Genomic DNA, 144,179 nt, shown 5'->3' on the forward strand with positions numbered 1-144,179 from the left:
AGATAAAGAAAATAAACTTTAAACTCACCTATGTTGGCCACACGCTGGGGACTGGAACATCGGACAGCCGTCAGCCTATCACTGGCCGCAGCGATGTCCCGCCCTGGCCAGTGAGAGACTGAGCTCACTGTCAATGTAAGGAGCTCTGGCCGGCTTCTTACATGACAGTGGGCTCAGCCTATCACTGGCCGGGGCGGGACATCGCTGCGGCCGGTGATAGGCTGACGGCTGTCCGACGTTCCAGTCCCCAGCGTGTGGCCAACATAGGTGAGTTTAAAGTTTATTTTCTTTATCTTTTGCAGCATAGGGATACAGCGTACAGCAGTGGTCTCCAACCTGCGGACCTCCAGCTGTGGCAAAATTACAACTCACTGGATGCCCGGACAGCCGTTGGCTGTCCGGGCATTCTGGGAGTTGTAGTTTTGCAACATCTGGAGGTCAGCAGGTTGGAGACCACTGGCGTACAGTATAGCGTTCCAGTGCCTGGTGGCCCCCAACAAAGAGGAGGAGGGCAGTGCTTGAAGGTGACATCTGTGAGTAGTACAGATGGTACTTGGGGTGGGGGGGGGGGGGGGGGGGGCAGAACAGCGCTGGCGGGTAACAGGATTAGTTCCCCGATGTGGGGACAGCACAGCGCTGGGCTGATAATACATTCCCGAGGGGGAGGGGCCCAACCGGTATTGCGTTATGGGGGAAAATTCATATCATGCAGCCCAAAAAATTCGGTATTCGGTATGAACCAGTATACTGCCCAGCCCTAATAGGAATAACCTGACTGCATTAGTGCCAACCTCACTGCTGCTCCCTTAAGTGACTTCCTTGGATTTCTACTGCAGCTGCCAACCCCAGGACGAAGAATTCATAGTAAAATACTTGTAAACTTGTAGAATTGGTATATACCGAAAAAGGGAATTCTCTCTGCATAACATAAAAACTCAATATCTGGCAATAATTTTTGTTGGACACAACAGGAACTTTGTGGTAATCTCTTTCTATAATCCTGAATTAAACCCCAGAGATAATTCCGGATCAGAGCTTAAACTACAAGGCAATCAACTTTGAACGCCGCATCTAAAGGGTTAATAGCACACGGCACAGTGATTTAGTGCCGCACGCTATTAGACGCAGGGTGTTGCCGTGGCCCCGCGTTATAGAAAGGGAGTGGACTCAGGATGTACAGGTACGCCCTGGGTCCTTGAGGTTAACGACCAAGGATGTAAATGTACGTCCTGATGCAGCGGTACGGAGTGATACTTGGGTCATGTTTAGCAAGTCCTGGCTGCTGATAGCAGCCAGGGACCCGCCGGTAATGACCAACATCCGCAATCGCGCATATATCTGCCATTAACCCCTAAGATGCCGCGATCAATACAGATTACCGCATCTGTGGCAGTGCGGCTGCATTTTATGCTGATCGGATCAGCTAACAAGGCGGACGGTGGTCCCCTCACCTGCCTCTGGTGTCTTCTGCACTGACTTTCCAGCAGACCAGAGCAGAAGATCGACGATAATACTGATCAGTGCTATGCCCTATGCATAGCATTGAACAGTATTAGCAATCAAATGATTGCTATAAATAGTCCCCTATGGGGACATAAAAAGTGTAAAAAATAAAATAAAATATTTTTTAAGTTAGTGAAAAATCCCCTCCCCAATAAAAATGTAAAATGTCCCCTTTTCACATTTTACCCCCAAAAAGTGTTTAAAAAAAAAAAATGAATGAACATATTTGGTATCGCCGTGTGCATAAATGTCCGAACTATTAAAATAAATATGGAAAGACAGTCCTGTCTATGTAAGGTATCGTAGCTGACAATACACTTCAGAGCAAAACTTCCTGTGGAGCTCAGAGACAGAATTTGGAGGCACAGATCTGAAGAAGGGTACGAAAACATTTCTGCTGCACTGAAAGTTCCTAAAAGCACAATGACCTCCATAATTCTTAAATGGAAGAAATTTGGATCAACTAGTACTGTCCTCCTTAGAGTACGCTGCCCAACCAAACTAAGCAATTGGTGGAGGAGTTTTGGTTAGAAATGTGATCGAGAGTTCTGGGCACTTTTTTTGTTCAAATGGAGAAGGTCAACAATCACTGCAGCATTCCACCAATCTAGGCTTTGTGGGCAGAAAAAAGCCTCTCCTTCAGTAAAAGACATATGAAAGGCCACCTGCAGTTTTTAACTCCTTGCCGCAGAACACCAGGTTTATACGGCGCTGCGGCACGGGAGGGTTATGAAGCGAGCGCAGGAGCAGAGCTCGCACCATACCCGCACGGTCCCGGCTGCTATCAGCAGCCAGGACCTGTGACTAATGCCGGACATCGCTGTTTCGGCAGATGTCCGACATTAACTCTTTAGACGTGGCGATCAAAGTTGATCGCAGCATGTAAAAGTATCCCGGCAGCTCAGTCGGGCTGATTGAGACATCGCGATAAAATCGCGATGTCCCGATCAGTTAGGACGCAGCAGGAGGGTGGCTTACCTGCCTCCTGCGCGTCCGAACGGCAATTGATTGCTGCAAGCTTGAAATCCAGGCTTGAGCAATTTACCGCCGATAGTAACATAAAATAGTAACATAGTTCATAAGGTTGAAAAAAAACAGTCCATCAAGTTCAACCTATATCCCTAATGAGTCCCTACTGAATTTATCCAGAGGAAGGCAAAAAAAAAAAACTCATACTAGAGGTAAAAATTCTTTCCTGACTCCAAATATGGCAGCCTGAATAAATCCCTGGATCAACGTTCTGTCCCTATAAAACCAGCAATGTTCTTACTCTCCAAAAATGCATCCAGACCCCTTTTAAATTCTTTTACAGAGTTCACCATGACCACCTCCTCCGGGAGAGAATTCCTCAGTCTCACTGCTCTTACAGTAAAGAACCCCCGTCTGTGCTGGTGTAGAAACCTTCTTTCTTCTACACGTAGAGGATGCCCCCTTGTTATAGATACAATCCTGGGTATAAATAGGTCGCTGTACTATCCCCTGATATATTTATACATAGTTATTAGGTCTCCCCTAAGCCTTCTTTTTTCTAAATTAAATAACCCCAATTCTGATAATCTTTCTGGGTACTGTAATGATTCCATTCTCCGTATTACCCTGGTTGCCCGTCTTTGAACCCTCTCCAGCTCCACTATATCTTTATTGTACATTGGTGCCCAGTACTGTGCACAGTATTCCGTGTGTGGTCTGACTAGTGATTTGTACAGCGGTAGAATTATTTCCTTGTCGTGGGAATCTATGCCCCTATTGCAGCAGCTGCCCGACACTGGTCACTACAGCTAAATTTACTGTTAACTAAGACTCCCAAGTCCTTTTCCACATCAGTCGTCCCAAGTGTGCTCCCATTTAATACATAATCCTAGCCCATATTTTTCCTCGCCATGTGCATTACCTTACATTTATCAGTGTTGAACCTCATCTGCCACTTCCCAGCCCAAACCTCCAACCTATACAGATCCATTTGTAACAGTGCACTGTCCTCTATTGTGTTTACTGCTTTACAGAGTTTAGTATCATCTGCAAAGATTGCTACTTTACTATTCAACCCCTCTACAAGGTCATTAATGAATATATTAAATAGAACAGGACCCAAGACTGTTACTAGTGGGGTACCAAAGGGGTCAGTCACCCAATCAGAATAAGTACCATTAATAACCACCCTCTGTTTCCTATCACTGAGCCAGTTACTTACCCACTTACACACATTCTCCCCCAGGCCAATCCTTCTCGTTTTATGCACCAACCGTTTATGTTGCACCGTATCAAATGCTTTGTAAAAATCCAGATATGCGACATCCAGCGATTGCCCCTGTTCCAGTCTGGAGCTCATCTCCTCAAAAAAGCTGATCAGGTTAGTTTGACAGGACCGATCCCTCATAAATCCATGCTGATATGGAGTCATACATTTATTTTTATCAAGATACTCCAAAATAGCATCTCTTAGAAAACCCTCAAACAATTTACATACAACAGAGGTTAAACTAACTGGCCTATAATTTCCGGGGTCACCTTTTGTCCCCCTTTTAAATATTGGCACCACATTTGCCATGCGCCAGTCCTGGGGGACAGTTCCTGTTACTATAGAGTCCCTGAATATTAAAAATAGGGGTCTGTCTATTACAGTACTTAATTCCTTTAGAACACGGAGGTGCATGCCATCTGGACCTGGCGATTTGTCTATTTAGATTTTTTGTAGGCGGCACTGTACTTCTTCCCGGGTTAGACAGGTGACCTGTACTGGGGAGTTTACCTTATCTCACTGTATTTCACCTGGCATTTCATTTTCCTCGGTGAACACAGTGGAGAAGAATTTGTTTAATATATTTGCTTTTTCCTGATCCCCTTATAATTTCTTCTTTATCATTTTTTAAGGGGCCGACACTTTCATTTTTGACCTTTTTGTTATTTATATAGTTAAAGAACATTTTGGGGTTAGTTTTACTCTCTTTGGCAATGAGTCTGTCTCTATTCTGCGGCTTTTATCTGTTTTTTACATATTTAAAAAAAATTTCTATAGCTTTTTAATGCTTCCTCACTGCCATCCTCTTTTAGTAGTTTAAATGCTTTGTTTGTCATGTATTGCCCCCTTAACATTTTTGTTCATCCATATTGGTTTTCTTTCATTTCTGACCCTTTTATTCCCATAAGGTAAATACATCTTACAGTGAGAGTTTAAGATATTTTTAAAAGTCTCCCATTTGGTGTCAATATTCTTGTTTTTGAGGACATTATCCCATTTTATATTGTTAAGGGCTTCTCTGAGTTGGTCAAAATTTGCCTTCCTAAAGTTCATTGTTTTTGTGGCCCCTCGAGAGATTCCCTTATTGAAGAACAAGTTATCATGTATTATATTATGATCACTATTTCCTAGGTATCCTTCTACTTGCACATTAGTTACTCTGTCAGGTCTGTTGGTTAATATTAAGTCTAGTAGGGTGCCCCCTCTGGTCGGGCCCTGCACCATTTGGGACAGATAGTTGTCTTTAGCTATAGTCAGAAACCTGTTTCCTTTATCAGATTCACAGGTCTCTGTCTCCCATTTTATATCAGGATAGTTAAAGTCCCCCATTATTATCACCTCATTCTGATTTGCTGCCTTGTTTATATGCTTCATTAATTGATCTTCTGCTTCTTCAATTATGTTTGGTGGCTTATAGCAAACCCCTATCAGAATTGTATTATTTTTATCTCCATATATTTCTTCCCATAATGACTCTACATTATCATTTCCCTCCCGTATATCCTCCCACAGTGCGGCCTTTAGACTGGACTTTACATAAAGACAAACTCCTCCCCCTTTCTGTTTTGTCCGATCCTTCCTGAATAGACTATAACACTGTATGTTGACCGCCCAGTCACAGGTGTTGTCCAACCAAGTCTCTATTATATCCACTATGTCATAATCCTCCTCAGACATCAACCACTCGAGTTCCTCAATTTTATTGCTCAGACTTCTGGCATTAGTCAACATGCAATTCAATGGCATATGGTTTTTCTTCCTTTGAAGCCTATCCCTATTAACTATTCTAACCCCTCCCTCTGCTCCACACCCAGGTACATTAATAAGTCCTCCCTCTCTATCTACACTATCTTCCCCCTCTATGTTGTAGGTTCCCTCCCCCCGCCCCCCAGTCCCTAGTTTAAACACTCCTCCACCCTTCTAGCCATCTTCTCCCCAAGCATAGCTGCACCCTCCCCATTGAGGTGCAGCCTGTCCCTACGGTAAAGCCGGTAACCGACAGCGAAGTCAGCCCAGTTCTACATGAACCCAAACCCCTTCTTCCTACACCAGCTTCTGAGCCACTTGTTTACCTCCCTTATCTACCGCTGCCTCTCTGGTGTGGCTCGTGGTACAGGTAATATTTCAGAAAATATTACCTTGGAGGTCAGGCCGCAAGCTTGCGGCCTAAGTCCCTGAAATAATTTTTAAGGACAATCCACCTACCTCTTACTTTGTCATTGGTGCCAATATGTAACATGACTGCTGGGTCCTCTCCAGCCCCACCCAGCAACCTGTCAACCCGATCCACAATGTGCCAAACTCTAGCGCCAGGAAGACAACAAACTGTTCGGCGATCGCGGCCTTTGACAGATTGCCCTTTCTATCTCCCTAATAATTGAGTCCCCCACTACGAGTACCTGTCTGGCCTGCCCTGCACTCCTCCCTCCCTCCCTCCTTACTGGAGCAGACCCCTTCTGGCGGTCAGAGGCAGAGTCCTGCTGCAGTACAGCTAGCTCTGAAATGGCATCCCCCTCATCTGCCAACCGGGCAAACTTGTTGGGGTCAGGACTAGCCGACTAGCCTCCCTGACACTTTTCCCTCTAACCCGTTTTCTAACTGTAACCCAGCTAACTGCCGGACTATGGCTTTGCAGTGATCTGTGTTAAAGATCAATGTGTGCAGTGTTATACCCCCCTATGGGAGCTATAACACTGCAAAAGAAAAAAAGTTACTAAAGATCATTTAACCCCTTCCCTAATAAGTTTGAATCACCCCCCCTTTTCCTGTAAAAAACAAAACTGTGTCAATAAAAATAAACATATGTGGTATTTCCGTGTGCGTAAATGTCCAAACTATAACAATATATTGTTAATTAAACTGCATGGTCAATGGCGTATGTGCAAATAAATTCCAAAGTCCAAAATAGCGTATTTTTGGTCACTTTTTATAACATCAAAAAAATGAATAAAAAGCGATCAAAAAGTCTGATCAAAACAAAATGGTACAGCTAAAAACTTCAGATAACAACGCAAAAAATGAGCCCTCATACCACCCCGTACATGGAACATTAAAAAAGTTATAGGGGTCCGAAGAGGACCATTTTAAACGTATATATTTTCCTGCATGTAGTTATGATTTTTTTCTGAAGGAAAAAAAAACTCAAACCTATATAAGTAGGGTATCATTTTAACCCCTTAAGGACAAGGCCAATTTTCAATGTAGGACCAGAGGGTTTTTTGAACATATGACCACTTTGACTTTAAGCATTAATAACTCTGGGATGCTTTTACCTTTCATTCTGATTCCGAGAGTTTTTTTTGGGACATATTCTACTTCATGATAGTGGTAAAAAAAATTTCAATACTTGCATCATTTCTTGGTAAAAAATTCCAAAATTTTATGAAAAAATTGAAAATTTAGCATTTTTCTAACTTTGAAGCTCTCTGTTTGTAAGGAAAATAGACATTCCAAATAAATTATATTTTGATTCACAAATACAATATGTCTACTTGATGTTTGCGACATAAAGTTGACATGTTTTTACTTTTGGAAGACATCAGAGGGCTTAAAAGTTCAGCAGCAATTTTCCAATTTTTCACAAAATTTTCAAAATCGGAATTTTTCAGGGACCAGTTCAGGTTTGAAGTGCATTTGAAGGGCTTTCTTATTAGAAATACCCCACAAATGACCCCATTATAAAAACTGCACCTCTCAAAGTATTCAAAATGACATTCAGTAAGTGTGTAACCCTTTTGGTGTTTCACAGGAATAGCAGCAAATTGAAGGAGAAAATTCAAAATGTTCTTTTTTTACACTCGCATGTTCTTGTAGACCCAGTTTTTAAATTTTTACAAGGGGTAAAAAGAGAAAAATCAAACCCAATTTCTCTCTTGAGTAAGGATATACCTCATATGTGTATGTCAAGTGTTCGGCGGGCGCAGTAGAGGGCTCAGAAGGGAAGGAGCGACAATGGGATTTTAGAGAGTGAGGTTTTTTTAAAATGTTTTTTGGGGGGCATGTCACATTTAGGAAGCCCCTATAGTGCCAGAACAGCAGAACCCCCCACATCGCATACCATTTTGGAAACTACACCCCTCAAGGCACGTAACAAGGGGTCCAGTGATACTTAATACCCCACAGGTGTTTGATGACTTTTCGTTAAAGTTAGATGTGTAAATGAAAAAAAAAATGTTTTCACTAAAGTGCATTTTTTCCAAAATTTACCATTTTTATAAACGGTAATGGGAGAAAATGCCCCCCAAAATTTGTAACCTGATCTCTTCTGAGCATGGAAATACCCCATGTTAGGACATAAAATGCTTTGCGGGCGAACTTCAATGCTCAGAAGAGAAGGAGTCACATTTTGCTTTTGGAAAGCACATTTTACTGAAATGGTTTTTGGGGGGCATGTCGCATTTAGGAAGCTCCTGTGGTGCAATAACAGCATAAAAACACATGGCATACTATTTTGGAAACTACACCCCTCAAGGAACGTAACAAGGGGTACAGTGAGCCTTAACACCTCACAGGTATTTCACGAGTTTTTCTTAAAGTTGGATGTGTAAATGAAAAAAAAAAATATTTTCACAAAAATGCAGTTTTTCCCCCCCAAATTTTACATTTTTACAAAGGATAATAGAAGAAAAAATTACCCCCAAAATTTGTAAACCCATTTCTTATGAATATGGAAATACCCCATGTGTGGACGTCAAGTGCTCTGCGGGCGAACTACAATGCTCAGAAGAGGAGGAGCGCCATTGAGCTTTTGGAAAGAGAATTTGTTTGGAATAGAAGTCAGGGGCCATGTGCGTTTTACAAAGCCCCCCGTGGTGCCAGAACAGTGGACTCCCCCACATGTGACCCCATTTTGGAAACAACACCCCTCACAGAATTTAATAAGGGGTGCAGTGAGCATTTACACCCCACTGGCGTTTGACAGATCTTTGGAACAGTGGGCTGTGCAAATATGTGCAAATAATTTTTCATTTTCACGGACCACTGTTCCAAAAAATCTGTCAGACACTTGTGGGGCGTAAATGCTCACTGTACCCCTTAATACATTACATGAAGGGTGTATTTTCCAAAATGGGGTCACATGTGGGAGGGGTCCATTGTCCTGGCACTATGGGGGCTTTGTAAACACATGTGGCCTTCAATTCCGGACAAATTTTCTCTTCAAAAGCCTATTGGCGCTCCTTCTCTTCAGAGCATTGTAGTACGCTAGCAGAGCACTTTACATCCACATATGGGGTATTTATATATTCAGAAGAAATGGGGTAACACATTTTTGGGGGCTTTTTGTGCCTCTAGCTGTTGCAAAACTGCAACTCCCAGCATGTAAGGATCACCGAAGGGCATGCTGGGAGATATAGTTATGCAACAGCTGGAGGTACGCAACTACAACTCCCAACATGCCGAGACAGCTGTTTGCTGTTTGGGCATGCTGGGATTTGCAGTTTTGAAACATCTGGAGGGCTACAGTTTAGAGACCACTGCACAGTGATCTCCAAACTGTGGCCCTCCAGATGTTGCAAAACTACAAATCCCAACATGCCCAGACAGCAAACTGCTGTGTGGGCATGCTGGGATTTGTAGTTTTGCAAGATCTAGAGGGCCACAGTTTAGAGACAAATGCACAGTGGTCTCCAAACTGTAGCCCTCCAGCCGTTGCAAAACTACAAATCCCAGCATTCCCAAACAGCTGTCTGGGCATGCTGGGAGTTGTACTTTTGCAACATCTGGAGGCCTACAGTTTAGAGACCACTGTATAGTGGTCTCAGACTGTAGCCCTCCAGATGTTGCTAGGCAACTCACCGGATTCCGTAGGATCCAGCCGCATGATATCGCCGCCCAATGATCACCGCCCGCTGCCGCTGGATGGGTAAGTGGACCTCCGGCGCCGGTCCCTTTCGTCTTCCCCGTTCTGCCCTGCAGGGGAGAAAGAGAAGAGAAGGAGTCACATTTGGCTTTTGAAAAGAAAATTTTGCTGAAATGGTTTTCAGGGGCATGTCGCATTTAAGAAGCCCCTGTGGTGCCAGAACAGCAAAAAAAAAAAAAAAAACACATGGCATACTATTTTGGAAACTACACCCCTCAAGGAATGTAAAAAAGGGTACAGTGAGCCTTAACACCCCACAAGTTGGATGTGTAAATGAAAAAAAAAATTCACCAAAGCGCTGGGCATTTTCTCCTGAGTATGGAAATACCCCATGTGTGGACATCAAGTGCACTGCGGGCGCACTACAATGCTCAGAAGAGGAGACACATTTGGCTTTTGGAAAACAAATTTTGCTGAAATGGTTGTTGGGGGGCATGGTTGTTAGGAAGCCCCTATAGTGCCAGAACAGAAAAAAAAATAATTTTGAAAACTACACCCCTCGAAGAACATAACAAGGTGTACAGTGAGCCTTAACACCCCACAAGTGTTTGACGACTTTTTGTTAAAGTTTGATGTGTAAATGGTAAAAATACTATTTTTTCACAAAAATAAGTTTTTTCTCCCCAAATTTGTACATGGGGTAACAGGAAAAAATGCCCTCCAAAGTTTGTAACCACATTTCTTCTGAGTATGGAAATACCCCATGTGTGGACGTCAAGTGCTCTGCTGGCACACTACAATGCTCAGAAGAGAAGGAGCGCCATTGAGCTTTTGGAGAGAGAATTTGTTTGGAATGGAAGTCGGGGGCCATGAGCATTTACAAAGCCAACCGTGGTGCCGGAACAGTGGACCCCTCACAGAACTACACCCCTCACAGAATTTAATAAGGGGTGCAGTGAGTATTTACACCCTAACTACTAATTCAAATAAATATAAATCGCTTATACAACTAGTCTGCTAATCTACATATTTCACACTGTACTATATATATATCTTGAGGTCTGCATTATATATTACTATTGAGTATTTACACCCCACTGGCGTTTGACAGATCTTTGGAACAGTGCGCTATGCAAAGGAAAAATTAAATTGCGGGGCGTAAATGCTCACTGTACCCCTTATTACATTTCGTGAGGGGTGTAGTTTCCAAAATGGGGTCACATGTGGGGGAGGGGTGGGTCCATTGTTCTGGCACTATGGGGGGCTTTGTAAACACACGTGGCCTTCAATTCCGGACAAATGTTCTATCCAAAAGCCCAATGGCGCTCCATCTATTCTGAGCATTGTAGTTCGCCCACAGAGCTCTTTACATCCACATATGGGGTATGGTATTACTCAGAAGAAATGGTGTTACAAATTTTGGGGGGCTTCTCTCCCCCCCCCCCCCCTTTTTTTCCCTTTTGAAAATGAACAAATTACGGTAACACCAGCATTTTATTTCAAAAAAATTATATTTTTTTTAATTTTCCCATCCAACTTTAACGAAAATTCGTCAATCACCTGTGGGGTGTTAAGGCTCACCATACCCCTTGTTATGTTCCGTGAGGGGTTTAGTTTCCAAAATGGGGTCACACGTGGGTATTTGTTTTTTTGCGTTTATGTAAGAACCGCTGTAAAATCAGCCACCCCTGTGCAAAACACCAATTCAGGCCTCAAATGTACATAGTGCGCTCTTACTCCTGAGCCTTGTTGTGCGTCCGCAGAACATTTTATGTCCACATATGGGGTATTTCCGTACTGGTGTAGACCCCAACATTCCCTTTTCATAAGGGGTAAAAGGAGAAAAATCCACACAAAATTTGTAGTGCAATTGCTCCCGAGTACGGAAATACCCCATATGTGGCCCTAAACTATTTCCTTGAAATAAGACAGGGCTCCGAAGTGAAAGAGCACAATGTGCATTTGAGTACTAAATTAGGGATTGCATAGGGGTGGACATAGGGGTATTCTTCGCCAGTGATTCCCAAATAGGGTGCCTCCAGCTGTTGCAAAATTCCCAGCATGCCTGAACAACCAGTGACTGTCCAGAAATGCTGGGAGTTGTTGTTCTGCAACAGCTGTAGGCTCCATTTTGGAAACACTGCTGTACAATACGTTTTTTATTGGGGGGGGGGACCATGTAAGGGGGTGTACATGTAGTTTTTTACCCTTTATTATTTGTTATTGTGGTGTTGTTTTTAGGGTACATTCACACAGGTGGGGGTTTACGGTGAGTTTCCCGCCGCAGCTCAAACTTGACGCAGAAAACTCACAGTAAACCCGCCCGTGTGAACATTCACAAGGGGGGGGGGGGGCAAACCTCAAGCTGTTGCAAAACTACAACTCCCAGCATGTACTGACAGACTATGCATGCTGGGAGTTGTACTTTTGCAACAGCTGGAGGCACACTGGTTCGAAAACCTTCAGTTAGGTTCTGTTACCTAACTCACTATCTTATTGATTTTTTTTGACTGGGTGACTAAAATAATGGATGATGGAGGGGCAGTAGACATAGCATATCTAGATTTTAGTAAGGCTTTTGACACTGTCCCACATAGAAGACTTATCAATAAACTACAGTCATTGAGCTTGGACTCCCATATTGTTGAGTGGATTAGACAGTGGCTGAATGAATGACAGACAACAGAGGGTTGTAGTCAATGGAGAATATTCAGAGCAAGGTCTTGTTACCAGTGGGGTACCTCAGGGATCTGTACTGGGACCAATATTGTTTAAAGGGATACTCCGGTGGTTAAGATTTTTGGCTATATTGCATCTTCTTTTAATGTTCATGTTTTTAGCAATTGACATGTATTATATGTTTGTGTAGTGTCTTTTATATGTTGTGTCTATTTTTTCTTACCTGTTTGTGGGCCAGGAAGACTGTAGTTCTGTATTGGATCGTCGGCCATGTTAGGATTAGGCTGTGGACAACATGTCAGGGCTTTTTTTTCTCTGTTCTTTCAGAACTGCATGAGAGAAAGAAGCCACGCCCCCTCATCTCCGGAGGACGCAGGTCTGCATGAGGCTGGAATTCCACTGAGGTGTTTTTTTTTCTTGCAAAAACGCAGTAAAAAACGCCAATTTTCCTGCACATTGTCTTTTCGTGTCCAGATATTAGCTGCAAGTCAATAGTAAACTGCAAAATGCCAGATCCACTTGGCGTTTTCCAGTTTGGCATTTTTTTTTAATCCTTTTGGCGTTTTTCAGCAATTTTGGGCTCAGAGGCTGGTTTTTCAAAACACACGACAAAACCTAGTTTGATTTTTCCTCCCATAGAAGTCAATGGGAGAGCAAAAATGCCAAGAAAAAAACTTTTGCGTTTTTGCGGGCGGTTTTTATTCTTTTTTGGACTTTAGCGATCCAAAAAAGTGATGGAGATACCTTTTTTATAAAAAAATTCGTAGGGTACCATTAAAAAAAAATAATAATAAAAAAGATACAGTAGTGATGGAAAAAATAGTATTTAACGAAATTTATCTTTTTTATTACGAACTTTTTATAAATTTTTAAAGAGGGATCAATTTATGTGGGCGGGTAAAGCACTACAAATGTAGCCGACAATAATAAAAATGTAGTGGGTGTGTGTTTTTGCACATTTTTTAGGTAGTACTACTACTCCCAGCATGGATCACACTGTTCCATGATGGGAGTAGTAGTACCTGTACTAATATACAGATCACCCCTTGCGATCCTCCTGTATAATGTGTAGATGCGGGTTGCCGCTCTTCTATGGTCCCCTGCCCTGCCGTATACACCTATTCATATTTCCCCCTGAGAGCTGTGATTGGCCAGATGGTTCCAGCCCATCACAGCTCTCTGTGGAAAATATGAATAGGTGTATACGGCAGGGCAGGGGACCATAGAAGAGCGGCAACCCGCATCTACACATTATACAGGAGGATCACAGTGGGTGTCAGGAGTGACATCCGCTGTCATCTTTCCTTAACTGCAGGTACTACTACTCCCAACATGAAGCACACTCTGCTCCATGCTGGGAGCTGTAGTACCTGCATTAATAGACAGATTGCAACAGGTGTCAGAAGTTACACTCGCTGCGATCTGTCTATTAATGCAGGTACTACAGCTCCCAGCATGGAGCAGAGTATGCTCCATGTTGGGAGTAGTAGTACTTGTAGTTAAGGACACATCACAGCGGATGTCACTCCTGACACCCGCTGTGATCGTCCATAATATAGCAGAGATGTGGAGCGGCTCTATACAGCGCTCGCATCTCTGCTCTATACTCCGGCCAGTGATGTGAATAGAACATCACTCATTCATATTTCCCGCTGAGAGCAGTGATTGGCTGCAACCATCCGATGTTCTATTCACATCACTGGCCAGAGAACAGAGCAGAGATGCGAGCGCTGTATAGAGCCGCTCCACATCTCTGCTATGTTATGGATGATCGCATTGGGTGTCAGTAGTGACACCCTGGGCGATATGTCTATTAGTACAGGTACTACTACTCCTAACGTGGAACAGTGGAACCTAAAAAATGTAAAAAATAAAAAGAGAAAAAAAGTTAAACACACACACACTAATGTATTGAAATTTCGTTATAAAAAAAAAAACATTTAGTTAAATAAAAATTTTTACATCCCTACTGCATCTTTTTTTTTTTTTTTTTTTTTTTTGGTACCCAACTAATGTTGTACAAAAAATGCCAAAGGGGCCAAAAAAGGCAAATTCCACACAAAGGTAAAAACGCAAGAAAAAACTCCACAAAAAAAATCCCAAAATGCAGGGAAAAACGGCAGTTTTTCTGATGTTTTTTTCTGGCGTTTTTAAGCCAAAAAAAAATACAGGGCAAAAACCTCAGTGGAATTCTAGCCTAAGAGAAAGAAGCCAGAGCAGGGGGAGAGAGAGGACGTATACAGATCCTCATCTCCACTCCCCCTGCTTTGTCTTCTGAGGACGCAGGTCTGCACTGAAAGAAGACGGAGAAGATAAGAGTGTTATCTGAAGGGGAGGATAACAAAGTGCACGGACTGGGGATGTATAGACTGCAGGGGAATAAATCTCGTACTGGGGATGATTTCTATGTTCAGGGTTGGATCATCATTGGCGCTCATGGAGCACCTGCTCCGGACCCCATGCCCACAGGGGGCCCGGTCACATTCGGGACATCCCTGCGGGCTGCTCAGTAGCGGATCGGGGGCCCCCCGATAGCCCGGCCGTGGCCACTTTAAAACAGTGACCAGAGGCGGCTCCTGTGGGCCCGCCCCGGACTCCTCCTGCTTTTTCTATATTTCATATTTCCTTACTTGGCCGCGCTCGGCAGGCTCAGGTGATGCGTCGGGTCATGTGGGCTGTGACGAGTGACGTCTCCTGCGGCTCCTCTGCACAGTGTCAGGGGTGTCACTCATCATTTCCTGCAGGGCACAGTTTTCTTCATTACACCCCAGCGCTGCAGGAAATGACGAGTGACGTCCCTGACGCTGTTCAGAGGAGCCGCAGGAGACGTCACTCTCACAGCCCACAAGACCGGACGCATCACCTGAGCCTGCCGAGCGCGGCCAGATAAGGAAATATGAAAAATAGAAAAAGGAGGAAGAGGGGGGAGCAATGATGGGGGGAATGATTGGTAGGGGGGGAATGATGAGCGGGGGGGGGTTGGGGGGTTAATGATGAGCAGGGGGGGTTGGGGGGTTAATGATGAGCGGAGGGGGATAATGATGAGCGGGGGGGGATAATGATGAGCGGGGGGGGGATAATGACGAGCGGGGGGGGGGATAATGACGAGCGGGGGGGGGATAATGACGAGCGGGGGGGGGATAATGACGAGCGGGGGGGGGATAATGACGAGCGGGGGGGGGATAATGACGAGCGGGGGGGGATAATGACGAGCGGGGGGGGATAATGACGAGCGGGGGGGGATAATGACGAGCGGGGGGGGATAATGACGAGCGGGGGGAGAATGACGAGCGGGGGGGGATAATGACGAGCGGGGGGGGAGAATGACGAGCGGGGGGGGAGAATGACGAGCGGGGGGAGAATGACGAGCGGGGGGAGAATGACGAGCGGGGGGAGAATGACGAGCGGGGGGAGAATGACGAGCGGGGGGAGAATGACGAGCGGGGGGAGAATGACGAGCGGGGGGAGAATGACGAGCAGGGGGAGAATGACGAGCAGGGGGGAATGACGAGCAGGGGGGGTAATAATGAGCAGGGGGGGTAATAATGAGCAGGGGAAAACATGGTAAAGGAGACGGGGGGGGTTAAATATGACACAGAGGCTGAGAAAAGGGGGAGGAAGGAGGGGGGAAAACTGAGGATAAGGGGAATCAAAGTTGGGGGGATGATGAGGCATATAGTTCAGAGCTATAGTCATTTATTTATGTCCCCTCAAATTTTCCTGTGAAAATGAGGGTACGTGTTATATGCCAGTGTGTATTATACACAGATAAATACTGTAATTCCCCCCTCCACACCCCCCCCCCCCCCCGCCCACATTCAGCAGGACATCCCTGTGTCCTGAATGATCTTTTCGGGACACAAGGATGTCCCGGTCACTTTTCTGGGGCCCCGCAATAACTTTAAAAATGCAGGTTGTGGTGGTGGGGGGGTGTAAGGTAAGTGTGGCTTTGGTAAAGGGGGCAGAGGAGTGTGAAGGGAACTGAGGGGGGGTAGGGGGTGCAGAAAAGTGGAATAGTGGAGAATAGGGGATAAGATGTCTAGGGGTGGAGTACCCCTAGACATCTACAATCCACGCCCCCCCCTCCCTACATCATGATTGGCCCCCCCTTGTGCCCCCCTAGCAGCAGTAGGTCACTAGCAGCTCTCATGGCCATCAGGGCCCCCAGAGCCATCTACTCCGCCATCCTTTTTAAAAAAAATAAACCTTCAGCCTGCAGCCCTGTCACCACGCAGGGGCCGCGCTATGCAGACTGGGAAGAGCAGTCAGGAAGCTCCTCCCCCTCTCTAACTCCCCTGTATGCTGTACCTTGTGGAGCAGGCCCGCTGTGTGTATACAGGCCCGGACACCACCAGTATGGAAGACTTACCTGCCCAGTGCCCACTGCTCATGCTGCCCTTTTAAAGTAAGTAACTTGCTTGGGGGAGAGGGGGAAAGTTGTAGTTCGGGAGACAGTGGGAGGTAGTTCAGTGTTTCCCAACCAGGGGGCCTTCAGCTGTTGCAAAACTACAACTCCCAGCATTCCTTTGGCTTTATGAGCATACTGGGAGTTGTAGTTTTGCAACAGCTGGAGGCCCCCAGGTTGGGAAACACTGATCCATTTATCTATCTATCAATCTCCTATCTATCTATTTCCTATCTATCTATCTATCTATCTATCTCATATCTATCTCCTATCTATCTATCCATCTCATATCTATCCATCCATCCATCTATCTTTCTATCTATCTGTCTATCTCTCATATCTATCTATCTTATATCTATCTAACTCAGATAGATGAGAGGTAGAGAGATGAGAGGTAGAGAGATGATGGGTAGAGAGATGAGAGGTAGAGAGATGAGAGGTAGAGAGATACATAAATATATATTTTTATATATATATATATATATATATATATATATATATATATATATATATATATATATATATGAAATAGATAGAAAGATAGATAAATAGATGATCTATAGATAGAGAGATGATATATAGAAAGATACATAAATAGGTGGATAGATAGATGATAGATACATAGATATGATATAGATAGATGATAGATAGATATGATATAGACAGATAGATAGATGATAGATTAGATAGATAGATAGATAGATAGATAGGATATGATATAGATAGATGGATTTTATATAGATACATTTATAGAATATAGATAGATAGGAGATAGATAGATAGATAGATCAGTTTTCCAACCAGGGGGCCTCCAGCTGTTGCAAAACTACAACTCCCAGCATTCCTTTGGCTTTATGAGCATACTGGGAGCATACTGGAGGCCCCCCTAGTTGGGAAACACTGAAACACTGATCTATCTATCTATCAATCATCTATCTATTATCTATCTATCTCATATCTATCTATCTCATACCTATCTATCTATTTCATATCTATCTATCTATCCATCCATCTATTTATGTATCTATCTATCTTTCTATTTATCTATCTATCTCAGATAGATGAGAGATAGATGAAAGATAGATAGAAATGAGAGATAGATAGATAGATAGATGATATATAGATAGATAGATACATAAATAGATGGATATATAGATAGATATGACATAGATAGAAAGATAGATGATAGATAGATATGATATAGATAAATAGATAGGAGATAGATGGATATGATATAGATAGATTGATATGATATAGATAGATAGGATATAGAAAGATAGATAGATAGATAAAGAACAATATGATGCAGCACGCCACAAGTTTGCAGAAAATTTTGGTTTCTTCCATCATGTGCATAGACTATGCACATGATGGAAGAAACCAAAATTTTCTGCAAACTTGTGGCGTGCTGCATCATATTGTTCTTTGTCTGGATTAAGGAACCAGTGGACCCAGGTTCCAAGTGTGCAGGCACCCCGACTTCTCTCTAATCTCTGGATTTTGGTTGTGCCGTTTTTATTTGTTTTAGATAGATAGATAGATAGAAAGATAGATAAATAGATATGAGATAGAAAGAGATAGTATCTATCTATCTATCTCTCTCATCTATCTGAGATAGATATAAGAGATAGATAGATAAATAGAAAGATAGATAGATACATAAATAGATATATGGATATAGATAGATGGATGGATAGATAGATAGATAGATCAGTGTTTCCCAACCAGGGGGCCTCCAGCTGTTGCAAAACTACAACTCCCAGTATGCTCATAAAGCCAAAGACATGCTGGGAGTTGTCGTTTTGGAATAGCTAGAGGCCCCCTGGTTGGGATACACTGATCTATCTATCTCATATCTATCTATTAATCTATATTATCTAAGTGTGAATTCGGGTAGAAAAACAGACATGGTGCACATCTACAATCTTGTATAATGATCTGATTGCTTCTCAGCATAATATCAAAAACTAACAGGTTGTTAGTATACATTTTTGATCAAAAAGTACAAGCCCACTCGCCACGTCAAGGCCACCTATCCAGAGTGGTTCCCTAACGTCCCTAGCATAAAATGGCGCAGCACCGGGCGGCGACCACCACCGCCGCGACACCAATGCCCACAGGGGGGAACGACCCACTGGCAGAGCAGCCCCAATGCCACTCAAACCAGTCTATGGGCCGCACCCCCCCGCAGACACGGCAGCAACGGACACCGCACAGCACCACACCAGTGTGAACAGGGATGTAATAGCTCACTTACCATGCTCTCCCAGTCAGACAGGGAGGCAGCTAGGAAAGAAATGGCCCATGTGCAGCTAACTACTGCTTATATAGGGTTGGGCTGAGGGGGTGGGGAAGAGTGCAGCACATGTTAAAACAAAGAAAAAGGAGGGGATAGAAATCACACTGTGAATTCGGGTAGTAAAACAGACATGGTGCACATCTACAATCTTGTATAATGATCTGATTGCTTCTCAGCATAATATCAAAAACTAACAGGTTGTTAGTATACATTTTTGATCAAAAAGTACAAGCCCACTCGCCACGTCAAGGCCACCTATCCAGAGTGGGTCCCTAACGTCCCTAGCATAAAATGGCGCAGCACCGGGCGGCGACCACCACCGCCGCGACACCAATGCCCACAGGGGGGAACGACCCACTGGCAGAGCAGCCCCAATGCCACTCAAACCAGTCTATGGGCCGCACCCCACCAGTCTATGGGCCGCACCCTCTGCTTCATAATAAACTGTGACATCACTCTGTTTCATAATAAACTGTGACATCACTCTGCTTCATAATAAACTGTGACATCACTCTGCTTCATAATAAACTGTGACATCACTCTGCTTCATAATAAACTGTGACATCACTGTGCTTCATAATAAACTGTGACATCACTGTGCTTCATAATAATCTGTGACATCACTGTGCTTCATAATAAACTGTGACATCACTGTGCTTCATAATAAACTGTGACATCACTGTGCTTCATAATAAACTGTGACATCACCGTGCTTCATAATAAACTGTGACATCACTCTGCTTCATAATAAACTGTGACATCACTGTGCTTCATAATAAACTGTGACATCACTGTGCTTCATAATAAACTGTGACATCACTGTGCTTCATAATAAACTGTGACATCACTGTGCTTCATAATAAACTGTGACATCACTGTGCTTCATAAGAAACTGACATCACTGTGCTTCATAATAAACTGTGACATCACTGTGCTTCATAATAAACTGTGTCATCACTGTTCTTCATAATAAACTGTGTCATCACTGCGCTTCATAATAAACTGTAACATCACTGTGCTTCATAATAAACTGTGACATCACCGTGCTTCATAATAAACTGTGACATCACCGTGCTTCATAATAAACTGTGACATCACCGTGCTTCATAATAAACTGTGACATCACTGTGCTTCATAATAAACTGTGACATCACTGTGCTTCATAATAAACTGACATCACTATGCTTCATAATAAACTGTGACATCACTGTGCTTCATAATAAACTGTGACATCACTGTGCTTCATAATAAACTGTGACATCACTGTGCTTCATAATAAACTGTGTCATCACTGTGCTTCATAATAAACTGTGACATCACTGTGCTTCATAATAAACTGTGTCATCACTGTGCTTCATAATAAACTGTGACATCACTGTGCTTCATAATAAACTGGGACCTCACTGTGCTTCATAATAAACTGTGACATCACTCTGCTTCATAATAAACTGTGACATCACTCTGCTTCATAATAAACTGTGACATCACTGTGCTTCATAATAAACTGACATCACTCTGCTTCATAATAAACTGTGACATCACTCTGCTTCATAATAAACTGTGACATCACTCTGCTTCATAATAAACTGTGACATCACTCTGCTTCATAATAAACTGTGACATCACTCTGCTTCATAATAAACTGTGACATCACTCTGCTTCATAATAAACTGTGACATCACTCTGCTTCATAATAAACTGACATCACTCTGCTTCATAATAAACTGTGACATCACTCTGCTTCATAATAAACTATGACATCACTCTGCTTCATAATAAACTGTGACATCACTGTGCTTCATAATAAACTGTGACAACACTGTGCTTCATAATAAACTGTGACATCACTGTGCTTCATAATAATCTGTGACATCACTGTGCTTCATAATAATCTGTGACATCACTGTGCTTCATAATAAACTGTGACATCACTGTGCTTCATAATAAACTGTGACATCACTGTTCTTCATAATAAACTGTGTCATCACTGTGCTTCATAATAAACTGTGACATCACTGTGCTTCATAATAAACTGTGTCATCACCGTGCTTCATAATAAACTGTGTCATCACCGTGCTTCATAATAAACTGTGACATCACCGTGCTTCATAATAAACTGTGACATCACTGTGCTTCATAATAAACTGTGACATCACCGTGCTTCATAATAAACTGTGACATCACCGTGCTTCATAATAAACTGTGACATCACCGTGCTTCATAATAAACTGTGACATCACTGTGCTTCATAATAAACTGTGACATCACTGTGCTTCATAATAAACTGACATCACTATGCTTCATAATAAACTGTGACATCACTGTGCTTCATAATAAACTGTGACATCACTGTTCTTCATAATAAACTGTGTCATCACTGTGCTTCATAATAAACTGTGACATCACTGTGCTTCATAATAAACTGGGACCTCACTGTGCTTCATAATAAACTGTGACATCACTGTGCTTCATAATAAACTGTGACATCACTCTGCTTCATAATAAACTGTGACATCACTGTGCTTCATAATAAACTGTGACATCACTCTGCTTCATAATAAACTGTGACATCACCGTGCTTCATAATAAACTGTGACATCACCGTGCTTCATAATAAACGGTGACATCACTGTGCTTCATAATAAACTGTGACATCACCGTGCTTCATAATAAACTGTGACATCACCGTGCTTCATAATAAACTGTGACATCCCCGTGCTTCATAATAAACTGTGACATCACCGTGCTTCATAATAAACTGTGACATCACCGTGCTTCATAATAAACTGTGACATCACCGTGCTTCATAATAAACTGTGACATCACTGTGCTTCATAATAAACTGTGACATCACTCTGCTTCATAATAAACTGTGACATCACTGTGCTTCATAATAAACTGTGACATCACTGTACTTCATCCTGTAATTTGATGTCACTGTGTATAACAACCCTGTAGTGACATCACAGTTTATTATTCTTGAACACTGACTTCACTGTGTATATTTTCCCGGTATAATGACATCACTGTATAGTTACCCTCTACTGTGACAACACTGCATTTATTAACCCTGTAGTGGCAAAACTGTTTATTGTCCCTGTACAGAGACATTACTGTTTATATTAACTCTGAACTGTGATGTCACTGTGCATATTTACCCTGTATTGTCACTCGCAGTGCACAGTAAATATGTACAGTGACATTAGGGTATACAGGCTTAATATATACAGTGATGTCACAGTGCAGTGTAAGTATCAACAGTGATGTTGCAGTATAGAGATAACACACAGTGATGTTATAGTTCAGAGATAATATACACAGTGATGTCACAGTACAGGGATAATACACAGTGATGTCACAGTACAGGGATAAAACACACAGTGATGTCACAGTACAGGGATAATACATACAGTGATGTTATAGTTCAGAGATAATATACACAGTGATGTCACAGTACAGGGATAATACACAGTGATGTCACAGTACAGGGATAATACACACAGTGATGTCACAGTACAGGGATAATACACAGTGATGTCACAGTACAGGGATAATATACACAGTGATGTCACAGTACAGGGATAATACACAGTGATGTCACAGTACAGAGATAATACATACAGTGATGTCACAGTACAGGGATAATACACACAGTGATGTCACAGTACAGGGATAATACATACAGTGATGTCACAGTACAGGGATAATATACACAGTGATGCCACAGTACAGGGATAAGACACAGTGATGTCACAGTACAGGGATAATACATACAGTGATGTCACAGTACAGGGATAATACACACAGTGATGTCACAGTACAGGGACAATACACACAGTGATGTCACAGTACAGGGATAATATACACAGTGATGTCACAGTACAGGGATAATATACACAGTGATGTCACAGTACATGGATAATACACAGTGATGTCACAGTACAGGGATAAGACACACAGTGATGTCACAGTACAGGGATAATATACACAGTGATGTCACAGCACATGGATAATACACAGTGATGTCACAGTACATGGATAATACACATAGTGATGTCACAGTACAGGGATAATACACAGTGATGTCACAATACAGGGTTAATACACAGTGATGTCACAGTACAGGGATAATGCACAGTGATGTCACAGTACAGGGATAATACACAGCGATGTCACAGTACAGGGATAATACACAGCGATGTCACAGTACAGGGATAATACACAGTGATGTCACAGTACAGGGATACTACACAGTGATGTCACAGTACAGGGATAATACACACAGTGATGTCACAGTACAGGGATAATATACAGTGATGTCACAGTACAGGGATAATACACACTGTGATGTGTACAGCTGGTATCCACCACTATAAGGCCAGTGTATGTGGGAGTATTGGTATTTGTAAAATGAATTTTATACAGTAACAATTGGTGTTAGTCGGTCATTAGTCAGTCACAATGGTAGTCGTGGTCATGGTGTGGCAGTATTATTTGTTTCTTGCTAGTAACGCACACAACTAACAGTAAGCTCCTTTTGTCTGGAGGTGCTAACCATTTTTATTTTTTTGTACTGGTATTATCAGTAATATTGGTGTCAGTAACAGTATGACCATAATATGTATGATGACAATATTTCCTCCCTGTATGCTGGTATTATTGGTAATATTTGTCTCAGTATACAGGATTTGGTTGGGAATCACTGTCCTAGCCTATTCAGCATACACATCATGTTACACCAGTGTTTCCAAACCAGTGTGCCTCCAGCTGTTGTAAAACTACAACTCCCAGCATGCCCTGGCAGCCTTTGGGCATGCTTGGAGTTGTAGTTTTGCAACAGCTGGAGGCACACTGGTTTTGAAACGCTGACTTAGCCTATTCAGTATATAACAAACAAAGTGCATTGTTTCCCAACCAAGGTGTCTTCAACTGTATCAAAACTACAACTCCAAGCATGCCAGGACAGCTTTTGGCTGTCCAGGCATGCTGGTAGTAGTAGTTTTGCAACTCCTGGAGGCACCCTGATTGGGAAACCCTGGTGTATGCCCTATAGAGGTGTGGTGAACTACAACCCCCAGGAGACTATAGAGGCAGCATGCTGGTGTTATACCACAGACTCCTGAATGACACATGCTGGGAGTTGTAGTCCCTTTTGTGTGTGTATGCCAGTGTATCCCAACCAGGGCTGATTATATTAGTATGCTGTGTATAAGGGGGCCGACCCTGGAAAATAGTAGGGTGGGTAAAGGGCGGAACAAACAAAAACTAAAAAAAGGAGCCTCCCCAAACCAGGAAGGCATGTGGCATGCTGGGATTTGTAGTTTTCAGCACAGCAAGAAACAGGAAATAGAAGCAAAGATAGGAAAACAAAGTGGGGGATAAAAAGGCAACAAAGAACAGAAATAGAGTCGCCTAAACAACAAGAACAGAAATGAAACAAAACAAATAGGGTAAGTCAAAAACGGAAAAACACGTTGACCTCCGGAGTATCCCTTTAATATCTTCATTAGTGATATCGCAAAAGGTCTTGATGGTAAGGTATGTCTTTTTGCTGATGACACAAAGATATGTAACAGGGTTGATGTTCCTGGAAGGATCCGCCAAATGGAAAAGGATTTAGGAAAACTAGAAGAATGGTCAGAACTCTGGCAACTGAAATGTAATGTGGATAAGTGCAAGATAATGCACCTGGGGCGTGAAAACCCTCGGGCAGAATATAGAATATTTGACACCGTCCTGAACTCAGTATCTGTGGAAAGGGATTTAGGAGTAATTATTTCAGAAGACTTAAAGGTAGGAAGACAATGTAATAGAGCAGCAGGAAACGACTGTACCCTAAAAACACTACACTACACTAACACAAAATAAAATAAAAAGTAAAAAACACTACATATACACATACCCCTACACAGCCCCCCTCCCCTCCCCAATAAAAATGAAAAACGTCTGGTACGCCACGGTTTCCAAAACGGAGCCTCCAGCTGTTGCAAAACAACAACTCCCAGTATTGTCGGACAGCCGTTGACTGTCCAGGCATGCTGGGAGTTTTGCAACAGCTGGAGGCACCCTGTTTGGGAATCACTGGCGTAGAATACCCCTATGTCCACCCCTATGCAATCCCTAATTTAGGCCTCAAATGCGCATGGCGCTCTCACTTTGGAGCCCTGTCGTATTTCAAGGCAACAGTTTAGGGTCACATATGGGGTATCGCCGTACTCGGGAGAAATTGGGATTCAAATTTTGGGGGGTATTTTCTGCTTTTACCCTTTTTAAAAATTTAAAGTTTTTGGGAAAAGAAGCATTTTAGGTAAATTTTTTTTATTTTTTTTACATATGCAATAGTCGTGAAACGCCTGTGGGGTATTAAGGTTCACTTAACCCCTTGTTACATTCCCCGAGGGCTCTAGTTTCCAAAATGGTATGCCATGTGGGCTTTTTTTGCGGTCCTGGCACCATAGGGGCTTCCTAAATGCGGCATGCCCCCAGAGCAAAATTTGCTTTCAAAAAGCCAAATGTGACTCCTTCTCTTCTGAGACCTGTAGTGCACAGCAGAGCACTTTTCACCCCCATATGGGGTGTTTTCTGAATCGGGAGAAATTTGGCTTCAAATTTTGGTGGGTATTTTCTGCTTTAACCCTTTGTATAAATGTAAATTTTTTGGGAAACCAAGCATTTTAGGTAAATTTTTTTATTTTTTTTTACATATGCAAAAGTCGTGAAACACCTGTAGGGTATTAAGGTTCACTTTACCCCTTGTTACGTTCCCTGAGGGGTCTAGTTTACAAAATGGTATGCCATGTGTTTTTTTTTGCTGTCCTGCCACCATAGGGGCTTCCTAAATGCGGCATGCCCCCAGAGAAAAATTTCCTTCAAAAAAGCCAAATGTGACTCCTTCTCTTCTGAGACCTGTAGTGCGCCAGCAGAGCACTTTTCACCCCCATATGGGGTGTTTTCTGAATCGGGAGAAATTGGGCTTCAAATTTTGGGGGTATTTTCTGCTATTACCCTTTTTAAAAATGTAAAACTTTAGGGAAACCAAGCATTTTAGGTAAAAAATTTTTTTTTTTTTTACATATGCAAAAGTCGTGAATCACCTGTGGGGTATTAAGGTTCACATTACCCCTTGTTACGTTCCCCGAGGGGTCTAGTTTCCAAAATGGTATGCCATGTGTTTTTTTTTGCTGTTCTGGCACCATAGGGGCTTCCTAAAGGTGACATGCCCCCCAAAAACCATTTGACGCTCCTTCCCTTCTGAGCCCTCTACTGCGCCCGCCGAACACTTTACATAGACATATGAGGTATGTGCTTACTCGAGAGAAATTGGGTTTCAAATACAAGCAAAAATTTTCTCCTTTTTACCCCTTGCAAAAATTCAAAAATTGGGTCTACAAGAACATGCGAGTGTAAAAAATGAAGATTGTGAATTTTCTCCTTCACTTTGCTGCTATTCCTGTGAAACCCGTAAAGGGTTAAAATGCTTACTGAATGTCATTTTGAATACTTCCGGGGGTGCAGTTTTTATAATGGGGTCATTTATGGGGTATTTCTAATATGAAGACCCTGCAAATCCACTTCAAACCTGAACTGGTCCCTGAAAAAAAGCGAGTTTCAACATTTTGTGAAAAATTGGAAAATTGCTGCTGAACTTTGAAGCCCTCTGATGTCTTCCAAAAGTAAAAACACGTAAATTTTATGATGCAAACATAAAGTAGACATATTGTATATGTGAATAAAAAAAATTATTTGGAATATCCATTTTCCTTACAAGCAGAGAGCTTCAAAGTTAGAAAAATGCAAAATTTTCACATTTTTCATCAAATTTTGGGATTTTTCACCAAGAAAGGATGCCAGTTACCAAAAAATTTTACCACTACGTTAAAGTAGAATATGTCATGAAAAAACAATCTCGGAATCAGAATGATAACTAAAAGCATTCCAGAGTTATTAATGTTTAAAGTGACAGTGGTCAGATTTGCAAAAAATGGCCGAGTCCTTAAGGTGAAAAAGGGCTCAGTCCTTAAGGGGTTAAATACCGGGCGCATGGCGTACAGGTATGCCCTGTGTCCTTAAGAGGTTAAGGTTACGAAATCATTCCTGTGATTATGAGCATACTGCTTACACATACTGTGAGGTTTCTCTGCAGTCCTGTTTTTTTCATCATCCTGTTCAGTTCCCCTTTACTGTATGCAGCCAGATGGCAAATCGTCCATAAAAGCCTGCCTATGGAGGACCATGTGATGATACACATCACTGTGCCTCCTTTATAGCAGTACACTGTGCTCAAGCAAGGAGCACATGCGCAGTGGAGGAGGCACAGTGACATTCATCATTGATGTTGAGCACTTATATTCGAAATGTGAATTTTTACCGCGAAAATTGACACCTCGCGATTTTGCAAATATTTAGAATATAGTGATATATATTCGTAATGACAAATATTCTTTTTTTTTTTTTGGCAAATGTACACGAATATTAGCACTTCCATTCAGAGGACACTGATCCCTCCCTTCTTTTAGGTGAGACATAATCACACTATGCAAATTTCATTACAAATTTTCGTTAAAAAAAAAAGAGAACTAACGTAGCGGATATGCGAATTTCGCGAACATAGGACAAATATTTGTCCATATATTAACTAAATATTGTGAATTTGAATATGGCCCCCTGCCCTCATCACTATTTATCATATGTATGGATGGTAAGCTGGCTCTGATTAAAAAATGTAATAAAAATAAAAGCCTTTCCCAGATTAACCCTGATCCAGTAGTTCCTTCTGTGAACTCCCACCAGATGATTGTGTGTGTGTGTGTGTGTGTGTATATATATATATATATATATATATATATATATATATATATACAGGGGCGGACATATCACTTGTTCAGCCGGTTCAGCTGCACAGGTGCCCAGCGTGTTAGGGGGCCCCCCTAGTAGCCCAGGTCACAGCCTGGGCCTAACAGTTTGGGCCCCTGCCCCGGCCCCCTTCCAGTACTTCATACTATATGCTGCAGCACCAGGTCCCGGACCTGCCGCTGACAGCAGTAATTTGCCTTTAAATAGGCCAGGCGAGACGGACAGGCCAGGGGTGATGGGAACAGACGTGCCCCGTGCAGGCACGCACGTCTGTTCCAAGCCCCTGACGTCACGTGTCATGGCCTCTGACCCCAGCATAAGCGACAGGAGCAGCAAACCCTCCCGCCTCACACGGCCGCATCGCTGAGCAGATAAGGTGAGGAAAGTGACGGTCGGGTGCAGGGCGGTGGGGGGGGAGGGGATTGTAATGATGATGAAGAGGACAAGAGGGGTGTTGAAGAGGTTGGTGTAATGATAAGGAGGATTGGGGGTCTGGGAGAGCGTAGTGTAGATAAGGAGGACCAGAAGGGGGGTCAGGGGTGTAGTGATTGGGGGGTTTAATGTTGATGAGAAGGACTGGGGGGGTGTCAGCTGTGTAATACTGTTGAGGTGCTTAAGGTATATGAGGTGATGAGGAGACTGAGGATGGAGTGTGTGGGGTGTATGGGGTGAGGAGGAGACTGAGAATGGGGTGCGTGGGATGTATGGGGGTGATGAGGATGGAGTGCATGGGGTGTATGGGGTGATGAGGAGACTGAGGATGGAGTGCGTGGGGTGATGAGGAGACTGAGGATGGAGTGCATGGGGTGTATGGGGGTGATGAGGAGACTGAGGATGGAGTGCATGGGTTATATGGGGTGATGAGGATGGAGTGCATGGGGTGTATGGGGTGATGAGGAGACTGAGGATGGAGTGCATGGGGTGTATGGGGGTGATGAGGAGACTGAGGATGGAGTGCATGGGGTGTATGGGGTGATGAGGAGACTGAGGATGGAGTGCATGGGGTGATGAGGAGACTGAGGATGGGGTGTGTGGGGTGATGAGGAGACCGAGGATGGGTTGTGTGGGGTGTATGGGGTGATGAGACTGAAGATGGGGTGCGTGGGGTGTATGGGGGTGATGAGACTGAGGATGGGGTGTATGGGGTGATGAGGAGACTGAGGATGGGGTATATGGGGGTGATGAGGAGACCGAGGATGGGTTGTGTGGGGTGTATGGGGTGATGAGGAGACTGAGGATGGGGTATATGGGGGTGATGAGGAGACCGAGGATGGGTTGTGTGGGGTGTATGGGGTGTGAGACTGAGGATGGGGTGCGTGGGGTGATGATTAGACTGGGAATGGGTTGTGTGGGGTGTATGGGGGGATGAGACTGAGGATGGGGTGTGAGGGGTGTATGGGGGAGATGAGGAGACTGAGGATGGGTTGCATGGGGTGTATGGGGTGATGAGGAGACTGAGGATGGAGTGCGTGGGGTGTATGGGGTGATTCAGTGGTGTATCGTGGTTGGCAGTATTATATTAATAGAGTACAGTGGTTGGCAGTATTATATTCAGGGGTACAGTATTTGGCAGTATTATATTCGGGGGTACAGTGGTTGGCAGTATTATATTCAGGGGTACAGTATTTGGCAGTATTATATTCGGGGGTACAGTGGTTGGCAGTATTATATTCAGTGGTACAGTGGTTGACAGTATTATATTCAGGGGTACAGTGGTTGGCAGTATTCAGGGGGTACAGTGGTTGGCAGTATTATATTCAGGGGGTACAGTATTTGGCAAGGTTATAATGATTATTGTCATCATACAGAGGATGAGGATCTACTGACAAATTAAGGAACCAATGATGTCCAGGTGTCAGATTCTGCAGAGAAGATGGAAGAAGTCCTGGTGTCTGGACTAGAGGAAGAAGAAAAGTAAAGACAACAGAGAAGATGTCACTCAGGTCAGTGATATCATTGTGTATTTTCCTAACTGTCCCATCAGAGCTGTAGTCACTGATATCATTGTGTAGTCTCCTGACTGTCCCATCAGCTGTAGTCACTTCAGACATGATGGGAGTTGCAGCTTTCCAACATCACGGGAGCCACTTGAACCAAGGTGATTGGTGGGGGTCCCATGAGTCAGACCCCCACCATAAAAATCGGCTGTTTATTTTAAAATGCCTGGGCCTATTTTTGGTCCCAGTCTGGCCCTGCCTGTAAGTCACTTCTATCACTAAGGATAAGAAGCCAAGGAACCAGGGGGTGCCAAGGGGTGTCGTGCTAAGTCCAGGGGTGCGAATGTAAAGGGGAGCACTGCCCTCTGCCTCCCAGCTAGATACGGGTCAGGCTGACCCGGGGGAGTACTCACTGGGCCGCACACTGAGATGGACAGAGGCCACCCGGAGCCCACCTCAGGAGCCGTTCCATCCACCTGTGGTGGACAAGGCAAGTGGCGACACTACACACGCGGGGTAAGTGGAGGCCCTCCGGTGGGGTCTAGGTACATGAGGGGGCACAGTGCTGTGGGGGGAGCCCAGGCACATTCTTTTCACAGGGGCCCTCTGCTGTCTGTGTCCGCCCCTGTATATATATATATATATATATATATACAAGCAAAAAGAAAAATAGCCAGCACAACAAAATAATACTCAGGCGCACACTGCTGTGGCAGATACAGAGTATACAAAAAAGAGGATTGCAGCAGCACACATTGGTCAAAAAATTTAGGCTCTTAGCGCACTTTTTGATCAAAACGTGTCCCCCCATCCACCACAGGGAGGTGGCCTCATTTAGGATGGGACCCTAGCAGAAATTCTGAGCCTAACACTCAGATACCAACTCACCTCGGCTGGGCATATAGCCTCTGACTGGGTGACATGCTGGATCCATATACAATTTAAAACACCACCTGTGAGAAAGGGGGAGGGGTGCACAGCTAAAGATGGTTCCATTCCCCCTGAGTTGTAAATACAAGCAAAAAGAAAAATAGCCAGCACAACAACCTAATACACGGGTGCACACTGCCATGGCATATACAGAGTATACAAAAAAGAGGATTGCAGCAGCACACATTGGTCAAAAAATTGAGGCTCTTAGTGCACTTTTTGATCAAAACGTGTCCCCCATCCACCACGGGGAGGTGACCTCATTTAGGATGGGACCCTAGCACAAATTCTGAGCCTAACACTCAGATACCAACTCACCTCTGCTGGGCATATAGCCTCTGACTGGGTGACATGCTGGATCCATATACAATTTAAAACATCACCTGTGAGAAAGTGGGAGGGGTGCACAGCTAAAGAGGGTGCCATTCCCCCTGAGTTGTAAATACAACTCAGGGGGAATGAAAAAAGAAAAACTCAGAAAGTTTCATGATGCCTTTAACACATGCAATCCAGCTATCAAACTCAAAATGGACTTCTCTACATAAAGTGTGAACTTCCTGGACACTACTGTCACAATAAACTGGAACATACTACAAACGTCTGTGTACAGAAAACCCACAGACCGATCCAGCTATCTACATAAATCCAGTTTCCATCCTTCACACACAAAGAAAGGCATCATATACAGCCAAGTTACCAGGTACCATTGCATCTGCTCCAACCCTGATGACAGAGATATGCATCTACAAAAACTGTCTGAGAAAGTCAAACAAAAAGGATACAAACCAAGGACCATCAATAGGAAAATATACTCTGCCCTTCAAACACCACGGGAACACCTGCTACAATACAGAGAGATACAACCATCACCACGCGTACCACTGGTAGCCACATACAATCCGACCCTTGAAGAAATACGCAAAATTATCAAGGACCTACAGCCGATATTGGCGGAAGATGAGATGCTAAAAGAAATCTTCCCTGAACCTCCCATCTTGACCTTCAGACAACCAAACAATTTAAAACAAAAGCTTGTCAGCCGAAAATTACCTACAGAAAGGACAAACATAGACAATGGGACCAAACCCTGCACCAAACCTCGCTGTAAACTCTGCCAACATATCTGCACCAAGATGGAAGCCACCCACAACAACAAGACATATAACATTAAGGGACTATACTCCTGCACATCTCCAAATGTGGTTTACATGATACAATGCGCCAAGTGTGACATGGGATGCTACATTGGTGAAACCAGCCGGAAACTCAACGAAAGGATGAATCTACACAGACATTCCATCAACCGCCATAAAGAAAAGGACTACTGCACCCCAGTTGGACATCATTTTACCCAATCAGGTCACTCCTTACATGACCTTACAATCAGGATACTGAGAGGGAATTTCAAAAACACACAAGAGAGAAAGACATTTGAAGCCAAAATGATACTGTTTTTTGACTTGTAAAACAGGGGACTCAATGTGGATTTGAGCTTCTTATCTCATTATCAAAATTTCTTATAACCTGTATTATACTGGATTCTCTTATGCATCTCAATTTGTCCTGCTTAATTATCAGTCTCTCCCCTGCTCCCCCCTCCCTCCCCTTTTTTCTCATCCTTATCTATTTAGTCTATGTTCCTATAGAAGGACAATTTATGGCCCATCTTAGTGTGAATTCTCCACATCTATTGTCTTAACCCCTTCATATTTGTGAGATGTAACCTGTGTCTTCTACTTGTGAGCTTAGATTTGCTTTGGACTTGATAAAGGGAGGAATCCCGAAAGCTTCTCTACAAAATGCTGTTAGTCCAATAAAAAAGGTATTACAAGATATTGCAACATTTTATGATTTACATCTGTATCACTGGACTAATACGGCTACTCAAATTTACTATATATATATATATATATATATATATATATATATATATCATCACCACCACATTCAGGAAACCTCATTTAACTTTTATAGGAACCAAATACCATCTGTGTAAAATTATATAGTTTGTTTATACTTGAGATTTTGGTTGTTAGTGTAAAAACTCTATCCTATATGCAAGGTTCAAAGGATCTGCTGGGGTCTCCTTCACATTAGGTAATATAAGAGGAGAAAAAGTCAAGCATAGAAAAACAACACCTCTGAATCCTGGTGACTTAGAGCATTAGATTAAAAGGAAGATAGTAATGAATCATTGTCTACAAAAGAATGCATTTTTGGCCCAACCATAATCCTTAGTAGAAATCTCAGAAGCACAGTAAGGCCTTTTAACCAAGAAAATTTTAATGTTTCTAATATCAAGAATGAAGCAAAAAAAAAAATAAAATAAAATAAATAAAGTGGTCAAGAAGAGAATTAATCTTATTGGCTGTAGAATATAATGTATGATTTCAAACTTTACCCTTTAAAGGGGTATTCCGCCACTAGACATCTTATCCCCTATCCAAAGGACAAGATGTCAGATCGCCGGGGTCCCGCTGCTGGGGACCCCGGGGATCGCTGCTGCAGCACCCCGCTATCATTACTGCGCAGAGCGTGATCGCTCTGCACGTAATGACGGGCAATACAAGGGACGGAGCATCGTTACGTCACGGCTTCACCCCTCGTGATGTCACGGCCCGACCCCGTCAATACAAGTCTATGGGAAGGGGGCGTGGCGGTAGTCACGCCCCCTGCCATAGACTTGCATTAAGGGGACGGGCCATGATGTCATGAGGGGCGGAGCCATGATGTCACGCTGCTCCGGCCCCTGTATCGCCCGTCATTACGCACAGAGCGAACTCGCTCTGTGCAGTAATGATAGCAGGGTGCTGCAGTGGCGATCCCCAGGGTCCCCAGCAGCGGGACCGCGGCGATCTAACATCTTATCCCCTATCCTTTGGATAGGGGATAAGATGCCAGGGGCGGAATACCCCTTTAAATAAGCACTTCTCAGACTGCAAGGCCGGCCTCACCAATGAAGAGTCCTCCAGTTGTTTGTAAGGCACAGCCAAGGAGGCAGTTTTTCGCAAAAGTGTCCACTGCACAGTCCTTCACTCGACAGAAAGTCTCTTGTTTAGCAACACTTCTGACTTATTTTGTACTTATTAATGTTACACAGAATTTTGCAGAGAAATGAGAGGTAGACTGAGCAATATTTGTAATTTTTGTATTTTCATCATAGATAGTGAGACCCCGGTATCAATTTGACTAGTTGGGTTCAGCTCCAGTAGAAATAGTCTGAGCAATTCTTTTTTTATAACACTATACATGAACCAACTACTTAGTAAACAGAAGAAACCTGACAAATTTAGCACTGGGCACTGGTTACATAGGGGGAGATTTATCAAAACAATAAAAAGAGGAAACCGACAGACCTCTAGGTATATATAGGTGATGAAATAGATTTCTGTGGAAATGTGTGCTAGGTAAAGTGAGTGCAAATGTGGTGTGGAAAAATTAATATAAAATATATTTAAAAAATGATATATATATATATATATATATATATATATATATATAATGTAAAAAAATATATAATGTAAAAAAATAGAATGAATAGGTGATGTAAAATAGGTGAGTGGTGAATATGTGAGAGGTGAAGAGATATCAGAATGTATAATTTATATTTAGAAAAGCTGGTTTAAACAAGTATGTACAAATGTATTAATATTAAAATATTTCATAACATATAAGTACAAGCAGGGCCCTTGCTGTGGACTGTAAGCATAAATATAACAATTAAAAAACAGGTATAAAGAGATAGGAATAATAGTACAATAAAATCATTTATAGTTAATACTGCCACCCGTAAGTTGGTTGGAAAAGCCATTAATTGAATCCAATGTATCAGTAGTTTTAGGCAGATAGTGGATAGTTCAATAGTTAGTAGCAAGTTTGTAACAAATGATACAAACTTGTCTCAAACTTGCTACAATATCGGTGCTCAAGAGGTTGGCGCTGTGCACCACTCACCCCACCACTTGCAGGCTTCTCTGGGATGATCAGACCTTGCTGCTGGGGACTGGCACAGCTGTGCGGCCGGCCTGGATGTAGTGTCCGAGAGCTTGTCTAGATGGAATGTCGAACCCGGAGTGGCACAGATGACTGGCCGAAGATGGTTGGTGGTGGAGGGGTAGCGCCGGTCTGGCGGTGAGTGTGTGCATACAGCCGCCTCGTGTTGAAGCACTGTAAACTGCGCGTTAAGGCAGTGGGCTAGAAACCAGGGGGTTCCAGCAGTTGCAAGTAACAGGAACGGCATGTTCTTCAGGGTGGACTGTGTAGGCAGATAGGCTAAACGCATTTCGGGGTATCCCCTTCCTCAGCAGCAATGTAAGGAGATTTATCAAAACCTCTCCAGAGGAAAACTTGCTCATAGATACCAATCAGCTCTCTTCTTTCATTTTTAACAAGGCCTCTGCCAAATGAAAGAAGCAAGCTGGTTGCTATGAGCAACTGGACAACTTTTCCTTTGCACAGGTTTTGCTAAATCTCCCCCATAGTTTGTAAGGTTGAAAAAGACAAGAGTCAGTCAAGTTCAACCTATATCCCTGCTGCTGTGTTGATCCAGAGAAAGGCAAAAAACCCTAATGAGGCTGATGCTAAATATCAGGAGGAATGAATTCTGATTATGGCAGTCAGACTAAATCTCTGGATCAACATTCTGTTTCTATAAATTTAATGTCCATAACCTATAATGTTATTACTCTCCAGAAATGAATTAAGGCCCATTTTGAACTCTTTTATTATTAAGAATTATTTTCTTGTCATTGGCATCTATGCCCCTATTGATGCACCCCATGATTTTATTTGCCTTGATAGCAGCTGCCCGGCACTGGTTGCTCCAGTTCAATTTATGATGACTAAATCTCTCAAGTATTTTTCCATGTCAGCTGTCCCCAGTATTTTCCCATTTAAGAGTGTGTTCACACGCTAGTGGCTAGCAGCAAGTTTCCCGTTGCAGGAAACCTGCTGCGAGTTACACTACCATTGATTTAAATGGGTCCAAGGACTGTCCGCAAATCTGACACTATTGCGGGCTGTCTGTGGACCCAGTCAAATCAATGGTGGCTTAACTCACAGCAGGTTTCCCACAGTGTGAAACCCACTGCTAGCAATAGCGTGTGAACGCACCCTAATACATATTCCCAGCCTGGATTTTCCTTTCTCATAAAAAGAAATAGGGATCTGTCTATTACATTACTCAACCCAATTACATAAATGTATGCCCTGTAGGGCTCTAGTTGCTTCATGCACATCCATTCCCGGCTTCGAGGGGCTGCCGGTAATGAGGGTCGTCTGGGATCATACTAAAGTCTGCCATTAACTCTTTAGATGCCGTGATCAATACAGATTCATAACATCTGAAGCATAACAGGGGCTTAGTAACTCTTATCTAACCACCAACTGTACAATGGCGGGGTTCTGATGAGCCAAGATGGTGGTCTGAGGTCTCCTCTCCTGCCACTCTCTTCCAGTCGTCCTTCCTCTATAGTCTGCCTGACAGAAAAAGCGAAGTAGATTGCAGATTGTACTGATCAGCGCTATGCTGAACAATCAAGTGATATGTATAAATAGTCCTCTGTGGGGACAAAAAAAAATTTTTTTTTACATTGTTAATAAGCCCTTTTCCCAATAAAAATGTTCCCATTTTACAGAAAAAGTAAAAAAAAAAAAAAAAATGCATTTTTGGTATCACCATGTATGTCAATGTATAAATCATTAAAATATAATGTTAATGATCCCGGATGGTGAATGGCGTAAATAAAAAAAAATAAAAAGTCCACAATTGCATTTTGGTCGCATCATCAATTAAACAAAAAATTATGAAAAAGTCACATATACACAAAAATTGTACCAATAAAAACCACAGACCACAGCGCAAAGAATTAGCCCTCATACTACCCCGTATACAGAATAAATTATAGGGGTAAGAATAGGTAATTTTAAACAAACTAATTTTAAAAATTTGATTTATCATAAATATACCGTATTTATCGGCGTATAACACGCACTTTTTAGGCTAAAATTTTTAGCCTAAAGTCTGTGTGCGTGTTATACGCCGATACACCCCCAGGAAAGGCAGGGGGAGAGAGGCCGTCGCTGCCCGCTTCTCTCCCCCTGCCTTTCCTGGGGTCTAGAGCGCTGCTGTCGGCCCTTCTCACCCCCTGGTTATCGGCGCCGCTGCCCGTTCTGTCCCCCTGACTATCGGTGCCGGCGCCGATAGCCAGGGGGAGAGAAGCGGCGCCGACAGCCAGGGGGAGAGAAGGGGCAGCGGCACCCATTGCCGGCGCCGCTGCCCCGTTGCCTCCCCCCATCCCCGATGGCATAATTACCTGAGTCGGGTCCGCGCTGCTCCAGGCCTCCGCCGTGCGTCCCCGGCGTCGTTGCTATGCGCTGAACGGCGCGGCGCATGACGTCAGTGCGCCGCGCCGTGCATAGCAACGACGCTGGGGACGCACGACGGAGGCCTGGAGCAGCGCGGACCCGACTCAGGTAATTATGCCACCGGGGATGGGGGGAGGCAACGGGGCAGCGGTGCCGGCAATGGGTGCCGCTGCCCCTTCTCTCCCCCTGGCTGTGAGAAGGGCTGACAGCAGCGCTCTAGACCCCAGGAAAGGCAGGGGGAGAGAAGCGGACAGCGACGGCCTCTCTCCCCCTGCCTTTCCTGGGGGTATATCGGGGTATACACGCGCACACACGCACCCTCATTTTACCATGGATATTTGGGTAAAAAACTTTTTTTACCCAAATATCCTTGGTAAAATGAGGGTGCGTATTATAGGCCGGTGCGTGGTATACCCCGATAAATACGGTACATTTAATTGTATTGACCCACGAAATAAAGAAAGCATGTCAGTTTTTCCTTAAAGTGTATGTTACGCCGAGCGCTCCGTGTCCCTGCTCCTCCACGGAGCGCTCGCGGCGTCTCTCTCTCTGCAGCGCCCCGGTCAGACCCGCTGACCGGGAGCGCTGCACTGACATTGCCGGCGGGGATGCGATTCGCATAGCGGGGCTCGCCCGCTCGCGAATCGCATCCCAAGTCACTCACCTGTCCCGGTCCCCGGCTCTCACGTCCTGGCGCGTGCGGCTCTGCTCCTTAGGTCCACCGACACGGTCCACGCCAATCCCTCGCTGACACAGAGGATCCACATTCAGCCTGCCGAATCGTAACAGTAGATCCGGCCATGGATCCCGCTGAGGTGCCGCTGCCAAGTCTCGCTGACCTATCCACGGTGGTCGCTCAGCAATCGCAGCAAATTGCCCAACAAGGACAACAGCTGTCGCAGTTGACCGCCACGTTACAGCAACTTCTGCCACTGCTACAGCAGCAACCATCTCCTCCGCCAGCTCCTGCACCTCCTCCGCAGCGACTGGCCGCTCCTAGCCTCCGCTTGTCCCTGCCGGACAAATTTGATGGGGACTCTAGACTCTGCCGTGGCTTTCTGTCTCAATGTTCCCTACATATGGAGATGTTGTCGGACCAATTTCCTACAGAACGGTCTAAGGTGGCGTTCGTAGTGAGTCTTCTGTCTGGAAAGGCCTTGTCTTGGGCCACACCGCTCTGGGACCGCAATGATCCTGCCACAGCTACAGTCCAGTCCTTCTTCGCTGAAGTCCGTAGTGTCTTCGAGGAACCAGCCCGAGCTGCTTCTGCCGAGACTGCCCTGCTGAACCTGGTCCAGGGTAATTCTTCAGTAGGCGAGTACGCCATCCAATTTCGTACTCTCGCCTCCGAATTATCTTGGAATAACGAGGCACTCTGCGCGACCTTTAAAAAACGCCTATCCAGTAACATCAAGGATGTGCTGGCCGCACGAGAGATTCCTGCCAACCTGCAAGAACTTATCCATTTGGCAACCCGCATTGACATGCGGTTTTCTGAAAGACACCAGGAGCTCCGCCAGGAAAAAGACCTTGATCTCTGGGCACCTCTCCCACAGTATCCTTTGCAATCGCCGTAGGGAAAAAAATCTATGTCTGTACTGCGCTAGTACCGAACATTTCTTGGTGGATTGCCCTATTCGTCCTCCACGTCTAGGAAACGCACGCACCCAGCTCACGTGGGTGTGGCGTCTCTTGGTACGAAGTCTGCTTCTCCACTTCTCACTGTGCCCGTGCGGATTTCTCCTTCTGCCAACTCCTCCCTCTCAGCTGTGGCCTGCTTGGACTCTGGTGCTTCTGGAAATTTTATTCTGGACTCTTTGGTGAATAAGTTCTGCATCCCGGTGACCCGTCTCGTCAACCCGCTCTACATTTCTTCGGTCAACGGAGTGAAGTTGGACTGTACTGTGCGTTACCGCACAGAACCCCTCTTAATGTGTATTGGACCCCATCACGAAAAGATTGAATTTTTCGTCCTTTCCAACTGCACCTCTGAAGTCCTCCTCGGTCTGCCATGGCTCCAGCATCATTCTCCCACCTTTGACTGGACCACCGGGGAGATCAAGAATTGGGGTTCTGCTTGCCGTAAGAAATGCCTCACGTCTGCTCCCAGTCCCGTCTGTCGGGCCTCAGTGTCTCCTCCTGTGCCTGGTCTCCCCAAGGCCTATCAGGACTGTGCCGTGCCTCCTCATAGCCCCCGTCCTGGTGACACTCTGCCCCGTGACAAGCTTCACCCTCTGCCCCCCCTCCCCATTCCCACTTCTTCTGAACTACCTGCCGCTAGTATAGCTACCCAGGACTTCTTTTTTCAGAAGGAGACTCAAGAGGCGTCCCCTATGTTCTCGTCTCTTTTGAAGGGACAAGGAGACAAAAAGAGGGGGAGACCTAAGGGGGGGGGTACTGTTACGCCGAGCGCTCCGGGTCCCTGCTCCTCCCCGGAGCGCTCGCGGTGTCTCTCTCTCTGCAGCGCCCCGGTCAGACCCGCTGACCGGGAGCGCTGCACTGACATTGCCGGCGGGGATGCGATTCGCATAGCGGGACGCGCCCGCTTGCGAATCGCATCCCGTCACTCACCTGTCCCGGTCCCCGGCTGTCACGTCCTGGCGCGCGCGGCTCCGCTCCTTAGGGCGCGCGCGCGCCAGCTCTCTAAGATTTAAAGGGCCAGTGCACCAGTGATTGGTGCCTGGCCCAATCAGCCTAATTAGCTTCCACCTGATCCCTGTCCATATTACCTCACTTCCCCTGCACTTCCTTGCCGGATCTTGTTGCCTTGTGCCAGTGAAAGCGTTTAGTGTTGTCCAAAGCCTGTGTTCCAGATCTCCTGCTATCCTCTTTGACTACGAACCTTGCCGCCTGCCCCGACCTTCTGCTACGTCTGACCTTGCCTCTGCCTAGTCCTTCTGTTCCAAGCCTTCTCAGCAGTCAGCGAGGTTGAGCCGTTGCCGGTGGATACGACCTGGTTGCTACCGCCGCAGCAAGACCATCCCGCTTTGCGGCGGGCTCTGGTGAAAACCAGTAGCATCCCTAGAACCGGTCCACCGACACGGTCCACGCCAATCCCTCGCTGACACAGAGTATCCCCATCCAGCCTGCGGAATCGTAACAGTGTACCTGTCATCAACAAAAACTTTTTATATAATGTAGATAATACCATTAAATGTTTATTTGCAATATACATTGGTAAAAAAAATGTATATTTTTGTCCCTGCAGCTATTGTCTGTGTGTCTCTATGAGGAGTCCAAAAACAGGACATGAGGGTGGACAAGCAGGGCTATGTGCAGTGAGGCTCTGTGACATGCTACGGGCTCACACGAGGAGGATTGACAAGCCAGGAGCCTGACCAGAGCCCTGCTTGTCCTCACTTCCTGTATTTGGACTCCTCCCAGGCAATAGCTGCAGGGAAAGCACTTTTTCACCCATAAATATATATATTTTTATATATATATTTTAACCAATTTTTTTTTTACATATATTGTATTATCTACATTATATAAAAAGTTTTTGTTGACGACAGGTACACTTTAAAGTGCATTATGTAAAAAATGGACACTCTCCAAAAGTTGCAAAATTGCTGCTGTTTTTTTTTTTTTTTTTCCCCCACAAAATATACTGCTCAAAAAAATAAATACATAAATGGAACACTAAGATAACACATCCTAGATCTGAATTAATGAACTTATCGTATTAAATACTTTCATCTTTACATAGTTGAATGTGCTGACAACAAAATCACACAAAAATTATCAATGGAAATCAAATTTATCTACTCATGGAGGTCTGGATATAGAGTCACACTCAAAATCAAAGTGGAAAACCACACTACAGGCTGATCCAACTTTGATGTAATGTCCTTAAAACAAGTCAAAATGAGGCTCAGTAGTGTGTGTTGCCTCCACGTACTCGTATGACCTCCCTACAATGCCTGGGCATGCTCCTGATGAGGTGGCTGGAGGGTCTCCTGAGGGATGTCCTCCCAGACCTGGACTAAAGCATCTCCTGGACAGTCTGTGGTGCAACGTGGCGTTGGTGGATGGAGCAAGACATGATGTCCCAGATGTGCTCAATCGGATTCAGGTCTGGGGAACGGGCGGGCCAGTCCCTAGCATCAATGCCTTTCTCTTGCAGGAATTGCTGACACACTCCAGCCATACGAGGTCTAGCATTGTCTTGCATTAGGAGGAACCCGGGGCCAACCTTAACAGCATATGGTCTCACAAGGGGTCTGAGGATCTCATCTCGGTACCTAATGACAGTCAGGCTACCTCTGGCAAGCACATGAAGGGCTGTGCAAAGAAATGCCACCCCTCACCCTTACTGACCCACTGCCAAACCAGTTATGCTGGAGGATGTTGCATGCAGCAGAACGTTCTCCACGGCGTCTCCAGACTGTTTCACATGAGCTCAGTGTGAAGAGCACAGGGTGCCAGTGGCGAATTTGCCAATCTCGGTGTTCTCTGGCAAATGCCAAATGTCCTGCACGGTGTTGGGCTGTAAGCACAACCCCCACCTGTGTGGATACATGCACATTTGTGGCCTGCTGGAGGTCATTTTGCTGGGAATTTGAAAGAAAATTGACCTTTACCTGGCTCTCTTTCATTGACATCTAAAAGAGACACTAGGACCTGTGCATTCTCAAACTCCTCAGGGGATAACCCAAATTGTGCCCATTCTGTGGTTACATAGTTTAAAAAAATCTTTTCGATCTGAGGGACCTTGCAAAAAGATTTAGATCCTGTACCCATCCAAACACATCTGGTCCGTTGGTAGGTATAAATAATACCCCTTTCCTAAGGAGAGAGAGTTCAGATTCAGAAAAATACTTTTTAGATAATTATTAATATGTTGTCTTCCGCTACCAAAGTACCAGATGGAATACTCGGATTTAGGGTGGGGGGCATCCATGGCTTTGTTGGGGCTCTGCACACCTCTCCAAAAAAAGAGGGAGCTGCCTGTGTTGCAGTTGGTCGAGAGACAATGGAGGATCATCCATACTGTGAAGAAGTATGTGATCTCGACTGATTTCTGTTTCTGTTGCCTCTGCCTTTGCCCCTTTGGGCATAGGTCTGTTTTGCTATCCTCCCCGGCCTCTTTACCTGGTGCTGTATGGGGATCGGGAGCAGGGCCCTCTATTGGATTCCTGGTCAAAATTCTCTGTATCCGATGAGGAGAACTCTGTATCCATAACCCTTCGAATATTATTATCCAAAAAGGAGTACACTCTGTTATCTCCGAATTCTAGTAGTGACCTGTCATTTTCCAGGCTGTCTCCTTAGATATAGGCAGGGACCTGTGTCCTGATACACTAGGTCCTGTGTTAGAGGAAGTCTCCAATAGGACCCTTGGCTCATGAACCATGAGCACTTCTTGTCCAACCCCTTGGGGTTGCGATTCCATAACCTCAGAATCTCTTCTTGAAGGGCGTAGGTACCACAGGGCCCAAGTGACTGCTTCTGCAGATGCTCACATATGCCCTAACGTCTTCTTCAGGTTTCTGATAGATATCCTCCGGGGTACCGTCAGAATTTTCATGGCTTTTATCACTCCATCCGGTCTTTCTGGGGACAGCGAGAGGGTCGTCAGAGAGGAGTTGATCATGAATCCTAGAAATCTTCTGGACGTAGGATTAATTTCGGATTTCTCCCAGTTTATTAACCAGCCTAACCGCTGGAGAAAGTCCAGAGCCAAATGAAGATAAGACTGTAAGAGATCTTGAGTGGTGGCTTTTAGAAGCCAGTCATTTAAATAGGGGACAATCTCTAGGCCTTTTAGCCTGAGAGCAGCAACAACCGGAGCCAGGGCTGCTGTCAGGGGGTTACAGCCAGTACTCCAGTAAGGGGCCCGAGCTCCCGATGCACCCCCCTGAAGTTGCCGCAGCACAGAAGCCGGGGACCGCTGTCTACACAGGGGTCTCCTGCTTCCATGGCCAGTACAGGACGCATTAAACTATAAGCGCGTCTTACAGACGCGCCTATAGTTCAATGCGGCGCTCGGTCTCGGCTGATTAACTGAGCAAAGAACCATTTTCTCCTAGCCCTATCAATTACTCTCTTGGCCCGCCCGTAATATGCAGGCACGACAAGAGACCCGGGCTTCCATCCTCTGGGCTCCGGCACATGAATGACGACATCATCATGCGCCGGAGCAAAGACCAGAGAGGAAGACAGAAGAAAAGAGGCCATGGACTGTGCTGGAGCCCGGTAAATATGTTTTTTTTTTCTATTGTTACCTAAGGGGGTACTTATTTCTACCTAAGCGGGCTACATATTCCCACCTAAGGTGGCTACTTATTCCTGCCTAAGGGGGCTACATATTTCTACCTAAGGGGGCTACTTATTCCTACCTAAGGGGGCTACAAATTTCTACCTAAGGGGGCTACTTATTTCTACCTTAGGGGGCTACATATTCCTTTCTAAGGGGGATACTGATTTTTACCTAAGGGCGACTACTGAGAAATACTTAAGGGGGGCTACTGATAACTACCTAAGGGGGCTACTGATTACTGCCTAAGGGGGCTACTGATTACTACCTATCTGGGCTACTGTTATTACTACATAAGGGGGTGCTGCTGGTTATTACTACCTATGGGGGCTACTGATTACTACCTATTGGGACTACTGATTACCACCTAAGGGGTCTACTGCTATTATTACCTAATGGGCTGCTTCTATTACTACCTAAAAGGGGCTTCTTCTATTACTACCTAAAAGGGGCAGCCACTACTATTACCTAAAGGGAGCTGCTGCTAACATCTACCTAAAGGGGGTCTGCTGCTGCTACTACTACCTAAAGGGGGGGGGGGGCTACTACTGTATATGGGGAGCTGCAACTATATAGAGGGGTACCTACCAACAGGGTGTAACCCCTACTTATATGGGGCTGCTACTGCATACAGGGAGTAACTATCGACAAGGGGCAGCTATCTACACAGGGACCTACCTACAGGTGGTACCTCCCTACTCTGGGCACCTGTTTAATGAGGGAAACTATGTGAAGGGACCTGTCTACTTTCTGGAGCGACCTAAGTACCTAATGGGTGGGAGACGGATCTACTTACTCTTCCCCAACCCACTTATCTAGCCACTCTATTATTACTGTATGGAGCGTTATAGGTGCAGGAAAATGTGGAGCCTAAAATGTTTGTCTGGCAGGTTCTGTGGAGGCGAGTGAATGGAAGAAGTCGTCATGACAGTCTGGCCCGGAAGGAGAAGAAAAAGGAAAGTGAACGATTCTGATCAGAGAAGACGTCACCTGATGTAACTCTATGTAATCCCTTATATGGTCTGCAGAGCCTGTGTAAAGCTGATATGTATCACTGTATGAGGGGAATATTTTCTCCTTGGCCACTATCTCTCCGGGCCTGAAGAAACGCCAAGAGGGCTTTGGAAGCTGTGCCACAGCAAGATGGTATTTGTGGACCAAGGAAGAATCAATGAAGTCACCAGCGGAACCAGAGGCCAAAAGCGAAGAACGAAGACTTGGAAGTAGCGAAGACTTGAACTGGAATGGTTAATTGAGGAGAGGTAGTATTCACACCCAGGGATGCCTCTCCCACGTGTCCTAAGTGCGAGCATTTCCCAGATGCTGTGGACGTATAGCACAGTCTTTGAGAAAGTTCTCCGGACTCGCACAATATAGGCACAAATTCTCACTGCATTGTCAGGATCTTTCCAGCTGTGTTAAGTGCGAACGGTCCACTTGCATAGCTTCTTCGGCAAGAGGCAAAGAAGACTGTAGAGGCGGATATTGGAACACGGTTGCCAAGCGAGGAAAACACCGTGGTCGGGCAGGTTCTCTCTCCTTTCGGCAAAACGCAAATACGTGTGGCTAAATGGATTAGTTCACAAAGGGTAGACGGAGGATCTCGGGCAGCGAGAGCATCCTTAATTTAGCTGGACAGACCTTTTTTAAATGTAGCACACACGGCCTCATCGTTCCCTGCTGGTTCAGAGTCAAGAGTGCGAAATTGAACCGCGTGGTCTCCAACCAGGGCCGGACTGGACTACCGGGATACCAGAAAATTCCTGGTAGGCCGCCCGCCCGGTGAGCTGGCAGTGGCCGGCCCGTGCTTGGCTGCCCAATTGCAGCAGCAGTGCGGGCCGGCCGCCGCCTCACACTAGCATACAAGGTCCTGACACTCAGGACCTTGTATGCATAATGCAGCGGCCGCTGAAAGTTTTTTAGGGGGGGGCGGGAGGAGCGGGCATCCCTTTCACAGGCCGCTTTTGTAAACTCAATCTACAGTGCAGTGCGAGCCTGTGACAGGGACGGTCGGAGGTCTGTGCAGGAAAGAGATATCGCAGGGGACGTACCCTCCTCTTCCCCCTCTGCTGATTGGCAGTTTCCCCTGCTGCATTGCTTGAGTCATGTGACACCAAAGCATCACATGACCCCAGAAAGCAGGAAGTGCTTGGAGAATACAGGAGCCCAGCAGCACAGAACGGCTTCTGAGGAAGGTAAACTGGGGGGCACTCTGTGTCCCCCAAACTCTCCCCCCCCCCCCACACCATCCCTGTCCAACCTTTTCCAGCATCATCACTCCCCCCTTCCCAGCATGATCCCTGCTTCCCCCCCCCCTTTTCTCACCTGGGGTGCCTCCAGCTGTTGCAAAACTACAACTCCTAGCATGTTGGCAGTCGTAGTTTTGCAACAGCTGGAGGTACCCTGGTTGGGAAACACTAAGATAGGATATAGATCAGTGTTTCCTTAACAGGGGGCCTCCAGCTGTTGCAAAACTACAACTCTCAACATGCTGGGAGTTGTAGTTTTGCAACAGCTGGAGGCACCCTGGTTAGGAAACACTAAAATAGGACATAGATCAGTGTTTCCTTAACAGGGTGCCTCCAGCTGTGGCAAAAATACAACTCTCAGCATGCTGGGAGTTGTAGTTTTGCAACAGCTTGAGTCACCCTGGTTAGGAAACATTGATCTACCGTATTTTTTGCCGTAGAAGACGCACTTTTTCTTCCCCAAAACTGGGGGGAAAAGTCAGTGCGTCTTATACGACGAATACACCCCTATCGCAGCGGTCCCTGCGGCCATCAACGGCCGGGACCCGCGGCTAATACAGGACATCACCGATCGTGGTGATTTCCTGTATTAACCCTTCAGACGCGGCGATCAAAGCTGACTTCCACGTCTGAAGGGAAAGTGACACTAACCCGGCTGTTCAGTCGGGCTGTTCGGGACCGCCGCGATTTCACCGCGGCGGTCCTGAACAGCCCGACTGAATAGCCTGGTTAGTGCTTACAGGACACTGGGAGGGACCTTACCTGCCTCCTCGGTGTCTTCTCCTTTCAGGGATGCCCTGTATGGCCGGCGCTCTCCTTCCTCGTCATCACGTCGTGGCGTACGTGCGTCGGTGAGCGTAACGACGTGATGGCGGCGACGGAGAGCAAGGATACCCGGCCGGCAGCAGAGACGTTCCGGAGCAACGGCGACATTGATGGAGCGACATCCAGGGCAGCGGTGATGGGTCCAGAGCGGCGAGGACACGTGAGTATTACCTCCTATGCAGTGGTCTTCAATCTGCGGACCTCCAGATGTTGCAAAAATACAACTCCCAGCATGCCCGGACAGCCAACGGCTGTCCGGGCATGCTGGGAGTTGTAGTTTTGCAACATCTGGAGGTCCACAGGTTGAAGACCACTATTGGGTGAAAAATCTTTATTTTTTTAGATTTTGCACCTATAAACTGGGTGCGTCTTATACGCCGGTGCGTCCTATAGGATGAAAAATACGGTATGTCCTATATCAGGGATACTCAACTGGCGGATTGCGGTATAGATAAGGACTGCGTCCACCAGTCATTCGGACCATCCGCTGGATCTCACCTTATTCATTTGTACCTGTGTCTTTAAGACGCCAATACAAATGAATATCCACGGCCCAGAGCAAAGAAGCCCTGTGTCCCTGCCCTGCGCTTCTCCTATGATGCAGGTAGCACCATTAGCTGCCTGCATCATCTGCTCTGGCCAGGCCTGACTAGAAGAGGCCAGAGCTGCGGAGCAGTGCGGGACCTGGGACGGCGATCCTAAGCTCTCAGGTAAAAGTTTGTGTTCCCCCATCTGTGACTCTCCAGTTATTGTAGAACTACAGCTACCATCATGACCTTCTGTCTATGCATGATGGGAGTTGTAGTTTGCAACAGATGAAGAGTTACAGTGGCAAAGTTCATGTAGGGGCACAGTTTATATGGGGGCACAGTGGCATAATGAATTCCGTGGGCACAGTAGCATCATGAATTCTGTGGGCACAGTGGCGTCCTTAATTCTGTAGGTACAGTGGCATCCTTAATTCTGGGGGCAAGGTGACATCATTCATTTTGGGGGCACAGTAGCATCATTAATTCTGGGGGCACAGCGGCATCCTTAATTGTGTAGGTACAGTGGCGTCCTTAATTCTGGGGGCAAGGCGGCATCATTAATTTTGGGGGAACAGTAGCATCATTAATTCTGGGGCACAATGGCATCCTTATTTCTGTTGGCACAGTGGCATTCTTAATTCTGTGGGCACAGTAGCATCCTTAATTTTGTGGGGGAAAGTGGCATATTTAATTCTGTAGGCAAAGTGTCTTTCTTAATTCTGTAAGTACAGCAGCATCCTTAATTTTGTGGGGCACAGTGGAATCCTTAATTCTGTAGGCACAGTGGCATTCTTAATTCTGTGGGTACAGAAGCATCCTTAATTTTGTGGGGCATAGTGGCATCCTTAATTCTGGGGGCACAGTGGCATCATTAATTCTGTGGGTACAGTGGCATCATTAATCCTAGGGGCAAATGGCAGTATTAATCCTGGGGGCACAGTGGCATCATTTATTTTGTGGGCACAGGGTCTTCATTTATTGTGTGGGCACAGTGGCGTCATTCATTGTTTTTGGAGACACAGGGGTACAATTAGTCGGCATTAGGGCATAGCATGTGGCAGTAATATTGCAGGGGAATAGTGTGTGGCAGTATTATATTCAGGGTGTACAGTGTGTGGCAGTATTATATTCAGGGGTACAGTGTGTGGCAGTATTATATTAAGGGGCACAGTGTGTGGCAGTATTATATTCAGAGGATACAGTGTGTGACAGTATTATATTTAGGGTACAGTGCGTGGAATTATTATATTCAGAGGATGCAGTGTGTGGCAGTATTATATTTAGGGTACAGTGTATGGCAGCATTATATTCAGGGATACAGTGTGTGGCAGCATTATATTCAGGGTTACGGTGTGTAGCAGTATTATATTCAGGGGTACAGTGTGTGGCAGTATTATATTCAGGGGTACAGTGTGTGGCAGTATTATATTCAGTGGGTACAGTGTGTAGCAGTATTATATTCAGGGGTACAGTGTGTAGCAGTATTATATTCAGGGTACAGTGTGTGGCAGTATTGTATTCAGGGATACAGTGTGTGGCAGTATTATATTCAGCGGTACAGTTTGCAGCAGTATTATATTCAGGGGTACAGTGTGCAGCAGTATTATATTCAGGGGTACAGTGCGTAGCAGTATTATATTCAGGGGCTCAGTGTGTGGCAGTATTATATTCAAAGGATACAGTGTGTGGCAGTATTATATTCAGGGGCCTAGTGTGTGGCAGTATTATATTCAGAGGTACAGTGTGTGGCAGTATTATATTTAGAGGTACAGTGTGTGTCAGTATTATATTCAGGGGTACAGTGTGTCAGTATTATATTCAGGGGTACAGTGTGTGCCAGTATTATATTCAGGGGCACAGTGTGTGGCAGTATTATATTCAGGTAGTAGTAGAATATGGCACTCTTGATCGGTGTAGGTGCACAAGTAGGATCCCACTCCTTAAATTCATATGACAAAAAAACTTGGCACTTGAAAGTTGCAGTTTAAGTGATTCAATTCATATGCAATCCACAAGGCAAATAGATAACGTTTCGGTCAAACATTGACCTTCATCAGATCAAGGATAGCTGCGGAGTTTGGAGACGTCGGCCTAAAGCCGTGAAGCTTGATGCGACAGCAGTCGCTATTACTCTCAGTATGCAGAATTTGGTCAGTATAAGCATGATGGTAGTAGGTATGGTGATAGTATTCCTCCTTGTATACTGGTATTATTGGTAATATTGGTCTCAGTATACAGGATTTGGTTAGTAACATTATGATAGTGATATGCATGGTCATAATCCTCCTTTTATACTGGTATTATGGGTAATATTGGTCTCAGTATACAGGATTTGGTCAGTAACATTATGATGGTAATATGTATGGTGATAATATTCCTCCTTGTATACTGGTATTATTGGTAATATTGGTCTCAGAATACAGGATTTTCCCATAGCACCTTTCTTTCTTTCTTTCGCAATTTTTCACTATAAGAGAGGGTTGTGGCACTTTACTTTTTGAATTTGTGGTGAACTGTGATTAGATCTTGAACACTGACACCATTCGTTGTAACATTTTGCAAAGTAGGGGTGTACATATACATATATATATATATATATATATATATATATATATATAGCCACAAAGTGATACGCCTGCACTCTGCGGCCGTTTGCTGGCACAATGACACAGTGCTGAGGGGCTGGTATGCAATAATTTCCAGAGCTGGTTTTCATCCCCAGTCCAGCCCTGTCTCCAACAGAGGAAATTCCCTTGGCAGAGGTTCAGAAGAGCCGCCTCGGCAGAGGAGGCTCGTGTGGGTTCTTCAAAAACACTATGGAATTCAGCAAGGAAGGCTGTCAGGTTAGAGGAAACCGGATCATTTAGATCCCAGAGGGGTGTAACCCAGGCCAGGGCTTTTCCGGATAAAAGACTGACCACAAATGCCACCTTCGCTCGTTCCATCGGGAACTGATCCGCCATGAGCTCCAGATGCATGGAACACTGAATCACAAAGCCTCTACGCAACTTTGGATCTCCATCGTACTTCGTTGGAAAAGGTAAATGAAGATTGGATCTGGAAAGAGCGGCAGGAACAGGTGGAGAGACTGGAACAGGTTGCGGCTGCTGCTGTTGCTGCATTGTTAGTAGCGGTTGCATCATAGCAGACAATTGACTCATTTGTTGCGCCTGACAGGCTAACTGCTGCGACTGACGAACCACGATGGAGGGAAGATCCAAAACTTTAGGCAAAGGTACCTCAGCGGGATTCATGGCCGGATCTTACTGTAAAGACTCACGGCAGAAAGCAAGATTCACACGGTGGTAGTAGATCCGCTGGACCTGTGTGGCAGAAGACGCGGGCCGAGCCAGGGAGTGGAGTCTAAGGTGCCGCTGGTTTTCACCAGAGCCCGCCGCAAAGCAGGATGGTCTTGCTGTGGCAGGCGGCAACCAGGTCGCTACCCCTGGCACGACTCGACCACACTCGCATGCAGGTGCGTCCCGCGATGCGAATCCCAGCCCCGCTGGCAGAGGAGGAGAGGTAAGGAGGAGAGCGCTCACGACTGATGTGTCTGGCTGGAGCGCAGGACGTGACAGGCGTCTTTGGGAAGGTATCATTTCCGGTGAATGACGTACTCGGAAACACCTTTATATACCTGTTCTCTGTAATTTTTTGCTCTAGAAATGCGTTGTGTGTTCATTATAAACAGTTACCTACTCTCATCCTGCTCTAGCTTGAATATATCCACCTACTCACAGCGCGGACACTTACTTCCAAATTCTGTTGTGTGTCCTTTATGTATCATTTGCACACCAGCCCGGCGTGGGAAGTCTGCGGCAGCCAGATCTCCTGCATTAGTGATATCCATTTCTGCCCTAATGAGTGTTATGCCTCTGCCTTTGCACAATCTGAGAAGGTTAGCGTAATAATTACCTGCACAACATTGGTATTGTTTAACTTTTTCTGCACAAAGGAACACTCTGTGTTGTTTCTCCGAAGTCAGTCGTCCCAAGTGTTCTCCCATTTAATACATAATCCCATCCTGGATTTTTCCTTCCAATGTGCATAACCTTACATTTATCAGTGTCGACCCTCATCTGACACTTCTCAGCCCAAACCACAAACCTACAGTATCCAGCTCCATTTGTAACAGCGCACTCTCCTCTGTTGTGTTATCTCCTATACACAGTGCACTGTCCTCTGTTGTGTTATCTACAATGCACAGTACATTGCCCTCTATTGTGTTGATTCTAAACTCTGTAAAGTGGTTATCTGCAAAGATAATAAATATATATTGAAGGGGTTGTCCAGTAAAAAACTTTTTTTATATATCAAATGGCTCCAGAAAGTTTAACAGATTTGTAAATTACTTCTATTAAAAAATCATAATCCTTTCAGTACTTATGAGCTTCTGAAGTTGAGTTGTTCTTTTCTGTCTAAGTGCTCTCTGATGACACCTGTCTCGGGAACTGTCCAGAGTGGAAGCAAATACCCATAGCAAACCTCTTCTACTCTGTTCAGTTCCCGAGACAAGCAGAGACGTCAGCAGAGAGCACTGTTGCCAGGCAGAAAAGAACAACTCAACTTCAGCAGCTGATAACTATTTGAAGGATTAAGATTTTTTAATAGAAGTAATTTACAACACTTTAACTTTCTGGAGCCAGTTGAAATAACTTGAAAACGCTTTTACTGAATATTCTGACTCTGAGATTGTTTTTTCGTGACATATTCTACTTCATTTTGATGGTAAATTTTCGGTGTTACTTGCATCCTTTTTTGGTGAAAAATCCCCAAATTTCATGAAAATTTTAAAAATGTTGCATTTTTCTAACTTTGAAGCTCTCTACTTGTAAGGAAAATGTATATTCCCCCAAAATTTTATTTTTATTCACAAATACAATATGTCCACTGTCAGGATCCGGATAGGTATGCAGCGAGGACACTGGTGGTGGATCCTCTGTGTCAGTGGGGTGATGGCGTGGGCCGTACCAGGGGAACGAAGTCTAAGGGGTTACTGGTTTTCACCAGAGCCCGCCGCAAAACGGGATGGACTTGCAGCGGCAGGGAACCCCCAGGTCGTTCCACCCGTTAGCGACTCAACCCCAGCTGATGGCTGAGACAGGCGCGGTACAAGGGACAAGGCAAGAGCAAGGTCGGACGTAGCAGAAGGTCAGGGCAGGCAGCAAGGATGGTAGTCAGGGGCAACAGCAGAGGGTCTGGAACACTGGCTTGGGACATACACAAAACGCTTTCACTGGCACAAGGCAACAAGATCCGGCAAGGACAGGAAGGGGAAGTGGGTTTATATACAGGTGGAGCAGGGAAGCAAGAGACACTGATTGCGTGGAAGATGCGTGGAGACCCCCGATCGTCGCAGGAGACAGGCACAGGTAGGGAAAACACAGTGGGGGGGGGGGGGGGGGGAATGGAAGTAAAGTGATCTTTACTGTGGCAACCACTAGGAAGGCCAAACTGCAACTCCTTGCTACTTGCTTTTTGAAAAAATTAGAGGGCTTTAAAGTAGAGCAGCAATTTTCAAAAATGTAATGAAAATTGCAAAATCTGAAGGGACAGATGTTACAGAACTACAACTCCCAGCATGCCCGGGCAGTCTAGGCATGCTGAGAGTTTTAGTTTGGCAACATCTGGAGGGCTACCATTTGGGCACCACTGTAACAGTGGTCTCCAAACTGTGACCCTCCAGATGTTGCAAAACTACAACTCCCAGCATGCCTAGACTGCCCAGGCATGCTGGGAGTTGTAGTTCTGTAACATCTGTCCCTTCAGATTTTGCAATTTTCATTAAATTTTTGAAAATTGCTGCTCTACTTTAAAGCCCTCTAATTTTTTCAAAAAGCAAGTAGCAAGGAGTTGCAGTTTGGCCTTCCTAGTGGTTGCCACAGTAAAGATCACTTTACTTTCATTTCCCCCCCCCCCCCCCACTGTGTTTTCCCTACCTGTGCCTGTCTCCAGCAACGATCGGGGGTCTCCACGCATCTTCTCCTCCAGGTACCGGCCCCCATCTTCTCCCCCAGGTACCGGCCTCCATCCTCTCCCCACGTTCCCCACGACATACAGGGGTGGGCAGAATGGGGGGTTGCCATGGCAACCCACTGTCCTGCGCTGCCATTGGTCAGAATCAGTTCTGACCAATGGCAGGGGATATGGCAGTTCTGACCAATGGCTCCTACCCCTCAGGATGATCGGGGCTGTCACTGACAGCTCCGATCATCCCTATTTTCCGGGTGATCGGGTCATCAGAAAATCGTATGTCTGAATTGACATGCGATTTTCTGCGATCGCCGACATGGGGGGAGGGGGGCTGAATGATTTCATCAGGCATCCCGGTCCGGTCCCGAACCGGCTAGCGGCGGGGACCGGAATTCCCACGGGTGTATGCATATGCCCCACGTCCTTAAGGACTCCCGATGCAGAGCGTATGCATATGCCCGGTGTCCTGAAGAGGTTAAATATATATTAAATAAAATAGGACCCAAAACTTACCCCTGTGGTACCCCACTAGTAACAGTCACCCAATCAGAATAAGTACCATTAATAACCACCCTCTGTTTCCTGTCACTGAGCCAGTTATTTACCCACTTACACACATTCTTCCCCAGCCCAATCCTTCTCATTTTATACACCAATCTTTTATGTGGCACCGTATCAAATGCTTTGGAAAAATCAAGATATACAATATTCAGCGATTCCCCCTGGTTCAGTCTGGAGCTCACCTCCTCGTAAAAGCTGATCAGGTCAGTTTGACAGGACCGATCCCTCAGAAACCCATGCCAATATGGATATACATTTATTTTTATCAAGTTACTCCAAAATAGCATCTCTTAGAAAACCTTCAAAAATGTACTTACAGCCATGGCCGTAAATGTTGGTACCCCTGAATTTTTTCAAGAAAATGAAGTATTTCTCACAGAAAAGGATTGCAGTAACACATGTTTTTCTATACGCATTTTTATTCCCTTTGTGTGTATTGGAATTAAACCAAAAAAGGGAGGGAAAAAAAAGCAAATTGGACAAAATGTCACACCAAACTCCAAAAATGGGCTGGACAAAATTATTGGCACCCTTAAATTAATATTTGGTTGCACACCCTTTGGAAAAAATAACTGAAATCAGTCGCTTCCTATAACCATCAATAAGCTTCTTACACCTCTCAGCCGGAATGTTGGACCACTCTTCCTTTGCAAACTGCTCCAGGTCTCTCTTATTGGAAGGGTGCCTTTTCCCAAGAGCAATTTTAAGATCTCTCCACAGGTGTTCAATTAGATTTAGATCTGGACTCATTGCTGGCCACTTCAGAATTCTCCAGCGCTTTGTTGCGATCCATTTCTGGGTGCTTTTTGACGTATGTTTGGGGTCATTGTCCTGCTAGAAGACCCAAGATCTCGGACACAAACCCAGATTTCTGACACTGGGCTGTACAGTGCAACCCAAAATCCGTTGGTGATCCTCAGATTTCATGATGCCTTCATACATTCAAGGCACCCAGTGCCAGAGGCTGCAATACAACCCCCAAAACATCATTGACCTCCACCATATTTCACTGTAGGTACTGTGTCCTTTTCTTTGTAGACCTAATTATGTTTTTGGTAAACAGTAGAATGATGTGCTTTACCAAAAAAGTCTATCTTGGTCTCATCTTTCCAAAAGACGTTTTCCCAGAAGGATTTTGGCTTACTCAAGTTCATTTTGACAAAAACTCTTGCTTTTTAATGTCTCTGTGTCAGCAGTGGGGTCCTCCTGGGTCTCCTGCCATAGCGTTTCATTTCATTGAAATATCGAATGACAGTTTGTGCTGACGCTGATACTCTCTGAGCCTGCAGGATAGCTTGAATATCTTTTTGAACTTGTTTGGGGCTGCTTATCCACTATCCGGACTATCCTGCGTTGACATCGTTCATCAATTTTTCTCTTCCATCCATACCCAGGGAGATTAGCTACAGTGCCATGGGTTGCAAACTTCTTGATAATGTTGCCACTATGGACAAAGACAAATCTAGATCTCTGGAGATGGACTTGGAGCCTTGAGATTGTTGCTATTTTTCCACAATTTTGGTTCTCAAGTCCTCAGACAGTTCTATTCTCCTCTTTCTGTTGTCCATGCTTAGTGTGGCACACACAGACACACAATGCAAAGACTAAGTGAACTTCTCTCCTTTTCATCTGCTTTCAGGTGTGATTTTTATATTGCCCACACCTGTTACTTGCCCAAGGTGAATTTAAATGAGCATCACATGCTTTAACAATCTTATTTTTCCACAATTTTGAAAGGGTAGCAATAATTTTGTCTAGCCCATTTTTGGAGTTTGGTGTGACATTATGTTCAAATTGCTTTTATTCTTCTCTTCTTTGGTTTAGTTGCAATACACACAAAGGGAATAAAAATGTGTATAGCAAAACATGTATTACTGCAATCCTTTTCTGTGAGAAATGCTTCATTTTCTTGAAAAATTTCAGGGGTGCCAACATTTACGGCCATGGCTGTACAACGGAGGTTAAACTAACAGGCCTATAATTCCTGGGGTCACTTTTTGAACCCTTTTAAAATATAGGCAACACATTTGCTATGCACCAGTCCTGGGGAACAGTCCTTGTCACTATAGAGTCCTTGAATATTAGAAATAGGGGTCTGTCTATTACTTTACTTATCTCCCTTAGAACACTGGGGTGAATGCCATCTGGACCTGGGGATTTGTCTATTTAGATTTTTTGTAGGCGGCACTGTACTTCTTCCTGGGTTAGACAGGTGACCTGTACTGGGAAGTTTACCTTATCTTGCTTTATTATACCTGGCATTTAATTTTACTCTGTGAATATGGTGGAGAATAATGTGTTTAAATATATTTGCTTTTTCCTGATCCCTGTCTATAATTTCTTTCTCATCACTTTTTAAAGGGCCAACACCTTTTGCTATTCATATAGTTAAATAACATTTTGGGGTTAGTTTTACTCTCCTTGGCAATTAGTCTGTTTCCACTTTTGCAGCTTTTAGCTATTTTTTACATATTTTACATTTTTCTCTATTGCTTTTTAATGCTTCTTCACTGCCATCCTGTTTTAGTAGCTTAAATCCTTTTTTTGTCATTTATTGCCCCCTTAACATTTTTATTCATCCACATTGGTTTTCTCCTATTCCTGACCCTTTTATTCCCATAAGGTACATACATCTTATAGTGAGAATTTCACCTCTTTGTGATTTGCTGCCTTGTTTATTTTCCATGATATTTGACGGCTTATAGCAAATCCCCGTTAGAATTTTTTTAAATTTTTATCTCAGTAAATTTATACTCATAATGACTCCACATTATTATTTCACTCCCATAAACTGTATCTGCCCAGAGTGTGACCTTCAGGCTGGACTTTACATAAAAGCAAACTTTTCACCCTTTCCAGAAAAGACTATAACCCTGTATGTTGACCGCCCAGTCACAGCTATTGTCCAACCATGTCTCTGTTATACCCACTATGTCAACATTTTCCTCAGACATTATCAACTCCAATTCAATAGTTTTATTGGTCAGACTTCTGGCATTAGTCAACATGCAATTCAATGGTGTATGTTTTTTTTTTTTTCCTATGAAGCCTATCCCTATTAACTATTCTAACCCCTCCCTCCACTCCACCCCCAGGAACATTAATAAGTCCCACCTCTCTATCAACATTATCTTCCCCCTCTATGTTGTAGGTTCCCTCCCCCCTAGTCCCTAGTTTAACCCCTTAAGGACTGAGTCCTTTTTCACCTTAAGGACGCAGCCCTTTTTTGCAATTCTGACCACTATCACTTTATGCATTAATAACTCTGGGATGCTTTTACTGATTATTCTGATTCTGAGATATTTTTTTCGTGACATATTCTACTTTAACACAGTGGTATATTTTTGCCTTTACTTGCATCCTTTCTTGGTGAAAAATCCCAAAATTTCATGAAAATTTTGAAAATTTTACATTTTTCTAACTTTGAAACTCTCTGCTTGTCATGAAAATGGATATTCCAAATAAATTATATATTGATTCACAAATACAATATGTCTACTTTATATTTGCATCATAAAGTTGACATGTTTTTACTTTTGGAAGACATCAGAGGGCTTCAAAGTTCAGCAGCAAGTTTCCAATTTTTCACAAAATTTTCTAAATCTGAATTTTTCAGGGACCAGTTCAGTTTTGAAGTGGATTTGAGGGGGTCTTTATATTAGAAATACCCCATAAATGACCCCATTATAAAAACTGCACCCCCCAAAGTATTCAAAATGACATTCAGAAAGTGTGTTAACCCTTTAGGTGTTTCATAGGAATAGCAGCAAAATGAAGGAGAAAATTCAAAATCTTCATTTTTTACACTCTCATGTTCATGTAGACCCAGTTTTTGAAATTTTACAAGGGGTAAAAGGAGAAAAATTCCCCCAAAATTTGTAACCCAATTTCTCTCTAGTAAGGAAATACCTCATAGGTGGATGTCAAGTGCTCTGTGGGTGCACTACAAGGCTCAGAAGGGAAAGAGCGACAATGGGATTTTGGAGAGTAAGTTTTTCTTAAATGGTTTTTGGGGGGCATGTCACATTTAGGAAGCCCCTATGGTGCCAGAAAAGCAAAAAAAAAAAATACAACAACATGGCATACTGTTTTGGAAACTACACCCCTCAAGGAACGTAACAAGGGGTTCAGTGAGCCTTAACACCCCACAGGTGTTTGACGACTTTTCGTTAAAGTTGGATGTGTAAATACATTTTTTTTTCACTAAAATGCTGGTTTTCCCCCAAATTTTACATTTTTGCAAGGGGTAATAGGAGAAAATGCCACCCAAAATTTGTAACGTGAGGGGTGTAGTTTCCGAGATGGTTCACATGTGTCCACTGTTCTGGCACTATGGGGGCTTTGAAAACACACGAGGCCTTCAATTTTGGACACATTCTCTCTCCAAAATCCCAATGGCATTCCTTCTCTTCTGAGCATTGTAGTTCTCCCACAGAGCACTTTACATCCACATATGGGGTATGCTCTTACTCAGAAGAAATGGGGCTGCACATTTTGGGGGGCTTTTTTTTCCTATTCTCCCTTGTGAAAAATGCAGGGTAACACCAGCATTTTAGTGAAAAAAATAATTTTTTTTCATTTTCACATCCAACTTTAACTAAAATTTGTCAAACACCTGTGGGGTGTTAAGGCTCACTATGTCCCTTGTTACATTCCGTGAGGAGTGTAGTTTCCAAAATGTGGTCACATCTGGGTATTTATTTTGTTTTGCGTTTGTCAGAACCGCTGTAAAATCAGCCACCCCTGTGCAAATCACCAATTTAGACCTCAAATGTACATGGTGCGCTCTCACTCCTGAGCCTTTTACGCCCACATATGGGGTATTTCCGTATTCAGGAGAAATTGTGTTACAAATTTTGGGGGTCTTTTTTTTCCCTTTTACCACTTGTGAAAATTAAAAGTATGGGGCAACATCAGCATGTTAGTGTAAAAATTTTAAAACAATTTACACTAACATGCTGGTGTAGACCCAACTTTACCTTTTCATAAGGGGTAAAAGGAGAAAAAGCCCCCCAAAATTTGTAACACGATTTCTCCCGAGTAAGAAGATACCCCATATGTGGCCCTAAACTGTTTCCTTGTAATACGATAGGGCTCTGAAGTGACAGAGCGCCATGCGCATTTGAGGCCTAAATTGGGGATTTGAATCCGCCACAAAAATACCCCACGGCAGTGTTTCCCAAACAGGGTGTCTCCAGCTGTTGCAAAACTCCCAGCATGCCTGGACAGTCAGTGACTGTCCAGCAATACTGGGAGTTGTTGTTTTGGAAACAGTGCCGTACAAGACGTTTTGTTTTTTGTAGTGTTTTATTTTGTGTAGTGTAGTGCAGTGTTTTTAGGATACATTCACACGGTTGGGTTTACAGTGAGTTTGAGCTGTGGCGGAAAATTTGCCGCATCTCAAACTTGCAGCAGAAAACTTGCTGTAAACTTGTTGTAAACCCACCCGTGTGAATGTACCCTGCAGCTGTTGCAAAACTAGAACTCCCAGCATGCACTGACAGACCATTCATGCTGGGAGTTGTAGTTATGCCACAGCTGGAGGCACATTGGTTGCAAAACACTGAGCATTTGTTACTTAACTCAGTGTTTCGCAACCAGTGTGCCTTCAGCTTTTGCAAAACTAGAACTCCCAGCATATACATTCTCTCAGTGCATGCTGGGAGTTGTATTTTTGCAACAGCTGGAGGCACACTGGTTGTGAAACACTGAGTTAGGTAACAAACTGGGTTTCACACCCAATGTGTCTCCAGTTAAACTGCAACACTGCAAAACTGCAACAATCAGCATGCATTGACAGTCGAAGGGCATGCTGAGAGTTGTAGTTTTGCAACAGCTGGAGGCACACTGCTACAACTCCCAGCATGCCCGTTGGTAGTCTGTGCATGCTGGGAGTTGTAGTTATGCAACAGTGAATGCACACTTTTTCTTAGAAAAAAATGTGCCTCCAGCTGTTGCAAAACTACAACCCCCAGCATGCAAAGACTACCAAAGGGCATGCTGGGAGTTGTAGTTGGAACTCCAGTTGTTGCAAAACTACAACTCCCAGCATGCCCTTTGGCTTTGCATGCTGCGGGTTGTTGCTAAGCAACAGTAGGAGGTGAACAAGCCTCACCTCCTGCTGTATCCGCTGCCGCTGTATCCTGCCGCGGAGACCGATCATGCTGCTCCTGTTACCACCACCAATCCTGAGGGGACCCCCGCTGGACCAGGGCAAGGGAGGAAACCCCCGCCGGTACCGATCTCTGCTCCGGTCGCCATCTTGATCACCGCCTAGCAGGTCCGTGATTGTTCGGTAGTTCCGAACGATCAATCACCACATCGTGAAGCGCCACCCGTGCCACCTCACTCTTGCTGGGTATGGGTGAATGGGGCTGTCTCGGACAGCCCCATTCACTCTTTTTTTTCCAGGTTACCAGAGACCCGATTGACCCAGAATAGCAGAAAATCGCAGGTCTGAATTGACTGGCGATTTGCCGCGATCGCCGACATGGGGGGGGGGTCTTGGGACTTTTCACTGTAGGGCCCGGACATTTTTTGCACATCTGTCCACTGTCACTTTAAGCATTAATAACTCTGGGATGCTTTTACCTTTCATTCTGATTCCGAGACAGTTTTTTCATGACATATTCTACTTTATGTTAGTGGTAAAATTTTGTCGATACTTGTATCATTTCTTGGTGAAAAATTCAAAAATTTTAAGAAAAAATTGAAAATTTAGCAATTTTGTTTTTTTACTTTGAAGCTCTCTGCTAATAAGGAAAATGAATATTCCAAATAAATTATATATTGATTCACATATACAATATGTCAACTTTATGTTTGCATCATAAAGTTGACATGTTTTTACTTTTGGTAGACATCAGAGGGCTTCAAAGTATAGCAGCAATATTCCAATTTTTCACAAAATTTTCAAAATCAAAATTTTGCAGGGACCAGTTCAGTTTTGAAGTGGATTTGAAGGGCCTTCTTATTAGAAATACCCTACAAATGACCCCATTATAAAAACTGCACCCCTCAAAGTATTCAAAATGACATTCAAAAGGTTTGTCAACCCTTTAGGTGTTTCACAGGAATAGCAGCAATTTGAAGGAGAAAATTCTAAATCTTCATTTTTTACACTGGCATGTTCTTGTAGACCCAGTTATTGAATTTTTATAAGGGGTAAAAGGAAAGAAATCTTCATAAAATGTGTAACCCAATTTCTCTCGAGTAAGAAAATACCTCACATGTGTATGTCAAGTGTTCAGCGGGCGCAGTAGAGGGCTCAGAAGGGAAGGAGCGACAATGGGATTTTGGAGAGTGAGTTTTTCTGAAATGGTTCTTGGGGGGCATGTCACATTTAGGAAGCCCCTATGGTGCCAGAATAGCAACCCCCCCCCACATGGCATACTATTTTGGAAACTACACCCCTCAAGGCATGTAACATGGGGTCCAGTGAGCCTTAACACCCCACAGGTGTTTGACGACTTTTCGTTAAAGTTGGATGTGTAAATGATTTTTTTTCACTAAAATGCTGGTTTTCCCTCAAATAATTTTTTTTTTACAAGGGATAATAGGACAAAATGCCCCCCAAAATTCGTAACCCCATCTCTTCTGAGCATGAAAATACCCCATGTGTGGACGTCAACTCCTCTGCTGGTGCACTACAATGCTCAGAAGAGAATGAGTCACATTTGGCTTTTGAAAAGCAAATTTTGCTGAAATGGTTTTTGGGGGGCATGTCGCATTTAGGAAGCCCCTATGGTGCCAAGACAGCAAAAAAAAACAACCCATATGGCATACTATTTTGGAAACTACACCCCTCAAGGAACGCAACAAGGGGTACAGTGAGCCTTAACACCTCCCAGGTGTTTGAGGACTTTTCGTTAAAGTCGGATGTATAAATGAAAAAAAAAATGTTTCCACTAAAATGCTGCTTTTCCCCCAAATTTTACATTTTTACAAGGGGTAATAGGAGAAAATTACCCCCAAAATGTGTAACCCCATTTCTTCTGAATATGGAAATACCCCATGTGTGGATGTCAAGTGCTCTGCTGGCGCACTACAATGCTCATAAGAGGAGGAGCGCCATTGAGCTTTTGGAGACGGAATTTGGTTGGAATGGAAGTCGGGGGCCATGTGCATTTACAAAGCCCCCCGTGGTGCCAGAACAGTGGACCCCCCCTCATGTGACCCCATTTTGGAAACTACACCCCTCACAGAATTTAATAAGGGGTGCAGCGAGTATTTACACCCCACTGGCCTTTGACAGATCTTTGGAACAGTGGGCTGTGCAAATGAAAAATAAAATTTTTCATTTTCACGGACCACTGGTCCAAAAATCTGTCAGACACCTGTGGGGCGTAAATGCTCACAGTACCCCTTATTACATTACATGAGGGGTGTAGTTTCCAAAATGAGGTCACATGTAGGGAGGGGGGGTTCCATTGTTCTGGCACTATGGGGGCTTTGTAAACACACGTGGCCTTCAATTCCGGACAAATTTTCTCTTCAAAATCCCAATGGTGCTCCCTCTCTCCTGAGCATTGTAGTGCGCCAGCAGAGCACTTGACGTCCACACATGGGGTATTTATGTACTCAGAAGAAATGGGGTTACAAATTTTGGGGGGCTTTTTTCCTATTATCCCTTGTGAAAATGAAACATTTAGGGTAAAACCAGCATTTTAGTGAAAACATTTTTTTTCAAATTTTTCCATCCAACTTTGAAGAATTTTCATTAAACACCTGTGGGGTGTTAAGGCTCACTATACCACTTGTTATGTTCCGTGAGGGGTGTAGTTTCCTAAATGGGGTCACATGTGTGTATTTCTGTTTTTTGGGTTTATGTCAGAACCGCTGTAAAATCAGCCACCCCTGTGCAAATCACCAATTTAGGCCTCAAATGTACATAGTGCGCTCTCACTCCTGAACCTTGTTATGCGCCCGCAGAGCATTTTACGCCCACATATGGGGTATTTCCGTATTCAGGATAAATTGTGTTACAAATTTTGGGGGTCTTTTTTTCCTTTTAGCACTTGTGAAAATAAAAAGTATAGGGCAACACCAGTATGTCAGTGTAAAAAAAAATTTTTTTTACACTAACCAGCTGGTGTAGCCCCCAACTTTTCCTTTTCACAAGGGGTAAAAGGAGAAAAAGCCCCCCAAAATTTATAGTGCAATTTCTCCTGAGTACGGAAATACCCCATATGTGATCCTAACCTGTTACCTTGAAATACGACAGGGCTCCGAAGTGAGTGAGCGCCATGCGCATTTGAGGACTGAATTAGGGATTGCAAAGGGGTGGACATAGGGGTATTCTACTCCAGTGATTCCCAAACAGGGTGCATCCAGCTGTTGCTAAACTCCCAGCATGCCTGGACAGTCAGTGGCTGTCTGGAAATGCTGGGAGTTGTTGTTTTGCAACAGCTGGAGGCTCCGTTTTGGAAACACTGCCGTACAATGAGTTTTTCATTTTTATTGGGGGGCAGTGTAAGGGGTGTATATGTCGTGTTTTACCCTTTATTATGTGTTAGTGTAGTGTTTTTAGGGTACGTTCGCACTGGCGGAGGTTTACAGGGAGCTTCCCGTTAGAAATTTGCTCCGCAGCAAAAAATTTGCCGCAGCTCATACTTGAAGCAGGAAACTTACTGTAAACCTGCCCGTGTGAATGCACCCTATATGTTCACATGGGGGGGGGGGGGGGGGGGCAAACCTCCAGCTTTTTCAAAACTACAACTCCCAGCATGTACTGACAGAACATGCATGCTGGGAGTTGTAGTTTTGCAACAGCTGGAGGCACACTGGTTGGAAAACCTTCAGTTAGTATTTTCCAACCAGTGTGCCTCCAGCTGTTGCAAAACTACAACTCCCAGCATGTACTGATCACCGAAGGGCATGCTGGGCGATGTAGTTATGCAACAGCTGGAGAGATCGCATCTACAACTCCCAGCATGCCGAGAAAGCTGTTTGGGCATGCTGGGATTTGCAGTTTTGCTACTCTGGAGGGCTAAAGTTAGAGACCACCTAACAGTGATCTCCAAACTGAGGACCTCCAGATGTTGCAAAACTACAAATCCCAGCATGCCCAGACAGCAAACAGCTGTGTGGGCATGCTGGGAGTTGTAGTTTTGCAAGATCTGGAGGGATACAGTTTAGAGACCACTGTATAGTGGTCTCAAACTCTAGCCCTCCAGCTGTTGCAAAACTACATATTCCAGCACACCCAAACAGCTGTCTGGGCATGCTGGGAGCTGTAGTTTTGCAACATCTGGAGGGCTACAGGTTAGAGACCACTTTATAGTGGTCTCAGACTGTAGCCCTCCAGATGTTGCTAGGCAACTTACCGGCTTCAGATCCAGGAAGCCGTCCTCTTCTGCCACCCACTCCGATCACCGCAGCCGATCGCATCCCGCAGCCTCCCCCGACGGGTAAGTGGATTTTTGGCGCCCGGTCCCCTTCGGTTCCCCGTTCTGCCCCGCCAGGACGTCCTGCCATACACTGTTGCCACTAAATATAATCCTGCCCCACACTGTACCCTGAATATAATACTGCTACTCACTGCACCCTGAATAAAATACTGCCCCGCACTGTACCCTGAATATAATAATGCTATACACTGTACCCTGAATATAATACTGCCACACACTGTACCCTGAATATAAAACTGCCATACACTGTACCCTGAATATAATACTGCCACACACTGTACCCACTAAATATAATGCTGCCACACACCGTACCATGAATATAATACTGCCATACATTGTACCCTGAATATAATACTGCTATACACTGTACCCTGAATATAATACTGCTATACACTGTACCCACTAAATATAATCCCGCCACACACACTGTATTCTGAATATAATACTGGTATACACTGTAACCACTAAATATAATCCTGCCACACACTATACCCACTAAATATAATACTGCCCCACACTGTATCCTGAATATAATGCTGCCCCACACTGTATCCACTGAATATAATCCTGCCACACACTGTACCCACTAAATATAGTATTATTAGGTCTGGTGATGCTGCAGAGTGTCTGGGGATTGATACACTCTAGACTTAGAATTGTTCAGCCGTTGCCGCAAGGCTAGTTGCTGCGCAGATCCTTCTCTCATGACAGCCCATGAGGTAAGAGAGAGAAACATGGCCGCCGCTCCCTTATATGGGCAGGGGGCGGGGCAAATCCGATTGGTCCGAACATCTGCCATTCCCCATTACAGAGAGTAGTGGGATTTCTTACGTCACAGGGCCTCCAAAGGTCCTTAAGCTTAATACCATAGAGTTCACCTAGTCACATGACCCGCAGGTCCTGCAACGCTATGGCACAGGTAATTAACCATTTATTTACAGATATATCATTATATTTACATCAACCTTATATAGACCACTGGTCTATTGGTAGAAATAGAGGCAACAAGGGGTTAATTAAGTGACAGGGATCCCTACGTCCTAGGGACTCTGGCTATGGGGACACCACATACAGTTTTCTAGTTTTACTAATGATTATTAAATGATTGTAAAAAGGCAGTGCTTAGTGTCTATATTTTAACAATTTTCCAATGTATATTTTATAATAATCCTGAAATTTTGCAGTTTCCATTTTGGCCTCTAGACCTAAAACTAATCTGAGACTTCGTGGTCTGTAGAGCTCTGTTCTGTAGAGTTCCTTCCTTATCAACAAAGATGTTTCTATAGAGCTTAGAAGAAAGACGAGACCGAGGGGATATGAGAAAAACTTTTAAATACATAAAGGGAATCAACACAGTTTAGGAGGAGATCATATTTAAAAGAAAAGAAATTACAAGAGGACATTGTGTTAAATTAAAGGGGCAAAGGGGCAAAGGTTTATGCCACAATATCAGAAAGTATTACTTTATGGAGAGAGTAATGGATGCATTGAATAACCTTCCTGCAGAATTGGACGCTGCAAATCAAATACAATGAAGGAGATTAATCATTCATGGGATAAGCATTAGGCTATCCTTTATATAAGATAGGGAGAATGGGGGAGACTTATCAAAGCTGTCTATGTCCTGGTCTATTGTGTGCCTAATTTATGAAAAGGCGCACGGCTCTTGATAAATTCTGTGCACAGACTTCATGATCTATGCTTTAGACTGTATCTAAACCTGCTCCAACATGGACTTACATGTCAGCGTACTTTCACCCGATGCCACTTGTCGCTTTTGATAAATTGAGCACCAATGCATAATGTTCTAAAAATCCTCTAGAGCAAAAGTCGCAGAAAAGTTTCACATATTTAGACTGCGACTTTCTCTGCGACAAATTTAGACAGGAAAAAAACAGTCTAAATCCTTTGATAAATCTCCCCCAATGACTATATATATAGTAATAATGTAATAATGTATTTCTCTGCCAAAAGCTGAGTAGCCTACTTTAGATTAGGCCCTTCATTGTACAGTTGCAAAACTCACATAGATAGTTCAACACTTTCTACTGGCAAAATAACACTAATGTAAATGTTTCCTACAAACCTTTATACAAAAATCCTGCTGGAAAAAAAACAAAAATGCTAGTGTGATTTAATGCCTTCAATTTGCTTTCCTAGGGCTAGGTTTTCACACAGGATTTTTTTCTGGCATTTTCTGATCTGAACAAATGACATAAATGACACCCCGGGTCATGGAGTGTAAGGTGGTAAGTATACCTTCTGTCCAGCAGCTGTATAGGCTGTATGGCAAAACTCAGTATAGTGATGGGAGTCTGGGCTCCAGATACACTGGTGTGCTCTGCACCATTGTATACTGTACCACCAGCGGAGGAAAGTAGTGATACTTACCTCCATAGGTGCTGACATGGCTGCAAAAATGACAAAAAAAAAAAAAAAACATGCCAGAAGAAAAATGGTAAACCAATATGGAGTTTTTCTTGCTTTTTTTTTGCTTTTTTCTCCTATAGACTGCTATGGAAGAGAAACACCATTATTTCTAAGCAAAACAATTGCCATAGTTATAGCATGATCTTAAAAAATTCCCAGGATCACGAAAAAACAAAAGCACAAAGTGGGTTTGGCATTTCATAATTTCCTACAGACTCCCTAACAACCCCTGTACACTGCGTTTTTGCCACAAAAAAAAAACACGCAACAATTGTGCCCTTTTTTGGGTGTTTCCTAAAAACACTAGGCTTATATACTCAAATACTACTATTCTGCTACCTGACCTAAGGTTGACACTGTTTGAATCAGAAAGGAAGAAAGAATTAAGTTTGTCTATTTCTACTGGCATAATTGGTGTTTCTTTGATTTTGCAGTTAATAAAATGTATCAGAAGCGTGATTTATGACAGAATAATTACCAACAAACAGGATTTAATGTATAGCCCTTTAAAGTCTGAAGTTATTTCCTGAAAAGTAATTCACAAGAAAATGTTCCCGCAAATCCCAGAAAATGTCATTAAAGCTGTATTTGGGGTTTAAAGTAGAGTCACCCCTCCCATCACTGCCTGGAAATGAACATACGGCTTTCGTTATGTAAAAGTCTCATACCATTCCACCAATAGTCAAAATGGATGGTGATTTAAAGAGGTCACAGAACTACAACTTACAATTCATTTTACGTGTTGATTACGCGTTGACCATAAAACTGCAGATTTATGGTCACATCACATCCCAAAAAACATACACCCAAAAAGTGACCAAAAACATCACATATATATATGCAAAAGTGGTAATGTTAAAACTACAGATCATGGCGCAACTACAGATCATGGCGCAGATCAGGGTACTGTTAAAAACTACAGATCATAGCCTGCATACAGCCCTGTATATGGAAAAATAAGAAAGTTATAGGGGGTTGGCAATGCAATACAGCAACACCCAGCACATACAGTCATGGCCGAAAATGTTGGCACCCCTGAAAGTTTTCAAGAAAATGAAGTATTTCTCCCCTGAAAGGATTGCAGTAACACATAGATTGCTATATACATGTCTATTCCCTTTGTGTGTATTGGAACTTAACCAAAAAAGGGAGGAAAAAAAGCTAATTGGACATAATGTCACACCAAACTCCAAAAATGGGCTGGATAAAATTATTGGCACCCTTTCAAAATTGGGGCACTCACCTGGGGCAAGTAACAGGTGTGGGCAATATAAAAATCACACTTGAAAGCAGATAAAAAAGGAGAGAAGTTCACTTAGTATTTGCATTGTGTGTCTGTGTGTGCTACACTACGCATTGAAAACAGAAAGAGGAGAAGAGAACTGTTTGAGGACTTGAGAACCATAAGAAGTTTGCAACCCATGGCACTGTAGCTAATCTCCCTGGGCGTGGATGGAAGAGAAAAATTGATGAACAACGTAAACGCAGGATAGGCCGGATGGTGGATAAGCAGCCCCAAACAAGTTCCAAAGATATTCAAGCTGTCATGCAGGCTCTGGGAGCATCAGTGTCAGCACGAACTATCCGTCGACATTTAAATGAAATGAAACTCTATGGCAGGAGACCCAGGAGGACCCCACTGCTGACAGAGAGCCATAAAAAAACAAGACAACATTTTGCCAAAATTAACATTTTGCCAAAAATCCTTCTGGGAAAACATCTTGGGGACAGATGAGACCAAGATAGAGCATCATTCTACTGTTTACCGAAAACGGAATGAGGCCTACAAAGAAAAGAACACAATACCTACAGTGAAATATGGTGGAGGTTCAATGATGTTTTGGGGTTATTTTGCTGCCTCTGGCACTGGGTGCCCTAAATGTGTGCAAGGCATCATGAAATCTGTGGATTACCAACTGATTTTGGGTCGCACTGTACAACCCTGTGTCAGAAAGCTGGGCTTGCGTTCAAGATCTTGGGTCTTCTAGCAGGACAATGACCCCAAACATACGTCAAAAAGCACCCAGAAATGGATGGCAACAAAGCGGAGAGTTCTGAAATGGACAGCAATCAGTCCAGATCTAAATTCCATTGAACACCTGTGGAGAGATCTTAAAATTGCTGTTGGGAAAAGGTACCCTTCCAATAAGAGAGACCTGGAGCAGTCTGCAAGGGAAGAGTCGTCCAACATTCTGTCTGAGAGGTGTAAGAAGCTTATTGATGGTTGTAGGAAGCGACTGATTTAAGTTATTTTTTTTTCCAAAGAGTGTGCAACCAAATATTAAGTTAAGGGCGCCAATCATTTTTTCCAGCCCATTTTTTGAGTTTGGTGTGACATTATGTCCAATTTGTTAGTTTTTTTCTTCCTTTTTTGGTTTAGTTCCAATAAATACAAAGGGAATAAACATGTGTATAGCAAAACATGTGTTACTGCAATCCTTTTCTGTGAGAAATACTTCATTTGTGAAAAATTTCGGGGGTGCCAAAATTTACGGCCATGAGTGTAACACATCATCTTTTCCTTTCAGTGCAAAACTGGCTGTTCTGAGGTAATTTCCACTAGGTGTATGTATTTCTCAGACAAATGTATCATATGCTCTGTGCCATTGCATAAAATTGACTGTATAAAACATGTCTACCACCGACAATAAGATAAATTAGTCCCACCCCCCCATATGATTGGGGCCAGGAGAAGAAAAGGTTTTGTGTGTAAACGTTAAAGGGGTTATGCAGGAAAAAAACTATTTTTTTATATATATCAACTGGCTCAAGAAAGTTAAACAGATTTGTAAATTACTTCTATTTAAAAAACTGAATCCTTTCAGTACTTATGAGCTGCTGAAGTTAAGTTGTTCTTTTCTGTCTAAGTGCTCTATGATGACACCTGTCTCAGGAATTGTCAAGAGTAGAAGCAAATCCCCATAGCAAACCTCTTCTACTCTGAGCAGTTCCCGAGACAAACAGAGATGTCAGCAGAGAGCACTGTTGCCAGACAGAAAAGTAGCAGCCAAGTACCCGCCCGTAATGGCCGAGATCCGCAATCGCGCCGATGTCCACCATTAACCCCACGGCATCTGCGGAAGTGCGGTACTTTGAATGCCGCGGCGATCCAATCATCCAGCATGGCGGCCTGAGGTCCCCTCACCTGGCTCCCGGGGTCTTTTGCTCTGGTCTGTGATCGAGCAGACCAGAGCAGAAGATGACTGATAATACTGATCAGTGCTGTGTCCTATACACAGCACTGAACAGTATTAGCAATCAAAGGATTGCTATAGATAGTCCCCTATGGGGACATAAAAAGTGTAAAATAAAAGTTGAAAAATGTAAAAATAAAAAGTAAAAAAAAAGGGAAAAATCCCCTCCCCCAATAAAAATGAAAATTGTCAGTTTTCCCATTTTACCCCCAAAAAGTGTAAATTTTTTTTTTATAAACATATTTGGTATTGCCGCATGCGTAAATGTCCATACTATCAAAATGTACGGCGAACCCCCCCAAAAAATGTAGGGAGGAAATTTTTATGAAAACCACAATTTTGCGCATTTTGGAGGGTTTTGTTTTCAGAGTACAATTGGTCACGCAAAAAACAAGCCCTTATATGGGTCTGTAGATGGAAATATAAAGGAGTTATGGATTTAATTTTTACGTTTTCATTTTTTCCTCCTCGCCTTCTAAAAATCATAACTCTTTTATATTTTCATCCACAGACTAGTATGAGGGCTTGTTTTTTGCGCGACCAGTTGTCCTTTGTAATGACATCACTCATTATATTATAAAATGTATGGCGCAACCAAAAAACACTATTTTTGTGGGGAAATTAAAACGAAAAACGCAATTTTGCTAATTTTGGAAGGTTTCGTTTTCACGTGGTACAATTTATGGTAAAAATGACATGTGTTCTTTATTCTGAGGGTCAATACGATTAAAATGATACCCATTATTACATACTTTTATATTATTGCTGTGCTTAAAAAAAATCACAAACTTTTTAACCAAATTAATACTTTTATAATCCCTTTATTTTGATGACCTCTAACTTTTTTATTTTTCCGTATAAGCAGCGGTATGGGGGCTCATTTTTTGCGCCATGATCTTTACTTTTTTTGATACCACATTTGCATATAAAAAACTTTTAATAAATGTTTTATAATTTTTTTTAATAAACTGCATTAAAAAAGTAGGAATTTTGGACTTTTTTTTTTTCTGGGCTTGCGTTCAAGATCTTGGGTCTTCTAGCAGGACAATGACCCCAAACATACGTCAAAAAGCACCCAGAAATGGATGGCAACAAAGCGGAGAGTTCTGAAATGGACAGCAATCAGTCCAGATCTAAATTCCATTGAACACCTGTGGAGAGATCTTAAAATTGCTGTTGGGAAAAGGTACCCTTCCAATAAGAGAGACCTGGAGCAGTCTGCAAGGGAAGAGTCGTCCAACATTCTGTCTGAGAGGTGTAAGAAGCTTATTGATGGTTGTAGGAAGCGACTGATTTAAGTTATTTTTTTTTCCAAAGAGTGTGCAACCAAATATTAAGTTAAGGGCGCCAATCATTTTTTCCAGCCCATTTTTTGAGTTTGGTGTGACATTATGTCCAATTTGTTAGTTTTTTTCTTCCTTTTTTGGTTTAGTTCCAATAAATACAAAGGGAATAAACATGTGTATAGCAAAACATGTGTTACTGCAATCCTTTTCTGTGAGAAATACTTCATTTGTGAAAAATTTCGGGGGTGCCAAAATTTACGGCCATGAGTGTAACACATCATCTTTTCCTTTCAGTGCAAAACTGGCTGTTCTGAGGTAATTTCCACTAGGTGTATGTATTTCTCAGACAAATGTATCATATGCTCTGTGCCATTGCATAAAATTGACTGTATAAAACATGTCTACCACCGACAATAAGATAAATTAGTCCCACCCCCCCATATGATTGGGGCCAGGAGAAGAAAAGGTTTTGTGTGTAAACGTTAAAGGGGTTATGCAGGAAAAAAACTATTTTTTTATATATATCAACTGGCTCAAGAAAGTTAAACAGATTTGTAAATTACTTCTATTTAAAAAACTGAATCCTTTCAGTACTTATGAGCTGCTGAAGTTAAGTTGTTCTTTTCTGTCTAAGTGCTCTATGATGACACCTGTCTCAGGAATTGTCAAGAGTAGAAGCAAATCCCCATAGCAAACCTCTTCTACTCTGAGCAGTTCCCGAGACAAACAGAGATGTCAGCAGAGAGCACTGTTGCCAGACAGAAAAGTAGCAGCCAAGTACCCGCCCGTAATGGCCGAGATCCGCAATCGCGCCGATGTCCACCATTAACCCCACGGCATCTGCGGAAGTGCGGTACTTTGAATGCCGCGGCGATCCAATCATCCAGCATGGCGGCCTGAGGTCCCCTCACCTGGCTCCCGGGGTCTTTTGCTCTGGTCTGTGATCGAGCAGACCAGAGCAGAAGATGACTGATAATACTGATCAGTGCTGTGTCCTATACACAGCACTGAACAGTATTAGCAATCAAAGGATTGCTATAGATAGTCCCCTATGGGGACATAAAAAGTGTAAAATAAAAGTTGAAAAATGTAAAAATAAAAAGTAAAAAAAAAGGGAAAAATCCCCTCCCCCAATAAAAATGAAAATTGTCAGTTTTCCCATTTTACCCCCAAAAAGTGTAAATTTTTTTTTTATAAACATATTTGGTATTGCCGCATGCGTAAATGTCCATACTATCAAAATGTACGGCGAACCCCCCCAAAAAATGTAGGGAGGAAATTTTTATGAAAACCACAATTTTGCGCATTTTGGAGGGTTTTGTTTTCAGAGTACAATTGGTCACGCAAAAAACAAGCCCTTATATGGGTCTGTAGATGGAAATATAAAGGAGTTATGGATTTAATTTTTACGTTTTCATTTTTTCCTCCTCGCCTTCTAAAAATCATAACTCTTTTATATTTTCATCCACAGACTAGTATGAGGGCTTGTTTTTTGCGCGACCAGTTGTCCTTTGTAATGACATCACTCATTATATTATAAAATGTATGGCGCAACCAAAAAACACTATTTTTGTGGGGAAATTAAAACGAAAAACGCAATTTTGCTAATTTTGGAAGGTTTCGTTTTCACGTGGTACAATTTATGGTAAAAATGACATGTGTTCTTTATTCTGAGGGTCAATACGATTAAAATGATACCCATTATTACATACTTTTATATTATTGCTGTGCTTAAAAAAAATCACAAACTTTTTAACCAAATTAATACTTTTATAATCCCTTTATTTTGATGACCTCTAACTTTTTTATTTTTCCGTATAAGCAGCGGTATGGGGGCTCATTTTTTGCGCCATGATCTTTACTTTTTTTGATACCACATTTGCATATAAAAAACTTTTAATAAATGTTTTATAATTTTTTTTAATAAACTGCATTAAAAAAGTAGGAATTTTGGACTTTTTTTTTTTCGTTCACGCCGTTCAGCGTACGGGATCATTAACATTTTATTTTAATACTTCGGACATTTACGCACGCGGCGATACCAAATATGTCTATAAAAAATGTTTTTTACGCTTTTTGGGGGTAAAATAGGAAAAAACTGACGTTTTACTTTTTTATTGGGGGAGGGGATTTTTCACTTTTTTTTTACTTTTACTTTTACATTTATTTACATTTTTTTTTACACTTGAATAGTCCCCATAGGGGACTATTCATAGCAATACCATGATTGCTAATACTGATCTGTTCTATGTATAGGACATAGAACAGATCAGTATTATCGGTCATCTTCTGCTCTGGTCTGCTCGATCACAGACCAGAGCAGGAGGCGCCGGGAGCCGGACGGAGGAAGGAGAGGGGACCTCCGTGCGGCGTTATGAATGATCGGATCCCCGCAGCAGCGCTGCGGGCGATCCGATCATTCATTCAAATCGCGCACTGCCGCAGATGCCGGGATCTGTATTGATCCCGGCACCTGAGGGGTTAATGGCGGACGCACGCAAGATCGCGGGCGTCGGCCATTGCCGGCGGGTCCCTGGCTGCGATCAGCAACCGGGATCAGCCGCGCATGACACGGGCATCGCTCCGATGCCCGCGGTTATGCACAGGACGTAAATGTACGTCCTGGTGCGTTAAGTACCACCTCACCAGGACGTACATTTACGTCCTGCGTCCTTAAGGGGTTAAGGACTCAGCCATTTTACACCTTAGGACCCGGCCATTTTTTGAACATCTGACCACTGTCACTTTAAACATTAATAACTCTGGAATGCTTTTAGTTATCATTCTGATTCCGAGATTGTTTTTTCGTGACATATTCTACTTTAACATAGTGGTATAATTTTGTGGTAGCATGCATCCTTTCTTGGTGAAAAATCCCAAAATTTGATGAAAAATTAGAAAATTTAGCATTTTCTAACTATGAAGCTCTCTGCTTGTAAGGAAAATTGATTTTTTTATTCACATATACAATATGTCTACTTTATGTTTTCATCATAAAATTGATGTGTTTTTACTTTTGGAAGACATCAGAGGGCTTCAAAGTTCAGCAGCAATTTTCCAATTTTTCACAAAATTTTCAAACTCACTATTTTTCAGGGACCAGTTCAGGTTGGAAGTGGATTTGAAGGGTCTTCATCTTAGAAATACCCCACAAATGACCCCATTATAAAAACTGCACCCCCCAAAGAATTCAAAATGACATTCAGTCAGCGTTTTAACCCTTTAGGTGTTTCACAGGAATAGCAGCAATGTGAAGGAGAAAATTTACAATCTTCATTTTTTACACTCGCATTTTCTTGTAGACCCAATTTTTGAATTTTTACAAGGTGTAAAAGGAGAAAATTTATACTTAGAGGGCTCAGTAGAGGGGAGCAGTAGAGGGCTCAGAAGTGAAGGAGCGACAAGGGGATTTTGGAGAGTACGTTTTTCTGAAATGGTTTTTGGGGGGGCATGTTGCATTTAGGAAGCCCCTATGGTGCCAGAACAGCAAAAAAAAATCACATGCCTTACCATTTTGGAAACTAGACCCCTTGAGGAACATAACAAGGAATTAAGTGAGCCTAAATACCCCACATGTGTTTCACGACTTTTGCATATGTAAAAAAAAAAAAAAAGTGTGTTTCCCCCCCAAATTTCACATTTTTGCAAGGGTTAATAGCAGAAAATACTCCCCAAAATTTGTAACCCCATCTCTTCTGAGTATGGAGGTACCCCATAAGTGGACCTGAAGTGCACTACAGGCGAACTACAATGCTCAGAAGAGAAGGAGTCATATTTGGCTGTTTGAAAGCAAATTTTGCTCAGGGGGCATGTCTCATTTAGGAAGCCCCTATGGTGCCAGGACAGCAAAATAACCCCCACATGGCATACCATTTTGGAAACTAGACCCCTTGAAGAGCGTAACAATGGGTACAGTGAGCATTTACCCCCCACTGGTGTCTGTCAGATCTTTGGAACAGTGGGCTGTACAAAATTTTTTATTTGCACAGCCCACTGTTCCAAAGATCTGTCAGACACCAGTGGGGGGTAAATTCTCACTGCACCCCTCATTACATTCCGTGAGGGGTGTAGTTTCAGAAATAGGGTCACATGTGTTTTTTGTTTTTTTTTTGCGTTTGTGTGGGAAACCGCTGTAACAATCAGCCACCCTGTGCAAATCACCTCAAATGTACATGGTGCACTCTCCCTTCTGGGCCTTGTTGTGCGCCCCCAGAGCACTTTGCGCCCACATATGGGGTATCTCCGTAGTCGGGAGAAACTGCATTACAAATTTTGGGGGGCTTTTTTCTCTTTTACCTCTTGTCAAAATGAAAAGTATAGGGCAACACCAGCATGTTAGTGTAAAAAAAAGTTTTTTTTACACTAACATGCTGGTGAAGACCCCAACTTCACCTTTTCATAAAGGGTGAAAGGAGAAAAAGCCCCCCAAAATTTGTTAGGCAATTTCTCTTGAGTACGGCGATACCACATATGTGGCCCTAAACTGTTGCCTTGAAATACAACAGGGCTCCGAAGTGAGAGAACGCCATGTGCATTTGAGGCCTGAATTAGGGATTTGCATAGGGGTGGACATAGGGGTATTCTACGCCAGTGATTCCCAAACAGGGTGCCTCCAGCTGTTGCAGCTGATGTACCCTGTACATTCACAGGGGGGAGGGGGGGCCTCCAGCTGTTGCAAAACTACAACTCCCAGCATGCACAGTCTATCAGTGCATGCTGGTAGTTATAGTTTTGCAACAGCTGGAGGCACACTGGTTGGGAAACACTGAGTTAGGAAACAGACAATGTTTCCCAACCAGTGTGCCTCCAGTCGTTGCAAAACCACCACTCCCAAACATTCTCAGGCATGCTGGAAGTAGTAGTTCAGCAACATCTTTAGAGCCAGATGTTGCCAAACTACAACTCCCAGCATGCTAGGAGTTGTAGTTTTGCAACATCTGGAAGACTACAGTTTGCAGACCACTAATACAGTGGTTCCCAATATGTGCCCTTCCAGATGTTGCAAAACTACAACTCCCAGTATGCCAAAACTGTCCAGGCATACTGGGAGTTGTAGTTCTGCAACATCTGAAGGGCCAGATGTTACAGAACTACAACTCCCAGCATGCCTGGACAGTAAGGGCATGCTGAGGATGTGTAGTTTTGCAACATCTGGAAGGGCACAGTGGTCTCCAAACTGTGGACCTCCAGATGTTGCAAAACTGCAACTCCCAGCATGCCCAGACGCCAAGGGCTGTCTGGGCATACTGGGAGTTGTAGTGTAAGGGGACCAGATGGAGCAGTCCAGATCGCTTTACGGCGGTCTGGACTGCTGCAAAGGTCACGCACCGCTGCTGAAGATCCACTCACCTGTTGCCACCGCCGCCGTCGGGATCTGGGTCTTCAGGGTCAAAGTAAGTACCGGGGCCGGGCCCCAGCACTCCCCCGCTGCGTTCTCCGGTCTTCCTTCCGTTCTCTCCGGACTTCCAGGGGCCGGGCAGGGCGGGAGGAAGTAACCCCTCTCCCTACGATTGGCTAACCGACCAATCGCAGGGGATAGGAGGAGGTGGCAGGCTTGCCACCTCGCTCTTATACTCCAGCATGGTCCTGGCTGTCTATGACAACCGGGATCATGCAAAATTACCGGGCGGTCGGGTCCCAGAGACCCGATCAGCCCGCTATCGCCGCAGATCGCAGGAGCGATTTCCCTCATGATTTGTGGCGATGCCCCCCCCTCGGCGTTTGCCCTGGATGCCTGCTGAACGATTTCAGCAGGCATCCGCTTCCGATCTCCGCCTGGCGAGTGGCGGAGACCGGAATGACTCAGGATGTATGCATACGTCCTGGGTCCTTAAGTACCAGGGTCTCAAGATGTATGCATATGTCTTGGGTCCTGAACAGGTTAAGGGGTTTAAGGGGTACTCCAGTGAAAAAATATTGTATACTTAATCCTTCCAGTACTTATCAGCTCCTATATATGCCAAAGGAAGTTCTTTTCTTTTTGAATTTATTTTCTGTCTGACCACAGTGCTTTCTGCTGACACCTTTGTCCATTTCAGGAGCTGTCCAGAGCAGGAAAAATCCCCATAGCAAACCTATCCTGAAATGGACAGAGGTGTCAGCCGAGAGCACTGTGGTCAGTCAGAAAACAAATTAAAAAAGAAAAGCACTTCCTCTGGAACATACAACAGCTGATAAGTACTGGAAGGATAAACAGATTTGTAAATTAATTCTATTAAAAAATCTTAATCCTTCCAGTACTTATCAGCTATTGTATGTTCCAGACGAACTGCTTTTCTTTTTGAATTTCTTTGACCACAGTGCTCTTTGCTGACACCTCTGTCCTTTTCAGGGACTTTCTCCTGCTCTGGATCTGAATATCACTGCTGGAATCAACACTCCAAGCAACATTCTTCCAGTTTTCCATTGTTGATTTTTGGTGAGCCTGTGCGTGTTGTAGCCTCATGTGGTAGCCCATGGGGGGTGTATAGTAGTGGGGATGTTGTATCGGTATATGAGGGGTTAATATTAACCCTATAGTTCGTGACGCCAGGCTGAGGGCTAGTATGCTGAGGTAATTCTCCGGCCTATCGCCGCCCTTACCAGTAACGATAGGTGCATGAAATGACTGAAGGTCCACAAGAAGATTAACTTGAACTTGAACAACTTTACTTAAGTGCTTACGGTACATCCAAGGCACAGTAACAGTCTAATATAACAGTCCTTATATTGCTCAGTGACTGACAGTTGTTGCGGACCTTGAGGTATTTAGAGGGTCTCTGAATTTAGGGTAGATATTGCAGATCCGTCCGGATTTAGGAGTTAGATTAGGTCCGGTGATGCTGCAGAGTGTCTGGGGATTGATACACTCTCGATTTAGCATTGATCACTGCTCACTGCGAGAATAGCTGCGCAGGTCCTTCTCGGTTGACAGCCCAGGAACAAGAGAGATGCTTACTGCTTGGCTGCGCAGGAACAAGTAAGAGAATAATGGCCGCTGCTCCCTTATATGGGCAGGGGCGGGGTGAATCTGATTGGTCCGAATACCTGTCATTCACTCGTACACAGAATGATGGGATTGCATACGTCATAGGGACCTCCACAGGTCCTCAAGCAGAAACACCATAGAGTTCACCTAGTCACGTGACCCGCAGGTCCTGGTACGCTACACACAGGTAATTAACTATTCATTTACATTTATATAACTATATTTACATAAACCTTGCATAAGTTACTGGTTTACTAGATGGAGTAGAGGTGACAGGGGTAGACTACACAACATGGACCCCTACGTCCTAGGGACTCTGGCTATGGGCACCCATACAAATAAAGTGACCGCATAGGATGTGGTACCGGGACACCACAAACCCCCTTACTTAAGATAAGTCGACCTCGACGTCTGTCCCCTGAGACAGAGGGACTAGGACTAGAACAGGATGCTATAAAACAGGATGATCTATACATCTGGTGTACATCCTGATTAAACTAAACACATTTACATTCTTTTGATACCTTTCCTAGTACCTTGATTAGACAATAGAAATCTATCTAGACATTTCAATGCTATCTAGACATTTTAATGCTATCTAGACATTAACAAAGCTATTTATCCTTTAGTTTCTAGCTTCCTATACAATCTTATTAGACCTAGTATACATTTTGCAGTTTACTAGACAATTAGGCAGTTATCTGACATGTAGTTGCTAGCTCCTAAGACATTTTATTAGCTCTCCATACAATTTTTATGAGGCGAAACAGAACATTAGCCCAACTCTCTATACATGAGACTATCTAGACATTAGTACAGCTCTATTTACCTTTAGTTTCAAGCTGACTTAGACACTTTTATTATCTCACACATTTTATTTCTTTGCCAACCATAAGTTACCTGTACACATAAGGTTATACTGGCTAGCCGGAAGCTAGGTCACAGTAAGGGTGGCTGCTAGGGTCTATCAGCTACACGCTACTTATCCCTAGAGCACTTTGAAAACAACCTATCTAGGTTATTCTTAGAATTACGTGTTTAATTCTATATTAGTAAGAGCACCTACTGGCCAGGCAGAGCTTCTCACACACACAATGAAAGACAAGAAGAAGTGTACCTAACAGTGGCAGGAACTGGGTATCAATATGCTACAACTCCTTAAGTGTTTTCTTAAGTGAGATATTTATTTTGGTTTATGTACTAGAACATTTTGAGGTAGTACATTTAAGTTAGTAATCTAGGGTACTGAAAAGTGATCGGCAGAGCATTGAAGTGGGTTATCAAAGGTACTATGTGTGCAGGTACTAAATGTGAGTCCTGGTACCTTATGGGTAGTTTTCCTTGTGTATTCCTTTGAAACCGCCGCAACACCACCTCCGAGTCATCAGGAGTTCCTTCACTTGAGGATTCTTCAAGAACTTCAGTCCCCGAGGGACCAGCTGGAGGGCTGGAAACGGAAGCAACATCTTCGGTTGAACTGAGGGGTTCTCTTAAGACAGGTGGAGTAGTGGCATCAATATCTAGAGCAGTCACTGGAGCAGGAATGCTGTTGGGTGTAGCAACCAATGGTGGTTGACAGGGGGCAACAGCTACTGGCAACTGACTGGGTGGTGCAACCAGTGGCGGCTGACTGGATGGAGCTGGGAACGGTATGCCCCAATACATGGTAGGCTGCTGGGATGGGAACAAAGGAACGTCCACAGTGGGATGAATTCCTTCTCCCGGCACATATTCTCTCATTGGCCTTGGTGGAGGTGGAGTAGAAGTAGCAGGAGGTTCAGAAAGAGTAGGAGGAGATGGGCCAAGCATATCTTTCAGGCACACTTTTATCCTATTCCGGTGAACCAACTGTGGCTCGAACCCGTCCTTTTGTATCTCGTACACGTCCGTTTCAGGATAAGGAACCGCAGTAATGGTGTATGGCTCCGTTTCCCACAGGGAGTACAATTTATGGGTTCTAGGAAATTTTCTGAGACACACTTTATCTCCAAGCTGCAAGGGCTGAGCCGAAGCATGTCGATTATAATCTTTCTGCTGGTGTTCATGAACTTCACCCATTTTCTTCTCAACGATGTCCTTGGCTTCCTCAATTCTTCGTCGATGCTCCGACACCCAACCTGCCTGTGCAGGAGGCAAACTCTCATTGCTCCGAGAGGGCCTAGGTACGGTCTTTGGTGCCCGAAATTTGGGATTGCTTTCTTGAACTTGAGCAGGACTTGTCTCTCGACGATCTGTAGAAAATGAAGAACTTGACTCTTTGCTGTACATAGAAGATGGTGGACTTGACTCTTTAAGCTCCTCCTCCTTGGGTACGCTGGTGGAGGCTTTAGGAGCAGACCTTGTCGGCCTCAAGTTGAAGGGATCGGACTCCCAATCTGTTGACGGGAAATATTTGAAAGGAAGCTGCATTGGGGCTGTTGGTCTGGTGACCGCTGCAGCCCATTCTCCACGAAGGCTCTGGACGGGGGTGCACTCCACAATTTCACCCACCTCCAAGGTGTAGAATTTCTTATGGAGATATGGCCTTTGCACTGCTCGCCGGTTTACGAGGATGGTCTGCCCAGTGTGGCAGTCAAAGAGTGTCCCATAACCTCTGACCTTGTTGAACTTGGCCACAGTTGCTCTTCTTCTTTCTAATGGCTCCTCCCCTTCTCGGGGGTGATCCCATTTACGGATGTACAATGCCTCCATTTCTTTGGTATTTTCTTGACACGGCACTCTTTCTTCATAAGGCAAATGCTCGTGCTTGGGAGCATAGAGTTCTTTGTATCAGGCTTTTAGCTTTTCCATCAATTCGGCCAGCTCGGCTTCTTGACGGGCCCTTTCTCTTTCTGCAGTTGGGATTGGTGGGAGTGGCTTCCCAGGTAATGGTTGAAGTACTCTGTGCATGTACTCGATCAGCTCCGGCTCATCTCCGAACACCCATTGCGGCAATTTTGGTGAGCACGGTCGTGCACTTGGTAAGCTTGATCGAGGAATGACCTCAGGGATGGAGGAGGAAGAATAGGCCACCTCTGGCGGGGTACTCACAGCAGACTCCTCCGACGGGATTTCGGCCCACGAGCCCCAGGTTCTGTGGTGAGGGGACAATCTCACCGGTGACGCAACTCCAGGTGTCCCTGCACTGTTCGCGGGAGGTGTCTCTGGCCAATCGTCGTCATCATCAGGCAGTGGGGGAAGATTGCAGACCCCCTCTTTGTCTAATGACAATCGCTGCAGACGGTCAGCAAGCTCTTGAAAAAGTTGGGCTGCGACTGCCACAACTTTCCTTGTTTCCGGTGCCATTTTTCCAACTTGACCACGTGGAGCGCTGCTCTCCACCATGTCTGTACTCTCCGGCTCTCTCTGCAGACTGAAGAGGTTGCTCTGCGTGGTGTCTTTATAGTGAGCTTCTTCAAAATGGCGCTGGGCAGGAAGGACACTGTCGGTGCAGCCCCAACTTCTGGTCCCTCCATAAACGACTCCTGCATCTCTGACTTCCCTTTTGACTGCGACACAGCAACTTGGGGGCCATGCCAAGGGGCGGGGTGTGGCGCAGCGCTGGCTTTATTCGCGCGCTTTTCCGGCAGCAGTTCGGCTCCGCCTGTGCCGACCGGACCAACGGATCGCAGCATGAACTCATTGCGCAGTTTACACATTTTATACAAACAAGAAAGTTGCAACAGCACTCTAGGTCAAAAAATGGAGGCTCTCAGCGCACTTTTTGATCAAAATGTGTCCCCCCATCCACCACGCGGAGGTGGCCTCATATCGGATGGGACCCTAACATGATAACTCACCTCTGCTGTGCATATAGCCTCTGACTGTGTGACATGTTGGATCAGCCATTGACTAAACCACCTCCAGTCTGAGAGGGGTGGGGTGCACGGCTAAAGAGGGTGCCACACCCCCCCAATTTACAAAGTAAAAACAAAAGGAAAAATAGCCAGCACAACAACCTAATACACAGGTGCCCGCTGCTGTGGCAAATACAAAATGTACAAACAAGAAAGTTGCAACAACACTCTAGGTCAAAAAATGGAGGCTCTCAGCGCACTTTTTGATCAAAATGTGTCCCCCATCCACCACGCGGAGGTGGCCTCATATCGGATGGGACCCTAACATGATAACTCACCTCTGCTGTGCATATAGCCTCTGACTGTGTGACATGTTGGATCAGCCATTGACTAAACCACCTCCAGTCTGAGAGGGGTGGAGTGCACGGCTAAAGAGGGTGCCACACCCCCCCAATTTACAAAGTAAAAACAAAAGGAAAAATAGCCAGCACAACAACCTAATACACAGGTGCCCGCTGCTGTGGCAAATACAAAATGTACAAACAAGAAAGTTGCAACAGCACTCTAGGTCAAAAAATGGAGGCTCTCAGCGCACTTTTTGATCAAAATGTGTCCCCCCATCCACCACGCGGAGGTGGCCTCATATCGGATGGGACCCTAACATGATAACTCACCTCTGCTGTGCATATAGCCTCTGACTGTGTGACATGTTGGATCAGCCATTGACTAAACCACCTCCAGTCTGAGAGGGGTGGGGTGCACGGCTAAAGAGGGTGCCACACCCCCCCAATTTACAAAGTAAAAACAAAAGGAAAAATAGCCAGCACAACAACCTAATACACAGGTGCCCGCTGCTGTGGCAAATACAAAATGTACAAACAAGAAAGTTGCAACAGCACTCTAGGTCAAAAAATGGAGGCTCTCAGCGCACTTTTTGATCAAAATGTGTCCCCCCATCCACCATGCGGAGGTGGCCTCATATTGGATTGGACCCTAACATGATAACTCACCTCTGCTGTGCATATAGCCTCTGACTGTGTGACATGTTGGATCAGCCATTGACTAAACCACCTCCAGTCTGAGAGGGGTGGGGTGCACGGCTAAAGAGGGTGCCACACCCCCCCAATTTACAAAGTAAAAACAAAAGGAAAAATAGCCAGCACAACAACCTAATACACAGGTGCCCGCTGCTGTGGCAAATACAAAATGTACAAACAAGAAAGTTGCAACAGCACTCTAGGTCAAAAAATGGAGGCTCTCAGTGCACTTTTTGATCAAAATGTGTCCCCCCATCCACCACGCGAAGGTGGCCTCATATCGGATGGGACCCTAACATGATAACTCACCTCTGCTGTGCATATAGCCTCTGACTGTGTGACATGTTGGATCAGCCATTGACTAAACCACCTCCAGTCTGAGAGGGGTGGGGTGCACGGCTAAAGAGGGTGCCACACCCCCCCAATTTACAAAGTAAAAACAAAAGGAAAAATAGCCAGCACAACAACCTAATACACAGGTGCCCGCTACTGTGGCAAATACAAAATGTACGAACAAGAAAGTTGCAACAGCACTCTAGGTCAAAAAATGGAGGCTCTCACCGCACTTTTTGATCAAAATGTGTCCCCCCATCCACCACGCGGAGGTGGCCTCATATCGGATGGGACCCTAACGTGATAACTCACCTCTGCTGTGCATATAGCCTCTGACTGTGTGACATGTTGGATCAGCCATTGACTAAACCACCTCCAGTCTGAGAGGGGTGGGGTGCACGGCTAAAGAGGGTGCCACACCCCCCCAATTTACAAAGTAAAAATAAAAGGAAAAATAGCCAGCACAACAACCTAATACACAGGTGCCCGCTGCTGTGGCAAATACAAAATGTACAAACAAGAAAGTTGCAACAGCACTCTAGGTCAAAAAATGGAGGCTCTCTGCGCACTTTTTGATCAAAATGTGTCCCCCCATCCACCACGCGGAGGTGGCCTCATATCGGATGGGACCCTAACGTGATAACTCACCTCTGCTGTGCATATAGCCTCTGACTGTGTGACATGTTGGATCAGCCATTGACTAAACCACCTCCAGTCTGAGAGGGGTGGGGTGCACGGCTAAAGAGGGTGCCACACCCCCCCAATTTACAAAGTAAAAACAAAAGGAAAAATAGCCAGCACAACAACCTAATACACAGGTGCCCGCTGCTGTGGCAAATACAAAATGTACAAACAAGAAAGTTGCAACAACACTCTAGGTCAAGAAATGGAGGCTCTCAGCGCACTTTTTGATCAAAATGTGTCCCCCCATCCACCACGCGGAGGTGGCCTCATATCGGATGGGACCCTAACATGATAACTCACCTCTGCTGTGCATATAGCCTCTGACTGTGTGACATGTTGGATCAGCCATTGACTAAACCACCTCCAGTCTGAGAGGGGTGGGGTGCATGGCTAAAGAGGGTGCCACCCCCCCCCAATTTACAAAGTAAAAACAAAAGGAAAAATAGCCAGCACAACAACCTAATACACAGGTGCCCGCTGCTGTGGCAAATACAAAATGTACAAACAAGAAAGTTGCAACAGCACTCTAGGTCAAAAAATGGAGGCTCACATTTTAGTTATAACAGAATTTTCGCCTCCCCCCTTACTTTTCTCTTGGCCCCCTTGTATGGTGCACCACAAGCACCGTTCCTATACACAGCAACACGGTTTACAGCACATGAATAAAGTTCTTTCTCTGGGGGGGAGTACACTTTCACTAATGGCGATTGTAGTAGGCACACACCCGTATCCTGTTCGTGACGCCAAAAAGGCTTTGTAGTAGCCCTTGGGGGTGTGTATAGTAGTGGGGGTGTTGTATCGGTATATGAGGGGTTAATGTTAACCCTATAGTTTGTGACGCCAGGCTGAGGGCTAGTATGCTGAGGTAATTCTCCGGCCTATCGCCGTCCTTCCCAGTAACGATAGATGTATGAAATGACTGAAGGTCCACAAGGAGATTTAACTTGAACTTGAACATGAACAACTTTACTTAAGTGCTTACGGTACATCCAAGGCACAGTAACAGTCTAATATAACAGTCCTTATATTGCTCAGTGACTGTCAGTTGTTGCTCAGTATTTAGAGAGTCTCTGAATTTAGGGTAGATATTGCAGATCCGTCCGGATTTAGGGGTTAGATTAGGTCCGGTGACGCTACAGAGTGTCTGGGGATTGATACACTCTCGATTTAGCATTGATCAGCCGTTGCCGCAAGGCTCAGGCCTAACTCACTGCGAGAATAGCTGCGCAGGTCCTTCTCGGTTGACAGCCCAGGAACAAGAGAGTTGCTTACTGCTTGGCTGCGCAGGAACAAGAGAGAGAATAATGGCCGCCGCTCCCTTATATGGGCAGGGGCGGGGTGAATCTGATTGGTCCGAATACCTGTCATTCACTCGTACACAGAATGATGGGATTGCATATGTCATAGGGACCTCCACAGGTCCTCAAGCAGAAATACCATAGAGTTCACCTAGTCACGTGACCCGCAGGTCCTGGTACGCTACGCGCAGGTTATTAACTATTCATTTACATTTATATAACTATACTTACATAAACCTTGCATAAGTTACTGGTTTACTAGATGGCGTAGAGGTGACAGGGGTAGACTATACAACATGGACCCCTACGTCCTAGGGACTCTGGCTATGGGGACCCATGCACCTAAAGGGACCGCATAGGATGCGGTACCGGGACACCACACTCAGTTTTCTGTTCTTACCTGACAGAAGTGGCACCTGCAGCTGCTGTAGCCCATCTGCTTCAATCATCGACGAGTTGTGCATTTGGAGGTGGTATTCTGCATATCTTGGTTGTAACAATAGTTATATGGTATTGATCCAGTGAAAGACAAACCACAGATGTCAACTGCCCTATAACAGAGGAAAAATTCCTTTCTGACTCTAATATGGCAATGAAAATCCCTGGATCAATGTTCTATCTCTAGTATCAATATCCTGTAATATCTTTTTCCAGAAAAACATCCAGGCCCCTCTTGAACTTATTAATTGTGTCAGACATCACAACATACTGTGGCAGAGAATCCCATAGTCTCACTGCTCTTACAGTAAAGAATCCCCATCTGTGATGATGGGGAAACCATCTTTCCTTTAAAAATAGAGGATGCCCCTTTTTCATGGTTACTAGCCTATGTATAAAAAAATCGCTAGAAAGAATTCTGTACTGTCCATTTATATATTTGTACAGTGTGATCAAAAGGCGTCTTTTTTCTAAACTAAATAACCCTGTCACGATCACAACCTATCATTCCAGCCAAGAAGCTAGAGTGAGTGTGATGGTACAAGGGTTAAAGCCACCAAGCCTCTGGGTATCCACTACTAGTCCCAGCAAGTCACCAAATTAACCCTTTGATAGATGTGTTCCACCAGAGCTTCCTTCAGAAAGGTGAGCTCCTATATTTAGAGATCAAAGACCAGAGATTAATTAAAATTTAATCTGATAAAAGGTATCACAGTGCTAGGTATAAAATAAACAAATGACATACAGGTACAAAAAACATGTAAAGAGTTTAGCAAGGCAAGTTCAGGAAACAAAAATGAAGTCCTTATGGCATAATGGTATGGCAGTCCTTGTGAGTGAGAGTCCAATCTTAGGATGTCTTGTCACAGGCTTGAGCAAATATTTGTCCAGCATCTCAGTTTTATAGTGGCTTTTTAGGAGGGAAAAGGGAATTCATCTGACCCCACAAAGGGGTGGGCGGGGGTCCATCTCCACTAGGTTTCTGCATTGGTAATTCATTGTCATCACATTTTACAATACACCCCACTTCACCTTTGGAAAACATCCCTGGTTCAGTCAGAGGTAAACATTTATCAATCCCCGGCACCCCCTCCCAGTTATCACATTCCACAGTGTCTCCAAAAGTCCCGCACAGTACCTCAGAATGAACCGGGCTCTCTCCTAGCCCATCTGATGTGCAGGTAGTGTCCTCCGGAGCATAATGACAGAGCATCCGACCCAAATCATTCCCCAGCAGAACATTAACAGGGATGTCCTCAGAGACCCCCACCTCCCGCAAACTTTTGCCTGTACCCCAATCCAGGTACACACGGGCCATGGGCACAGCAGGTCGCACACCTCCAGTTCCTTTTAAAGCCATGGCTCTTCCAGGGATGATGACCTCTGTATCCACCACTTCAGACCGCGCCAAGGTAAATGAGGCTCCAGAATCTCGTAGACCCACTGTCACCCGGTCACCCATAGTTACATTCTGTAGGTTATCCCCTCTTTTCTCCACCGGAAAACCTTTTAAAATCCCCTCAGGAACACATCTAGATCACCATCTTTCTCCAACATGGGGAAATTTTCCAAGCAAGGTTTGTGGTCTCCTTGATCCTACACATCACTGCCTGCAAATAAAGCATCCCCTCTCAGTCTCAGAACCTTCAATTCAGGCCTCTGCTGGGCCTCCCTTTCTGCTGCCTTTCTCTGTGGCTTGTTCCTCTCTCTCTGCAGTTTAATACTGGAGAAGCAGTTGGAGTTTCATATTAGCATCCACATTCCCAAGGTGTTGTAAGGCAATCCACATATAAGAGTCCAATCCCTCATGTGGAGTACTGTCCTGATAGAGAGTAATGTTGTTGCATTCCCCAGGAGATATCAGTCCTTGGATGGCAGTTTCAGCTGTCTCATGTCACTTAGCTCTGCTGCATGGGCATCATACTCCACAAGTTCCTTGTTTTTTCCCTCAGTAGGAATCTCCATTTCTTGGCACATTAGCTCCAGTGCAGGCTTGGACTGCTTGTGATATGCCTCCATATTTCCGAGATGAGATAGGGGAGGTATAACAGGAGATGGGAAGGGCAGAACTGTCTTGCACTCTTTTTGTATGTTTTTTAAACCAGCACTGAGCTCTGTCTTTGGAATTTACACACAAGAATATTTATGCAATTTCTTTTAGTGCTAAGATTTCCTTACAGGTAAAATCCAGCAAGCACTAAAAATCTCTAAATATATCCCGACGCTGCCACCAGTTGTCATGATCACACCCTATCGGTCCAGCAAAGACGCTAGAGAGAGTGTGATGGTACAAGGTTTAAAGCCTCCAGGCCTCTGGATATCCACTACTAGTCCCAGAAAGTTACCAAATGAACCCTTTGAAAAACGTGTTTCGCCAGAGCTTCCTTCAGAAAGATGAGCTCCTATATTTAGAAATCAAAGACCAGAGCTGATTAATTAAACATTTTATCTGAAAAAAGATGACATAGAGGTGCAAAAATTTATAAAAGAGTTCAGCAAGACAAGTTCAGAAAACAAAAAGAAAGTCCCTACAGCATAATGGTATAGCAGTCCTTGTGAGTGTCCAGCTGTATCTTAGGATGTCTTGTCAGTTTTTGCCACAGGCTTGAACAAAGGTTTGTCCAGCATCTCAGTTTTATAGTGGCTTTTTAGGAGGGAAAAGATAATTGATCTGACCCCACAAGGTGTGTGTGTGTCTGTGGGGGGGGGGGGGGGGGGGGGGGGGGGCTGCCATCCCTCTTTCCTGGTCCCTTATCTTAGTTTGTTTTATGATGGCCAGAGTGCTTGACTTCAAAGGAGGTATAACACAGATAGACAGACCACCCAATAAAACTGGAATACATAATAACAAATACACAGTCCGAATGAACATGTCTTAGATTATACATTATACACAAATACAATTAGAATACACATGTGTGATTCCATAATCATAATCATAATCCTGACAAACCCCAAGCTTGAAAACCTGTCTTGGTACTGTGATCCTCCCATACCATTAATTACCTTTGGTTGCCCCCCTCTGCAGCCTTTCTGTTTGGCCATGTCCTTCTTATTTACAGATGCCTAAAATTAGACACAATATTCTGTATGTGGTTTGACTAATGATTTATACAGAGGCAAAACTATGTTCTTGTCACAGGCCTCTATTTCTCTCTTGATACATCCCATGACTTTGTTAGCCTTGGCAGCCACTGCCTGGTACTGGAGACACAATAATGCTTAACCTTTCACAAATTTTTTTTTTCTCTATTTTGGAGCAAGAGCCACTTGGTTTTTTCTCTGGCAGTTTTTGGAAAACTGCCACTGCAGTTTTTGAGGAAATGTCAGAAGTGGGTCCATAAGGGAGGAGAAGAATAAGACCTTCCTTTATATGTCCTATTCTTTTTGAATACATTTCTGGCTTTGGCTCAAAAACTGCAGTGGCAGCTTTCCAAAAACTGCCAGAAAAAAATACAAGTGGAAACTTATCCTAAAAGTTCCTACTGTTATTTTCTGCACATCTACCAGCCTATGTAGGACATGCCCCAGGACTGTGATTTTTTCTGTTACCAAGTTTTGCAATGGTTCAAGAAAAGTGCCTGGCCTTGGGCCATGAAGAAACCAATATGCTTATGTGCCTGATTATACCGTGAACTTCTTAAGTATTCTTCTACCTTCCTGGTTGGTTACCAAACCCTAAAGTGCTTTCTCTGTAAAATGATTTAGTCAGGATTGTCTAGAGAAGAAATTGTTTATCCTAGATAGTCTTGCAATGTACATATGTAGTGTTATATTGTCTTATTTAATCTTTTCAGTGGTTTTAATTAATGCTGTTGTGGTGAAAAATGTTTGGCCAGACAGTGAACATATGTCTCATATATATATATATATATATATATATATATATATATATATATATATATATTTTATATATCATATATATATATATATATATATATATATATATATATATTTCTCATGCTTGATAAAGGCGGCGAGATGCCGCTGAAACGTCGCATCCACTGCTGACCATGGGTCAATAAACACCATTTTTGCTTTGATAACTTGGAGTACCGCTGGAGTTCTTTGTTTGGTACTTGTATATATATATATCCTGTTCGTACTACGGCGGCACATAATGGGTTAAACTACTTCTGACCCGAGAAATTAGAAGAACCTATGTAGCAGTACACATAATGCAGAAAACCAGGTAATTACATAATTAATTAATTAAACAGTCACATGGTCCCCTGACCTGAGGTATATAGTTCCTAAAAAGACAGAGTACACTTGTATTTTTATTCTTCTACAAGAGAAGAGGAACGTTGCAGGAAGCAAGGTCCCAAACCCCAGGCTCCTGGGGTCCCTGGGATGAATATGGAGCTTGTGTACTAGGTGCTTCCTAGTTCTCCAACTCCCTCACGTGTGCCCAGTACCTGATATGGAGCAGGCAGAATCGGCAACTACCAGGTATGTGACCGACGGGGCAGAGTGAGCAGGGGTTCCGGTCCATAGCTGAGGACGATCCGTGTCGGCAGCGTCTGCACGCGCTTCTGTGAAGGAAAGCGTGGTTCTGAGCGGAAGTGCCGGGTGTGCAGGCACTGACGAGCGCAGTGATAGGGACTCCGGACGTACTGTGTGACTGTATTGTCTGGGGCGTGTGCGCGTTATCAAACGCGCGCGTCCGGCAGGCAACCGTCACAGCCGCAGTGTGGACTGTAATGTGCGCATGTGAACTCAATATTATCCCGGGCACGATGCTAATGATTTATCTGGCACACCTGCACATGCAGTTTAGTGTATTCTGAGCAGGTGTGCTAGGTATAGTCTATAAATGGAAGCCTCTGCCAGTTGAAGGCTGTGCTCCTCTAAGGCAGCAGATCTTTCAGTTTGGCAGAGTAAGGAATACCTGATCAATCATGTTATTGTCCTAATAAATTGTAGGTTTATTTATTTCCCCCTTTTTTCTCTTTCCTAGATGTCTGGGAAAAAGAGATCAAGAAAGTCAAGACATAGAGATTGCACCAAGTGAAGCCAACCGTTGCCTGATGACTGGGCGGGAGATATTTGCTCTGATTGTTTAACACCTCCATGTGCCTCTACTCCTATGAAGCCCAAAGTCTTTCTTCGATGGTTAAAGGAGGAACTATGCTCTACCTTCTCAGAGGTTAAAGCATCTATGATAGAGAAAAAGCGCAAGACTTCTCATAAAGAGTCACCAGTTTCGTCTTCATCTTCCAGCTCTAATGGAACTGGTAGTTCAGAATGGACGGATGAAGAGATGCCTGAAGGTGAGGTGTCGGAGGACCTTTACCTGTTAGATAATGAAAAAGTGCATGGGCTGCTCCATGCAGTCAAGAATGTACTGGAAAGCCCTGAAGATGTCTCTTCTAAATCACAAAGAGACCAGCTATATTACTTTCCACCTCCCAAGGATCCCAAGGATGCTCCCTTCACATCCAGTCCTAAAGGACTGGTTTCGTAAAGATTGGTCGAAACCAGAAAGAAAGACCGATCCTGTGGCGAGATTACGCTCTGCCTACAGATTGTCTCCAGCAGCTTATGAGGATTGGGAAAACCACCCAAAAGTGGATTTAGCGGCTGCACGATTAGCAAAAAATACCATCTTTCCGTCGGAGGAGTCAACTATATTATCGGATCCTATGGACAGGAAGGCAAACCTGATGTGCAAAAAGACTTATGTTTCGGCGGCTGCAGCTGCGAAGGTGGCGTCAGCTTCTCTCCCGGTAGCCAGAGCCCTGCGGATCTGGCTATCCGATTTATCTAAGGATATCAGTGAGGGGGTCTCCCGTAAGGACCTACTAAAAAATATGGCAGTTATGAAGTCAGCTGCAGAGTTCTTGTGCGACGCTCCACTGGACGTTATGAAATTCTCGTCCAGGGTCCTGGCATTATCCAACACATCAAGAAGAGCGCTTTGGATGAAGAATAGGGGAGGTGACATCTCCTCCAAAAAAATTTTGTTAAATTACCCTTCCATCCCTCCTCTATGTTTGGCCCACAATTAAAGGGTATACTAAAATCCTTACGAAAAGATAAGGGAGAACATTTTCCATATGATTGGAAAAAAACCGGAAGATATGGAGGATCGGGAAGAAGAGGCCGTTATTCAAGCCCCCTCAGAAGATAGGGGAATTTTCGTCCATCAGGCTCGAGATGCCAGTATAATAAGAAACAGGACCCGATGGCATCGAAGAAGAAGCCATTCGTGCGTCAAGATAAAAACCAATGATGCCAGACTACATCAGCATCCAGTGGGAGCAAGGCTTCAAGCCTTTGCGGACATCTGGTCCCGCACATCCTCGTATGCCTGGGTATCGGATACAATAAGAAATGGCTACACCCTGGAATTGCGAGAGATACCGCCGGACAGGTTCATGATCAACCGGGTCTCCACTATAGTCACAACTTTGGTTCAGCAATTTATTCACAAAAGAGCCCTGGAAGAAGTCCCAGAACAAGAGAGAGGGACAGGGTATTATTCACCAATCTTTGCTGTACCAAAGGCCGGAGGAGACTGGAGGCTGGTCATAGATTTGTCTGATCTAAACAAATTCTTCATGAAAAGAAAATTCAAAATGGAGTCGATAAGATCTGCAGTTCTGGACATCCAGCAAGGGGATTACATGGCGTCACTGGATCTCCAGGATGCCTATCTCTACATTCCAGTATGTCCATCCCATCTGAGATTTCTGCGGATAGCCGTGAGAACTCAAGGTCAAGTTCAACACCTTCAATTTACTTGTATTCCCTTCGGGATTACGTCAGCGCCAAGGGTCTTCACCAAGGTGGTCGTTGTCCTGGTGGCCCATCTCAGGTTGTTAGGTATCCACATAACGCCTTACCTAGACGATTGGCTAATCAAAGCCCACTCGGAACGTCTCTTGAACACCCATCTTCAGACGACAATGGAGGTACTCGGAGATCATGGTTTTCCTATAAACCTAAGAAAATCAAGTTTAATTCCATCAAGGAGAATTTCATACCTAGGATTCATAATAGACTCGGATCTGATGAAGATTTTTCTGACGGAAGAGAGAGTATCAAGCATCTCCCAGAATCTACGATTCTTCCTAACCCTTCAATCATGTACGATTCGTCAGGCTATGAATATCTTGGGTCTACTGACGTCATCAATAGACGCGGTACAATGGGCAAAGTCTCATGTCAGGAAACTGCAGATGCATGTTTTGAGCAAATGGGAGAAGTCACAAGTATCTCTGGATATGAAGATCTTTCTACCCAAGAAAGTGAAGAAAGACCTCAGGTGGTGGCTAGAACCCCTACATTTTCGCCAAGGCAAAAGTCTGTTCTATCCCCAACCGGAAGTCCTCACTACGGATGCCTCTGCCTCCGGTTGGGGTGCCCATGTCAAGGACAAATGGGTTCATAAGCCTTGGAATCACAGACTGGCGGGCAAGTCATCGAACTACAAGGAGTTGAAGGCCATTTTTTGGCATTGAAACATTTCAAAACCATCTTAGTAGGTCACCATGTACAAGTCCAGTCGGACAACCTTTCTTCTGTCTTTTACATAAACAAGCAGGGGGGGACCAGATGCAAGACTCTGCAGAAGCTTTGCGCAGAGATGATGGAGTGGGCAGAGAGGAATCTTCTATCCATCTCAGCCATCCATATAAGAGGAACTTTGAATTCAAAAGCCGATTGGTTGAGCATATGCCAGATAGTGCCCAGCGAATGGGGTCTCAATCCCAAAATATTCTCCATGATAGTGAACAAATGGAGTCGCCCGACGCAGGATGTGTTTGCCTCCCAGGACAAGAAGAAGCTACCACAATTCTGCTCGCTATCCCGAGCAGGAAACCCCTTAGCAGTGGATGCTCTTTCAATACCCTGGAAGAGGATATTTGTCTACGCCTTTCCTCCCCTACCTCTGATCCCGTGGATGCTCAGGAAGATTCTAGACGAGCAAGTCCAAGCAATTGTAATCCTGCCCTTCTGGCCTCGAAGGGCATGGTTTCAACTCGTGTGGGGGATATCGAGAGGAAATTACTTCTATCTTCAAGTGGTCAAGGATCTCCTGATACAAGTAGGTCTCCTCCATCCAGACCCAGGCAGCCTGAACTTGGCAGCATGGAGCTTGAATGCCAGAGTCTAGGTGTTCAGGGGTTTGCGAGCAATGTAATTAATACACTGTTAGCCTCAAGGAAACCAACTACCATGAAGGCATACTTATGGGTATGGAGGCTTTATTCAAGCTGGTGTTCAAGAAAGAACATGGTTCCTTCGGAAACGTCGACACTTCTACTCTTTCTACAAGAAGGGTTTGAGAAGGGTCTCAAACCCAACACCCTGAAAGTTCAGATAACAGCCATCAATGCCCATATGAATGGCTGCTTTTCGGGCTCAGCAATGGTCTCGAGGTTCTTCAGAGCCTTAAGAAAGTTGAGACCCCAATATTCTCATCCTTTACCATCTTGGAAGCTACCTCTGGTCTTGAAAAATTTGTGTAAGGAGCCCTTTGAACCGATTGAAACAGCTCCGTTAAAATGGCTTTAATTAAAGACCTTATTCCTAATTGCTATCACGTCTGCCAGACGAATTAGTGAACTACAAGCACTGTCTTGTAAGGAGCCGTACCTGAGAGTGTTACCCAACGCGGTCATCTTCAGGACAATGCCGGGATTTCTGCCAAAAGTACCGTCTACCCAAAATCTCAATCAAGAATTGATCCTTCCGGTTCTCTTGGAGGAGAAAGGGAAACGTCTACATCTATTAGATGTTAAAAGGGCAGTATTGACCTATCTAGAAAAAACGTCATCCTTCAGAACATCCGAGTTTTTTTTTGTTCTGTTCCAGGGACCAAGGAAAGGGATGAAAGCCAGCAAAGCCTCCTTGGCAAGATGGATCAGGGACACCATTGGGCATTGCTATGAAGTGGAAGGTTCTACCTCGCCACTTGCGTTAAGGGCTCACTCAACCCGCTCAACTGCGGCTTCATGGGCAGAGAAGTATCATGTGCCATTGGATGAGATTTGCCGTGCAGCAACTTGGGCTTCTCCTACGACCTTTATGAAGCATTATCGTCTTGACATCTCTGCTTCTGAGGGGTCAGCCTTTGGTGCAAGAGTAATAAAAGGAGCTGGTGACAGATAATTCCCACCCTATTTAATTTTGTGATTTTCACTGCTTTCCAAGTCCCATTGTGTGCCACCGTAGGACGAACAGGAAGTGGGAAATTTGTTCTTACCTGAAATTTCCACTTCCTGGAGTCCGTGGATGGCACAACTTTACCCACCCTAATAAATTCTTACTGCTGCATACAATACAAGCGTACTCTGTCTTATTAGGAACTATATACCTCAGGTCAGGGGATCATGTGACTGTTTAATTAATTAATTATGTAATTACCTTGTTTTCTGCATTATGTGTACTGCTACATAGGTTCTTTTATTTTCTCGGGTCAGAAGTAGTTTAACCCATTGTGTGCCGCCTACGGACTCCAGGAAATGGAAATTTCAGGTAAGAACAAATTTCCCACACACACACACACACACATATGTATATATATATATATATATATATATATATATATATAAATATATATATATATATATATGTCCTTTGTCACTCTTCAGCTGCCAGGACTAGGTTCCGAGGACGGCTGCGTTTTAGAGGGGGAGTTTGTGGTATCCCAGCACCAAAGGCTGTACATGGTTGGGCTGAGAGACTTCTTGCTGTGTTAATTATGTCTCAGCACTTTACCAAAGGTTATTATATTTATAATTTTTTTTTTGTTATGTTATTCCTATATATGTTATTTATGAGTGTTACGGTACCCTTAACCTCTTAAGGACTGCTATGACTCGGGCTCACTAGCTGACCTCGCGTCACAGCCGGGTGGTCCAGGCGGCAATCAGCCGCCAGGACCCGTTTCTAATGCCAGACATCACTTATCTTTCACTTATGAAACCACCACGGCGTCCTGAACAGCTGAGAGGATTGCGGGAGGGCACTTACCTGTCTCCTTGCTGTCCGAATGGTGATCTGCTGCTCCATGCCTCAGCAGGCTGGAGCAGCAGAGCGCCTATAACACTGATCAATGCTATGCCCTCAGAAGATTGCTTGTAATATTCCCCTATGGGGACAAAAAATGGTGTAAAAAAAAAGTTACTAAATGTAATTTAACCCCTCCTCTAATAAAAATTTTATTCACCCCTTTTCCCATTTAAAAAAAAATTCCCCAAAAAGTCCAAAATTGCGTATTTTTGGTTATTTTGTGTACCCTAAAAAATGTATAAAAAGCAATCAAAAAGTCCCATCAAAACAAAAATCATTGAGGATGAAAAGTGGAAAAAGCGAGGTCTTGGCGCAATCCGTGTAATGAAATCACAGTACGTAATGTATAGGTAAAATATCCATTTATTATTACAAGAAACAGACGCGTTTTCGAGGCCCAGGCAGCCTCTTTATCAATGTTACGACATACCACTTGTAACATTGATAAAGAGGCTGCCTGGGCCTCCAAACGCGTCTGTTTCTGGTATTAATAAATGGACCTTTTACCTGTACATCACGTGCTGTGATTTCATTCCACGGATTGCGCCAAGACCTCGCCCTTTTCACTTTTCATCCTCAATGCTTCTACGATCGGCGAAGGTTTCCTGATTACCGATACCGAGGTGGCTGCACCATCATTTTATGCTTCTTCTGGTGGTTGTGTCTGGAACACAACCACGAAAGGTGAGCGAGATTACCCCTATTGTCCTATCAACACTTAGGTATATTTCCATACCTTTTAGGACTACTACCCAATGAGAAGCTCTGCTATTCTTTTTCTCCTCTACTAGACACAGCAAAACAAAAATGGTACAGATAAAAAATACAGACCATGGCGCAGAAAATTAGCCCTCACACTTCCCCATATACGGAAAAGTGAAAAAGTTATTTGGGTCAGAAGAGGACAAATTTAAACATACTAATTTTGGTGCATGTAGTTATAATTGTTTTTAAAGTAGTATAATAAAATAAAACCTACATAAATTGGATATCCTTGTAACTGTGTGGACCTACAGAATGAATAAATATTAGGTGTAATTTTTACCAAAAAGTGCAATGCGTAGAAACGTAAGCCACAAAAAATTACAAAATGGCTTTTTGTTTTCCATTTTGTCCCCCAAATTATTATTTTTTTGTTTTGCCATAGATTTTGTGGTGAAATGACTTATGTCATTGCAAAGTAAAATAAAACAAGCCCTCATATAGGTCCCTTGGTAGAAAACTGAAAGCATTATGATTTTTAGAAGGTGAGGAGGAAAAAACGAAAGTGCAAAGGCGGAAAACCGCTGAGTCCTGAAAGGGTTAAGAGAGAGCAGTGTAAACCCATGTGACCCTGCCTGCCAATGGGAACCCCCAAATTCTTGCCCATATAGTAACATAGTTCATAACATTGAAAAAAAGACCAGAGTCCATCAAGTTCAGCGTATAAACCCAATGAGTCCCTACGGAGTTGATCCAGAGGAATGGTACAATACTTTGATGTACCTATGCAGTATGCACTGATGAGAGCAGTAATATGCGTAACTATATGCAGAAAAAACTCTGTATTTAAAAAAAAAAAAAAACACAGCCGGTGAATACTATTGTTTGGACTTGCACAGTATGTAGCCCCTTGACAGATTAACAGGTACAAAATGGTACAAATGTTTTTAGTACCTGTTAATCTGTCAAGGTGCTCCATACCGTCAAAGTCCAAACAATAGTATTCACTGGCTGGTGTTTTTAAAAAATACAGAGTTTTTTCTGCTTATAGTTACGCATATTACTGCCCTCATCAGTGCATACCGCATAGGTACATCCAAGTATTGTACCATTTAGTACCTGTTAAGCTGTCAAGGTGCTCCATACCGTCAAAGTCCAAACAATAGTATTAATCGGATGGTGTTTTTAAAAAATACAGAGATTTTTCTGCCTATAGTTGCGCATCTTACTGCCCTCATCAGTGCATACCGCATACGTACATCCGAGTAGTGTACCATCTTGTACCTGTTAATCTGTAAAGGGCCTACATACTGTGAAAGGACAGCTGTTCTAGACAAATACTGTTTAAAGAGTAGTGTAGCGTATTGTAATACCCTCATAAACGCACTAAGTATGTCAGGCAGAGAAGTGCCAGGACGTGCACAGAGGAGTGGCAGAGGCCTAAATACTTCAGTCAGAGTTGGCAGCAGACTTGGGGCGAGTGGCAGCAGGAGTCGCAGCGAGAGGCCTGAGCTCCCGTTATCAGCCAGCGGTCGTGTCTCCACCAGCAACCCATGTGCCGTCGTCGATTGGTTAACACGCTCATCCACATCATCACAAGTGACATCTGACACCCCCAGTCAACAGTCGGTGGTTTCCTCAGACACAACCCTCAGTTCGCATGGCCCGGGAGCAGTCCCTGTCCTCCCATTGCCTTTGTCCTATGCTATTCCCTCTCCTAAAGAAGTATCTTATGCTGTGGGTTCAGCTCCACTATTTACTGAGGACGATCTAATAGAGGTCAGTCAGCAGCTACTGGACAGCCAAGAAGGGAAGGAGTCATGCACTGCTTGCTCCGCTAGGCGGCCAAGTACTGATGCGGAGAGTGACGTGGGAGGCGGTGTTGCAAGTGTTCAGGGTCCTGAAGCAGACACTGTTGGGGAACCTGAGGAGAACATCAGTGACGTGCACACAACTGTTGATGATGATGAAGCCGATCGCAATTGGGAGCCGGGTGCAGAAGGGGCTTCATCATCATCAGGAGAAGAGAGTTGCAGGTTGCCCTTGAGGCAGCAAGGCGGTAGCACGGTTTGCAGTCAGCGTAGTGGCAGGAGTGGAAATTCAGGAGCCAAACCATGCCCGGGGGAGACCGCCTGCTACGCGGCAGCCTACCTTTCCGGGAGGTAGTGTAACAGGGGTTCCTGGAGACGGCACCAGTAGCAGTCAATTAGTGGGAAAATCAGCTACTCGGCGGTGTGGAAGTTTTTCATAAGGCATCCGGAGGAGGTTCACGTAGCCACATGCAAGATCTGTCGGCAGAAGGTGAAGCGTGGCCAGGGTCCCAATGTCGGCACCACGGCCCTGCGTCAACACATGCTTTGCCACCATAAAGCGGCCTGGGAGAACCGTGGCTCCGATATAGTGGTCCAGCCTGCTGCATGACCCAGTGGCCATCCGCTCTCTCCTTCATCCAGCCAAGGCTCCACCACCTCAGCCGAAGGGAGCTGTGTGTCAAACCCTCCTTCTGATGCTCCTGCTTCTCCCGCTTTTAGTCAGCCATTCCGCCAACAATCCATGTCCAAGAGACAACAAGAGACAACAGTATGCGCCCACTCATCCAACGGCGCAGAAGTTGAATATGCTCCTGTCCAAGTTGCTGGTGTTGCAGTCCCTCCCTTTTCAAGTGGTGGACTCTGCACCTTTCAGAGAATTGATGGCTTGTGCCGAGCCGAGGTGGAGAGTCCCAAACCGTCATTTCTTTGCGAAGAAGGCAGTACCAGCCCTGCATAAGTTTGTACAAGAGAAGGTAGGCCAGTCCTTGAGCCTGTCAGTGTGTTCAAAAGTGCACGGCAGCACTGACGTGTGGAGCTGTAACTACGGGCAGGGACAATACTTGTCTTTTACGGCCCACTGGGCAAATGTGGTTCCTGCACAGCCACAAAGGCAACTTGGACAGGTCACACCGCTTCCTCCTCCACACTCTCGCTCCCAGGCAGTTGGTCCTGTTACAGTGTGCGACGTCGCCTCCTCATCCTCCTCCGTGTCCTCTGCCTCCACTGCACGTCCAAATCTCGGTGGCCCTTCATCTTACCATGTGTGTAGGGCACAGCGGTGTCAAGCTGTTCTTCACATGGTTTGCCTTGGCCAACGGAGTCACACAGGGGAGGTACTGCTAAAGTTCATTCGTAAAGAAATCCGAGTATGGCTTACTCCACGAAATCTGGAAATGGGAACCATGGTGACCGACAAACATCGTGTCTGCGCTGCGACAAGGAAGTGTGAAACATGCGCCCTGCATGGCACAAGTGTTGAATCTGGCTGTCAAGAACTTCCTCAAGTGTTGCCCTGCATGGCACAAGTGTTGAATCTGGCTGTCAAGAACCACATTTGCAAAATATCCTGAAAATGGCAAGGAAACTGTACATGTACTTCAACTCGTACACCGCCAAGTACACCTTCCTTGAGCTGCAGCGTCAGAACGGTATCCCACAACATAGTCTTATTTGTGACGTTGCCACACGTTGGAATTCCACCCTCCATATGTTGGACAGACTATACGAACAAAGAAAAGCCATCACTGATTTCTTGATGATCCAAGCAGATAGGAGTACTCTCCTGTGTAACTTCAATGTGAACCAGTGGCAGCTCATACATGACACCTGCCGTTTGCTGAGGCCCTTTGAGGAAGCCACATTATTTGTTTCGCTTGGATTACGCCATGAACGACTTAATTCCACTCCTACATTTCCTACAACAAATGATTGAAACCATGGCTGGTAACAGCAATGGAGACGTTGCGCCTACATCTCAAGGCTACATGAGCTCTGTGGGGGAGGAGGATGATGAGGGGCAGAGCAGAGCACAGTTTAGGTTGGATGAGATGGCCGGTGTTTCTAGTCATTGGACAGGAGAGGAGGAGCAGGAGCAGCCAGAGGAGCTGGAGGGTTATGAGGAAGGCGAGACAGAGGACCCAGACACAGCGTGGCAGTATGCAGTGCAGATGGAGGCAGGTAGGCCCTCCGAGTCACTGGCGCAAATGGCACGATGCCTGCTCAGTTACTTGCGTAGTGACCCCTGAATTGTAAAAATTCGTCAGCGGGATGACTTCTGGATCTCCACCTTATTAGACCCTCGCTACCGTCCCAGAATGGGGGCCTTTTTTACACCCACTGAGAGGGAGGACAAACTGACCTACTACTGAGAGATTCTACGTAGTCAGTTGGCCGATGCCTATCGGCCACATGGTTCATCCACTCGCAGGTCTGACTCTGGGGGCCCTCTGCGCTCACCTTCCACTGCCATGGCTGCTGGGGAGGGGAGGGGTGGCAGGAGCAGTACCAGCTCAATCAGCAGCAGCCTGATTCTACAGTTGCTGATAAGTAGCTTTCTTCACCCGCATAATGAAGCAACTCATCAGCAGCAGGTAGACATGGAGCAGGACCTGAACCAGCAGGTGGTGGCATACCTCGACATGACGATGTCAACAACCATTGAAGATCCGCTGGACTTCTGGGCAGCCAAACTTGATTTATGGCTGCAATTAGCAGAGTTTGCCCTGGAAAAGCTGTCCTGCCCAGCCAGTAGTGTGCCATCAGAGCGGGTGTTTAGTGCAGCCGGGGCCATACTCACCCCAAGGCGAACTCGTCTGTCCACTAAAAATGTGGAGAGACTGACGTTTGTCAAGATGAATCAGGGATGGATCAGCCAGGATTTCCAGCCTCCAATGCCAGATGCCTCAGAGTAGATTGACCATGCTGCTACACCAACATTTCCCAATTATGGTTGGTTATGAAACCCTCTTGGGTTATCAATTAGGGTTATGAAACCCTCTTTGGTACTGCCATTGCCTGCTCCTGGCTCATCCTGTGTCTTTCAGGAACTACTTGCCTCACTGATGCTTCTGGCCTTGGGCCTTTAATTTTTGGAAGTTTAGCAGTAGCTAAATACATGCTTAATGCAAATGTCAACATTGATCTTTAAATATAAGGGGTTATGAAACCCTCTTGGGTACTGAAAATGCCTGCTCCTGACTCATCCTGTGTCTTTCAGGAACTACTTGCCTTACTGACGCTTCTGGCCTTGGGCCTTTAATTTTTGGATGTTTAGCAGTAGCTAAATACATGCTCAATGCAAATTTCAACATTGATCTTTAAATGTAAGGGGTTGGTTATGAAACCCTCTTGGGTACTGCGAATGACTGCTCCTGACTCATTCTGTGTCTTTCTGGAACTACTTACCTCCCTGATGCCTCAGGCCTTGGGCCTTCAGTTTTTGGATGTTTAGCAGTAGCTAAATACATGCTTAATGCAAATTTCCACATTGATCTTTAAATGTAAGGGGTTATGAAACCCTCTTGGGTACTGCGAATGACTGCTCCTGACTCTTCCTGTGTCTTTCAGGAACTACTTGCCTCACTGATGCTTCTGGCCTTGGGCCTTTAATTTTTGGAAGTTTAGCAGTAGCTAAATACATGCTTAATGCAAATGTCAACATTAATCTTTAAATATAAGGGGTTATGAAACCCTCTTGGGTACTGCGAATGCCTGCTCCTGACTCATCCTGTGTCTTTCAAGAACTACTTGCCTCCCTGATGCTTCAGGCATTCAATTTTTGGATGTTTAGCAGTAGCTAAATTTATGCTTAATGCCAATTTCAACATTGATCTTTAAATGTAAGGGGTTATGAAACCCTCTTGAGTACTGCGAATACCTGCTCCTGACTCATCCTGTGTCTTTCAGGAACTACTTGCCTCACTGACACTACTGGCCTTGGGCCTTACATTTTTGGAAGTTAGAAACACGCTGGTCCGTTCAGTGTAGTGTGCGTGCAGCCCCGGACATCTGAGGGCATAACACACCTGTTATTGCTCGATCTCGCGATTGAAGCCTCTTGGGTACTGCAGATGCCTACTCCTGACTGCTCCTGTGTCTTTCAGGAACTACTTGACTTCATGATGCTTCTGGGCTTGGGCCTTTAATTTTAGGATTTTTGAAATACATACATACATGCTTAATTTAAATTTCAACACTTATGGTGCAATTTATGGGGCTATTAAACACTCTTGGGGAGTGTTTTTTTTTTTTCAAATTTTCTGATAATTATCACAGTAATAAACTTGAATTTTCCAGAATAATAACCATTACACCATTGAACGCTTGTTGCTTATGATTTTTTAAGTAAAATTTTAAAAAAATTACGGAGAGGGATGAACTCTGCTTCTTTATTTCATGAAAAAATTATTTTATAGAAGAATGTCTTTTAGTGGTCCACCGTCATGCATTATAGAGTCTTCTGGACTCTTGGATATGCGCTTGTTCTTAAACAAAGGTACAAAAATGGTCGGTCAGGGCTATGGAGATGTTGCGCCTACATCTTACGGCCACATGAGCCCTGCGGGTGCTTGTGAGATTAGGTCCTTTGTACCCACAACGCGGGGCCCGGGACACACATTTTGATTTAAATTTAAAATAAAAAAAATCACACATTTCAATGGTCTCCTCATGCAGCAGCCAACTCCAGGCTGCATCATTCTGGTAATATATAGAGAGCATTAGCTGTCCTAAATTTTTGTTAACATTTTTCGTCAAAAATTTTTGTCTTTTTTTATTAGGGATTGTGAAGCTTTGGTGCGTACTCATGCATCAATCAACTCCAGCCTGTGTCATTCAGGCAATATATGGTTTACTGATGGCGCTGCTGAGCCTGGGTCTGGGAATTTCAAATTTTCTCATAGGTAGCACCCGCTATCCAAAAGTCTTCTTCATAAATTTGTACAATTGTTGTGTTTTTTGGGGGGGGATTGTGAAGCCCTAGTGTGTACTCATGCATCAGCCAACTCCAGGCTGTGTCATTCAGGCAACATATAGGTAGCACCCGCTGTCCTAAATATTCTAAAAAAAAATTTACAAATGTTTTTATTTTTTTCTTTGGGATTCTGAAGCCCTGGTATGTACTCAATGCTGCTTCCTGCTACACTTTGTCAGCCCGTTGGTCCTTTGAAAGTGTGCTACTCAACCTCCACATCCTCCACTGTGTCTTAAGCCTCCACTGCCCGGACAAGTCTCAGTGGCCCTTCAGCATACCATGTGTGCAGGTCATGGCGGTGTCACACTGTTCTTCACATGGTTTGCCTTGGCGAGAAGTCTTGGAAACAATGGCCGGTCAGGGCAATGGAGACGTTGCGCCTACATCTCACGCCCACATGAGCCCTGTGGGGGCTTGTTGGATTTGGTCCTTCATACCCACATGCTGGGGTCAGGGACACGCAAAGGTTGTTTTAAATTTCACTGCTGGGCCTGGGTCTGGGAATTTCAAATTTTCTCATAGGTAGCACCCGCTATCCAAAATCTTTTAAAAAAATTTATAAAATTGTGTTTGTTGGGGGGGATTGTGAAGCCCTGGTGTGTAATCGTGCATCAGCCAACTCCAGGCTGTGTCATTCAGGCAATATATGGTTTACTGATGCCGCTGTGGGGCCTGGGTCTGTGAATTTCAAATTTTCTCATGGGTAGCACCCACTATCCAAAATCTTTTTCAAAAATTTATAAAATTGTTGTGTTTTTTGGGGGGATTGTGAAGCCCTGCTGTGTACTCGTGCATCAGCCAACTCCAGGCTGTGTCATTCAGGCAATATGCGGTTTACTGATGCCACTGTGGGGCCTGGGTCTGGGAATTTCACATTTTCTCATAGGTAGCACTCACTATCCAAAATCTTTTTCAAAAATTTATAAAATTGTTGTGTTTTTTGGGGGGAATTGTGAAGCCCTGCTGTGTACTCGTGAATCAGCCAACTTCAGGCTGTGTCATTCAGGCGATATATGCTTTACTGATGTTGCTGTGGGGGCTTGTTGGATTTGGTCCTTCGTACCCACACGATGGGGTCCGGGACACTCAAAGTTTGTTTTCATTTTCAAATAAAAAAATGATGGCGCTGCTGGGCCTGGGTCTGGTCATTTCAAATTTTCTCAGAGGTAGCACCCGCTATCCAAAATCTTTTTCAAAAATTTCTAAAATTGTGTTGTTTTTTGGGGGGATTGTGAAGCCCTAGTGTGTACTCGTGCATCAGCCAACTCCAGGCTGTGTCATTCAGGCAATATATGGGTTGCTGAATCCGCTGTGGGGCCTGGGTCTGGGAATTTCAAATTTTCTCATAGGTAGCACCCACTATCCAAAATCTTTGTCAACACCAGCAGGGTTAACAGGTGCTGACAAGGTGTTGTTTGCAAGGTTGCCGGGTTACGCCCTGCTGTCTGAGTGGCTAGCTACTGATTGACCACATGTGCATCTCCCTATATTACAAGGCATCAGTCACTGGGAAGATGCCTGTGAAAGCGGTCATTATCTGAGTAGCTAGCATTCCCTTATTTCCTTGTATACCCGGCAACTTGACTTCTGGCTTCATATCTGACTTCTCTTTGGTTATAGCAATTCGGCACCTCTTCCCACTCCTGGCTTGACTCGGTTTGACTGACATCGACTTTATGTGCGTATGTTTACTTTGTCTTTGTTAGTTGCTTGTTTCCCTGTTGCTCCTGACAACAGACAGGATTGTATTTTATTGTTACATAGTTACATAGTTAGTACGGTTGAAAAAAGACATACGTCCATCAAGTTCAACCAGGGAATTGAAGGGTAGGGGTGTGGCGCGATATTGGGTAAGGGATGGGATTTTATATTTCTTCATAAGCATTAATGTTATTTTGTTCCAGGAATGTATCTAGCCCTGTTTTAAAGCCGTTAATTTTTCCTGCTGTGACCAGTTCCTGAGGTAGACTGTTCCATAAGTTCACAGTTCTTTGACCTGGAACAGTTTTTCTCCATATTTTTTGTATGGGCCATTAATATACTTATATACATTTATCATATCCCCCCTTAAACGTCTCTTCTCAAGACTAAACAATTGTAACTCCTTTAATCGCTCTTCATAGCTAAGATGTTCCATGCCCCATATTAGTTTAGTCGCGCGTCTCTGCACCCTTTCTAGCTCCACAGTGTCCCTTTTATGGACTGGTGCCCAAAACTGAACAGCACATTCCAGGTGAGGCCGTACCAATGCTTTATAAAGGGGGAGCATTATGTCCCTGTCCCTCAAGTCCATGCCTCTTTTTATACATGACAATATCCTGGCGGCCTTGGAAGCAGCAGCCTGACATTGCATGCTATTCTGAAGTCTGTGATCTACAAGTACACCCAGATCCTTCTCTACAGTTTAATTCCCCCTGAGACATACGTCGCATGCATGTTATTAGTACCCAGATGCATAACTTTACATTTTTCCACATTGAACCTCATTTGCCAAGTGGATGCCCAGACACTTAGTCTATCCATGTCATCTTGTAACCTATACACATCTTCTATAGACTGTACCGTGATACAAAGCTTGGTGTCATCTGCAAAGATAGAAACAGAGCTGTTAATACCATCCTCTATATCATTGATAAATAAATTAAACAACAGCGGGCCCAGTACAGAACCTTGGGGTACACCACTAATTACCGGGGACCAATCAGAGTACGAATCATTGACCACCACTCTCTGGGTACTATCCATGAGCCAGTGTTCAATCCAGTTACAAACTAAAGTTTCCAAACACAAAGACCTTAACTTACCTGTCAGACGTTTATGAGGGACAGCATCAAACGCTTTAGCAAAATCCAGAAACACTATATCCACAGCCATTCCTCTGTCAAGGCTTCTACTCACTTCTTCATAAAATCAAATTAGATTGGTTTGACAACTTCTATCCTTAGTAAACCCATGCTGTCTATCACTTATAATACAATTATGCCCTATGTATTCCTGTATGTAATCCCTTATAAGTCCTTCAAACAATTTACCCACAATGCACGTTAAACTTACCGGTCTATAGTTTCCTGGGGAAGACCTAGAGCCCTTTTTGAAGATTGGCACCACATTTGCCTTGCGCCAGTCCCTTGGCACAATACCAGACACCAGTGAATCTCTTAATATCATGAACATTTCTACATTAAGCCAGTTCAGTACATTACATGATGTGTTACCAGCACTGACCTGTCCAATGTCAGCTCCTTCTTCCTTAGTATATACAGAAATAAAGAACCCATTCAGTAGCTCGGCTTTCTCTTTATCGCCTGTGACAACCTCCCCATTATCATTATTAAGGGGTCCTACATGCTCTGTCCTTGGATTTTTTGCATTTATATATCTAAAAAAATATTTAGGATTGTGTTGACATTTGACTCCCCTCACTTATTTAGGAAGGGATTGTTGACCAGTTGCTGGCCTATCATTTAGGATAGGCGGACAAGTAGGCAGAGACAGGGGCGCGGGTAAGCTTAGCGAGCACTCCTTGCCTGCCCATACGTGACAATCTTTTTCATAAATTTCTAAAATTGTGTTGTTTTTTGGGGGGGGAATTGTGAAGCCCTGCTGAGTACTCGTGCATCAGCCAACTCCAGGCTGTGTCATTCAGGCAATATATGGTTTACTGATGCCGCTGTGGGGCCTGGGTCTGGGAATTTTTTATTTTCTCATAGGTAGCACCCGCTATCCAAAATCTTTGGTTTAAATTTCTTAATTCATCTTTTAATCTTAGGGATTGTGAAGGCCTAGTGCCTACTCATGCTGCTGTGCCATTCATCCACTATATGGTCTCCTCATGCTGCCAACACCTCCACGCTCTGCCATTCATCCAATATATGGTCTCCTCATGCTGCCAACACCTCCATGCTGTGTCATTCAGCCACTATATGGTGTCCTCATGCTGCCAACATGTCCATGCTGTGTCATTCAGCTACTGTATGGTGTCCTCATGCTGCCAACACCTCCAAGCTGTGCCATTCAGCCACTATATGGTCTCCTCATGCTGCCAACACCTCCACGCTGTGTCATTCAGCAACTATATGGTCTCCTCATGCTGCCAACACCTCCACGCTATGTCATTCAGTCACTATATGGTCTCCTGACACTGATGCCACCACCAGGCTCTGTCATTGTGCTGCTGTGCGGCAGTGATTCTAAAAGCGATGCCGGTAATCTGCATGTTATTCTGAATAACAGTATTATTTCACTACCCCAGCACACTCCATATGCTTTTTAGAACACAGCAAAGTGTTCTATACCCCTATTGAGGCTGTATGTAGGCTAGAAATAACATTTTTTTAATATAGATTCGCCACGAAAAAATTCGGATTGAAACAAACTTTTTCGGAAAATTTGTCGAATCGGCCGAATCGAATTTTTGAAAAGTTCGCTCATCTCTAGTCGCAATCATGAAATTCTTTGAAGTGTCTCGGAATAGTTGTTAATTGTGTATAATTCTTTTCGTTCTTTGCGGCTTGTATTCCCAATACATGTTCACGTGTACGTCTCCGTAATTCCCGTGATGTCAAGCGAATATAGATCAAACCGTAGGGGCAAGTGGCATGATAGTGTCACATATAATACAATGGGAGTAATCTATGTGTGATCAAATAGGTTTTGCTATCAGAATACAGGAAATTGGTGGTAGTTTCAATATTTGTGCATGCCAAACATTTTCCACAGGTTTTACAACCCCATTTGGGTCCACGTGACCCAAAGGTCTTTTCTGTTTTTTTGCCAGAATGGAGACTCTGTAGAAGGACATCCTTCAAATTATCAGATCGCCTGTAAGAAATGGAGGGTGTTTTTTGAATATACAATTTCAGTATCGGATCGATATATAAAATATCCCAATATTTTCTCAAAATTTGCCTGATGTCATCTGTTTGTGCATGAAAGCGAGTTATAAACCTTACCTGGTTATCTTGATTTTTCGTATTCCCTTTAGGTTGAAGTAGCTGCTCTCTTTTCATGTATGTAGCTCTTTTATATGCCTTTCTAATGGCTCGTTCACTATATCCATGTTCTCAAAACCTGTCACTCAGGTCCATTGCTTGTTCCTCAAATGCTTTTTCCATGGAGGAGATCCGCCGTATTCTTAGGAACTGTCCCACGGGTATGTTTTCCTACACGGTGCCTAGGGTGAGAGGAATTTGCATGTAAGAGTGAGTTTACTGCTGTTTTCTTGGTTAGATTAGATTGTATATAACCATTCTCCACAAAAAATGAGATGTCAAGGAAATCCATGTTCTCACGTCCATATTTGTATGTTAGTTTGATGTTTGAGCCGTTGTTATTTAAATCATTCACAAACCTCTGCAGTTCACTGGGAGTTCCTTGCCATAAAAATATGACATTGTCTATATATCGAGACCAGCTCTGTACTTTTTCAATCAATGGTCGTGGATCTGTGAGGAAGACAATCCAGTGCAGATAATAAAACCAGTGCAGTTCAATTCTTTCTCTCAATGACTGACCTTCGCCCAGAGTTAGGTAAGTTGGTGTTAGAACTCTTACGTTTTGTTCTTACACATAATTATTTTATGTATCGCCAAACATTCTATGTTCAGCAACAAGGAACCACGATGGGGGCAGCATGCGCGCCTGCGTACACAAATCTATTTCTTGGCTTTTGGGAGAGGATTATCTTCCTCACAGATCCACGACCATTGATTGAAAAAGTACAGAGCTGGTCTCGATATATAGATCCCCTTTTAAATATTGTTTTATTTATATCCCTAATTCTTCTTGTATGTTGATTATTGTCCTCTGTTTTATCTTAGGTGTTTGAATGATGTCAATCTTCCAGTCTCTCATCTTCTCCCACTAACTATTCCAAATTCCGTACATTATAATAATATAATTATTCTTCGGAGTCTATTGGAGACTAGCAAGTCTCACGCTTGTCATGGAGTACTGTACAAAATGAATTATTAATATTATGAATTATATAATTTTATTGTATTGATGTTTTTATTACTATCATAATTATTATATTTATTCAGTATAATACATTTTTTTATATACATAAATATAAATATATTTGTATACATTTCTAGCACTTTATTAATTCTTTATATCACATATGTATATATTGCAGCGCACATATTTATTATTTAATATTTTTTCATGGACCCTCATTATTTATTTACTTATTCATTCTTGATATAATGAATTTCTTTTAGGTTGGTAAGTATCCCGTTTTGCATGCTTACACTTTGGCACTTGTTTTGCACGATTTTGATAACTGTGTTGCACTTTTGTCACTCTCTTACTACTGATGCACAATTTACTATTATGATTAAGTATATCCTGGTATTGCGCCTACGCAAGCTGTGGGACTCCGGAGTGGGATCACGCGTCTGCGTGATTCTATGCGTACGCATGTATCCCTACGGCGTCACATGATCGCAGTACGGAACTATACCCGTCCGGCGTTATCTTAGTGATGGGTGGAAAGGACATATAGCGTCCATATGAGGGAGTTAATTAAAGGTACAGAATGTTAGATGACCTGCGACTGGTGCACTATGTATGTGGGGGATACTAGGATGGATGTGATTGGCCAGTATGCAATATAAAATAGGGGAGCATACCCAGAGATAGCCACGCCCCCTGAGATAGCTCCGGTGTTTGAGCGAAACATATGTTGGGGTTGGTACACTGACTGGTAAGACTTGCTTACTCCTGATAGACTCCAGGTTGCTTACATGATGTTATATGCTAGCTAGTCACTATGCACCTTATATGAACAGTTTACACTATATATTGACTATATTACTAGCTGCTCTGTAACTATTTATTATATTCTTTATAAAGAGTCTGTGTATTTGTCATTTTACTTACCATATACTTACCTGTCGTGTACTTCCAGCTGTGATTGTATGTATGTGCCTTACTATCCTATGTCATTTTAGTTTTTATCTTATATATGTATCTAATAAAATTTTTAACATTATTTTGAAAGTAGTGTCTAAATTTGGAGTATATAAAGTAGAATATGTCACGAAAAACAATCTCGGAATCAGACTGAAAAGTAAAAGCATCTAAGAGGTATGTATTAATGCTTAAAGTGACAAAAAAAAAAGGTCCTTAAGGTGAAAATGGTCTGGGTCCTTAAGGGGTTAATTTGCAAAAAGTGCACATTGTACTGTTAAAAAAATAAAATAAAAATTACCTCATTTGGCTATGTTGGCATAAAAATTTAAAGTTAGGGCTCCTGGAAGGTGTAGATAATAAAATGAAAATTGTCTGCATCCTTAAAGGGGTATTCCAGGCAAAAACATCTTATCCATTATCCAAAGGATAGGGGATAAGATGTCTGATCGTGGGGGCCCGCTGCTGGGACCCCCCGCGATCTCCCTGCAGCACCCGCATTCTATGTGGGACTGCGTCTCTAGTTTCGGAAACCTCCAGGTTTCCGGGACTGGGGACAAGACGTCACGTCCCGTTCCCTCCATCCATGCGGGCCCCCCGCAATGAGACATCTTATCCCCTATCCTTTGGATAGGGGATAAGATGTTTTTGCCCGGAATACACCTTTAAGTGGTTCAAGGGGTTATCCACCATAACGTGATTTTAGTACGTACCTGGCAGACAGTAATGGACATGCTTAGGAAGGATCTGCGCTTGTCTTGGGGCTAAATGGCTATGTCATGAGATTACCATAACACTGTGGCTAGCTTTTTGGGAACTAGTTTTTCCTGTTTGACTTTTCTTTTTTTGACTACAAATCCCACAATTCCATTTTTCTCCCTCCCACACATCAGCCACCCCACTTATTGAAACATAAATGAGCTGCATCCATCAAAAGACCTGTGGTTTTAAATCAGGGTGCCTACAGCTGTTGCATTAGTTGCAAATTGATCTCTCTCCCACCAAGAGATCCCTCCACCCACTGAAGCAGACAGGCTCCCTGTCATCAGCTGACTAGTGAGTCAGGTTTTGGCCGCATTGCAAGCTGGGAAAAATTTGAGACAACAGTCATTTTGTATGCTGATAAAAAATAAATATTAGGGTGAAAATCACATAAGAATAGTGAGAAAACCATCACACACAGGTACAGACACTATATTATGAACTACACTAACTTTACAGCCCCTGTAGCATACTCAAATAAAAAAAAGAATTCCTGGAAAACCTCTTTAATTTATCTGAATATACCATTCTAACATCTCCCGACAGTACAATCCTCTGCTACAGCCCAGAACATTAATATTGGCAGCGCTGTACATGCCCAAGGTTGGCTTGAACGTGGCATGACCACACATCTGCGGATGCACATGGAAGAGACAATAATTACAACAGTCTTGAAAAAGATTCGTAACAGCAGCACAGATGGGGTTAACTGTCCCCCGTGAACTAGTAGGATGGTGGAATTTTAATGAGCCCAAGTAATCACCAATTAAATAAGACAATTTGCCCCTCTATAAAAAGGGAGATCCCCCCAGCCCACTACATTGTAACAATCAAATAAATAAAATAACTTAGGGTGGGAAATTTGTGTGCTGCTGTTAGGACTAAGGAAAAAACTAATTATTGTTAGAAATTAACAATTCTCTAACCTCCTACCAGCAGTAGAGATGGGGATTTAGCAAGCAGAAGAAGACCCCATGGGAGGGCTCTCCTGCAGAACTCAGCACAGTCTGCCCAAAGGCTGAATATTTAGACATTCTAGCATCTAATCTGTACTAAGAGATGAAGGTCGACTCTGAACTCCATGAGGCTGCACTGCAGATGAGGTCCAACAGGAGCAGGTTTCTTTCAGCATAAGAGGTTGCTACAGCCCTGGAGAAATGATCTTTTGAGCGACATAGGCTTCCCTTATGACCTCCTTTATACATCTACTGATTGTAGGCTTGGATGCCTTTACGGTTACTGGCAAAAAGGACCAGTAGATTTTAAATCTTCCTGAAGTCAGGAGATCTGCCTACATAGATCCAAAGGCATCTCGACACATCAACAGTATGAACCTCTAGTCCCTCTGAGAAGCAGGGTGAGGAGCCAGTATTGGAAGGGAAATTACTTGGTTCAGATTCCTGAAGGATGGTACTTTCTGTAGAAAGGTTGGAATAAATCTTAGAAGAACTTGATCCTGAAGGAACTTTGTATATGGCTCAAAGTCTGAAAAAGCCTTTAATGCATCCCCTCTCTTGGCCGATGTTAACACCTGAAGGAAAGGCAAATTTCATGGAAGGTACTTGAAGTCGCAAAGCGGGATGGACTTGCAGCGGCGGTAGCAACCAGGTCGTATCCACCGGCAACGGCTCAACCTCTCTGACTGCTGAGATAGGCGCGGTACAAGGGAGTAGACAAGAGCAGAGTCGGACGTAGCAGAAGGTCAGGGCAGGCAGCAAGGATCGTAGTCAGGGGCAACGGCAGGAGGTCTGGAACACAGGCTAGGAACACACAAGGAAACGCTTTCACTGGCACAATGGCAACAAGATCCGGCAAGGAAGTGCAGGGGAAGTGAGGTATTATAGGGAAGTGCACAGGGGAAGATACTGATTAAAACCCATGCACCAATCAGTGGCGCACCAGCCCTTTAAATCGCAAAGACCCGGCGCGCGCGCCCTAGGGAGCGGGGCCGCGCGTGCCGGGACAGCACAGACAGGGAACGAGTCTGGTAAATGGGTCGGGATGCGCACCGCGAGCGGGCGCTTCCCGCATCGTGAATCGCATCCCGGCTGGGGACATAATCGCAGCGCACCCGGTCAGCGGGTCTGACCGGGGCGCCGCGAACAGGAGAACGCCGTGAGAGCTCCGGGGAGGAGCGGGGACCCGGAGTGCTCGGTTTAACAGTACCCCCCCCCTTGGGTCTCCCCCTCTTTTTAGAACCCGAGAACTTGAGGATAAGGTCCTTGTCAAGGATGTTGTCCTCGGGTTCCCATGACCTCTCCTCCGGGCCGCAATTCTCCCAATCTGCAAGAATTTTTTTTTTTACCTCTGACCATCTTGGATGCCAGAATTTCTTTCACCGAGAAGATGTCAGAGGACCCGGAGACCGGAGTAGGAGCAACAACCTTAGGAGAAAAGCGGTTAAGGATGAGTGGTTTAAGGAGAGAGACGTGAAAAGCATTAGGAATACGGAGAGAAGGAGGAAGAAGGAGTTTGTAGGAGACAGGGTTGATTTGGCATTTGACTTTAAAAGGACCAAGATAACGTGGTCCCAGTTTATAACTGGGGACATGGAAGCGGACATACTTGGCAGAGAGCCACACTTTGTCTCCAGGAGAAAAGACAGGAGGAGTTCTTCTTTTTTTGTCTGCGTGTTTCTTCATCTGGGATGAGGCCTGTAGGAGAGATTTTTGAGTCTCTTACCAGATGGTGAAGTCCCGAGTCACCTCATCAACAGCGGGCAAACCAGAAGGCATGGGAGTGGGGAGGGGGGGAAGAGGGTGACGGCCGTACACCACGAAGAATGGGGATTTAGCGGAAGACTCAGAGACTTTGAAGTTGTACGAGAATTCGGCCCATGGTAGGAGATCGGCCCAGTCATCCTGGCGTGATGGATTGGGGATGATAAGAAGACGAGAAGTTTAATTTGATTTTAAGCTGATTACAAAGGGCCCTCCAGAATTTCGACACAAATTGAACGCCTCTATCCCAGACGATATGCGTAGGAAGCCCGTGAAGGCGAAAAATGTGTACAAAAAATTGTTTCGCCAGCTGAGGCGCAGAAGGAAGACCTGGGAGAGGAATAAAATGTGCCATCTTAGAAAAACGATCAACGACCACCCAAATAACTGTGTTGCCATGGGATAAAGGTAAGTCTGTAATAAAGTCCATAGCAATCTGCGACCATGGTCGCTCAGGAACAGGCAGAGGATGGAGGAGACCGGCAGGCTTCTGGCAAAGAGTCTTGTCCCGGGCACAGACTGAACAAGCCCGAACAAAATCAGCGACATCTGTTTCCAGGGTAGGCCACCAATAAAAAGGAGAGATGAGCTGGACGGATTTCTTGATGCCAGCATGGCCGGCGAGGTGAGAGGAGTGTCCCCACCTGAGAATCCTGAGGCGCTGACGTGGAGGGACGAAGGTCTTTCCTGGAGGAGTTTGTCTGATGGAGGCTGGAGAAGCGAAGATCAGACAGTCAGGAGGAATAATGTGTTGCGGGGAGGCTTCCATTTCAGAGGCATCCGAGGAACGAGAGAGAGCGTTAGCCCTAATGTTCTTGTCAGCAGGGCGAAAATGAATCTCAAAGTTAAAACGGGCAAAGAACAACGACCACCTAGCCTGGCGAGGGTTCAGCCGTTGGGCAGACTGAAGATAAGAGAGATTCTTGTGATCGGTGTATATAATAACTGAGTATTTGGAACCCTCCAGCAGGTGCCTCCATTCCTCGAGAGCCAGTTTTATGGCCAGTAGTTCTCGATCACCAATGGAGTAGTTTTTCTCCGCCGGAGAGAAGGTCCTAGAAAAGAAACCACAAGTAACAGCATGTCCGGAAGAATTTTTCTGTAGGAGTACAGCTCCAGCTCCGACCGAGGAGGCGTCTACCTCCAGTGAGAAGGGTTTAGATGGATCAGGTCTGGAGAGTACGGGAGCAGAAGAAAAGGCAGTTTTAAGATGGTTGAACGCCTCTTCCGCTTGCGGAGGCCAGGACTTAGGGTTGGCGTTTTTCTTGGTTAGAGCCACAATTGGGGCCACAATAGTGGAAAAATGTGGAATAAACTGTCTGTAGTAATTGGCAAACCCCAAGAAACGTTGTATAGCTCGGAGTCCGGAGGGGCGTGGCCAATCCAATACGGCTGATAGTTTGTCCGGGTCCATTTGGAGTCCCTGGCCAGAGACTAAATATCCTAGGAAGGGGAGAGATTGACATTCAAAGAGACATTTTTCCATTTTGGCATATAACTGATTGTCCCGAAGTCTCTGAAGAACCATGCGGACATGCCGGCGGTGTTCTTCTAGGTTGGAAGAAAAAAATCAAAATATCGTCCAGGTAGACCACAACACAGGTATATAATAAATCACGAAAAATTTCATTTACAAAGTCCTGGAAGACGGCAGGGGCGTTGCAAAGCCCAAAAGGCATAACCAAATATTCAAAGTGTCCATCTCTGGTGTTAAATGCGGTCTTCCACTCGTCCCCCTCCCTGATGCGGATGAGATTATATGCACCTCTTAAATCCAATTTAGTAAAGATGTTAGCGCCACGTAGGCGGTCAAAGAGTTCCGAGATAAGAGGTAGGGGATAGCGTTTTTTTATAGTGATTTTATTAAGACCGCGGTAATCAATGCATGGTCGTAAAGAGCCGTCTTTTTTGGAGACGAAGAAGAATCCAGCTCCAGCAGGGGAGGAAGACTTGCGGATTAATCCCCTTTTAAAATTTTCTTGGATGTACTCCGTCATAGCTTGTGTTTCTGGAGCAGACAGGGGATAGATTCTGCCCCGGGGTGGAGTAGTACCCGGGAGAAGATCAATAAGACAGTCATAAATAAGGCCTGTGAGGAGGCAAAGTCTCAGCTTGTTTTTTGCAAAACACATCAGCATAGTCCAGATAGGCCTTGGGGAGACCTGGTATCGGAGGAGCCACAGGGTTTTGACTGGGAGCAGACATAACACACTTTTTGTGGCAAGTAGTACCCCAGTTCTTGATCTCCCCGGTGGTCCAATCGAGGGTAGGGGAATGGCGTTGCAGCCAAGGTAGTCCAAGAAGAATTTCAGAAGTGCAGTTAGAGAGGACCAGAAATTTTTTCATGATTGGGTCCAATGCACATTAAGAGGGGTTCCGTGCGGTAACGCACAGTACAGTCCAATCTTTCACCATTAACAGAGGCGATGTAGAGGGGTCTGGCGAGGCTGGTCACTGAGATGTTGAACCTGTTAACGAAAGAGGCCAAAATAAAATTTCCTGCAGATCCGGAATCCAAGAAGGCCACAGCTGAGAAGGAGAAGGTAGAAGAAGAAATCCGCACAGGCACCGTAAGACGTGGAGAAGCAGAGTTCACACCTAGAGCTGTCTCACCTTTGTGCGGAGTCGGAGTGCGTCCTTCCTGACGTGGAGGTCGGATAGGACAATCCTTCAAGAAGTGTTTGGTACTGGCACAGTACAGGCATAGGTTCTCAATGCGGCGGCGTGTCCTCTCTTGAGGTGTCAGGCGAGACCGGTCTACTTGCATAGCCTCCACGGCGGAAGGCACAGGAACAGATTGCAGCGGACCAGAGAAGAGAGGAGCCGGGGAGAGAAATCGCCTCGTGCGAACAAAGTCCATATCCTGTTGGAGCTCCTGACGCCTTTCGGAAAAACGCATGTCAATGTGGGTGGCCAGATGAATAAGTTCATGCAGGTTAGCAGGGATTTCTCGTGCGGCCAGCACATCTTTGATGTTACTGGATAGGCCTTTTTTGAAGGTCGCGCAGAGGGCCTCGCTATTCCAGGATAATTCGGAGGCGAGAGTACGGAATTGGATGGCGTACTAGCCAACACAAGAATTACCCTGGTTCAGCAGGGCAGTCTCGGCAGAAGAGGCTCGGGCTGGTTCCTCGAATCTCCGTGAAGAAGGAGTGTACTGAGGCAGTGACAGGATCATTGCGGTCCCAGAGCGGTGTGGCCCATGACAGGGCTTTCCCAGACAAAAGGCTGACCACGAAAGCCACCTTTGACCTTTTAGTTGGAAACTGGTCCGACATCATCTCCAAATGCAGGGAACATTGCGAGAGAAAACCACGGCAAAGTTTAGAGTCCCCATCAAACTTGTCCGGCAATGATAAACGGAAGCTGGATGCGGCCACTCGCTGCGGAGGAGGTGCAGGAGCTGGCGGAGGAGATGGTTGCTGAAGCTGTGGTAGAAGCTGCTGTAGCATCACAGTCAGTTGAGACAGCTGGTGACCTTGTTGCACTATCTGTTGCGACTGCTGGGCGACCACCGTGGTAAGGTCAGCGACAACTGGCAGCAGGACCTCAGCGGGATCCATGGCCGGATCTACTGTCAGTATTCGGCAGGCTGGAGGTGGATCCTCTGTGTCAGAGAGGGATTGGCGTGGACCATGTCGGTGGACCGGTTCTAAGTTGCTACTGGTTTTCGCCAGAGCCCGCCGCAAAGCGGGATGGACTTGCAGCGGTGGTAGCAACCACCGGCAACGGCTCAACCTCTCTGACTGCTGAGATAGGTGCGGTACAAGGGAGTAGACAAGAGCAGAGTCGGACCTAGCAGAAGGTCAGGGCAGGCAGCAAGGATCGTAGTCAGGGGCAACGGCAGGAGGTCCGGAACACAGGCTAGGAACACACAAGGAAACGCTTTCACTGGCACAATGGCAACAAGATCCGGCAAGGAAGTGCAGGGGAAGTGAGGTATTATAGGGAAGTGCACAGGTGAAGATACTGATTAAAACCCATGCTCCAATCAGTGGCGCACCGGCCCTTTAAATCGCAAAGACCCGGCGCGCGCGCCCTAGGGAGCGGGGCCGCGCGCGCCGGGACAGCACAGACGGGGAACGAGTCTGGTAAGCGGGTCGGGATGCGCACCGCGAGCGGGCGCGTCCCGCATCGCGAATCGCATCCCAGCTGGGGACATAATCGCAGCGCACCCGGTCAGCGGGTCTGACCGGGGCGCTGCGAACAGGAGAACGCCGTGAGCGCCCCGGGGAGGAGCGAGGACCCGAAGCGCTCGGCGTAACAGCAGGTAGGCTGCAATAGTGGATACTTGAACCAAAAGAGCAGAAGGTGACAATCCCTTGTCCAGGCAATCCAGTAGAAATTGGAGGATAGATGGGAGGGGTTGATCTGCAGATGTTACCTCATTCCTAGAGCACCAAGATGAGGATATTTTCATTATTCTTGAATAAGCCTTCTTAGGGTTCTCAAGTCCGATTCAGATAGCCCTTCAAACCGTGGAAGGGACTGGTCAACCTCCAGACTGTCAAGTGGAACATGTGCCGATCTTGGCAGATCTCAGTGTTTCGCGACACCAATTTCTGCTGTGGGGGAAGCTTCCAATATTGCCCTCAACCCATCTGAATGAGCTGGGTAAACCAGGATCTCTTCAGTTAGAATGCAATGATGGCTATGATCGAAGCTCCTACAAACTGGACCCTTCATACATTTTGAGATATATCAACCTTAGGTGTGGATCCCCAGGATTCCAGGATTCAATCAGACTATCCTCCATAGGGAACATGGCTCTGAATTGCCTAGTCAAATGGGGCCTTTTTCTGGTCCTGTGACTGGATCCTAAAGCAAATGCCAAGGAAAACAAGCGGTAAACCATACCAGTAAACAAAGCAGAAAGTGCTCCAAACAAAGAGGCAAACAATAGCGCAAGTGAGTGAATGTATAACAAAAATACTGAAAAAAAAATCGGAGGATTTAAGTAATTTAAGCAGCAGGGCTCTATGTGCTATCTCAAAGAGACTGCACACATAGAGACCCGTGCATAAAATGTTTTAATTGCCCCCCCCCCCCAAGAGACGGAGATCTGGAATCACAAAGGGAAAAAATACTTGTTTATAAAAGATGTAAATTTTATTAAATACATCATAGAGCACATTCAACTAGAGGAGAGAGGGCAGGGTTTCCTGAGGGAGATTACCACCATCCCACTCTCCGCGAGGACAGAAAAAAATGCAGTGGACTGGGGGTGATCTCCCTCATTATGGAGGGGCTAATTGGCTTATTTAATTAGTTGGGCTCATTAAAATTCAGCCATCCTACCTGTTTTTTTTTTTTTTAACAAATTTTATTACATTTTTAGTGTTACAAACATACACCAAACATAGACGGCTATGTTCAAATACTACAGGAACAGAGCCATAATAACAATCAACTAACAGCAAACACCACACAGCTTGTAGAAAACCTGAGCGAGAATATGAAACAGTATCACATCAGTCGTTTGTATCGTGTGTAATGGGTGTACGGTACATTTATCACATTAGCAGTCAGGATCAAGAGGTAAGTTGTAGTGGCCCCAGTGAATTACCCAAGACCCCCAAACAGTACCAGTCTGTTGAACTAAAAGTCTTGACTATATCCTCTATTTCAGCCGAAGTGTAGTGTGCAACAATAAAGTTTTGCCATTTGGCGAAATACTTTGCTGTGTTTGTGTTCTTGTGTCGTTCAGTATCAAGCCTATCTATCCCACATAACAGTTTAATTTGCGATATGACCATGGAAATGGTGGGAACAGAAGGGGAGAGCCAGGCGGCGAAGATACACCTGAGTACCACTAAGAGGACAATGTGGACTAACTGGGGCGTCTTGGTGGGGCCTTGGTCGGTCAAGTCAGGGGGTCTAAACTGGTGAAACAGTAGTGCTCTCGGTGTATGCGGTAATGACCTTTTCCATTTCTCTCTGATGTATGATATAATCATATGCCAATACCCTTCTGTATGGGGACACGTCCAAACTCCATTCCACATACTTGTCAAAGTGGTAGCACATTTAGGACAGGCAGTAATACGATTGGGGAAATCAGGGGAAGGCAGTATGTTAAATCCATATAAGGCCTTATTGGCCAGTTTGTAATAGGTTTCATGCCATCTTTCATTTATAATACACTTGCGAACGATGTTCCACCCATTTAAAATACATTTCGAAATGTCACCTCCTTGCACCCATGAGGTCCACGCGGAAAAGATAGAAGGGGCAAATTTCAAAAGTACTCTCCTGAGGGATGGGTATATCATAGAAATTGACTATTTACGGGGTTCTGAATCAATAAGATAGCCTATTTCATGTTCTGTAGCCTCTGTGGACAGATCACGCAAACGACTACTGAAAAAGGAATTCATCTGTTGTATAGGCAGAGTATGAGACGGGGGAAGATCATGTAGGGAGAGTAATGTGATTGGTGGGAGCCAGCGCTTTTGAGTAACGTCCATAAAGTGCTTGGCCTTCGTGAGGCCTTTTTCTGACCAGAGATCGAGCACCCTAGAAGGAAGTCCTTGGGGAAATTCTGGATGCTTCGCCAGTGGTAAGTGTTTGGACAACAGGAAAGGTAGGCCATACAACTTCCTGACTACTTTCCAGGACACCACTGTATCCCTCAGCAATACAGAGCGTTTCACTATGAGGGGGAGTTTAGAGTAGGTAGTATGTAAGAGAACTGCTAGGTTCCCCGGGGCCGCTAATTCACTTTCTAGGTCACAGATAGCATGGAAAGAGGATCCATGTATCCAGTCAGTAACAAATCGGAAAAGACACGATAAATTGTATCCTCTTATATTGGGAAAATTCAGCCCCCGATCAGGTTTACTGAGCATCAGTTTGTTCAGTGCGATTCTGGGCCTCCTACCAGCCCATATAAATTTGGTAAATGCTGAGTTAAGGCTCTTCACATCAGTGTGTTTTAACAGGAGGGGCAAGGTTTGCAGGGGATACAGGAGTCGCGCAAAGCTAATCATTTTAATGAGTGCGCATCGCCCCATAAAGTTTAATGGGAGTCCTCCCCATTTACGCAGTTCATCTTTAATCTTGGTGAAAAGGGGAGGGTAGTTTAGGCTATAAATGGTGTCAGGCGTTCTCCCTATTTTGATACCTAGGTAGGTGATAGAAGAGTCAGCAATGCGGACTCCCATACCAGAAACCTCAGTGAGCCACCGATGACGAAAAGGTCCCAGGGGTAGAAGTTCCGACTTTGATACATTTATCTTATATCCCGAGAATACCCCGAATGTTCCCAGATGATCAAGAATGCGTCCTAAGGAAGCGGTCGGGTCATCAAGGAACAATAAAATGTCATCTACAAACATGGTTAATTTTATTTCTTTCTCCCCCACCTTAATGCCAGTGTAAATATTTTCAGTCTGTAGGGAGAGCGCAAGAGGTTCTAATGCTAAGTTAAAGAGTGGGGGAGAGAGTGGGCAACCTTGCCTAGTACTTTTAAAGAGGGGGAAGGGGGTGGATAGGATACCAGGTGTGTGTATTCTGGCCATGGGGGCTGCATAAATCCCCGAGATGTAATTCCTAAAAGGACCTTGAATGCCAATTGCATCCAGCACCAGCCCCAGCCAATCCCATCTAACATTATCAAATGCTTTTTCAGCATCCAGAGGGAACAAGGCTGGAGCTTCACCCCGCTGGGGCTGATGCTGGAGACGATCCAGAACCGCCATAACCGTTCTCAAATTCATGGTAGCTGATCTGTCCCTGATAAAACCCACTTGATGGGAACCGATTAAAGCTGGCATGAATCGAGAAAGACGGTCAGCTAAGATTTTGGATAAGATTTTGATGTCCTGATTAATTAAAGAAATCGGACGGTAGGAGCCCAGGTCAGTGAAGTCTTTACCCGATCCAAGGGAGGCTTCTTTTGGTAAAGAACCCGTAGACATGAATACCTGAAACATATCGCGTAAGACCGAGGCAACCTGCTCTGATAGAGCTTTATAAAATTCCCCCGAATACCCATCCGGCCCCGGTGCCTTCCCGTTGTTCAGATGTTTGATCACCCCCTGTATTTCTTCCACCGACATCGGTTCATTAAGAATCTCCCTCTACTCTTCCGTCAGTGTGGGAAGCCGCACCCGTCTCAAGAAGGCCTCACCCTCCGAAAGGTCAGAGGGGGAGTCTCTATAAAGCGAACTAAAATAAGATGACAGCAATTTGTTAATGGAGTGGAAGGCAAAAACATATAACTTTAAAAAGGCAAATTTCCCTGGGCTGAGAGCTGCACTACAGGACATAGACTGGGGGGGAGGTGTTCTCAAATACTGATACAGCAGGTAAATGGGACATCTTTAAATCAACTCTAAATAACTATACAGCTAAATATATACCAAAGGGGAACAAATATAAATGATTAAAACTAAATCCTACATGGCTGACAAATGATTTTAAAAGAGCAATAAACAACAAAAAAATAGCCTTCAAAAAATTCAAATCTGATGGGTCAACTATAACATTTAAGCAGTACAAGGAGCTTAATAAAATCTGTAAAAATGTAATAAAAACAGCAAAAATTCTAAATGAGAGACAGGTGGCCAAAGAAAGCAAAACTAATCCTAAATATTTTTTTAGATATATAAATACAAAAACCAAGGACAGAGCATGTAGGACCCCTTAATAATGATAATGGGGAGGTTGTCACGGGCGATCAATAGAAGGCGGAGCTACTGAATGGGTTCTTTAGTTCTGTATGCACTATGGAAAAAGGAGCTGACATTGGCCAGGTCAGTGCTGATAACACATCATGTAATGTACTGAACTGGCTTAATGTAGAGATGGTACAAGGTAAGTTAAGTAAAGTAAATGTAAGCAAATCTCCAGGGCCGGATGGACTACACCCAAAAGTTCTCTGGTGTCTGGTATTGTGCCAAGGGACTGGCGCAAGGCTAATGTGGTACCAATCTTCAAGAAGGGCTCTAGGTCTTCGCCAGGCAATTATAGACCGGTAAGTCTAACGTGCATTGTGGGTAAATTGTTTGAAGGACTTATGAGGGATTACATACAGGAATACATAGGGGATAATAGTATTATAAGTGATAGCCAGCATGGGTTTACTAAGGATAGAAGTTGTCAAACCAATCTAATTTGCTTTTATGAAGAGGTGAGTAGAAGCCTTGACAGAGGAATGGCTGTGGATATAGTGTTTCTGGATTTTGCCAAAGCGTTTCATACTGTCCCTCACAGATGTCTGACAAGTAAGTTAAGGTCTTTGGGTTTGGAAACTTTAGTTTGTAACTGGATTGAACACTGGCTCATGGATCGTTCCCAGAGAGTGGTGGTCAATGATTTGTACTCTGATTGGTCCCCGGTAATTAGTGGTGTACCCCAAGGTTCAGTACTGGGCCCGCTGTTGTTTAATTTATTTATCAATGATATAGATGATGGTATTAACAGCTCTGTTTCTATCTTTGCAGATGACACCAAGCTTTTATCACGGTACAGTCTATAGAGGATGTGTATAGGTTACAAGATGACTTGGATAGACTAAGTGTCTGGGCATCCACTTGGCAAATGAGGTTCAATGTGGATAAATGTAAAGTTATGCATCTGGGTACTAAGAACATGCATGCATCGTATGTCTTAGGGGGGATTAAACTGGCAGAGTCACTGGTAGAGAAGGATCTGGGTGTACTTGTAGATCACAGACTACAGAATAGCATGCAATGTCAGGCTGCTGCTTCCAAAGCCGGCAGGATATTGTCATATATAAAAAGAGGCATCGACTCAAGGGACAGGGACATAATACTCCCCCTTTATAAAGCATTGGTACGGCCTCACCTGGAATATGCTGTTCAGTTTTGGTCACCTGTTCATAAAAGGGACACTGCGGAGTTGGAAAGGGTGCAGAGACGCATGACTAAACTAATATGGGGCATGGAACATTTTAGCTATGAGGAGCGATTAAAGGAGTTACAATTGTTTAGTCTTGAGAAGAGACGTTTAAGGGGGGATATGATAAACGTATATAAGTATATAAATGGCCCATAAAAAAAATATGGAGAAAAATTGTTCCAGGTTAAACCCCCCCAAAGGACGAGGGGGCACTCCCTCCGTCTGGAGAAGAAAAGGTTTAGTCTAAAGGGGCGACACGCCTTCTTTACCGTGAGGACTGTGAATTTATGGAACGGTCTACCTCAGGAACTGGTCACAGCAGGAACAATTAACAGCTTTAAAACAGGGTTAGATACATTCCTGGAACAAAATAACATTAATGCTTATGCAGAATTATAAAACTACATCCCTTTCCCTCATCCCCTTCACTTCAATTCCCTGCTTGGACTTGATGGACGTATGTCTTTTTTCAACCATACTAACTATGTGTGGTACCAGCGGCATCTTTAAATGCTGTTATGTGAGAGGGGGGCATCTTTCCCCTCAAAATATGGGCCAGTAAACACCCCGACTTGTTGCTGTTTCTGAAAAGGTCTACCTCAAATTGTGACCTCCTAAGGCGTTCCCTTCTATCCCACCATAATTCATAATTGGATCTAGCAGATTTCCATTCCTCCCGATTCTGATCAGTAGAATGGGCTACAAAGGTGATATAAACATCCCTCAGGCGAGCACTAGCCTTATTCAGATTTTTGAGTGAAGTGCGTTTTGGTTGGGCCATGTGTGCCATCAATCTTCCCCTAAATACCGCCTTCCCCGATTCCCAGAACAAGGTGGGGTCTAGAGGTGGTCTGCATTATACACGGTATTTTCCAACCACCAACCCCGAAGCAATTCAAGGAAGGTATCATCATTGGCCAAAAGTGAGGGGAAACGCCAGAGTATATCTGTCCCCTTGGGGTAGGAGGGCAAGAGCCTTAGACAAAGAGGAGCAAGGTCTGATAATGCCAATTCTCCAATGTCCACTGAGCCAAGTTTCGGGTAAAGTTCCGGTGACGTCAAGAAATAGTCTATTCGGGCCCATAAAGAGTGGGCATTGGAGAAATGGGTAAATTCCCTATCGTCTGGATGGGACAGTCTCCACACGTCCTGCAGCCTTGATTGGTCTAGAAAAGTGGGCAATATACAGTCCCTGCTACGTATAGGGATTACTTGAGATGTCGAGCCCTTTCTGTCCACCAAGGGGTCAGGGACTGCGTTAAAGTCGCCCCCCACTATTTTGTTCATTGTGCTATCGTTATGAATTCTGTCCGCTAGAGTGTGAAAAAAGGACCTATTCTCCCCATTGGGACCGTAAACATTATAAATGCTGAAGGTCTCCCCATTATGTTCGAACTGTAAATGAGAGACCCTACCTTCGTCATCAGAGGTGTGTGATATGAGTCTGAATACAAAAGATTTGTGAACCAGGGTGAGAACGCCAGCCTTCCCATCTTTGGCCGGAGAACCAAACGCTTGCCCTACCCATTGCTGCCGCAACCTAAAGAAATCTGATTCAGCAAGATGGGTTTCTTGGAGAAGGACAATGTCCGGGCGGAAGCGTTTCAAGTATCGTATAAAAAGTCTTCGCTTTTGTGGGGAGAGCAGACCCTTGACATTCCACGATATTATGTTAGACATGGTAAATCAAAACGTTTAGAAATTCCCACATGAAGGGGTGTGCGGGCAGCAATAAGTGTAAGTAGATAAGGGTGCAGTAGCAATGGGGGCGGACCAGACTTGACCCTGAAGGAGGAACACCATGCAAAGTATATGTAAGGTAGAGTAAGTACCAGTTAATAAAAGAGGCAGTAATCTCGACTGGAGGTTCCAAGCTGTGGGAAAAACAAAAACAGCATACAAGTAAACAATAAAACCATCCTACAAAAAATCCTCGAAAGTGTTGCTAGTCTTGGGACACCTTCTCTTCGGATAGTGGACTTCCTTTTTTCAGCCGACATAGGCATAGAAGCAATATTACATACTCTAGGAAACCCATAGCAACCCCCCCCCCGGCCTCCACTAAGATGGCCGAGTCCCTCCGTTAGGCAAATGAGAGGCAATCCCTGTAGTGCATAAAATTAGCCATACAGTACTAAAGCCGAGTAGAAAAATACCAACACTGGAAACCCGCAGTCTGTCAACTTCATACGGGTGAGTAAAAGAGAAACAAAGAGAAAACCTGAACGTTGGTCTCATCAGTCACGAAGTCCCAGTAGAAGGCTCAAAGACAGGAAGCTGGAACCATCAGGTGAAGATCGCCTGTCGCTGTCATATCCATGACCTGGAGAGGGATGACGCCTGCGTCGGTGTCTTTGGCTTGCGGAGAATTGTGAGTCTCTAGGTGTTGAGCGGGAACGGTGATTCCTCCTCGGTGACCTGGAATGGCGAGTGGGTGTCCTCAGGCGCATTCCATGAATTTCCAGGGGTTGTAACAAACGGCGGTACGCCCTCAGAATTTCAACTTTGTCATTGTAGTCCAGTAACCGCAGAATGACTTGACGGGGGAGGTTCTCCGGAGTGGAAAATAGTCTGTTTGGCTGGGGGGGCAAAGCTGGGCCAATTCTGTGGGCACGTTCCACCCTGCAGGGGTGAGAGAGGCCTAGTGACTTAGGAAGATCTCGCTCACAAAAGTGTTGCAGGTCGAGAGGTGCTACTATCTCCTTAACCCCCACAATACGTAGATTATTGTGCCTAGAGCGATTCTCTAGGTCTTCCAGTTTCTCACCAATTCTGGTCAGCTCCGATTCCATGACATGTAGGCGTTTAGCTGTAACCGTGTCAGTATCCTCCAATTGAGAGCTTCTCTGCTCCAATTCTGATAAGCGGCCAGTATGGTCTTATACTTCTAGTTTTAGATTTTAGGACCTCTACAATGTTCCGTACATTTAATTTGCTAGGTGCTGATAGTCTATGGAAAAGGAAGCCCCTGAAGAAAGTTGAGGTGCTGTTAAAGGAGCCTCAGGGAGTAGGGGACCCATGGTGTCAGAGCGCAGTCCTAAGTGTGGGCCAGCTGGCAGGCTGACCTCCACTGCGGCTACCTCACTGTTCAACTGTCCCTCCGTCATTGGTGGCAGTGTTTTATCTCCTGATGCAGCGGGCAGCGTAATTCCCGCTGCCGCCACCATCTTGGAAGCGCTGAGCTGTGCTGGCTCTGAGACCGCGGACGGTGCCGGTTGCTGTAAGCCGCCCCGCGGTGTTGTGCGTTCTGTCCCCGTTGTCCCTGCACAGGTATCAGTCATTGGTGGCAGTGTGGGGACTCCCGAAGCGGGCGGCAGCTTTTGTCCCGCTGCCGCCGCTATGACAGGTGTGCCTTGCAGTGTGTGCGGAGGAGGCGTGGGCGGCGGGGGGCCGGAGGAGCCGCCGTGCTGAAGGTACCTGTCCATTCCCTGGGTCTAGTGGAGGTACCGGGTGGCGTCGAGGGGCCTCCGATGCCGGTTCCCGTAGCGGTACAGTGCAGGTAAGAGCCGGGGGTGGAGGAGCACAGTCGCGCACCGTCTACATCAGGCCACGCCGGAACCTGAAGTTCCCATCCTACCTGTTTATGGGGGCAGTTAACCCCATCTGTGCTGCTGGTAGGACATAAGGGAAGTGCGATGTATGTCCATGCTTTCAAGTTCCAACAACACATTAACACATTTCTTATTACAATATAACTTTAATAGGTAAAATGTCATTATTGTTATAAAGTAGTCAGGGTCACTGGGCTGCGGTACCTCTATCACAGCGGGAGACTGAACTCCTGAGTGTGCGGGTTTGGCAGTGCTGGGAACCAGAAAGAACTAAGTCACTAAATACAATTAGCATAGAAGAGACACGGTTACTCGCACTCACCGCTAGGCTTCAGTCAGCCGACTCAGCTTCAACTGCTTACGCGGACATCACCAGTTCCAGACCTGATGCAAGGCGCTTAGAGGCGACTGCCGGCGGTTTCGCGATGTGTGCTAGGCCGGAAGAAACGCACACAGCACAAAACCGCCGGCAGTCTTCTCTGAGTGCCCTGTGTCAGGTCTGGAACCGGTGATGTCCGTGTAAGCAGTAGAAGCAGAGTCGGCCAACTGAAGCCTAGCAGTGAGTGCGGGTAACCGTGTCTCTTCTATGCTATTTACACTGCAGCAATCACACTACTTCAGAAAAGGTCTGTACTAACTTATTAGGTTATTTATGTAAAAGAACTATAATTCTTGGTATACTAATCTATAGATATAATATCCCCTGTCCTTACCATACAACTGCACCTTGGTATTGAGTTGGTTAAGTGGAATGGGGGGTAACCTTGGGAAAATGTCAAATTCATTTAGTAACCAAGCATGAGATATCTCAGCCTCTCAACATCCTCCGGACCAGATAATAAAGGGTTTGTTCACCCCCACCCCCCCTCCTGTGGAAATAACAGGGCATCTAATAACAGTTCAGCTTATCTTACTTTAGCGTTGACAAATCCTCTAATTTCAAAGATCATAGGACCAGGACAATGTCTGTTCTCATTACCCCTCGGGTTATATAGCAGAATGGTAGATTCTCATTGGAAGAAGAAAGAATCCTGTCTGAGCAGTATCAAACATTTAACTCATCTACTGCAAGAACAGACTGGAGCCCTTCAAAATGCATTTAATATGATTTCAATTATCCAGTCATTACATTTCTCTGTAACTCTTTCAAAACCAGAGTTCTGTATAAAAGTCACTGGCTATTAGAGATTTGACTTTTCTCTGTAATGTTGCACAACCTACAACAGCTGCTTCTTAGGACATATTTTGCTGCAGTTCTTTTGCTCTCCCCCATTAATCTCCTCTTGCTAGCCTCAATGTCTCCATAGGACAATTATCTTAGAGTATTTTCACACACACCAGATTTGTTGCATATATTTCTGAAAATGCAGAAATCCACATATTCGGAGAATATAACGGTAAAGTGACGAGGATTATTTTGATTTCTTTGGGCGCCTGAATGACAACATCCCTGGGACAAAAAGATACGTTTTGTACATGAATAAAGCTGGTCATACCAGGATCTGGACCTTTTCTATAAATGATACTTAAGGACTTACATTAATTAGCCAAATCTGTCATGTCAGAACCTGCGACCACCAGAGGAGCCTGCTGGAACATTCCAATTCTGGTGACTGTGTATCTCATTTCTATGCTGGTCAAGACAAAACAAAAACAAAAAAAAAACACACAAACCTAAAATGTATGCTGGAAGATATGTACATATAAAGCCTTTATATACAGTTTATTCTCCCAAATAATATAAAACATTTTATAAGGTTGTTTTTAGAAATGGACCCTTATACAATGAAGCAGTTTGAATCATTGTTTATGTTTTTTTCCCTCAGCTTTAGACAAAATTTTTTTAAGACATGTTAAACATGAGAATAAAATATTTTAAAGAGGGCTGGAATTGTACAACAGAAAATGGGCAACATATTTCACACAGATGAAGAGACATTTTTTTATGCTGGTGAGACATTTCCTAAGGCCCAAGTAATATACAAATAACATATACTTTAACCCCTTAAGGACATCTAAAAATCATAACGCTTTCCATTTTGCACCTAAAATTTCATATAATGGCTTATCTTTTGCGCCACCAATTCTACTTTGCAGTGACATTAGTCATTTTACCAAAATATCCACGGCGAAACGTAAAAAAAATTCATTGTGCGCCAAAACTGAAGAAAAAAATGTGATTTTGTAAATTTTGGGGGCTTCCATTTCTACGAAGTGCATTTTTTGGCAAAAATGACACCTTATCTTTGTTCTGTAGGTCCATACGGTTCAAATGTTACCCTACTTATATAGGTTTGATTTTGTCGTACTTCTGAAAAAAATCATAACTACATGCAGGAAAATTTATACGTTTAAAATTGTCATCTTCTGACCCCTATAACTTTTTTATTTTTCCGCGTACGGGCTGGTATAAGGGCTCATTTTTTGTGCCGTGTTCTGAAGTTTTTATCGGTATCATTTTTGCTAGCTTTTTATTCATTTTTTATGATATAAAAAGTGACCAAAAATACGCTATTTTGGACTTTGAAATAAATTTTTTTCTTATGGGAAAAGGGGTGGGGTGTTTCAAACTTTTATTAGTAAAGGGGTTAAATTACCTTTATAAAACTTTTTTTTCACTTTTTTTTTTTTTTTTTGCAGTGTTATAGCTCCCATAGGTGGCTATAACACTGCACACACTGATCTTTTACCCTGATCCCTGCAAAGCCATAGCTTTGCATGGATCAGCATTCTAGGGGCTTGATTGCTCAAGCCTGTAGCTCAGGCTTGGAGCAATCAAATGCCGATCGGACGCGCCAGAGACAGGTGAGGGTACCTCGGCCGGCTTCCTAGCTGGTCGAGACATCACGATTTTATTGCGATAGTCCTGATCAGCCCGACTGAGCTGCTGGGAAGCTTTTACTTTCATTTTGGACACGGTGATCAACTTTGATTGCCACGTCTGAAGAGTTAGTAGTGCGTGGCACAACGATCTGTGCCTTGAGCTATTAGCCCAGGGTCCCGGTTATCATTAACAGCCCGGACCGACCCGGTGTGATGCGGGGTCACGGCGTGACCCCATTTTAAACACCGGGGCCAGGTGTAGGGCGTACAGGTAACCCCTTAAGGACCAGAGCATTTTTTGCAAATCTGAACACTTTCACTTTAAGCATTAATAACTCTGGGAAGCTTTTACTTATAAATTTGATTCAAATAATGTTTTTAGTGACATATTCTACTTTATGACAGTGGTTAATTTTAGTTGATACTTGCATCATATCTTGGTGAAAAATTCCAAAATTTCATGAAAAATTAGAAAATTTTGCATTTTTCGAACTTTAAAGTTCACTGCTTGTAAGAAAAATGGACATGCCAAATAAATTATATATTGATTCACATATACAATATGTCTACTTTATGTTGGCATTATAATGTTGACATGTTTTTACTTTTTGAAGATATTAGAGGGCTTCAAAGTTTACCAGCAATTTTCCAATTTTTCATGAAAATTTTAAAATCGCCAGTGAATTTGAGGGTCTTTTTGTTAGAAATACCCCATAATGCATTATGAAAACTGCACCCAAAGTATTCAAAATGACATTCAGAAAGTGTGTTAACCCTTTAGGTGTTTTACAGGAATAGCATCAAAGTGGAGGAGAAAATTCTAAATCTCAATTGTTTAGACTGCCATGTTCTTGCAGCCCCACTTTTTTCATTTTTACAAGGGGTAAAAGGAGAAACAGCCCCATAAAAATTGTAACCCCATTTCTCTTGAGTAAGGGAATACCTCATATGGGGATGTAAAGTGCTCTGTAGGTTCACTAGAGGGCTCAGAAGGGAAGGAGCGACATAGGGCTTTTGCAGAACGAATTTTGCTGAAATGGTTTTTGGCGGGCATGCCGCATTTAGGGAGCCCCCATGGTGCCAGAACAGCAAAAAAAACACATGGCACCCTATTTGGAAAACTACACCCCTTAAGGAACATAACAATGGGTACAGTGAGCCTTTACACCCCACAGGTGTTTGATTAATTTTCTAAAGTTGGACTTGAAAATGAAAAAAATTGATTTGTTTCACTAAAATGCTGGTCTTGCCCCAAATTTATCATTTTCACCAGGGGTAATAGGGGAAAAAGCCCCCCCCACAAATTTGTAACACCATTTCTTCTGAGTGTGGATGGAAATACCCCTCTTCGGGCGCACTACCGGGCTCAGAAGAGAAGGAGCGCCATTGGGCTTTAGGAGAGAGAATTTGGTTGAAATGGAAGTCAGGGGCCATATGCGTTTACAAAGCCCCCATGCTGCCAGAACAGTGGACCCCCCACATGTGACCCCATTTCAGAAACTACACCCCTCATGGAATGTAATAAGGGGTGCAGTGAGCATTTACACCCCATTGGCGTTTGACAGATCTTTGGAACAGTGGGCTGTGCAAATTAAAAACATTTATTTTCATGGACCACTGTTACAATAATCTGTAAGCTAACTGTACCCCTTGTTACATTCTGTGAGGGGTGTAGTTTCTAAAATGAGGTTGCATGTGTGTGTGTGGGGGGGGGGGGGGGGCACTGTTCTGGCAGCATGGGGGCTTTGTAAACATACATTTCCAGCCAAATTCTCTCTCCAAAACACAAATTTTGCTCTTTCTCTTCTGAGCATTGTTGTGTGCCTGCAGAGCATGTTACATCCACATATAGGGTATTTTCTTACTTAGAAGAAATGTTGTTACAAATGCTGTGGGCTTTTTTCCCTATTACCCTTTGTAAGAATGAAAAATTTGGGGTAACACCAGCATTTTAGTGAAAAAAATCAAATTTTTCATTTTCACTTCCAACTTTAACAAAAATTTGTTAAACACATGTGGGGTGTTATGCTTACTACACCCCTTATTACAATCCTTCAGGGGTGTAGTTTCCAAAATGGGGTCACGTGTTTTTTTTTGCATTTATGTCAGAACCACTGTTAACTATCAGCCACGCCTGTGCAAATCACCAATTTAGGCCTCAGATGTACATGGTGCGCTCTTACTCCTGAGCCCTGTTGTGCGCCCGCAGAGCACTTTACGTCCACATATGGGGTATTTCCGTACTCAGGAGAAATTGTGGATCTTTGCAACATCAGTGTTTTGACACTAACAAGCTGGTGTAGACCCCAGCGTTTCATTTTCATAAGGGGTAAAAGTCCCCCAAAATTTGTAGCACAATTTCTCCCGAGTATGGAAATACCCCATATGTGGCCCCAATCTGTTGCCTTGAAATATGACAGGGCTCCAGAGTGAGAGAGTGCTATGCGCATTTGAGGCCTAAATTGCATGGGGCAGACCCGGTTGCAAGCATGGCATTTGCCTCCTTCACCAAAAATACCCTACGCCAGTGTTTCCCAAACAAGGTGCCTCCAGCTGTTGCATAACTGCCAGCATGCCTGGACAGTCAATGGCTGTCCAGCAATGCTGGGAGTTATTGTTTTGCAATAGCTGGAGGCTCCATTTTAGAAAGAGTGCCATATGAGACATTTTAAATATTTATGCGGGGGGGGGGGGGGGGTAATTGTGTAAGGGTGTGTATATTAGGGATCGACCGATATTGATTTTTTAGAGCCGATAAGGCCGATAGCCGATAACTTATACCAATATTCTGTGCATTTTAATTCCCCCCCCCCCGAATATCCTTGGTAAAATGAGGGTGCGTGTGTGTGTGCGGGTATACCCGGATAAACTGTTTCTGGACCCGCAGAAGCCGCTGCAGATCAATGATTTAAATCAATGAACTGCAGCGGCTTTTGCTGGGCCAGGGACCGTCGCTGCAACCCGCTTCTCTCCCCCTGCCTGTCCTGGGGTCCTGAGTCCAACCACCACCGCTGCCCCATTGCCTCCCCCATCCCTGGTTTTATAATTACCTGTTCCCGGGGTCCGAACTACTTCTGGCTCCGGCAGCGTCCCGAGCTGTCACTGTGCGCCAGGCCACTGACGGTGATGTCACGTTGAACACAGCAACAGTGCAGGACGCCGCAGGAACCAGAAGCAACGCGGACAGGTAATTATAAAACTGGGGATGGGGGAGGCAATGGGGCAGCGGCGGTCGTTGGACTCAGGACCCTAGGACAGGCAGGGGGAGAGAAGCGGACGGTGGCCTCTGGCCAGAGGATAAGCAGGGGGAGGCAATCGGGCAGCGGCAGTGGTTGGACTTAGGACCCCATGATGGGCAGGGGGAGAGAAGCGGGTGGTGGTGGCGGTCTCTGGCCCCGCAAAAGCCGCCCCAGTTCATTGATTTAAAGCGCCTGCATTATCAGCATTATCGGCAAGGTAACTGCCAATATCGATAACTTAGAAAAACGTGAATATTGGCCGATAATATCGGCCAAACCGATAATCGGTCGATCCCTAGTGTGTATATGTAGTGTTTTCTTGATTTTGTGTAGTGTAATGTAGTGTTTTTAGGGTACAGTCACATGGGTGGGGTTCACAGCGAGTATCTTGCTGGGAGTTTGAGCTGCGGCAGAAAATTTGCCGCAGCTCAAACTTGTATTGGGAAACGCACTGTACCCTGCACATTCACATGGGAGAGGGGGAGGGTGTTTGCAAACCTCCAGCTATTGCAAAACAACAACTTCCAGCATGCACTGACAGACCGTGCATGATGGCAGTTGTAGTTTTGCAACACCTGGAGGCACACTGGTTGGGAAACACTGAGTTAGTTAACAGTCTAATTCAGTGTTTCCACATCAGTTTGCCTCCAGCTGTTGCAAAACTACAACTCTCAGCAGCATACAACAGAAAAACTGAGTTAGTCCGTTACCTAACTCAGTGTTTCCCAACCAGTGAGCCTCTAGCTGTTGCAAAACTACAACTCCCAGCATGCCCTGACTGCCGGTGGGCATGCTGGAAGTTGTAGTTATGCAACAGCTGGAGGCACACCACTACAACTCCCAGCATGCCCTTTTTTGTCCGTGCATTCAAGCAGTTGTAGTTATGCGACAGTAGCTGTAGTTATGGGACAGTAACTCCCAGTATGCACAGACAAAGGGCGTGCCTCATGCTGTTGCATAACTACAAGTCCCAGCATGCCCTTTTGTGCATGATGGGCGTTGTAGCTATGCAACAGCAGGAGGCACAGCCCTTACCTCCTGCTGGTGCTCTCCCTCACCACTGCTGTCCCTCGCTGCTGCTGGTCCTGGGGCTGAGGCCGGGGATGGGGGGACCTCCCGCGGCCAGTGGACACTACTGGCACCTGCTCTCACCTTCCGGACTAGGGGCGGAGCAGGTGCCGTTAGTGACACTGCCTAGCAGGAGTCCTGGTTCCTCGGCCGGTACCAGCCAATGAATCAGGGCAATAGTGAGTTGGACCCAGTGCCACCTCACTCCTCCTGGGCAAGAGTGATTGATGCTGTTTCAGACAGCACCAATCACCCTTACCTTCTGGGTCACCGGAGACTTGTATGAACAGAAATCGCCACAAAACGTCGTTCACCGGTCTCAGGACCCCTCCAGGCATTGGCACAGGATGCCTGCTGAACGACTTCAGCAGGCATCCCGTCCCGCCGGCGGTGAACGGAAACGCCGAGGGCATACAGTTAAGTCCCAGGACGCAAGGGTGTACCTGTATGCCCTTGGTCCTGGGGGGGGTTAATATTACCCCAAAGTCAATTTATATTGCCTGTTTATCCTGTAGGACACAGCAGAATATGCTAACAGTTGTTTCTTCTTGATTAACATGCACAAAGCAAAAGTTTGGTTAGGTGCATAAAACACACTCTAGTCTTTTGTTACTATGGTGACCTGAAAACACTATAAAAATAAATATTTTAAAATTCTCAGGCGACTGATTTTTGCAGAGATGGCAAACATAAACATGTCATTACCTTTCAAAAATATGGAGCTGACCCATTTCATTACAGACACCACAGATTATTACTAAGTCATATTTTAAGCAGGTTTTCATAGTGAAGGTTACTCCTAGAGCCACCAGACACTAGATGCTGTCTGGGCCAGCAGGCCAGGGGTTAAGGGTGGCACAACTGGTGGAAGACACGGATTCTGGCTGCATGCCAGGCACAGCTCTCTGAAGACAATACTAGCTCCTGCTAATAGCTGTAGAGGGTGATTAAATGCAGCTGCCTCCATGCAGAACCTTTCAGGGGATCCCCTTTCAGATGCCTCTCATCATTTACCCTTTCAGTACCTCACACTTTTACATTACAGCACAGAAATGCCTTTATGCAGACTTTCCTGGGGCAGCCAGGGCTACACAAGTGCACCCAAAAATAATAATCATACATTCTGCTGGTTAAGCTCATTTTCAATAATCAAGATATTTAGGGGAGACGTTCCTCAGACATAAATAAATGTGTTTAACTTCTGGCATTACCCACTCTGTGCTTGGCTTTGATTATTGTTGCCAATAAATAGTCAATGCTTTTTCATTTACGTCAGTTCTCCATGACAGACATTATATTACCTTCTGTCAGCATTAAATTGGGGGAAATTGTCCTTTGATGATTTTTGCCTAGAATTAGTGAGAAAGAAAGCACTAGGTTTCCTCACAGGTTTTTTCTTGACGTTTTTCTTTTTGGTATATCTGCCACTGCAGTTTTTGAGCCAACGCTAGAAGTGCATTCAAAATGAATGGGAAATACACTGCTCCATGCACCATGCAGGACGTTTGGCATTTGCCAGAGAACACCAAGATTGGAGATTTTGCCATTGGGGCCCTGGGCTCTTCACAGATGAAAGCAGGTTCATACATACTAAGCACATGTGACAGACATGACAGAGTCTGGAGATGCCGTGGAGAACGTTCTGCTGCCTGCAACATCCTCCAGCATGACCGGTTTAGCCGTGGGTCAGTAATGGTGTGGGGTAGCATTTCTTTGGGGGCTGCACAGCCCTCCATGTGCTTGCCAGAGGTAGCTTTACTGTCATGAGGTACCGAGATGAGATCCTCAGACCCCTTGTGAGACCATATGCTGGTGCGGTTGGCCCTGGCTTCCTCCTAATGCAAGACAATGCTAGACCTCATGTGGCTGGAGTGTGTCAGCAGTTCCTGCAAGAGGAAGACATTGATGCTATGGAATGGCCCGCCCTTTCCCCAGACCTGAATCCGATTGAGCACATCTGGGACATCATGTCTCGCTCCATCCACCAATGCCACGTTGCACCACAGGAGCATGCCCAGGCATTGTAGGAAGGTCATATGGGCACGTGAAGACCACACACTACTGAACCTCATTTTGACTTGTTTTAGGGACATTACATCAAAGTTGGATCAGCCTGTAGTGTGGTTTTCCACTTTTATTTTGAGTGTGACTCCATATCCAGACCTCCATGGGTTGATAAATTAGATTTCCATTGATAATTTTTGTGTGATTTTGTTGTCAGCACATTCAACTTTTGTAAAGACAAAAGTATTTCATACGATTAGTTCATTCATTCAGATCTAGGATGTGTTATCTTAGTGTTCCCTTTATTTTTTTGAGCAGTGTATAAAGGAAGGCTGAGGGAGATTTATCAAAACCCGTCCAGAGAAAAAGTTGCGCACTTGCGCATAGCAACCAATCAGATAATTTCTTTCATTTTGCAGAGTCCTTGTTAAAAAGGAAAGAAGCGATCTGATTGGTTGCTATAGGCAACTCAGCAACTTTTCCTCTGGACAGGTTTTGATAAATCAATTCAGGCCAGCGATCTGCGGCGGATTCCGGGTCAATCGGGTCTCCATTGACCCGATGACCCGGAATTACTGGCTGATCGGGGCCGTCAGAGACGGCCCCGAACAGCCATTGCCAGCAGGGGTAAGGTGGCACTGGTGCCACCTCACGATCACCCTGATTCATCGGCCAGTTTCCCGGCCGACCAATCAGGGCGCCTGATGCGGGTGTCACTCCCGCAACCCGCTCCGCCCCTCTTCCGAAGGACGTGAGCGGGTGCGGGCAGAAGACCCCGGGTGCTGGGGACCCCGATCCCCGGCGTCATTGTTGGGATCGGGGCCCCAGGAGCGACGGCGGCGGCGAGGGACTGACCTGTGCGGCGGCATCGTGGAGCAGCAGCAGGAGGTGAGTGACAGCCTCCTGCTGTTGCTTAGCAACAGCTCCCAGCATGCAAAAAGGGCATGCTGGGAGCTGTAGTTATGCAACAGCAGGAGGCAGACCACCACAACTTCCAGCATGCCCTTATGGGCATGCTGGGACTTGTAGTTTTGCAACAGCTGGAGGCACATTTTTCTATGGAAAAGTGTACCTTCAGCTGTTGTATAACTACAACTCCCAGCTTGCACAATCAGCTAAAGTGCATGCTGGGAGTTGTAGTGGTGCATCTGGTGGTTGCATAACTACAACTCCCAGCATGCCCGTTGGCTGTCGGTGACTGCTGAGAGTTGTAGTTTTGCAACAGCTGAAGGCACACTGAGTTAAGTAGCAAACCAGTGTGTCTCCAGCTGTTGCATAACTACAATCCCCAGCATCCCCAGCCAAAGTAGTATGCCTCCGGCTGTTGCATAACTACAAGACCCAGCATGCCCTTCCACTGTCCGTACATGCTGGGGGTTGTAGCTTTTGCAACAGCTGAAGGCACACTGGTTGCCAAACTCGGTGTTTCACAACCTGTGTGTCTCCAGCTGTTGCAAAACTACAACTCCCAGCATGCACTGATAGACCGTACATGCTGGGAGTTGCAGTTTTGCAACAGCTGGATGTTTCCCCCCCCCCCTCAATGTGAACGTACAGGGTACACTCACATGGGCGGAGGATTACAGTAAGTATCCGGCTGCAAGTTTGAGCTGCGGCAAATTTTCTGCCGCTGCTCAAACTGCCAGCGAGAAACTACTGTGAACACCCGCCCGTGTGACTGTACCCTAAAAACACTACACTAACACAAAATAAAATAAAAAGTAAAAAACACTACATATGCACATACCCCTACAAAGCCCCCCTCCCCTCCCCAATAAAAATGAAAAACGTCTGGTAAGTCACTGTTTCCAAAACGGAGCCTCCAGCGGTTGCAAAACTACAACTCCCAGCATGCACTGATAGACCATACATGCTGGGAGTTGTAGTTTTGCAACAGATGGATGACCCCCCCCCCCCAATGTGAACGTACAGGGTACACTCACATGGGCGGAGGATTACAGTAAGTATCCGGCTGCAAGTTTGAGCTGCGGCAAATTTTCTGCTGCAGCTCAAGCTGCCAGCGAGAAACTACTGTGAACCCCCGCCCATGTGACTGTACCCTAAAAACACTACACTACACTAACACAAAATAAATTAAAAAGTAAAAAACACTACATATACACATACCCTTACACAGCCCCCCTCCCCAATAAAAATGAAAAACGTCTGGTACGCCACTGTTTCCAGAACGGAGCCTCCAGCTGTTGCAAAACAACTACTCCCAGTATTGCCAGATAGCCACTGACTGTCTAGGCATGCTGGGAGTTTTACAACAGCTGGAGGCACCCTGTTTGGGAATCACTGGCGTAGAATACCCCTATGTCCACCCCTATGCAAGCCCCTAATTTAGGCCTCAAATGCGCATGGCGCTCTCACTTTGGAGCCCTGTCGTATTTCAAGGCAACAGTTTAGGGCCACATATGGGGTATCGGTATCGCCGTACTCGGGAGAAATTGTGTTACAAATTTTGGGGGGTATTTTCTGCTATTACCCTTTTTAAAAATGTAAAATTTTGGGGAAAACAAGCATTTTAGGTAAAAAAAATAATTTTTTTTTACATATACAAAAGTCATGAAACACCTGTGGGGTATAAAGGTTCACTTAACCCCTTATGACGTTTCCCGAGGGGTCTAGTTTCCAAAATAGTATGCCATGTGTTTTTTTTTTGCTGTTCTGGTACCATAGGGGCTTCTTAAATGCGGCATGCCCCCAGAGCAAAATTTGCTTTGAAAAAGCCAAACGTGACTCCTTCTCTTCTGAGACCTGTAGTGCGCCAGCAGAGCAATTTTCACCCCCATATGGGGTGTTTTCTGAATCGGGAGAAATTGGGTTTCAAATTTTTGGGGGTATTTTCTGCTATTACCCTTTTTAAAAATGTAAAATTTTTGGGAAACCAAGCATTTTAGGTAAAAAAATTTTTTTTTTTACATATGCAGAAGTCGTGAATCACCTGTAGGGTATTACGGTTCACTTTACCCCTTGTTACGTTCCCTGAGGGGTTTAGTTTCCAAAATGATATGCCATGTGGTTTTTATTTTGCTGTCCTGGCACCATAGGGGCTTCTTAAAGGTGACATGCCCCCCAAAAACCATTTGTCGCTCCTTCCCTTCTGAGCCCTCTACTGCGCCCGCTGAACAATTAACATAGACATATGAGGTATGTGCTTACTCGAGAGAAATTGGGTTTCAAACACAAGTAAAAATTTTCTCCTTTTTACCCCTTGCAAAAATTAAAAAATTGGGTCTACAAGAACATGCGAGTGTAAAAAATGAAGATTTTGAATTTTCTCCTTCACTTTGCTGCTATTCCTGTGAAACACCTAAAGGGTTAATACACTTACTGAATGTCATTTTGAATACTTTGGGGGGTGTAGTTTTTATAATGGGGTCATTTATGGGGTATTTCTAATTTAAAGACTCTTCAAAAATTATTTTGAATATCCATTTTCCTTACAAGTAGAGAGCTTCAAAGTTAGAAAAATGCTAAATTTTCATTTTTTTCATCAAATTTGGGGATTTTTCACCAAGAAAGGATGCAAGTTACCATAAAATTTTACCCAATTTAACAATCTTGGAATCAGAATGATAACTAAAAGCATCCCAGAGTTATTAATGTTTAAAGTGACAGTGGTCAGATGTTCAAAAAATGCTCTGGTCCTTAAGGTGAAAAAGGGCTCGGTCCTTAAGGGGTTAAGCATCTGTCAATAGTCCCGGAGCACGGGTGCAGGGAGCCGCCACTCCCCGTAACAAATGGAGAAGAAGTTTATAGCAAGGGTCAAGCTCCTGGGTGTGCAAAAATCAATAAAACTTAACCTTTAATCTTGCACATAAAAACATGGAAAAATCGCCACTCGGTGGCAAGTGACATGTCACTTAAAAGAACGGTGAAACGCTGATGCGTTTCGAGCTATTGCTCTTAGTCATGGCGTTGGTACCTTGTCACACGGGGGTTTAAATACCTGTTGGCATATGGTCAGGTCCCACCGTGGATCAAAACTCCCCGCCTCCGTCAAACAGGATGTGACGTGGCATGTGGAAGATAGCTGGATGAAAGAGCGACCAGGTGAAACCTGATTGGGGTGCTTAATAGAGGTAATTAACCCATAGGTGACCTACTTGCTAGCAAACAGACTTATCTTATCATATTAGTTTTAGTCTATCTGCCGTTGTGCCCACAAATACATGCATGCGGTACAAAATACACAACCGCGACCTGTAGGACACAAAGAAGAAGTCGCACAGATTACAGATCCTATGAAATATTATGAAAACGACACAAAAAACCTGAAACAAAAAACCAGAGTAAGCAAAAAAAATACAAAATACAATTCAAAAGGCGCATGTTATGAACGATGACATATGTTAATGGAAAAATTGGTGAAAAAACCCAAAAGCATAGCCAAAGGAAAAAACTATTGTATAGCACATAGTGCATAAAGTGTATAACATGAACATATTGCCCATATGATAACAACAGTAAATCAAGATCTACAATATTAGACAAACCATCGATTCATGATCCCATAAATTATTCAAAGTCAATACAGCATATTTATTCTCATGGAAACAAGCAAATAAACAGATATGTAACCCACGGGAAATATAAGTAGCGCAGGACCCATGAATGTACAAATACAGCTTGGCATGGTGTGCATAATATATCATCGATAGCAGACTACGTAACTAATGAATCACATGAAATAGAAAAAATTCTATAAATTGAAAAATAAACAGTGAAAAGTAACCTGAATATCTGATATAGTATGAGAGAAGCATTTTGGATTTTGAGGATGGAGCCTCGCGCCCCTGCAGGTCTTAATTTTAGGAACGATCTTATGTATTTTTATTAAGTGCTTATTTATCTATTTGCAGTTTTTTCTACAAAAACAATAGCTTGGTCATGCATACTATGATTAGGCTTATGTATTTTCTTGATACGCAGATGCAATACATATGTGTCTATTCGCATTGTGCGTTATGTGTTCTTGCATCTGCCTCTACTGTTGGACCATGGTATTAATTGTGTTCTCATTACATGAGACACTCAGGTTATTACTGATTTTTACTTTATATTATTTATCAGCAATACAATCTACCAAGAGACATATTCACACTGATGCGATACCATGCACACTATGTCAAGTCACATCTGTGGTTGTATATGTATTGTGCCATAATCTTTATATTTCTCTGTGTGTTGCATGACCACTGCATGTTCCCATAAGCTAAAATATGTTTTATGGATTTCCAACAATATGGGAAATTGTGCATTGATGGTTTCTTTGAATATCATTTCATTTATTGTTGTATCCCACATTGCGCGGCATGTGTTGTTATATCTGTCTCTGTTGTTTGGGTCATGACAATATTTGTGTTTCTACTTTATCAGATATTCAGGTTACTTTTCACAGTTTATTTTTCAATTTATAGAATTTTTTCTATTTCATGTGATTCATTAGTTATGTAGTCTGCTATCGATGATATATTATGCACACCATGCCAAGCTGTATTTGTACATTCATGGGTCCTGTGCTACTTATATTTCCCGTGGGTTACATATCTGTTTTTTAGTATGTTCCCACGAGAATAAATATGCTGTATTGACTTTGAATAATTTATGGGATCATGAATCGATGGTTTGTCTAATATTGTAGATCTTGATTTACTGTTGTTATCATATGGGCAATATGTTCATGTTATACACTTTATACACTATGTGCTATACAATAGTTTTTTCCTTTGGCTATTATGCTTTTGAGTTTATTTCACCAATTTTTTCCATTTACATATGTCATCGTTCATAACATGTACCTTTTGAATTGTATTTTGTATTTTTTTTTGCTTACTCTTGTTTCTGGTTTTTTGTTTCCGTTTTTTTGTGTCGTTTTCATAATATTTCATAGGATCTGTAATCTGTGCGACTTCTTCTTTGTGTCCTACAGGTCGCGGTTGTGTATTATGTACCTCATGCATGTATTTATGGGCACAACGGCAGATAGACTAAAACTAATATGATAAGATATGTCTGTTTGCTAGCAAGCAGGTCACCTATGGGTTAATTAGCTCTATTCAGCACCCCAATCAGGTTTCACCTGGTCGCTCTTTCATCCAGCTATCTTCCACATGCCACGTCACATCCTGTTTGACGGAGGCGGGGAGTTTTGATCCACGGTGGGACCTGACCATATGCCAACAGGTATTTAAACCCCCGTGTGACAAGGTACCAACGCCATGACTAAGAGCAATAGCTTGAAACGCCTTGGCGTGTCACCCTTCTTTTAAGTGACATGTCACTTGCCACCGAGTGGCGATTTTTCCATGTTTTAATGTGCACGATTAAAGGATTAAAGGTTTTATTGATTTTTGCACACCCAGGAACTGGACCCTTGCTATAAACTTCTTCTCCAGTCAGAATATATCCCTGAATCAACCTTCTGTCCCTATAGATCTAGAATTCATAACCTGTAATGTTATTACAGTATTCTCCAAAAATGCATCCAGGCCCCTTTTAAATTCTTTTACCAAGTTAAACATGACCAGCTCCTCAGGCAGAGAGTTCCACAGTCTCATTGCTCGTACAGTAAAGAATCCCCATCTGTGCTGTTGTAGAAACCTTCTTTTCTCTAAACGTAGAGGATGCCCCCTTGTTATAGATACAGTCCGGGGTATAAATAGATCATGGGAGAGATCTCTGTACTGCCCCCTGATATATTGATACATAGTTATTAGGTCTCCCCTAAGCCTTCTTTTTTCTAAACTAAATAACCCCAATTCTGATAATCTTTCTGGGTACTGTAGTCCTCCCATTCCCTGTATTACCCTAGTTGCCCATCTTTGAACCCTCTCCAGCTCCACTATATCTTTTGTGTACACTGGTGCCCAGTACTGTACACAGTATTCTATGTGTGGTCTGACTAGTGATTTGTACAGCGGTAGAATTATTTCCTTGTCATGGGCATATATACCTCTATTGATGCACCCCATGATTTTATTTGCCTTGGCAGCAGCTGCCCGACACTGGTCATTACAGCTAAATTTACTATTAACTAAGACTCCAAAGTCCTTTTCCACGTCAGACGTCCCAAGTGTTCTCCCATTTAATACTTAATCCCAGCCCGGATTTTTCTTCCCCATGTGCAACCTTACATTTATCAGTGTTTAACCTCATCTGCCACTTCTCAGCCCAAACCTCCAACCTATTCAGATCCATTTGTAACAGTGCATTGTCCTCTATAGTGTTTACCGCAGTTTATCAACTGCAAAGATTGCTACTTTACTATTCAACCCCTCTACAAGGTCATTAATGAATATATTAAATAGAACAGGACCCAAGACTGATCCCTGTGGTACCCCACTAGTAACAGTCACCCAATCAGAATAAGTACCATTAATAACCACCCTCTGTTTCCTATCACTGAGCCAGTTACTTACCCACTTGCACACATTTTCCCCCAGTCCAAGCATTCTCATTTTATGCACCAATCTTTTATGTGGCACTGTATCAAATGCTTTGGAAAAATCCAGATATACGGCATCCAGCAATGGCCCCTGGTCCAGTCTGGAGCTCACCTCCTCATAAAAGCTGATCAGGTTAGTGTGACAGGACTGATCCCTTATAAAGCCATGCTGATATGGAGCCATACATTTATTTTTATCAATGTACTACAAAATAGCATCTCTTAGAAAACCCTCAAACAATTTACATACAACCGAGGTTAAACTAACAGGCCTATAATTCCTAGGTTCACCTTTTGAAAATTGGCACTACATTTGCCATGCGCCAGTCCTGGGGAACAGTCCCTGTCACTATAGAGTCCTTGAATATAAAAAATAGGGGTCTTTCTATTACATTACTAAATTCCTTTAGAACACGAGGGTGAATGCCATCTGGACCTGGTGTTTTGTCTATTTAGATTTTTTGTAGGCGGCACTGTACTTCCTGGGTTAGACAGGTGACCTGTACTGGGGAGTTTACCTTATCTCACTGTATTTCACCTGACATTTCATTTTCCTCTGTGAAAACAGTGGAGAAGAATTTGTTTAATTTATTTGCTTTTTCCTGATCCCCATTTATAATTTCTTCTTTCACATTTTTTTAAAGGGCCAATACTTTCATTTTTAACCTTTTTGCTATTTATATAGTTAACCCCTTAACGACGCAGGACGTATATTTACGTCCTGCGCTGGCTTCCGCGATATGAAGCATCACATTGCGTCGTTCCCGGCGCTCATCAACGGCCGGGACCCGCGGCTAATACCACACATCGCCGATCGCGGCAATGTGCGGTATTAACCCTTTAGAAGCGGCGGTCAAAGCTGACCGCCGCTTCTAAAGTGAAAGTGAAAGTATCCCGGCTAGTCAGTCGGGCTGTTCGGGGCAGCCGCGGTGAAATCGCAGGCGTCCCGAACAGCTTACAGGACACCGGGAGGGCCCTTACCTGCCTCCTCGGTGTCAGATCGACGAATGACTGC

This window comes from Hyla sarda, chromosome 9, assembly GCF_029499605.1.
Source record: "Hyla sarda isolate aHylSar1 chromosome 9, aHylSar1.hap1, whole genome shotgun sequence".
NCBI classification, from domain to species: Eukaryota; Metazoa; Chordata; class Amphibia; order Anura; family Hylidae; genus Hyla; species Hyla sarda.